Consider the following 144179-nt stretch of genomic DNA (forward strand, 5'->3'; position numbering starts at 1 on the left):
CTCTGGCCTTACCTGCCTCCACTGGGATGCTGCCCTAGTGACAAACGCTGTGTGTCTCACTGTATCTGAACCAAGGCTAAAATGCCATTTGCCGTAGCAAGATTTCAAGGTTAGTTCTTGTGATGCAAACAATAATTCCTAAGTCATATTTGAAATCTACAATCATGCAATTTCACTGGGACAAAGCGTCAGGCCAAATCCTGATCCACAGAGTAGGTATGGCTTTAGTCTTTACAGGCCAATTATCCATGCTTATTGGTTTGCAACTCATAGAAGCCAAAAATAATTTTGCATCAGATGGTGTAAGGTTACAAGAGAAGAAGATCAGTTAGGAAAAAAGACTCTCCTATAGACTGCTTAACAATGTGTAGCTTCCCTTTTAATATTATAAAAATTCCAGCACACAATCAGCAGGCAAAAAGTTTAGTGTATCACATAAAACTATTCAGTCACCCAGCTTTTGAAAAGATGATTTTAAGGGGTAAGTGTAATCTAGACTCACCATAGTATCTTTTGTACTCATCATTTGAAAACACAGATAACTAAAAAGATGTTTGCCGACCTAGACATTTCTAAGAATATAATTAGAACATGACAGGTGCATATAAATCACAAAAAAATTACATCTGAGTCCTGATTTTCCTTTACTGCATCATAGGTAGTTGTTGACCTAGAGACCTGCAATGGCTCCTAGAAAAAGGGAAGAGAAGGGAATTCCGTTTAAGTAACATAAAAACAACAGTAGAAAATCGTACTGATTACAGATTAAATTACTGGACTAAATTTATTTTATTGTGATTCCAGTATAAACCTTGCTGAACTCAATATTTGGTTTGCATTCATTTGAGCTGCCTTAGTAGGGCTACCTTAGGAAAACGGCCAACTTGGGTTCCGTGAGATTGTCTCTCTCTAGTACATTACCTGAAGTACGGAATGAAAGCTGTTCACAGACTTTCAAAACCTAAAGTTTCAAGCTTTAAGTCTCTGAATTGCTTACCTAATTAGAAATGTGCAGAGACTCTTTTTATTAGACATTTTCTTCATGAGGACCAGTGAGAGCAAGGTTAGGATTAAATGGGCCACCTCATGAAATACACCCTAGACACAACTGCTTTGGGTATTCCTCTGAATTCCTGGATGCAAACTACATCTCCTTTGGTCAAGCTAGATGCTTTCTGAAACTCTTTCAAGTAAGTTGGGAAGGTTTATTTTATATCTCCCCATGTTTTATGAAGGACAATAGGATTTTCACAGGACAGTGCTTGAAAGCAGTCACAGAATCATAGGCATCGTGTCTAAAAGGGACCTTGATGCTTGTAGCCTGAGGTAGGATCCTGTACTACTAAATTTCTGTAGATGTTTACTTAACCTGATCTCAGATCTTGGGAAGATTTTTCCTCCTTCTTAAACTAATTTTGTCTAAACGCTGCTCAAATCCATTTATCCCCTGTGCTTGTGTACAACAATTCCTTACCTTGCCATCTTTGTGACGTGTTTTTTCACATTTGAAGACTATTATCCTCTCTCTGCTCAGTCCATATTTCTGTAAAATGAACAAACACAGCTGATTCAACTTTTCTTCGTGGATCATGCCTTCTACACTTCTTTCTGTTGTTCACCTCTGGGTCACCTCCAGTTGATCTATGTCATACTTGAAGTATACTGCCCAGAAAACAGAGATCATCCATCAGTCTAGGCTTCTTACTGCTGCAAAGAGTAAAAGGATTAGTTCACATACAGCACGTACATACAACATGCAAGTTTGATATTCAGAGTATTTAACTTTTTTTGCAGCTAAATAATATCACTGACTCACGTTCCATTTTAACTGCTGAACCTGTTTCTGCAGAGAATCTTTCAGACGAGCACAGTCAATGGGCTAAGAAGCCACTTCATGAAGAAGAGGAAAAAGGATCTGAAATTGTATCAAGTGCAGTGCAACAAAGCCAGTAAATATCCACTTAGGGAGGACTTAGTGAGAAACTCTGTTAGCTCCGTTTCATGCTGGTACCCCAGACCTGTGTAATATATCTAATTATATATTTCTGTGGTTTGAACAATGCCTCTTAGCTTTGATGAAACAAAAAAATAAAGAAAAATTTTCAAGCCATGATTAACCTCAAAATGTGAAATACATGAAGCAACTGAGCATGGACTCCTATGTTACTTATTAATCTGATTTGGTGTTTGTTAAACTGGCGAAATGTTAGCAGGCTTAGGAATTACAGTAAGACAGATACCCTTGAGAAGTAGAACATGTTCCGGGTAATGAGATGTAAAGGAGAGGAAAGAAGAAGAGAGAAAGAAATAGGGAACAGAAAACAGAGAAGGAAGATAAACAAAAGCCAGTGGCAACAAAAGGTGTGGACAAATGCTGTTTTGCATAGTATCAAGTGAGAGAACAACTAAGAGTAGCAATGGAAACTTTAGTTACTATTTAAGACCAAATTCAAACCTTGACCTTGGTGCAAACTTTTCTACTGCCATTAATGGGTGCTGTGATGGACACCTGGCCAGATGTATGCCCCAAAAGCACAAACAGCATGTAATTTGCCCACTCCCATCAAATGAGTTCCGTGCCCTTCTGCTGAACCAAAGCTCAAAGACCAGGTGGCTGAGAAAAAGGCTTGGCATCAGAAATCCACTGAAGGACATCCTGAGTCTTAAGAAAAGCTCTAGAGGCAGAGAGCGTGTTTGGTAGTCTTGCAGAAAGAATGGACATCTTAGACCTAGGAAAGAGTTGGATAAATGAGAGTCATTTAAGAAAAGGCTTAATGTGCAAAGGCCTAATAACTTACATACAAAATAATAAAGACTGGTAGTAAATATATATGAATATATACTTAAGACATTTGTAAAGAACACCTGTAAATTGTAAGATACCTCTCCTTTATGCTTCTTATTTTCATTTTCTTTCAGCTCTTTCAGTTCTTTTCCTTTCCTGTTCAAGAAAGATATATACTTTCACGTATACTCTGTGTATTTTCCCTGAGGAACGTTTTCGTGCTTTTATTTTTCATAGTGTTAGATGGAGCCTTCGTCTACAATTGTGTGGAGCAACAGTGCCAGACAGTGGCTGACTGGGATAAATGCAGCTGGATTTTTCCCTGCTGTGAAGCCTTTGGGACCTGTAACAAGCATACTAATTACCTGTGATTGATCTGACCAGTACAGAAAGAAGAGAAAGGCATGAAAAGCATCCTGTTGCAGAGGAATGCTCCCTATTGACAGCATTCCCCAGAAATTTCATGGGATTTGTTCTGATGCCTGGAAATAAGCTCTAGGGAAGATGATGTGAGCTGTGGCTGGCAGTTTAAAATTCCTTTCCTCTTTGGCGCTGCTTATACTTCCATTTACAGTATTTACACTTACATCCTCCTCATACTGTGAGGATTGCTCCTCCTGCTGGGACAGAGTCCTCTGCCGTTAAGGCCCTACAAGACGTAGTAGCCCAGGTCAGACTAACAGCACTGTGTCCCTTGTGGCACAGTATGGGTGACGTGCAGTCTGGAATGAAATGAGACCCATGCCTCGGCCAGTGAAACTCATGCCCATCATCCCCTTTTTTGAAGAGACTGACACCCAAGTTATCCTTGAGTAATTGCACACTCAGTAGTTACCTCCTGTTGACTAAGCTGTCAGACAAATTCACAGCCTGACTGGTGACTTCTGGAGGTCACTGGGGTTCTCCCTCGGTGCAGGAAAAGCCTCTCCAGTTGAAAAAGAGGGGGTAAATGCACTTGTGACAGATGGTGAAAGCTGAAGTCCAATGGGCCTTTGAAATATTTTATCACAGCAGCCATTTTATCAAAAGGCTATGGGGAAGTATGGGGACAAGGCAACCGTGTGGTATAGATGACCTTTCCTTCTGTGGTTTTAGAGGAGTGAATGTTAAGCTTTGTCAGCAGAAGGTCAATAGTTGGAAAAACGAAGTTTCCATCGACTATATCACCTGCCATACCAATTATTTTGGAGGAGTAAGAAGTAATGATTATGCACTAGAAGAGCATTCATCAATCGATTTCAACGCACATCTACCAATGATTTTGTGTTTATCAATAGTGCTTTACTTTCAGTAAGTCTTTTAGCATTACTGAGGGGGCATTTGTTTAAAGGAGTTCAATGAGCTTTACATATTTTGCCTATGAAGTTAGAGTGACTGAATTTCTGAATGCTAATGTGAGAATTACCTAATTTAATATTCTACACATTTTTTTTTTCTTAAATCACGGAATTATTAAGCTTCATGAAATCTTCTTATCCTCAGCCTAAGCTTTCAGCAATAGTTAAACCAATATTTGAAGGAAGGAAGATCTGTCATTTTTCCCCAGTCCATAATCTGCAAATCAATTAGCTGAAGATAACAGGGCAGTAAGGGTCAAAAACACAAAAAGATTTTGCTCTGAAAATGATGCGATCTCCAAGCATCTTGGATGCTAAGCTCCAAATTTCTGTTGCTGAAATTTCTTGGATTTGCATGGAGTCACAAAAAAAAAAAAAAAAAAAAAAAAAAGGCTTGATAGTTCAAAGAAGCAAGCAGGATGAGCTAGCTTGATGGTTAGCACACGGTCATTCAGGAGATGGAGGTCAGCTGAACTGCAGTCCTACTTCCATGGGTTTTGTGAAGAAAAAACCAAACTGCCCCGTAGAGGCAATCTTTAGAGAAGTAACAAAGCGATTAACAGTTGTATCGCTGAGCCCCTCGCTCGCTCTTAACCTCCCTGGCCCAGCAAAAGACTAATTCCTGTGTACGGAGCGGCACAGCTTCACAGCGAGAGGAAGTGTGCCCCTCCACGCTGGTTTTTCACACACACCCCCCCCCGGTTGTGTGGGCAGGTGGGGATGTGCAGGGGAAGGGGGGAGGCAACCCCCCCAAAATCTTGCGCTCCGAAAGCCAGCGGCGGCGGGGGGGGGCGGCCAGCTCGGCCCAGGATGGAGGGCAGAGGCTCGGGAACTGCGGTTTAATATCCCATCGCAGCCCGGCGGGAGCAGCCCCTCTGCCCCTCCGAGTCCCCGGCGCCGCCGCCCGCCGCCCCTGGGTGGCGGTGTTACCCCGCGGGACGCGGCCGCCACCGGCGCCGGGGCCGCGCTCTCGGCGGCAGGGAGCCGCTCCGGCCTTGGGGTGGCCGGGGGCAGAAGCTCCCCGCCGCCGCCCCCCTGATGCTGCTGTCGCCCCCTCGGCCCTGCCGCAGCCCGCGGGCACGGCTCGGCCGCCTCCTCTCCTCCCGCCCGGGCCGGAGGAAGCCCTCGCTCCGCGCCCCGCGGGCGCCCGGGGCTCTCGGGGCGGGGAGGCTCTTCGCCTTCAAAATGCTTCAAAAAACGGGAAAAAAAACAAAAACAAAAAACCAAAAAAACCCAAAAAACTAGGGGGGAAAGAGGGCGAGGAAGGGGGGGCTGCATCTTGAATTCCCTCCGGGTGTTGGTCGAAAGTTCGGATGGCAGCTCTGGGTCAAGTTATGAAGATCTCAGATAAATCGTTTCGTAAAAGGGAAGGCTGGCCTCATCTTACCTAAAAATCCTCAAAATAAAAAACAAACAAACAAAAATAATGGGGGCGCAAAAATAAGTGGTATTGTGTCAGGGGAAAAAAGAATAAAGGGCATCTACATCCAAGAGAAAGAACGTGAAGGGAAAACTCGACATTTTAAAAGGACAAGTTGTTCGTAGTGAAGTATTAGGAAAAGTGGTCTTCCAGAAGCGGGCTGGAAGAGGGCCGGCTGCCTGCAAGAGCCGGAGCGCTGATTAATAAAGAATAAAACGTGAGGAATGTGGGGGGAAAGGCAGAGCGAAACCCATCAGCGGGGAGAGACAGCGGAGGGCGGCGGTGGGGTGGGCAGGCTCGGCCATCTCCGTCCGTCCGTCCTTCCCGGGAGGGGACGCGGCGTGAGCCACCCCACAGCAGGGCCCGTCCCTGTCCCGCTTCGCTTCTGCTTCCCCTGCCCGGGGACCGTGCCCCGAGGAGAGCCTGCGGTCGGGAGCTGGGTGGGTGATGGCAAGGTGCGGGCAGCGCTGACTGCGGGAGCCATCTAAAAATGACCTGCGATTTCGCACCGCATCTCTTCAACCACGGCAACCCGGCTGAGCTTCAAAAAGTCCTTTGTTTTCTCCGTCAGGATAGATACTTTACGATGAAGTTCTGTGTTCAGCCTCTTTTGCTTGCTTGTCACTGCCTGCTTTCCTTTCAGCCTTTACTGGTGTGTGTTGAGCCGATTCTCTTCGAGAGATGCCTAGAGCTATCCATGTTTACTGTTACTACATGTATATAAATGTATATGTATAAGTGGGCATAGGTGCGCGGGTTTATCCCTATCTATATAACTTACCACGGCCCACAAACTTGTATTTTGAGTGCTATTTAAGCGTGCATATGCATGCAGGTATATGCCTCCAGACAGGCACACATTGTGTAGTAGACTGGAACAGATAATTCCACAGAATGCAGGAATAAACTGAGCAGCTCAGAAATCAGTAAGAAAGAAAATACAGAGAGGGAAAGAAAGAAAAGACAGACAGAAAAGGAAGCCCTGTTTGTCTGTTAGTGTCTGAACACAAAGTGAGTTTTTGCCTCATCGATTAACCTCCCTAGGGACAGCAAACTGAATATTATAAACTTGCATTAAAAGCCAAGAATACTTGTTTCTTAAAGGAGGAAGAGTGTTTTCTTACTGTGGAAAATGAAATTAAATTTAGTGACAGGCATCTGAGTACAGCAGGGTCAGGTGGCCAAAGAGAAATGGTCTGGACACACACACACACACACACATATCGCCTTTTAGGATATAGAGCTGTAAGCCAACAAGGGTTAACGCCTGCATCTTTTTGATTAGAAAGAAGAGGAGGAAGGAAAAAAAAAAAAAAAGAAAAGAAAAAGAAAAAAAAAGAAAGAGTTAACAATCTCTTTTGAGAAGTCCATACATTGCAAATCCAGCCGCGTTACCATACTAGAGGAAATGAAAAAATGCTTCGGTTTGAGAGGACGAGTCCTTTATTTCCCTTATTGGATACGTTTCGTGTGTTTTCCCCAACACTCCGGCTTAAGGACATGCCTTCTGAAACACAAACACAGGCATAACTCGCACATGCACACAGACAGATAAGATATGTATTAGATCCTGACACACACGGGGTGGGGGGAAGAGCAAGAGAGAGAGAGAGAGAGAGAGGAGAGAGAGAGAGAGAGATCCTCCTACCTGGAGCCATAGATTGCAAGATACGTAGTGTTACCTGGGGAAGTCAGAACAAGTAAAAACACATTGAACTTCAGGGCTCTATGAGGCAGTTGATCAAGATCAGTGCTTGCTCATTTTCTCCCTCAGACTGTCTGTCTTGGGTTTTTGTTTTATCGTTTTGAGCAGCTCTTTCTATTTTTTCCTCCCTCTTTTAGCTTTAATATCGGAGCCGGTTTCGGTCACCATGGCTCTGGGAAGAGCTGCTTATCTGCACGGTGTTGATTTTTTACAGTTCGGCTGGCTTTGCTCCTGGGTAGCGTCAGCAATGCTCTTGACTGGGATTTAATCGACAAGATCAGTTCGACTTTTTGTGCAATTTTTATGGCTCAGTCCATTTTCTAGATCATGCACAGAAACTTTCGGAAGTGGATTTTCTACGTGTTTCTATGCTTTGGAGTCATCTATGTCAAATTAGGGTAAGTCCTTGTGCACGACAAATCTCCTTTGGTTTTTGGGTCACGTTATTACGGAGTTGTGAACAAAATGTTGCAAAGGAAAAAAAAAAAAAAAAGAAAAGGAAAAAAAAAAAAGAAAAGGAAAAAAAAAAAGAGGTGATTATTTTTCTCTCTCTCTCTCTCCCCGCTTTGCTCCCCGGGGTGTCCCAGTGGTGGCAGCCCCCCCCGAAGACGCCCGTGAGTCCTCCGGTGCCGGGGCAGCGCGGCGGGGCGATGCCCAGCTTCGGGGCCGCCCAGCCGGGAGGGAGCCGGTGGCGGGTGATGACGGATCCTTTTATTTTGTACTGCTTAAGCGAACTTAAATATTATCTCTGGCGTACAGTACCCTCAGGAAAAAAAAAAAAAAAAAAAAAAAGAAAAGGCAGCCTGACAGAGTTAACTCAGCCGCTGCTGCTGGGACAATAGAGCAGAGCTTAAGTATTAAAAAAGCGAAAGGGGCGGGAGGAGGGGAATCCCTGCTCTGAACCTGCACTCAGGGATTTGTTTTATGCAGGCCTAGACACAATTTGCGTTTCTATCCATCACACGGACGTGTTGAAATTAACTTGACAACTGGTCCGGCTACCTCCGCGCTGCAGCGCCGGGGGAAGCCGGGCGGGCTCCGCCGACGGGACGGGCCCGGGGGCCCGCAGGCCGGCTGGCAGCGGGGGCTCCCGGGAAGCCCGCTCTTTGCTCCTCGGTATTTGATCGCCGCGATCGAGATCACTCTGTTATTTTAGTTGCCAGGTTTCTCCCTCTCTCCCTCTGCCTTCCCCCCCGCCCCGTACCTGTATGCCCTTATTAATATTGCTCGTCGCAGTAGGCTGACTTGAGTTGAATTTCCACATTCCTGAGCCCCAGCCGAGTCCTTACCTGTCGAGCTACAAACTCTTTAGAGATCCCGTCTTTGCATAGCTGCGGGATTTTTTTTATTTTTATTTTTTTTTTTAATGATCAAGAATGCATAAGGTGAGTCGCAATCCAAAAAAAAAAAAAAAAAAAAAAAAAAAATCCCGCTCGCTTCCCACCTTGAAATCAATAGGGGGAAGAACAGGGGGAGCCAAAGGGCAGCCCCCAAAGGCGGGAGGGCGGGGGCGATTCCCCGGAGGGACGAGCAGGCGGGCCGGCCCGGCAGCACGGCTCAGCACCCGGTCCCGTCCCGTCCCGTCCCGGAGCGGGAGGGCAGCGGCGCAGGGAGAAGCGGGGATCCTCCCGGCCCTGCCCGCCCGGCCGCCGGGAATTGCCGGTGCTGAGCAGCCCTCCCGCCCCGCCGCCGCCGCCGCGGGCGCTGCTCCGGGCACGACGAGCGGTGGGGACGGCCCCGACCCCGCTGTCAGCAGCCCGGGCAGCGGCGGGGAGGAGTGGGCTGGAGGGGGGAAAGGAGGGAATCTGCGAGAGGGAGCACGCCAGAGCCAAGGATTAAGGTTACAGCGGGAGGTGGGGAGGAATTAAATCAGGCTCCTCGGGGATGAAAAGAGAAGGGAAGGGGCGCTGCCCCAGCAGGGTCGGTGCCCTTCTTCCCCCCCCACTCCCCCCCCCGCGGCAGCTCCCCCCGCCCGCTCCCTCCCCAGCTGCGGGCAGCCAGGGCAGGGCTGCCGGCGAAAGCCACGGGCTGCCTTCCGCAGGGTCCCCAGGAGGTTGCTCGGCGGGCACCAGCCGGGTCGCATCCCTCTGCGTGCGTTTGCTTATTTATTTATTTTTGGCACGGCTCTCGGCCCGCCCCCGCGGCCGCAGGTGCCGCCGCGGGGGCCGGGGGAGCGCGGCGCTGCCCCGCCGGCGACCCGCGGAGGATGCGCGGAAGGTGGAGAGGCCCTCCGCGCTGCTCCCCCTTTGCCCTGCCCCGGTGAGGAGCCCGCGTCCACCCCTGCCCTGGCCGGCGGACGTGCCCCGGGGGTATCCCCAAATCCTGCCCGCTGGCGAGAGGAGGGTCTTTTCGGTGCTCTGACCCCTGCAGGACTAACATACCTGCGCCGCTCTTTGTGGTAGCTGTGGCCGGCAGTGACGGGCTCTGTCGTCCTCCAGGCTCAGGTTGACAGGGGTTTTAGACGAGAAAAGAATTTGGGGAGGCTGCGTATCCATAAATGAAGCCACGGCGGGGGCATCCCGTCTACTTCAGTAACTGGAGGACTTCGTGCAGCACATCCCTCACAGAGAGGCAGGCGAGCTCACGGAAAACGCTTTGCAAAATAAGGGTAATGATATTGCTATTCGCTTTCACTGCGGTTTTATTTTTAAAGGGAACAGAAGATTGGGCACATGTTACAGTCTGGGAGGCAGATCTCTTTTCGAAATTGATTTGGGCTGTTTTAGAAGGGGATTCAGAGCAAAAAGCACAAGAATGCTGTTGGACTGAGCCTGGAAGTAAAACTGAGTGGACAGCGGGAACAGTAAAAGCCCTTACAGAAACCCCATCAGATCCATCACCATGCCTGTAAGGCGATGAGGATACTTCACTTTCTCTGAACAATAGGAGAGAAATTTGCTCCGAGATCCAGGGCTACTTCTAGGCTAGGCATGTAGGATGCAATTATTTCCTCTCTCATCAGCCACTGGAACTACCATTTTGTTGAAACCATATCCCTTGAGTGTAATGATACTTTTTTCTAGTGAGCTCTTCGCATAGAGGTGGGGGGGGGGATGAAGTGACATAAAGCGTAGTTTGTCTTCCAGTGCATTAGGTTTATTTTGCAGCGTGAAGGAGAGCGCCATTGTGTCAGCGATGGCAAAGAGGTCAGACTTGGCAGGCTGCTGCTTTTTTTTTTTTTATTATTATTATTATTTTGGCTTTTTCTTTGCTGTGGAGCACGTGTTCACGTCTTAATAAAACGTGCTAAAAGCTCCGCTTTCAGTGGCGAACATGAGACCGAGAGGAGAGAAAATAACGCAATACATAAGTATTCACCCAGCTGTCGGACGGGGCGGGGGGTGTCCCACGGGGTGACACGGCAGAGAACCAGAAAGAAGCCGTGGTGTCCAGTCAGGAGGAGAGAGCAAGATCCCGCTCGAGTAGTCCTCCCTCTCAGGGAATTCCCGTTGTTCCCATTTCTATTTCCCGTCCCCGAGTTTGCCGGAGAGAGAGGCGTGAGGTGAAGCATCCCTTGATATTTCTGTCGATGACGTTTCCGTCCGGGCACTGAAGCGTAAAGCGTCTGCGACTCTGCTGACTCCGACTGTCCCCTCGCGAAAAGAGATGGCATCAAATATTGACCCCCGGCTGGCAGCAGGGTTGCAACAGAAAGATTTCCTGCGGAGATCGCAGTGCCCTCGGCTCCAGTTTAATTAATAAATACGTCGGAAGTTAAAAATCACAGCTGTACCACAGATGCAAATCGCGAGCGATGCTCCGGGGATGAGGGATTTGACCTTCGTTGGGAAAGACGGAGCCGCGGGCAGTGCCCGGGTCAGGGTTCTGGGGGGCAAACCCCACCCTTTTTAATCTTTTCTAGAGGGAAAAAAAGGGGGTGTGTGTGTGTGCAGCCGGGCAGCGCCAAGAGGAGCGGAGAGGACCCCCTACCCCTGCGGGGAGGAGGTCAAGGTGCGGTTCGAGGGATGCGGGCGGCGGGAGCTGGTGCTGCCCAAGGGAGCAACGAAAGGCGCCGACACCCCTTCGAGGGGCGGCGGGGACGCCTCCTCCGTGTCCCTGAGGCAACGCCGAGCGGAGTTGGGGGGCTCACAGGGCTGCGAGCGCCGGGGCCCCCGGCCCATGGCGGGGAGGCCGGAGCACGTCGCTCCCCCTCGGGACTCCTGGCGGGGGGGTGTGGGGGGTGTGTGGAACGGGCCAACCGACCCCATTCCCCGCCCCGACGGCGAAGCTCGCCTTGGCTTTGCGGGCGTTTGCAGCAAACGCCAACGAAATCCCGCTCCTCTCGCCCATCACCGGGGCTGCCCTCGACGGCGGGCAGCACGTGGCAGCGCCGGGAGCCCCCGGGAGGGGATGGGCGGGATTTACGCTGGGAGCCCCGGAAGGTGCGGCTGCCCAGCACCGTCCCCCCGGCGGGACGACAGGCTCCCCGGGCCCCTCGGCGGGCACCCTCCGTTGTGCTGCTGCTGCCGCCGCTGCCACCCCTCGCCCTCCCCGTCATCCGCTTATTTTAAGCGACTAATCTTTTGCCCCCCTCCGTCGCCTTTCCCCTGGCACTAAGCTTGCAGCTCGGTGAGCTACAAAGAAATAACCCGGCTCCGACCAGAAAGGAGTCCGGTGTGTTGCCTACCGGGTGTACCTTCAAAGCTCTTACCGGCTTCCGACGTGCTCTTGTGCCGGACAACCTCCGGGTTTGGGGTAAGAAAAGAAGCCGCAGCTGGGGATGGACGGATAAAAGGAAAAACAAAAAGGAAACACTTTATTCGTGCCTGCTCTGCTGCATCTGCCCGACTATGGTGTCGGCAACCATTTCAGTGCCGTTCTGCCCCTATTTTGTCCAAAATACACGTGTTTATGGAAGAAGCAACGACAGATGCTGAAATGCCCGTATGAGGTGTTACCGACAATACCCCCTCCTCCAGTGCCACACCAGTTTATTGAAGGGAATATATTCGGCTTCAATCAACAAAACAAGGGCACTTCTTGCTGCCCCCGGCTGATGTACGTACAGAAACCATTTGGATGGAATTTAGCAGGTTATTCTTATCATCATCATCATTATTAGTTTTCCGACGTAATAACCGGCCCGCGGTTTCAGAATAAAATTTAACTTCCCGAAAAGGAACGGCACGGTTTGGTTTCTTTTCGACAAGTTTCCTCCTCCCGCCCAGCTAAGCTGTGGATAAAAACAGCTTCGATTCGAAAATTGCGGAGATTGGTAAACCATCTTCGTTTCACATGGACTGGGTCAAACTCTGCCAGCACTAGTTCGAAGTTTTCCAGCGCCAGCGTTTACTTTTCATTTTTACAATCAATTTCTTTCTTTTTTTTTTTTTTTTTTTTTCCCCCTCAGGCACATTTTTAAAAGCAGATGCACATTTAAAAATACATCCGAAGCCGTACAAATGCTAGAAATAAAACATGAAAAGCCGCTACCCGTTCCCCTGGTTCATGTTCAGCACAGCTGCCCCAACCACAGCCTGCGTGTCTGAGAGAGGGAACGGGCGCTAGAGGAGATACACATCTATATGTCTATCTATATCTATACATACGCACCCACACACTTACAGAAGTATAAATACGACCATTTTAGAAACTTAAAGAATTATAAATAAGACGGTTCTGGGCTGTAAATAGTCGTTGAAGGGCTTAAGCTTTTGTCTCGTTAATCGCGATTCGTGTTTCTCGAAAGGACGTCGACTGTCCCAGCGTCTGGATTGAACTTCTAGCTGGAAGTGGTTAAATTAAACCAAATCCCGAGAAGATTCTTATCACATATTGGGTGGCAGACAACGTTTTTAACACCAATTCTGCAATTCCCATTCTGTCTGAAGGAACATTTCGTTGTGTCGCGGAGACAGCTGCGCCCATGTGCCGGGACTGGTTAACTGGAGGAAGTGTTCCCAGGGTGTTTGGAAGAGCTCTTGGCCAAGGGAACTCTTTCAGTCATTAGGCAATTAACCTGAGACGAACATTTACAAACCCTACGGACCGAGGAGACTTCGGAGCCTGGTTCTTGCTCATTTCGGCTGCGTTTGTGCTAAATTCTCTGCAGTGCACTATTCTCTTTCGGGCTTCTCTTTCAAACCCTGACCCCGGGATCCACAGCGCCCGTCTTTCCACCATCTCTCCCGCCCCTAAAAATTCTTTTTTTTTCCTTTTCTCTTTTCCCTCCGACAAAAAAAAAAAAAAAAAAAAAAAAGGACAAACGCCCAACGAGGCAAGGAGGAAAAGCGACTGTCTGCTGCACGGTTGGGGTTACACGGGACGAAGGGCTCCCACCCACCGGAGCGGGGAAGGGTCGAGCATCCCTTCGCCCCTGGACGCGGCGATGCCGAGGGGCAGGAGCCGCCCCGTTCGGGGGAAAGGCAAGGAAGAAGCAACTAACCTGCCGGGAAACCTCCCTTCGGACTGGGATCTTCTCAGGAAGGAGAGAGGGAAGAGAGCGAGCGAGCGGCGAGAGGTGCGGGGAGCCGGGAGCCGCCGGCAGCCGCTGCCGCCCCCCGCTCGCCCCCCTACACTGGCTCTTTCACACCAGTCCTCTCCCTCCCCTTCTCTCACGCGAAATCCAATCTCGCCAGGAAGCTACGAGTGTGCATGTCTTTATTTCTCACTCTAGGCGAGCTACGACAACATAGACGCCTTTTTGGGTTTTGGTTGGTTGGGGTTTTTTTTTCTTTTCTTTTTTTTTTTTTTTTTTTTTTTTTTTAAGATCCCCTGAAACTGGAGCTTAATTTTCAACACCGGCGACCACAAGAGCCAAAGCCCTGCCGAGGCTGGAAGGACGGCGGAGCCCTTCGGGGGAACTGGGGCAGCCGCCCATAATAAAAGCAATTAACCGCGAGCGGAGCTGGGAGCTGCCAGCTCCTTCGGGATCCATCCCAGGGCGAGCTGAAAGGGTGCCACGATCGTCGCAGGGAGCCAGCCGCCCGCAGCCCGCCGAGCGCCGAGGGAGAGCTTTAAAAATGCCCCACGAAGCGGGTGAGGAGCGGTGGCGGAGCCAGGCGTAGGGAGAGGGCTCAGCCAGGGAGCACGGATTCATTGCAGCCCGGGCTAGATCAGTGTCTCTCCATTGTCATCCTCCCCTTTAAAAAAAAAAAAAAAAAAAATAGAGAGAGAGGGAGAGAAAAAAGTAGGCGGATTGCAGTGACTGACTGCCCAATGGCAGCCCCGAGTCTCAGGAGAGTTAGAGAGAGAGGGGGAGAGAGAGAGAGAGAGAGGCACTTTCTGCCATCCAAATCCCTTAAACCATCCTCATTCCAACACGAGAACCCACTGTAACAACTTCCAACCACTGAGACATGACAGGCAGGAGCCCAGAGGCAGCAGCAGCAGCGAGAGCAGCAGCAGGAGCACACACTCTGCACAGGGAGCAGCATTAACACCAGGGGAATACTAGACACAACAATACAAACAAACAAAAAAACCAAACAGACAAAGCCCCCCCAAGCCCAAGGGACTGGATTCCAACTCAGATTCAAGCCACAGCTGACACCAAAAAGGGTGGGGAATTACGACCAGGGGGGGCCAGAAAGGAATAACCAAGGAAGCGAACTCCAAGAGTGTAAACGGGATTCAGCCATGATCCTTTTTTCATCTCGCAGTGTGTTACTCTCAGTGTATTACCCTCAGATTTTCCTCATCCTTACCAGTGGGAGTTACCTGTAAGTGATCCAGATTTTTTTTTTTTTTTTTTTTTTTTTTACAAAATACTGTTTGAAATGACCCCGCTAGCAGCTACCTAGGGGCAATGCGCAAAGCGAGCAGAGGGAGCCCGGGAGAAGCCAGCACGGGCGGCAGCTCCGTGCAGTGCGTGGTGGTGAGGATGATGATGGTGGTGGTGGTGGCGGTGGCGGCGGTGGTGGCGGTGGTGGCGGCGGCGGCGGCGGAGGTGCTGTGCTGGTGGCGGTGCTGGCGCTGCTGCTCGGACCCTTGCCCGGGGGAAGGTACACACCGCCAGGTAACTCCCGGGGCTGCCCCGCCGGCGGGGGCCGGGGCCCGGCGTGCCCTCAGCGGGGGCGGCGCACCTTGGAGGGCGGCGGGGCAAACGGGGCACGGAGCGGCCGGCGTCTCCCCTGGGGACTCCGACCCCGACTCCTCCTCCTGCCAAACCGGAGATGGGCATCGCTTCGCGCTCGTCGGGGGAAGCGCGGTTGTTTCTGCGCGGAGACCCCGAGGAGCCGGGGGCTGCCGCGGCCGGCGGCGAGCGCCCAGCCCGGTAGCCCGGGGCGAACCCCCGTCGGCGGAGGCGCTTGCTAGCCGGCTGCTTTTGCTCCGGAGGGATCTCCAGTCCCGCAGTTAGAGCTGGCTCCAGGACCTTTTCCTTGTGAGGAAGGGGGTGGAGGTAGGGGTGGGGGAAATGAGAGTCGGTGGGTGGGACTGCAAGGAGTTTCGGTCTCTTTTTTTTTTTTAATATCTATATCTGTATCTAACGTTGCGGTGGATAAGTAGCGGCTGGGCTAGTCCGTGCGGGCTGCGGAGAGAGCGGCCGCCGCCGTGCTCCTGGCGGGTCCCCCGGCAGGTCTCTGTCCCCGCCAGGAGCCGCGTTAGGGTGGCGGGGGTGACGGGCCGGGGTCCCGGCGCCGTCCAGCCGCCGTGCCGAGATGTGCCGGGCCCGGCCGGGGCTGCATGCGGGAGCCCGGGGTTGGGGGTGGGGGGAACCGCCGGGGACCCGTCAAAGGCTTCTGCTCTCCCGCACTCCGGGCGAGACCCGACCACGCTTTGGGGCAGCCGTGGGGAGGGGAGGCCGCTGGGGGCGGCAGGTCCCCCGGCCGGTGGAGCCGGTTTAAAATCGGTACCCGTTTCCCTCCTTTGCGCATCCCGCCAGCCCCGTCGTGCCGGGACTCGGGGATCGGTACCGGGGGAGCGCAGCCGGCGGTTGGGGTCCGGCCCGGGGGACCGCGGCAGACGGGCTCCCTTCGGCTCGGTCTGTGATGAGGAACACCCGCCCCGGTATCCCCGGCCTCGGTATTCACCTCGGCGGCGGGGTCCAGGCGGATTTCCCCTTCTCTCCCACGCCCGTGCCGACCTCGGACCTTTTCGCACCCCGGCGGGTGCAAAATTTGAGCTCCTACCCTTAGACTGTATGTGGATTTATATATCTACGCATCTTATTTCTTCTTTTTTTTTTTTTAATTTTTAATCTGTATGCATGCACGGGAGCACAGGCACATAAACAAGCACGTGTGCGTGTGTTCCTCTGGGGTGCGTGTGCGTTTTCTGTGGGCTATGGAAAAAAATATAACCCACCGCTATGGAAGAAAAAAGTAGGAATAAACACACCCATAAAAAGAAACTGAAAGCCTATTTTTACATTCTTAATTCTTAATGAAGTGCATATGCCTTGGCTACCGATTTTTAAAGGCGCTTGATTCATGGAAGCACGCTAGGTTTAATTCGGTTGGATGCTATTGATTAAACCAAATGGTCAGAGCTGCCTCTTTCTGTTCACAGGCGGGATATGTCTGCTGGTAGGTGACCAATAGCTTGTAGAAAAAAGATTGCAGTGCTACCTTTTTTTTTTTTTTAAACAGGAGGAAGGAGTCGTAATAAATAAATAAATACACCCTTTTTAATATAAGCGTAGCCATATTTTTCTCAAAACCGTAGGAAATTACTATCCTACAAAGTTTTCCTTCTATAAATAGTTCAAATCTTGAAACAAAAGTTTTAAACCGCACACCAGATGCTGGGATGCTGGCGGTTTCCCTTGCTGTGTGACATAATTATAAGGTCCGAAAGCAAAAGCTATAGAAGTATAATAATAATACTAAGGCGACTGCTGAGGGGAAATACAAGGGAAGCAATGCCTGCTTTATTTAGAGCGAGCTGCTTGGGGATCTTTTGAGCGCTGCCCCGCGACAATGAGAAGTTGTTGCGGATAAATAATGCTCCCTCGCCTTTCCCTGTGCCATCCCCAGTTCACCCCCTCAGCGGCAGGTCACTCGGAGCTGGACCCGCGGAGCCGGAGCCGAGGTGGCTATTGCAGTCCAGCAGAGCAGAAGGGAAAGGGATCAGGAGGTGAAACCCAACAAAGCGGAGCCCCGAAGCAACGCGCACCTCCCTCCATCCATCACTCCGGAGGGACGGAGCCGGCTGTCTCCCTGGGGAGACAGCAGAGCGCCCGGGGCCGGAGGGGAGAGGCTGCCCGCCCTCCCGACCCCCCCCCCCCCCCCGCCCCGCCTCGGGCCACCCTCGGCTCCCCTCCCGCCCCTCGGGCCACCCCCGGCCCCTGGGTGTCTCAGCTGTGTCCCCGGTCAGTGTCCCCCATTTCGCCCCCGGTAAGCGGGGAGCAGCGGCGGGGAGAGCCGGGCAGGCTGCGATGCTTCGCCTCGCTCCCCTTTCAAAGTTAAAAGAAAGAGGAGTTATTTCAGTGCTTAATGGATAGTAGCCTAGCGAACTTGTGGTGTTTATCTTGTGGGTAAATATACTCCTTTGGCTTACTAATGGTAGCTTTTGAAGATTAAAGCATAGTAGAGCCTGTTCGAGCATTATCTTCTGGTGTCTGTTTCTGCTACCCTCGCTCTCCGGAGGGGAGGATGCTTCCCAAGCTGCTATTTACTGAGCTCTCACGGACTGTCAATGGTTATGTTAATTTTGCCCGAGATCTCTATCATCTTTTAGCTATGGGAACAACTCCTCGGCCTCGGAGCTGCTGGTCCTTAAGGGATAAAGAGGATCCTTTCGCAGCGTGTAGCAGTGGAGTAGCTAACCCAGTGCAGGGTGTCCCTGCTTCGTCTCTCTTGGTGCGTGTGAGTCGGGGCCGGGGGGGACACACAAGATGCAGCTGGATTATTCTGCTAGAGAAGCTGTAAAGCAAAAATCCCATCGAGAGGAAACCGGATTTTCAGAATGAAAAAGGCGATGATGAAATGAAATTTCATTTTTAGAATGAAAGAGGCACTGAGGCCTCAGTGTTTTGTGTGCTCTAGCTGGGAAGAAAATTAAGTTATAGCAGAATACACCTAAAATTAAAGAACTAACCCCTTTATAAAATTGATTTCTATATTTTAAGTATGCTATCTGATAAAGTAATCTTCTTTGGTGTGCTTGCCTACTAACCTTTGGCCCTCTGAGGCACTGTAAACATTTTTACAACCAGAAGCATTTAATGACTGACTTTTAGAAAAAGAAAAGTGACTGCAGCTAGAATTGCTGGTAGTGGGATGATTGATGTATTTTAATGCTCTGGACATATTTTGGTAATCCAATTACATATTTAAAGTATAAAACTGACATTTAATAATATCAATGTAATTAGTATAAATGTCTAAAAAACCGGATTATATATAATACTATCTGGCAGCGTTTCTTGCAGTGCATGTTTGAGTGCGCATGTGTCTGTACACATGCACATATTTAGCTTCTTCTAAAGAAGACGGTCCTAGTCTAACTTTCCATTTGTGTACTCCTTTCACTGTTCATCTTCTTTAGGGTTGGGTGCATTCACCAGCAACGTGAGAGTTGGTTCTTAAGAAGCTTATTTCAGGGATTATCTGCTGCTACATAGACAGAGTTAATTCAGTTATTTGCTATAAAGCGATCGTGAATAACTCGCAAGAGAGAGTGTGTATGTAGTAATAGCATCATAAACCTTCAAAGCAGCTACGTATTCCAACAGCATAATACAACAAGTAATTTGTATCAGTGAGTAGATATTACTGGCTGCTTAGGAAATGTAGAGGGAGAAAAATCCTTTGCACATTTTGCATGTGTTCTGCTGATGCTCCCATGTCCTTACAATTCCACATCCTTTACAATAGGGCTTCTCCACACTTGTGGGAAGCGGGTTAGAAGGAGCGCATATTTTTCATATGCTTACAAGAAAGTATTCATGCCTAACCCCTAAAGATTAGGACTGCTGGAGATGATAGTCCCTGAAGATTGTCACTTAGTCTGTGCCGTGCGGGAGGGACCTACATAAGCTGAGAACAGCCAGCCTGCTCTGGGGTGCAGACCCCTCAAGGGGATGGTGGACATGGCTTCACTGTTAATAGCAACCAGCGTGACTGATGCTCCCACGTTAGCTGATACAGTCAGGTCTACACAATCTGGCCCACTCTTCCCATCCTGGTTAGATCAGGGCTGTATTGACCTCTGTGATAACACTGGCTGCTGTGGAAACAAATTGTCCCTGGCTCAGTCACTGGACCGTGGTGTAAATCTGTCATTTCCCTGCCTTTGCACCTTATTCATCTTATAACCGAGACCACGCACTCTTTAGGGCAAGCTTGCTCTCTCAACCTCTATTTGTGAAAAGTCCTGTGCGCAAGGACAGCTCTGTTGAGATCCTTAGGTACTCCCTTTACATGGTACTATAATAATAGTCATCTATAAGAGGATTTGGACCAGGACTTCAACTTTACTGTCCCCCAGAGATGTGTTGGCTTAGAGACAGAACAGGTGAACCTCCAAAGGATATTGACTGTTTTCAGGATCACCTAAGGGTGATGCTTTTGCTCAGCAGAAACAAGAAAGATAAAGAATATTTGCATGCTGGGCTGCCATAATCACCATGAGCTTGGCTTACCTGCCGGATACAGGCTATTTCCGTATATTGAAGCTGCCACACAAAGATGTGAGAGTGATTGTGATATGACTTCTTGGTAGCTCTAGAAGATAAAGTCCACCATTTCTTTGAGACACCCAGACTAAAATTCCCTGTCTGAAGCTACAGAGCTTTGGTAAATCTGTGACTGGCCACCCCTCTCCCTGCCGTGGTCTAGGCCAAATGCGTTTGGATGCAGGCACCTCTCTCAATCCTTTGTGGCAAGCAGGTTCTGGGAATTAGATGTCTAGCATGCCTTAAAATCGAAAAAAAGTAATTATAAGGAAAAGTGGCAGCATCCCATCCGAATTTGTAGGACCACAGCATGGCATTATTACATGTGCTGCATTACTAACGTAATATAACAAGTGGGTATAAAGCAACATGAAATATTTAGATGAGTAGGTAAGATTAAATGCAGATATGCTTGCGTATTAATCAAAGAACAAGGCTAATCCCTCAGAAGACAATCTTTCAAAGGACATGTTAAAGAGCTAAACAAAGCAAGCTGCAATTATTCAGTTAGACAGACAAACATTTTATGCAATGGAAAAGATGTCCCACGTGCAGCTGGCAATACGGCATGCTAAAGGTAGAGCGGTGCCAAGTGTTTTCTCAGTGCGTGGGACTGCATAATTTGGACTGAAATACCGTCAGAGATTCCTAACCCCCAAAATACAGTTTAACCATCCGGTTCTCCCAAGCTACCACAAGCAACAGAAAGCTGGGACCAGCTATAGATCAAAGGAGTTCTGCAGACGCGCTGACACCACGCGTTACAGAACTGGTTAATGCTGCAAGCCTGATTTCCTCAGCCCATAACCTTTGCACGTCGTTTTACCCTCAGCGGATTCTCGTTGGTGTCTTTCATGCGTGCCGGCAAACCACCTCTACCTGCTAACTACCTGTCAGATGGCTTTTTGCAACCCCAGGTTCTCCTGTCTGTCTGCTTGATTCTTCTCATTATTTTGGCTCTTTCCTCCTTGATGCCTCACTGCCCTCCTGTACAGCTTTAGCCCAACCTGCCGCAGGTATATAACTTATACAGTACTACAGTAGCACTCTGCATGAGAGAGTCGTACAGGAACTAGACAGGCTTCTAGTCATGAGAACCATGATCAAAATATCTACGCACAAAAGTAAAATCTCCCAGACTTTGGGGTTTTGGGATTGTGCCATGCACACGTGAGTACCCTGGCAATGAGCTGAACAGACTTGTCACTGAAAGCTGCAGGTTTACAAGCCCAGAATTACTTGGGAAGTGAAGAAAAACCAGGAGCTCAAGCACAGGAGTGCTCTGGAAGAAAAGCCAAGGAAGGCAGGTTCCTGGAGAATGTCTTCTAGTGCTTTAAGGTTTATCAGCTCCCTCTCCTCTTTTACTCTCCCTTCAATCCTCCCCCAAAGGCAAAAGGATACATTTTCCCTCCATTGTGGAGAATTGCATAGGACTTACTGGCTGCTTCTTGTCAAGACACCTCCTATGTATTTGTTTTTGCTAAAACACATGCATAAGGAGAATTGCAAATACTGCAACTGGAGCAAATGTGAAAAAATTCTAGATACAGAGACTTAAAGTATTTTCTCGGAAGGTTTTTCTGTCCATATGCAATATATTTCTATGACTTTTCTGTTACTGCCCAAATGTTGTGAGGAGAAACCTTTAGATAAAGCACTGAGTTGTCTTTTCCACACTTTCCTCTTGGGCTTGCTTTCTAAAAGGCAGTTTTCTTGATAGTGCGATGGAGCCAAAAGTTCACTGCCTTGTTCAGTTCTAATGAGTATATGCAGCTTTTCTAAAGTTAAGATAGTTAAGGCCAAATGGTTGCTCTCATCATAAAAAAGTCTTTCTTCCACTAGGATATGACAGTAAGATGATTATCACCTATTAATTATTTTAAAGCAAATCATACCTTCTTTTGAAAATCTGAAGACAGGCTAAATTAGAGAGTTATTGTATCTTTTTCTGGAAATAATTTTAATAGTGCATACAGTTTGTACCCATGTCATAGTTACAGTTTTGAACATTTCTTTTCTTCTCAGCCTATGCTTGTGGATCAGATTTCCCTCGTGGCAGGAACCCACAAAGGATAAAATTCACGTTTATGCAAAAATCCCACTTAATCATCGTGGTGACATAGTCTTTGTTCCAGCCCTTTGTCCAAGGTCAAATTTCACCCTGAGTTCCTAAGTAATAACAAAAAAAAAGGACATCCAGTGGTACAGCAAGTGTGCAGCTGAGGGCAAAAGCTAGCCTCAGATGTTTTACATGTGGCAGAAGAATTTTCCCCTGTGAAGTGGCACCAAGTCCACTGGTTACTGTACTGTGTGTCCCAAATTGTTTATTTGAGGTAGAGCCACCCTGTTGCTAATCAGTGGCACCACCTTCAAAACTGATTGAACTCCAGGGACTTGTGGTAGGTTTGTGGTGCAAAGATTGTGCTGATGACTTACTTCTTCCACTAGCCCATACCTGGAATGCAGAACAAAGGCATTCAAAAATATTTTCTTCTGGATGGCCATCGCTATAGATCTATGCAGCATTTTGGGAAGCTCTTATATCTTGTTTCTTCAGCCCTGAGGGCCTCAGGCTTTCCTCCGCTGGGCTTATGTCCACAGCTCAGTAAGTTAATAAAGCAGGAGCGACTACGCCACAGTCAACAGAGTGACTCTGGTGCAAGTGAGAGGAGAACCAAACAGAAAGTCAGCACAAGCCTTGTTCTTCCAGTATCCATTCGAGTACAGCCTTGGCACAGGCTGCCATATTACGCAATTTAAAGGGAATGTGGCCATATTTCCCAAGAACATACAGCGAAAGCAATATTAATAGGAGGCCTTCTCAGACAAAACCCAAAATCAGTTCTACGGGTTATTGAAAGAATCATTATGGCCTCTGGTGCCAGTAAGAGCTGACGTAAAAACAAAACATTATTTATTTTTTGAGGGGAGAAGCACTTCAAAAGCACTGCGGCATTTGCTTGTTATGTGCAAGGCATTGTGGGGCAGCCCAGCTTTCAAAGCTGGAAGTAAGCATAAGCCATAAAGATATAAACCACTCTCTGCCTGCAAGTAGGGCCTGGAAAACAATTTGAGGTGTATTTAATTTAGAATTGTTTAAGTGCTGCAGTACTAGGATTGGATATCATATCCACCCTCCTAATCTGGCTGAAGTGAGACATAATTATGGAAAGCGACTACTATTTAATAATAGTTTCTTTCATTCAAGGATCGTAAGTGAATTAATCCTCCCAGTATTCAAGTGAACTGGGCAAGGATCATTTCACTCACTGCTGGGGTGGAATGTAGCAGCTGCTACGTCGCGCCCAGCAGAGCTGTATGGACACGCGGGACCAGCACCGGTCCTAACATCCTCGGCAGAAAGGCAAGAAAGCATCTGAAAAAGCCCAAGTGCATCTCTGATTGACCTGGAGCCTGGCCAGGGCAGTGGGATAGCCCCTCTAAAGAGCACGCTTTTCCATGGTGGGTTTTGCTCTGCGCTGAAGACAGGCAAGGTCTGAGACTGGACCGAAGCCTGAGATGCTGAACAGCAGTATCCTGACTTCTGCCTGCCTCAGTTTCCCACAGCTTTAATAGGGCAACAACAACGCTGGCACAGCTTGGAGGTAGGGGAGGGGCAGAAAAGCAAGAGCTGCCACAGCACTTTGAAAACAGAAAACGCGGCGTAAGTGCCACGTCGTTACTTTCAGTGATTCTTTTCTGACCACAAGCAGTGGAGACGGCATGATTGTGTCTCATCTGAAACACGGCACCTCTTTTGCTTACTTCACCACCATGTCCAGTGCGGCCCAGGGGAGAGGGCAGAGGGAAAGTGCCACATACCAAAGTCACGAGCATCATTTCTGACAGTGCTTCCCCTTTCCACGGGAGCCAGACAGCCACCCATGGGCACAGCAGAGCAAGGCTTGGCCGAGGAGAGCTGCTGGCCTCCTGGTGCGAGGTGGCCGGTGGCAGGCTGGGTAGCAGGCAGGACATGGTTAAGGGAGTGCTGAGGAGAATGGCAGCATCTCTCATGACTCCTTTGGCTGCTGGCCAGGGAGCCATGTGACTCCTTGGTTAAAAGAGTCCTCTCAACCATGAGACACTTTTTTTTTTCCCCCCTCTGGTTGTACCTTTTCTTTTCTGAACTTAAAAGAAAACAAAACGTACCCACAAAACTTTCCACATTAAAGTTATATTGTAGTCTGATGACTCAGGGTGAGAAATTCAAGGGGAATGAAGAGGAAGGGGAACATTTCTGAATCAGACCTGTTGTGCTGAGCCTTAAAGGAGAGGAGGATTTTGCTGGATGGAGAACAGCACTGCTGTACAGCACAGTGAGCAAGGAGCAAAGGACAGGGCTTAAATCTATTCCCTACCGCTGTGGGCTACAGCTAAGCCTGTCAGGGTTGCTTCAGATCCAGTGGACCTTGATGCCATCAGAAGGGCCAAGAGTGGGAGAGCAAATAAATATGGCTTCATCTGATTCATAGTAAATTCCTTTTTCTCCACTCCCATGGCCTAAAGGGTACATCACCTAGCTTTACAGTTTTTGGTTGTTTTCTTTTATTGGCACCTCTCATCGCAGTATCTGAGCACCGCCCATAATAATTAGATTGGCACATCCCTAGTAGACTTCCTGGAGTCTTTTGTTCTTCTCCCTTCTCTGTCTCTGGGGAGCTCTGCCCAGGGTAGGTGCTTCTGAGGGGAGGGATGGGGTCAGGTTATTGTTGTTAATGTCACTCTGGGTATGTTGTAAAAGATGTATCAAAGAGGAAGTTCTTGCACTATGACCTAAAGGTCATCAGACTCTGGATTAGTCTAATCTCTGAAAGTTTTTCCCCAGACAGATCCTTTCGACCGAGAGTAACTTACCTTTGGGCTCAGAGCTTTGTCCTGTGTTTTATGATCTTCGTTGCTCCAGAGGAGCTCAACAGCCCTGGCAGAGGCAGAGGTTTGGTCTGTCTTCTCTTGCTGGGCCGTGATCCACTAATTGCTGTGTGGAGGTTAGGCTTCGCACCTTGAACTGGGGATGAAAGAGAATGGGAGAGATGAGAAGAACTTGCATGCAGAGGCAATGTGCACAGCATAAACTCACCTGGACACATGCTGTCTACTTTGAAGTTGTCATGATGATTTCATGGTCAGAGCACTTTGGAAGTCATAAAGTCCATGTCTCACTTTGGCTTTGCCCTCTTTAAGGAGAAAAAGGGCAAAAAGTTTCGAAAATTGCCAGCCAAGCCATTTTCCAGGCTTACCCATCTGCTTGGGTCTCTGGTAGGCTGCACTGAGTGGTTGGAAAAGCTGTGGCTGAAGAACGGCAAGTTCAGGGATGTCCATTAACCAGTAAGATGCAATGCAAGCTGTTCGAGGATGTGGGGGGGCAGGACAGGATTTAGAAACAACAGTGGGCTCCTTTGTAACCCCCAAACGCAGCTGTGCTTCTGAGCAGAACCAAGGCATCGGCTCAGTGTAAATACTCAATTTTAAGGAATGCACTTGGGACAAGCATGTGTGCCTGCCCCTGTGTGCTCCTCTCCTCTCCCCACCCCAACTATGCAACGTGCCAAAGCCAGCTTCTCAGCAACAAGACTTGGCAGGTGGCACCTGATGAGATAATCATGCCCCTGGGACATTAGGAGCCATGAGGTGCAGCCAGGTGCTCCTAATCTGTCCATGGGTGTGATTTTCTGTGGTAACCACACCCTCAAGTGTTGTCTTAGTGCAATTAGGAAATTTGTTCAGTTTAGCTCAAGTACTTCTATTAGGGTGCTCTTCACATCTAACATGTGTTGGCATGGCAGGAGCATGTGGATGTCCAGGGTCAGGCAATGCTCTGGGCTGAGTGGTGCTCCTGCAACTAGCAGAGGAGAGATCCTACTTCTCACCACTTTGCTCTCTGCTTGTTTCCGAACCTGGACTTCCCTTCATAAAACCCCACTAATCTGAGCATTAACTCAGGTACAAATAAAACCAAATGGAAACGGCTGCCTTGGACAAGAGACTCCATTTTGTATGTCACAGACAGGGAACCCTTTAAGAGTTTACCCCTTTCTCTTCCTGGGATTTCCGTTTTGCAAGAGGTGCTTTAAGCACTAAAACGTATGAGGGCTGTACTGCAGCAAAGATCAAATGGCAGATCCTTCTTGTAGGTAGAAAATGCCTTGCGTTCACAGGCTGGCTTGCATTTCAGTTTTACTATAGGCAGGTGTTAAGTCAGTCTGGTAGTGAAAAATACCAGACAGATACACAGGGTCCTACCTTGTTATTAAAGACTTGGTGTAATGACATCCAACAGACAATGAGGCTCTGGCTATCGCAGGGGTGAGTAGGAAAGGGGGCCTCCAGCTGCCTGCAGAATTCATTCCCTCTGTCTTGACTTGGGCAGAGCTGTCATTGCTTGCCACGTCTACTGCAATGCTCTAAGAGGTGTAAACTGAAACAGCGCAGAAGTGGCTTCAAGTGCTGCCGAGGTCTTGGTGTGACTTTGGGGAAGCCTTTCCTGCCTGTATGTTGCGGTTCCTCTTCCAGCCTCGTCTGCTCGGGCTGCAAGCTGGGGAAGAGCTCTTTGTGCCTTCGCACAGGGAAGCACACGTGAAACTTGTGCTATTTGCCCTTCACTCAGCCAGCCTAGGTGCTGCCTCGTTTAAATTTTGGCTCCGTCTAAGCATTGCCTGAATAACTGCAGGATTTACCTCGCAGCATTTTGTTAGGATAGTGCTGTTTATTGGAAAGAAATCTTAAAATCTGTCAACTCACCAAGGAAGATCTCCTACGTTGGGTAAAGATAAATGAGAGGGACTAATGTATTCTACCTCTCCAAAAATGAAAAACGCTTTCAGTGCTAACAAAAGCCCTGCTTTTCTTCATATTGCACAGATATGTTTTTTGAGGTGTATCAGATCTTTGCTTACATGATAGTTGCCATTGTATACCTAATTAGAAATCAGCTTTAGCTTTCTGACAATAGCTGGCATGGATTATGTTCACTCTAAGACATCTTGTGAGATAATTAAAGCGATGACTGACAACATAGCACAGCAAAAGGAATGTTACAGGTTGCTTGTACGCATTTTGTTAAATGCAGCCCTGGTATAACTACCCTGACTTTGATAAACTCCCCAGAAATGAATCTGGCCCCTTATTTTTTGAGAGATAATCCTGAAATTCCCTCTGTTTCTGACTCCTTTTTAAATTCATGTTTAAACACATGTACATGAATATACTGCTTATGAAGGGTGCCTGAATCACAGCCCTGGAAAATGAATTCCTCTCCTTACCCACAAAACCAGTACAGCACAAGCAGAGGGTGTGTGAGCTTCCCCACTCCACCCCATCCTTGTGTCTCATCCATGACCTAGAGGGGCAACCTCTAGCTAGGCATAAGCGGGTGGCTCAGTCTCTGTACTTATTTAATCCTTGGCCAACCTGCTAAGGCTGCCAATAAGGGTGCCAATTGTGGTGGTGGTTTCTGTGATGTGGATAGTCGTCCACTGGGAACTGGATTAAGACCATCAACTCATTTCAAATACTCTAGGCCACAAAGCATCTGCCAAACGGTAACCATTTTTTTGGTCACTACTGACTTGGGTCATGTTTGGATCAGCGATGAAAGGCTCCATATCCCAGTACCAATCCCCTGAGCCATAGAGTTTCCCGGAATAATTTTTTTAAAGAAGGAAAACATTATTTATTGTCCTAGATTCTACTTTGATCTGCTGATTTTTAGTGTGCATATTGGCCCTTTAAGGTGCATGATTTTCATTACTTCACTGCAGAGGGTTCAGATGTTGTGAGAGATTTTGGAAGATGGCAAGTGGCAGATCCATGCGGTGTGATCCAAAATGAGATCTCAAAGATAGTGGTTACACGCTCTGGCACCTCAGGTGGCATTGTATTTGGACCTAAAACGGGTCTTACACCTTTAAACTTATCACACAGTCCTTCAGCAGAGAAAGAGCCATTAAACTAAGGAAGATCACATTGCTTCCTTTGCTCTTGTTCTTTTGGAGATACCTAGATATCTGTGTCAGATATGTGGCATCAACCAGCTTTGCTGGTAGCTCTTCCAGAACATAATTATATTGTCAGTGGTCCCTGCTGAACCCACCACAAACTTTCATGTATGCCCACTAGCACTCTATGTTGTCGGGAAATGACTTATTTCACAGATGCTGCAGAACTGCAGCAGGCAGTGACTAAATTGTTCGGTTCAAACCATGCAGCCCAGCAGGGCAGGGAACCGGAGTGGAGTTTTCCTGATCTCAGCCTAGCCCCCAAACCACTGGCAGTCCTTGTCTTCAGCACACCTCAGAGTGGAGCTAGGGCCAGCTGAAATTCTTAGTTTAGTTGGCAATGAAAAACATTGCTTCCTGTGGCAGCGTCTCTTGCCCAGAAGAGACCCCTATCCCAAAAAATTGCTAGGATGAGAAGTACGTTGTCAGCACACTCAAGTAATGTCTTCCTGGCCTTCTGTGAGTAATACAAAGCTGTGCAATATTGCCACCAGCTCTCCCTTGAGCTGAAGCAAATCCTAAAAGGTGACTGGGTTTTTCTTTCCTCGGGGTAATTTACATTTACGCTAGCAAGAAGGCACTACTTTGCTTGCATCAGTTCCTCAGAACTGTGAGTTATCTACCTTCTTCTCTATTACGTGTGAAAGTGAAACACGCTGTGATATCAAAGGAGTGACTGTTAAGGCGATAGAAAATTCTGAGCTGATCCATTACAGCTATGGATGCTATGGATGTTCAGAAGCAACAGAGAGAGGAAAAAATGATGGTACTGAGTTGATGGTATTGTGAAGTTGAGGTAGAATCTGCTTTCTATCACACAAGAAAAGTGCCAGGAGAATCATACCAGTAGATATCTTACAGTGGTTTATTGGTATTAGACTGTGAAATGTATATTTTGGATTTCCTTTTATTTTTAAACAAAAAATTATTTTATTTAATGTATCCTTCCACTGTGAAAAATTGTTTCTGTTAAGAGAAATAGAAGAAGATGGAAAAAGAAAGGGAAAAGATTAGGTTTGCAAAATTATATGCAGTCATATAGATATGTATAGAAATCATAATTCTTTAATTCTTAAAAAAATAAATGCATCACTACAAAGCCCTCTTTTTTTTTAATTTTCCTTGCTTATTTGGAGCCCTTTTATGTTTCCCTTTTCAGAATAGAAGCTTCCCTTTCAATAGCAGCTGAGACTTAAATTCAGGAAAACACATGGAGAAATATAAACATACTGGCTTAAGACAGCTTGTGGTTACATGCATATATTCAAGAAGCCCAAACCTAGAAAACACAGGACATATACAGCCTAGCACCCTTGTATGCTCCTTGAGCGCAAAGGGATTCCAACACGTGCTCAACTCTTTTCTAAACTAAGTTCTACATTTGGGTTAGAGCTGTCAATTTTACTTTTTCACTAGCAAACCCATGAAAAATGAGCTGAAAATGTACAGTGTCAGAGTATCAGTAAAATCTCAGCTTGGGACATAAGAGTTTATATAAGTAAGTCAGACTTTTCCATTCAGCCTGTTGGCTGTGCGCAAGGACCAAACTTACATCTCGGGAGTTGTGAGATGAAAAGCGATGAGGAGCAATGGTTAGCAAGGGAAGAGACAGCAAGGGCAGGGCCTGCATGTTCTGCATGGAGAAGGGAATGGAGGGAAGTGGGGTGAAAAACCCAATGGGAGGAAGAATGAGTGAACTAGGAAGAGAAACGGTAAAAGAGCCCAACAGCAGGAAGGAAGAAAATGGGAGTTCAGGGGAGCATGGAAAAACAGAAAAGATGGAGCTAGAGAAGAAAACAGGCTTTAGGATGGTTGCGATTGAGAGGGAAGCAGTTCTTGGGAGGTTCAGCATTTAGCCGAATCATCGTTCAACCCGTCATGTTGGTCATGGCCCCATCAATTGATCAGAAATTTAATCACCGGAGAGCACCTTTTTGCAACTCAGCATGAGGACCGTAGTCTGGAGAGGACCATCACCTGGAAGCAGGAGGCAGACGTGGAGTTAGGAAGGGTGAGCAGAGCACCTCAGGAAACCAACCTCAGCCCAGAGACAGCCCTCTGTGCTGCTGAGGCTTATTTGTCCTGAGAAAGGATGTGACTGACCGTCACTGGTCAGGAAGAGAGACAATAAAGGACAGAGCACAACTTGTAGCTGGCTGATTTCAGCTAGCAGAGGATGATCCCCCTTTTAAGGAGGGGGCAGGGGGAGAAGTGCAAAAGAGGGAAAGTAAAAGAGGTAAGAGACAAAGCACAGTTTACATCAGTAAGAGAATTTGGCTTTGGAAGAAGCTTTTCTGCATGGCTGCTCCACATAAATTGTGCTTAGCTCTACAGTTGCAGGATTTTGGTTTTTTGACCAGGGTCTTGAATGTAAACTCCTAAAGACAAATTTACTATTTAGCATCCCAATATGCTACCAGCCACTAAACCTAAAGCCTTATGTGGGTGCACTTTTAAGTTTAGAAATTCAAAATGCTGTAATAATATTGGTTAATAAGGACACGGATTAAAGGCTGTCTTTACAGGATTTAATTTGTGAGTTTTGGGGGTAAATGTACTGTTTGGCCTGAGAGTCCAGAACTGCAGTGGTAATGGCAATGCATAATATTACAATTCTTCAGTCACAGCAAATGCTGTGTAATACCAGTGTGAGAGGGTGACGTGGGACAGTCACTGCTGAGGGGATGCTCAGCTTTTCCTTCCTCTAGAGCATGAATTCATTTCAAAAGCCAAGCTTTCAGGGGGTGTAGCATTGTTTGTGTGCAGCCAAACCATGAAGGATTTTCTTCTCAAATTAAACTCAGCTTCTTTCTTCCCATCTCTAGAACTAAGTCTCTTCAATATTTCCGCTGACTGGGATCCAGTTTTTAACAAATATATATAAGAGCTGTTGCTTGGCACAGGATATAGACTTTGGCTTTTATAGCATCCATGCACTACCAGAGTGTAGCTTATTACTTTGTAAATTGTTTTTGGGATATATCTGTTTTTATACAAAGCTGAGTCTAGTACCAAGCATATTTCGCATCTCTTTCTTCTTTTCTGTTGTTTTCTTCATGAACACAAATATATTTAAAGGGTTTATAAGATAGACAAAGACTCAGGAAAAGGTCCTTTAGGACTATGAGTGGTTTTGAGATCTTCTTTTTAGCTTTGTTTAGAGTTCTCTTCCCAAAGTTGCACACAGTTTTAGTTGAAATTGGTGCCTCATCCACACATACATGATTTTAATAAATATATCTCACAAACCTGATTCTCAAAGTTTCCCTCAGCAGTTTTCACTTAGGAAATATGTAAGTAGACCTAACACCAGGCAAATATTAATGTAAGTTGGCTATTGTAGCTCATCCTTTTGAGGAGCTCATATTAAACTCCTTGAGATGAACAGAGTGAGATTGTCATCTGAAGTAAACCGTCTTATCAAAACTAATCTCAGTGTAGCTATGCCAGTTTCAATCTTGACTCCCATCATACAATCACAGAGCTGTATTTCCCCCCCCCCCCCTTCTACTCCTTCCATTGTTGTTTCTAAAATAAAATGTTTAAGGAAGGAGGTAATTGATAAAGGAACACATGAAACTGAAAGGAGGCTCAGAAATCACCTATGATCCCCATCGGTAGATTTTACTCTTTGGAATAAACCTCGTCACCCGCTTTCCCTGAGTTGTCAACCCAAAGATATGCTTCCCAGGGAGCAGGAAGCACAAGGCAAATACCTGGAGAGAGTCTCGCTCGCATGCTCAGCGACACACGCTGGCACACACGTGCAGTCACCCAGGCAGAAGAGCGAATGCTAGCTCCAGTGCTTCCAAGCTGAGAACACATATCTGGGCAAACATAGGTTATTATAACTCTGGACAGCAAACCACAAAGGCATTCAAAGAATCACCACCACAACATTTTACAGAATATTATTACAACTGTCACCAGAAGTTCTGTCAGAAATCTGAAAATTGCAAAGGACAAAATTTAACTACTGAGAAGCAGGAAATTCTCAAAAATTGCCTGGCAGTATGCTGGCATGTTTCAGATCGGAGAGAAAAATGCTGGGCTTTGCTGCTAGCTATCCTGCAGAGCACAGGAGGAAAACTAATACCAGAATGATACTCGTCTACACCTCTTCCTTTAAGATCCTGCATGCTTTCTCATTAGTGTTTTTAAGTCTGCTCTCTCTTCTCCTCTGTATCGCACCACCTCGGGAGCTGGACTAACTCCAAGGACTAACTCGAACACTGTTTGTCATCAAAATCTCCAATTTGACTGGAGTTGTGACTTTGGAAACAGGTTTGAATTTTATGAGAGAGAAAATAAATGGAGCTGTGCTTATCTGGCCTATACCTGCACCAGCAGAGTATGTTACAGTAACACTGCAGTTAAATTACACCTCTGAAGTCACAGAAGACATCTGGTTGGGCACGACCTCTTGTGCTGTTAAAAGACTTATTTTGTGCATTTAGATATTCTGATATAAAATGCATGGCATTTTGTGTTGCTCCAGATTTTAATTCTGCAATATTAATCCCGTCCCCATGCTTCCTTAATGCAAGAGGTTGTCAGAGGAGAAGTCGAGATTTGGACACAAGGATCTGAGAGTTGGAGCTTCTGGAGCTTGGGAAGCTTCCACGGGGATGGGGTTTGGTGGCTTGAAACCTTGGGATAGGCAGAAGGTGGAGTAGGGCTGTTATGCAAAGGTGCAGAGCTTGAATTCCTGCTTTAAGTCCCAGAACCTGCAATGGCTCTGAGGAACCTTCTCCATGCTGCGTCCCTTTGAAGCTGCTGCTTCAACCAAAAATGATCCATGAGCACATTGCCTAAAAGCTTCTGACTAAATGAGTAGGAGTGAAATGGTTAAGCACGCTAATTGCCATTTTTGCCAGATTTTAGGAAAAGCAGATTTGTAGCATAAACTGTGCAGTTTACGTTTCTCTTTGAGCTATTGCTTCAGACTCCTTGCCGGCTCAGGGGAACAGCAAGTTACAGTAGTTTGTATGTTGAAGGGCTAATGAATTGGTTAAGACAATATTCAGGATCAGAATGGTGCTGCAGCTTCCAAATAATGAGTGAGGACGTGTTAATGCAGTTGACCCCAATTACTGTCTGTGTGAGAGCCTGCCAGCATATGTGCAAAGCGTTGCTGCGTGTGCAAACTTGTGCCAGCAAAGCCTTGTTGCCTCTGCCATAATGTATTCCAGGGATGGCTTTCCTGGAGCCCCGCACATGGGCAGGAGCAGATCTCGTGGGTGCTCTTGTATGCCGGGATGTTGGTGCAGCCAGGCAGTGCCCAGAGTGATGTGATGCCTGGCGGCGTCTGCCTGCTGTGTTCCTGTGTGATGCCCTGTACAGAAAAAAGATTTACCGTAGAAATACCTGAGAGAATTATAAAACATATTATTTTTACTACTGGTCATGCCCATCTGCCTCTAAAGCCAGGTGTTTTTAATACTAAGAGTTCAGGAACTTGTCTGTAACATGGCACCAGCGTTGTGGAGTTGTGAAAGTGTCCAGTTGTGAAAAATCCCTGCAGCTGGCACTGCCCTAGTGACCTGGCAGTTGGTGTAGGTCTGGAAACTGAAGTTCAGCATCATGTCCCCTCACTTTGGTCCCAGTGCTGGATGGGATCTTCTGTTATCTAGTGTAGTTGTTTGCAACCATGAGAAAATGCAATTGTATTTTTGTACAGGTAAAAGGGCTCCTACTTTGCAGGCCACAGGGTGAATGAGAACATGACATAACAGGAGCGCTTTTTAGGCATCCTGAGGCCACTGTCTACATAAAAGTGCAACAGAAGACAATTCCTAGCTCCTCAGTGGTATGACATGCTCCTTTCCATCGGGAATGACTTCTAAGATATTACATATGAAGCCTGTCAGTCATCCAAGGCTGACTGTTGCATCTCTGTCATAGGAAATACCGATTCTGGGGGGAAATATGTTTATTTATACACTAGTGGTTTTATAACTGCTGCTTAGGTTTGGAGCTTCAGAAGTGGCTCCAGCAAGCCTGGGTTAATGGACTGAGAGTATGAGAGGTGCAGGATAAGTAATGTAGGAGGCATTTCCGCAGCTTACCAGCTGATATCACCACAATGTAAGTGATATCAATGTATGTGCTGAACAAAGCAATCTGTTGTATCGGGTTCCTGCCTAGCTCAGTTCAGCAAAAGGCTGACGTTTTGTGGCCTAATTTCACCAAAGTAGTTAAGCCTGGGAGTATCCCATTGGCTCTCGTTCGAACTCAGTGGGAACGTGTGCGTGTTTAAAACTTTCCACACGCTCTTAAGAGCATGTCTGAAGCCCATGCCCGGTGTGCTCCATGCGACAAACACCAAAAGGCTGAGTGTCACCAGCAGCCACTGGTGACGTGTGTGCTTTGGTCACAGCACGCTCCCTTGGGTGAGCAGTTGCTTCACCAGACTGTTTTCAGTTACATGTTGTCCCGACCGGGGTTGTTTAGTTTGTCCCTTTGCTCTCAGAGCTTTGCTTGGACAGTTTGCGCTAGTTTTTAAGAGCTGCCTTTAATGCAGGAGCTCAGATCAATTTGGGAAAGCTGCCTGCAGCCATCAAAATCAAAAGGGACAAATCTGCATATGGAACATGCTGAATGTGAAATGTCACGTAGATGCCTAAAGGAGATATGAGCTCTTTAAGGAATCAGACTGCTCCTGTGCTGGAAATCTGGCTTTCAGCTCTTTGGAAAATAGGAGTACTGGACAGATTTCCTCTTAATTATCTGTCTCCACTGTCATTCGCTAACACTGTTAAAAGCTTACTGAAGGTAATCACCTTCCCTGAAAGCCTGGAGAACATTCATTCACTCACACGTGTGCTATTGTCCGTACATCTAGCTGAAGATGCAGGCATTCCCTGGCTATTTATATAGCACTGGATCCTTTCCCGGCACCTCTTCTTACAGAGGTGCACCTTCAGGTGCCTCACCACCCCATACGCAGAGTTGTGGCATGACCCTCTATTTTCAGTCTTCTCCAGCTCTGCTCGAGGGATGGTCACTCACAGAATCACAGAATCACAGAATCACATGGGGTTGGAAGGGACCTCCGGAGATCATCTAGTTCAACTCCCCTGACAAAGCAGGTCCACCTAGGTAGAGCAGGTTGCACAGGAACGTGTCCAGGCGGGTTTTGAATGTCTCCAGAGAAGGAGACTCCACCACCTCCCTGGGCAGCCTATTCCAGTGCTCTGCCCACCCTCAAAGTAAAGAAGTTCCTCCTCATGTTTAGGCAGAACTTGTTATATTCAAGTTTGTGCCCATTTCCTCTTCTCTTATCCCTGGGCACCACTGAAAAAAGACTGGCCCCGTCCTCTGGACATCCACCCTTTAAGTATTTATAAGCATTGATCAGATCCCCCCTCAGCCTTCACTTCTCTAGACTAACTCTAGACTAAAAAGACTCCTCCCCCAGCATTATCCTTTCCCGTTCATTGCTATTCTAACATTTGCTATTTATTTATTTTTAAGCTGGACCTCCGCTCTACAGCTGCCCGTACAAAGTAGCTTTTAGCAGGGCCGGTCACCAGCACCAGTGGAGTTCATCACCTACCACCTGTCCCCTGGTCTAGCCGGGAAGGAAAGCGAAAAACGTCTGCACAGGCAAGGTCCTGTGCAGGACAGGAACAGTAAGGCAACATTAGTGAGTGCTGATGCTGACCCTTGTTTCCTATATACGTAGTGCCAGGCAACTATTGCAGTGAGGCCAGTCATTTCTTTGAAAACCTCAGAGACTCCTGTAGACTTAAATGGACTTTGGCTCAGGCCACCTTTGTTTGATACAATCATTTGCTTTAATTGGGTGAGTCAAATGATTCCAGTTCCCTCCCAATTTGAGACACAGCTGATTGAAGGGGAGGGTGTGGAAGTTGCAGCGGGAGGGAGAAAGAGGGAATAGTCTCCTTTGAAAGTGAATAGATGCTACCACTTTTGCTAATTGCATAAAAGTCAAAAGCTAAGCCATAAATGGTAGTGGCAAGTCTAAGATTAGTCGACAGCCCTGTTATTCAAATGCGGAATGCTGTATGAAGCAGATATAGGAGAGCTTAGTGTTAGAAAAGGCTCTTATCTTCACTTGTTAAACCACTCATGTGTTATGACAAGTCATCCCCAGCCTCACAAATGAAGATTAGTGCACCACCAGCAGCGTTAAAAAGTATAGATACTAGAAACTGTAACAGTGGACCCAAATGGCCTCTGATCTTTGGAGAAGTGACACCTCAGTCCAGTTATAGCTCAGATCCCTTTCTCATGAAACATCCGAAACCCACCTGTCTGTCACGTACTGATGAACATGCAAAGTACTCCTTTTTCATACGAGAACTGACTTCCCAGTCCAATTAATCTAGTGAAAAGACCCCTGCTGATTTCAATAAGCTTTACATCAAGCACAGGAATGGCTGATAACGCACACCAAGTGGTAGCATGTGGCCCAGAAGGATGGCAGATATCGCAGTTCTGCTCATATTTGGTAGCCCCTGTTAAAGCCAAGGCATACCAAAGTGGGTCCTCAGAGATGACTCGCTGCAGAGGCAGAAAATGGGCCTCGGTGTTAATATCCAGAGTTGTTTTCAAAGTCAACTGGAATACATATTTGTGTGTAGGATTTTTCCTTTGAAAAATTCAATATGCGGAAACCACAATTGCTCCATGATAAGAGGTAAACAAAGGCAAGAACAAAAGGAGCTGTGAAAGACAGTGGTGTGTTGCAATCCGTTTGAATGTTTATCTGCAGCAACACGCAGAGGTGGATTCATACAACCAAATTTAGGCAACAAGAAGAGACTCTGAAGTTAGGAGTCTGGTCTCCCTGGGTCCCTCCTATAGTTAATGGAGAGACGGGCAGGTCCATGGGGTAATCCAATCCACCTCCGTTCTGAATCATCCTGGGAGGTGGCTGGCTCTTTCCTTGATGGTAGAGGGAACCTGGGGTACCTAACTCAGGCACCTCTGGCAGCACTGTGAACAGCAGAGAAAATGGGGCCCAGTGAAGACCAAAAATTTTTGTTTAATTCCCATTAAAATTAATTAGACCTAGCCTGGCTGCCTGAATGCTGAGGTACAAGAGAGTTAGGAGGGAGCAAATGGGATGTATGCTAAAGAGGCAGAGGACCAAACTCTGCCATGCGTCCATGATCCCATGATATGTGTGGGCCACAACTAGTAGGAAAAATGCAGCCCTGGCAGTCTTTGTGCTGCATGGATTTTTCAGATTGATGAATGTGAGCTGTAAAAGCCCCTCATTAAAATAGTCCTGATGTGTTACAGCAGTCGCATGCTTCTTTGGGCTGTTGGACTGAGTAGGGTAATGGCACTGAGAGATAGCAACGTTTCTTTGAAGGTGGGGTAGTGAAGATGCATTTTCACCAACACACCGCTGTTCCTGAAGAAAAGCAACTTCTCAGCCTTTGTTATCAGTTATCAGTGCCATGGTCAATGTGCAGCTGAGGAGGAGGCAGAGCAAACCTGTTTTCTGATTCAGGAAAGGGGCTCAGCAGCAGTTTGGGGAGAGGTAACACAATCTCTAGAGCTGCCAAAGTGTTGGGACTTCCAGGCAGCCAGAGTGAGTCACAGGGAGGGACAGAGAGAGAGAGAAAGAGAAGTGAGCTCAAATCTGGGAAGGTAGAGAGTGTGGGTGGAAGGCAAATACCATGAAAGAGCAGAGGGCTGCTGTGTGAGTCAATTGAATCCTATAGATACTAATATTTATCATAAATACCAAAGAGGTTTTAGCAACCACAAACTCTGAGAAAGTGGCAAATGAAAGCTATTTCCTGTGGTTAGAAGGACCAGAGAAGAAGACGTGAGTGGAGGAAAAAGAGATAACAGGACTGTGAACGCAATGGAAGGGGTATTGCGGAGTATGACATAATGGAATATGGATTAGCAGCAATTATGTGGCATGGACAATAAGATCAGATGATTAGCTTTTCCAGAAAGATGCTGTGTTGTTTTTCCCGGTAATCTCTTATTAAGAGGGTGCTAGAATGCATGAACAATACAAGAAAACCCCTTCTTATTCTAGTGGCTTTTCATTCCATAACTCCATAAATTTTGCCCAAAAAGCATTGCAAGATACATTTTTTTTTTTTTAAGTTCTGCTTCATTTCAGTTTTATGTCTTGCTTGCTTTGGTTCTCAGATGACACTAAAATGCAAGGCTTATGATCTCTGCAGAAATATTTTTAACTCTGAAGGTTGCTTTTGATGTGGTCTGTCAATGCAAAGATAAGTTACTTTTACTTTGCGACATTCCCTCTCGCAAGAGCCTACCCTGTGGGGTGCAATAGCCTGTCAATGATTCATTTTTTTCTTCTTTCTTCAGAAAATGCACTGGAGGGTGAAGGAAATGATAAGCATTATAACAATCTTCTTACATAGCATTTTAATTTAAATAACAAAACCACATTGTGAAAAAAAAAATAGAAATGCATCTTTGAAGGTAAGGCAGCAGTACAACACCTAGGAAAATACAGAGTTTTCTTTGACTCAAAAAGACTTTGATTTTGACCCTAAATGTTGGGTATTCCCAACATGCAGAAGTGATTTTTTTTTTTTTTTCCTTTTCTGGAGGACAGATTGCAGTGAATTTCAAATTTAATTGTCAATGCTGGACTCTAAACCTCCTCAGGTGGTTCCATCTACAGGTTGAGTAGACCACTACTCAGTATGGATATAAGAGAAGCTGGGCCACAGCTGATATAGGTTAGGACTATACATGCAAGCTGAGGCAGGGAGGGAGAATTTTAATCTGAAATTATAGGAGGGATTGTTATGCATTTAGTTTGGTGTCGAGACTTTTCTTGTTCTGTGACTACTTCAGTAATTTCAGACAAGATAGTTCACAAGACTCTTAGAAAGAGGCTACAGAAAAAGATACTGCCCTGGCCTTCGTGACTGTTTCTCTCATTATCTCTAGAGGGATTGCTGTTCTCTTGAACTGGAATTTGCAATTAGTATTGGAGTTGTGTCCAAATTTGACATTTGAAAGATCCAACTTCAGGTTAAAATTTAAGTTTAGTAGTTATTTCTTTTTTCCTGAGAACTGCCAAAGTGTGCATTAGTATGTGGTCTTAAATTCATGGTCACATTTTTCTACAGGATCCCTGCCTCAGGAGGGCATGCTCTGGGACGTTTACTTAGAGTGACTTTGAGTCGGTAGGCTCTCCTCCAGGGGCTGTGATTGAGCGCAGGCTGTTTAGTGGGGAGCAGGAGGGTCCTGGGGGTCAAGCATTTCAGTGTTACTACCAGGAACTATGTCCTGTTCCTTCCCCTGGCCCAACTGCTTGTGTATTGCTAGCTGACTTTTTCAGTAGTTAGTTGTTCCCCGTATTTGATTGCTTGATTCGGGTTCCCAGGATGTGACTTGCTGAAGTGGGAAGCAATCCCAGCTACAGCAGAAGTAAGAAGGATCGGTGTTTCAGACAAAAAATTGTGTTGAAGGCTAGTGTCCTAAGAGTTATCAACTGAACTCCTTGGATTGGTGAATACTTCATGGCTAAATCTTGCTAAATTCCTACGGTGTGAAGAATCGTGTCTCCTCTCCTCAAAGGGAGGAAATGATTTTTCTGTGATTCATACATTGTATTGATCAGCACAATACAAAAGCCAAGGTCAAGCTCAGAATTCATCAATAAAACAGAGTTTGAAGTACTAATAAAGGCTGGGGTGTGCACAGTGAACAAGGAGAAAGCAAGACAGAGCAATTCCTCATCAAAGGAGTGCATCCACCCTGTGCACTAATTTGGGAGAGGGTCCTGTGAAAAAAAAGGGTGCGTTGCCGTTGAACTGCAGGCCGTATCACTGTGCACACACAGAAAACAGATGTATTAAAGTTTTGTGGTCAGTCCTCATTCTGGCATTTCCTAACTTACAAGTGCTTGACCTCATGGCCTTAAAATGTTATTGTAGAGTTGCTTTCTATCTGTTAATATTACATATGTTTACAGCAGTCTAAATGGAAAGACTGATAGAATGAACTAGGACATGACGTAAATTGTCTTCTTTTTTGCATTTTAGGGAATAGTTCTTTCCACACTTGATTTACTGAGGCTTCCTCTATGACATATAATAATATATTGGCTCAGTCACTTTTAAATGAACACATTAATCGAAGCCTGTTCATTCCTAGAATTTAACAGTTTGGGATTTCAGAGGCATTGCCCAAATTCATCCCTCGTATTACTCTACTTACTTTGGCTTATTGCACCCCGTTCATTTTGGAAGGTTAATCCTGCTAGCCTTGCTCACAATGAAGAGATACATCGACTTGGCCTGTTACACTGGACTCCTTTGTGTCAACAACTCAGTAAATGAAGAGAAATATTTGGATGCCTTTGCAGAGCAAAAAAAAAAAGAACTACTTTGTGTCTTGCCAAAGAAATAGAAGCATTCACAGGGCAAATTAAAACTTTGCCACATAGCTTATGGAAAACTGATAAGTGATAATTTCACACAGTAGTTTGCTGCAGACTGCGCCCTGCTTGTAAGCTCTTGGTTAAATCCGTCCCAATTCTTAAACTGTAGATCTTATTAAAACAAGGTGTATTTTTAAAGACATTAGAACACACTGTGATTTCTGTGGCTGATTACACTTTGCAAAAGAAGGAAAACAAGGTGAATGGCTGGGTGTGTGTGAACATAGGTGTATGCGTAACAAAGTTAACTATTATTTTTAAAGAAAAAAATCAACCCTGGAAATTTCTGGTTTTGCTTTTTTTTTCTTTTTTAAAGAAAAAAAATCTTGTAAAGGGTGCAACCTGCAAACCAGCTTGGCTGTGTAAGAAGGGTGTTAGCAGAAGCAGGATATTGTGGAATACATTTGAACAGAAGGATGATGGCCTGAGGTTGACCAAAGCTCACGGAACAGAGAGCTCCCAGCTTCATGGTGATCAGCCCAAATTCTGTCTAGAGCAGCATTTAGTTAGAAGACATCCTCACACCATGGCTGCTGAGTGGCTGAGGAGAAAATGGATGTTGTGGCTTGACAGCAGGTTCCCCGATGGGTCCCATCAAGCCACTTCTGTAACTAGCAGTAATTAACACCCCTATTTCCAGTGTCAGCTCCAAGGCCAAGAGGCAGGCCTGGAAAGGTGAGAGTTCTCCCTCTGAGAGGCCCCTAGGTTGTGGCTAAGCTCATAGAATGAGCACTGTAGTATCCTCTGGCCTTTGAATGCCCAAGGAGCGTGGGTATCTGGGAAGAACCTAAGACACAGGAAGCAATGGGTTAAATTTACTATCTCACCATTTAACTACCTGAGGAAAAGTAGTGAGACTGGTTAGTGAAGAAAGAGAAAGCAACTCTATCACAGGATGCTTCTGTCAGCGTGATAGGGCAGAACTAAATTTCGTACTGCAGAGGTTTTAGTTTTCCTTTTGGCTGTCATTTGCTCTTCTGTGACAAACGTTACTGTCTGAATCAGTGACTGGAAGCTGAAAATAGAATAATTTAGATTTTTATGACAGCAAACATTATAGCAGGAGTCACTAGAGCAAACCGCTAAGGGGACTGATGAGCTGTTCACCTTGGGAAGCGCTCACCAAAAGTCTGGATCCTTTCCAGCATGTACTTTAGTTTTGGGTTTCTCAGATGAGTAATTTGTGACCTCTTTAGGGGTCAAATGAGGATTTGGGTAATGTTGCAAAATCTTAGACAGTAGCATGCAGCCACTTACGTCCTCCAAGGTGGAGAAGATAGAGGCATCGCAGGTGTGGGCCTCCCATGGTTGCACTAGCCAAGGCACAGTGCGTTGGTAGGAGCTCAGCTCCTCCAGACCAAGGAGGACGTGCAGGAAGCAAGAAAGGAAAGTGCAGTGAAGCAGAGAAGAGGTGTATTATTGCCAAGTGGGAGTCAACATAGTCAGCATTTATAAACTCATAAAACTTTTGCTCTGTTTATACTTGGGATGCATCTATGTTAATAATTTGAGATATAATATATTCAGTATGTCCTCCTTGCCTTTTGTAGGAGCTAACTGATACGCAAACTAACGTTAGCATCTTAGGTATGTAACTAACATGTTAGTTAATGTTAGTCTGTTCAACATGGCTGAATTTGAAAATGGTCCTTAAGATGGTACTGCTGAGCCACCTGAAGCAGACATTTAAGATTTGCTATACCTACACTCATGTACCTTCTCCGGAGCTGGAAAACACATATGTCTGGCAAAAGCGAAGAGGATGGTTTGTTTTAGAATTACTATTTTGGCAACAACATCAGCTCAGCTAGGAAAAAAACCTATGGGCAGCTAGAAAGAAAAAACAAAATCTCAACCCACCGTCTTTCTTTCATGCAAACCAGTAACAGCAACTACAGCAAAAAGGATTAGGGTCATTTAAAAGAGTTTGAAAAGGATAATTTGGATGGCAGAGGGAAACACTAAAAATGACGGTGTTTACTTTTTTAGTGCCTCCCTTCTTTGCTGTTAGCTTCTTATTTACTGGTGGTACCTATGTGGGAGTCAGTTGGTATTTGCCCTCTAATTTTTCAACCAAATTAATGCCTAGCACTGAGTCCTTACCATGGAAGAGATTACAAGAATGGGCGAGTCATCGTCCTTGCTCACATACCGTCCAGGAAGGTAAAACAGATGAATGCAAGGAAGCAGGAAAGAAGCACAAGACAATGAAGTGTCTTGCCCAAAGATACCCAGCAAATCAGAGCCAAGTCTAGGACCAGATCTTGTTGTTTTGATCCAGTATTCAAGCCACTGGGGAAATGGCTATCCACCTCTCGTGTGTCGACCTCCTGAAAGAATAGGTAAGCAAGGAAAGCAAGTGTACCCTGCTTTTCAGGACCAGGAAACTCTCGATATCCTACACCTATCTGATGCATCCCTCACATAACCTGACTGGTTGTGAACGTGGGAAGTGAGCTGATACCGTAGATGTGAATAGAGCAGCATGAGACCTGAGTCAGGTTGCCTGATTTTCTATGAGCCTGTGAATCCAGAGGAAAATCTCCTAGATTTCCATTTCAAAACCTTAACACGTGGGATGATCTGGTCTATCATCTCCCTGATTTGACATTATAGTGCTAAGATCCCTTATTCAGAAATACAATAAGAAGGTAAATGTGGTAAAATACCACACAAAGTATATGCCAGGGAGGCTTCCCGTGCCTTTTAGAAGCTGTAAGCTTCTAAAATGTGGATGATATTGAGGCAGACAACTAAGCCCAGTAAAACTTACTCTAGTGTCCAGCAGTTGCTTGGTTTTGAACCTATCTAAATGTGTACATCTATTGGAAACTATAGCTAAATATTTTCTGCAAAATCCTGTGTGGGGTTTTGATCCCTTCCTTTTACATTGTGCTATGATGCTTGGAATCACTTAGCCTCAAAAGGGAATTGGTAATTCTGCATGTTTCAATAAAGACCGAGGAGCTGAGTAAGAGTTTGCTTGGCAAAGATATTGCGTGTGAAAAATTTCACTAAGTTAAGATGGTAGGGAGCCATTTAAGACATTCTGCACCACTGACAGGAAAAAGCTTTTCCATTAAAGTTCATTAAAAGCTTTGTGAAGCAAAAGATGTTTTGGATTAATTGCCACATTCAAGGCAGATTTTTTGCATACTTCTGTGCCTCGTTATTCACATTTCTAACAGTACCGCTTCTCATTTGTTGCTATTGCTGGGAATTTCCAATCCCTGATTTTTTAAGAACCTAGGCTTTTCTTTATTTCACATAGGACAGGTTAAAAAATGATTTGATTTGTGTGTACAGTGTCTCAGCGTGCTCAGAGGAAGGTTCAGAATGCGTTGGATCCCACCAACAGCTGATGCCAATTAATAAAAAAATAATGGAAACTAGCTCATTGCAGCAAGGATAAGTGTAGAGTTGCTGCAGCAGCACTTAATTCCTTGATAAAGCTGCTATACAGAAATCACAGAAGTCCAGCTTTGATTCCTGTCTACAGTAGCTTGCAAGGTCTTCACAGGGACATAACTTCTTCATGTTTTCTTTTTAGGCATCCATACAGTGTCAGGTTACGATTTGGCTGTTTTTTACATAACTTTCCTTGTGACTTAATGCAGGCCAGGACAGCTGTAAGCTTGCAAGTCAACAGCTTTCAATCAAACCCAACGATCTCAGCCACTAGGAAGACAATCTGTCAATAAGACAAAAATAAAAGCTACCCAACAGTTTACCATGCTTCGGAACAAGGGGTATTTAATTCAATCCTCTCTAGCTTGAGGTAACAACAGGTTGAAAATATTAGCTCATTTCTGTGTGAGTTCATAGAATTAAGTGAAGCAGGGGTGATATTGGTGGAATCTGCAGTATTTGGTTCAGAATTTTAAACCCATAAAGACATAAGGGCATTGCAAAGAATCAGTGACCAAGCAGGCAAGTTGCTGTAGGCCAATATAATACAGTTCTTTATTTTCACACCATTGATTCAAATTGTGATGAAACTAGTAGTTTTGAATGATGTGACTTTGACCAGCCTTGGGATAATTTCTGCAGCCCAGAACACCACAGCTGCCATTATCTGCCATTGTCTCGTTGGCAGTTTCTACATAGAATTCAAGGACTGAATAGTTACAGAAAAGGAACTACCTTTTCACCCTCAGAGAAGATTTTTCTGGTTCAGCATTGGATACTGCAGTCATTGGGTGTGGAGAGGGAAATAAGAGAGGGAGAACATCAGTTTCTAGAAACTTACCCGAAGAAATCTGGCAAAATTTTTTTTCGTCTTCTCATTCTCAAATTAAAAAATACACAAACTATATCTTGGAAAAGCTGGAGGGGAATTTCTTCTATAACTGCAAAAATGCCATCAGGCAAACACCCACTATTGAATTGTCACTTTTGTTTTAATCTTGGCTACGTAGGGTTTTATTTTCCTTTGCCATCCCTGTATTTGTCGCGCTGAGTCATCTAAGGTCGAGTAGCTCAATCATCTCTGCCATAGTGCATGTCTTTTCTGGGATCACTATTGCCATGCTTGCATATTGGAGTTGTTGGTATCACCAGACCCTACTTAGCTTGGGTACTGCTAGTGTGGTGCTTGGCATGGACCAGCAGCCCTGCCAAGCACAGCTTCTTCAGACCAGACTGCATTCCCTTCTGCCTTCTTCACATTGCTTGGTCCCTTGCATAGATCTTCTGATGCTGCTGTCACAGTTGTGACCACATTATGGACATAAGTGACATGCTAACAATTGAGGCCAGCAGGTTTGGTCTATGAGGTCTCTTTTTCCCAAGATTTCCAGTTTTCTCTGGTCTTTCCTATCTCATTCCTAGAAGTTATTAGCCTTTCAGCCAGATCTTGCTTGACTTCAGTCAGTAAAAGTGACTTTAGTTGGCTGCAATGTGTTAAGATCTTATAACGCAAGCTATTTTATTTCTCTTTTGGGTTTACCTTTTCCTTCCGAGTGATTTTTTTTTTTTTTTTTTGTCATGGGAAACATTTCTTATTCTTGATGAACTTTTCTCTGTGTTAGATGTTGTGTAGAGATGGAGGATACACTGTGCTGAACATTTGGCAGAACTGAGAATAATCCCTTCATCAAGAAACTGACTGTTTATGTCTTTCACTGTAATAGCACAAGGGTGGTTTTGACCTGAATAACCAAACTGGCTGGAGCACCAACCATGACATTTATTGTTCAAAAAGGGTCTACGGTATAAAAATGATTATAATCTCAAACTTCCTGTTTGAAGTCCCAATTCTGTGAATCATATTTTCCTCTACTAACAAAACAAGAAGGGTGATCATCCTTTTCCGTGCAGTGTGGATTCATTCATTGCCATTTCTAGAAACCCCATGAGATCCTCAAAGTACACAATTTTATGTTCAAAAGTTCTAAGCCTATTTCATAAATCTGGCCATACTGTAAGCCAGCTCTTTTGCCACCCACAATTCCTCTGTGGTAGGTTATGGACAAAATCCATCCCGACATCACTTCACTTCTCCAGTCAGAGAGCATCCTAACAAACACACAAAATCATACACCTTTCCTTTTTCAGTTAGAGACACCCCCCCCTACACTTTGTATGCATTGTATATAACCAAGTCATGAATATACGATATATTTATCCCTTCTGAAGGAGTCCCAAAACACTTGCAGGCCTCTGACACACGTGTTCAATTCTACATTCACAGGGTTGTCCCAATGAGCCATAGAGTTAAATACTAAACCATGTCTAAATTCCTAGGTGGAGTCATGCACTTCAGAACTGAAAAATATCAGCCATTCAGCAGGAAACATTATCACATTTACTCAAGCAATCAGCAGTTTTCTTGCCCCCAGCTTTACCAGAAAAAAACTAGGATGGTTGTTTTGCAGACCAAATGCAGAAAGACTGTTTAAACAGAAAAAGGAGAATGCAATATATAGTTAATACTTACAGGAATTTTGCACAAGCGAGTATAATTATCTGATTTTCCATCAGTTCTCTGAGTCCAAAAAATGCCAGAGGATTTTTAACACCACAAGAGATCAAGCCCTCTGTTTCATCTCTGGGAGGCAACATCAAAATGTAGGACATGCGTCATCATTTATCACCATCTATTTTCACTGTGAATGAGGCATTTGGTATCTCCAGAGGAACTGGATTTTGGGTTAGCATGAGATCGCATTGTTTTATTCTACAACAAAGACGCTGATTCTTGTTAGCTTTTGGGAGTTGGTTTGTGATGTTTGGATTGTATTATCAGGATCATGCACCATATGGGTTAGTTATCAGATCCTTCATGAAGCTATAGTTTTCCAAACACCAAACAATAAAACCCAAAGGGGTGATTTTCTTACTCTTGTACTTCTGTAAGACAGAAGAATGCTGTGGGTTTTGTTTTTTTCTTTTTCTTTCTGGGTGACAGGAAGTTTTGAAGCATAACAAACAAGATGCTTAAGAGAGGTCTAAAGTATACTTTAAGACATGGCATTAAGGTATTATTTTATAATACCTTTTTTTGTGTGTATGAAAGCATTCAAAACATTCTCTTTATTAAAGTTACTCAAAAATATGTATGGTGTTCACCCAGTGAAACCAGTTGTTCCTTTAAAATAAACATTATTACAGCATTCTGTGAGTGTTTTTTAGAACACACCAGAAATCAGATTAAAAGCACTCCGCTTGGAAAACACTAGCCACCACAGGAAGAGACTTGGGAAGATGGATTTTGAACAACATGATCTGTGATTTTTTCTTTTTTCTTGGCATCTGTGGGGTGGGCTTCCCGACACAGAAAGGCAGTTTGTGTCTCATGGTCAAATTTTCAAAATAAGCAAGATTTCTGTTGACCCTCCAAATGGGTGGCCAACTCATCACAAAGAATTGTCTGTCAACTGAGTAGATTTGTGACAGGGGTGAGTGGTCCTACTTACGGACTGAACCCGTGACCTCCTAATCCTATCTCATGTGTAGTGCCTGCTAGACTGTTCAATGGTCATTAGACCTGGGTGAACAATTTGGACAAAAAAATTGAGCCATTCTGGGGATTAAAGATCCAAAGAAACCAAACCCCGGCTCTCAAAGTGACTTTGGGCTTTCGGCTTCCATGTAATTTTGTATTACAGTGATGTCTTTCCTGTGCTACGTGCTAGTTTTGCCATGACAGTAAACTTTCATCCTGGATCATATAGGCTAAGCTAGGAAAGCTTGACAGTACAAGTCCTTTATGTGTGAGCTAGAGAAACTGGAGTTTAAGGATTCACTTTGGTGGAATAACGCAATGGTAATCCAATAAAATTAGGCACTTTGATTTTTACTAGGGTGAAATGCTCAGAAGTTGAATTAAAAAATGTAAATGCTGGCTTAATTCTAGAGCTGTTTATTTAAAGTGGTATTGGATAGAAAGTTTTATACCACATTCTATAAAAAAAAATCCACAAATTATAGCAAATTCAAAAGCATCTAATGATTTGGACTCTTAATCTTAACTCCTAGGGCCCCTTGAACTGGTCTAGAAATTAAATAAAGAGAGACTGCATTTCAGCCTGCAACTGAAAGACATTTTTTCACCAACACATGTCATTCCTTACAACAAAAACTTCTTTGACTTTGTTTTGAACTTTGTTTTGAGACGTGAGAGAATGACCCAGTAAGGCTATAAGTGATGCCACCTGTCCTGGTTTGAGATAAAACAAAACCAGTCTTCCTTTTCAGTAATTTTACTTTTCATTTAAGTCTGTTCCAACTGGCTGAACTCTCTGAAATTAAGAGTATGTTTTTCAGACAGTGCCTGCTTCTACCAGTGAGAGCAACTGTTGTCTCTTGTTAATACTGAGGAAGGGTATGCAGAGAGGTTACTGCTTATACTTTTATACTTATTCCTGTAACAACCGAGGTCAGCTAACTTTCTTATCTGGAGTTCTCAACACAGAAAGGACATGGGCCTGTTGGAACGGGTCCAGTGGAGGGCCACAAAGCTGATGAGAGGGCTGGAGCACCTCTCCTATGAAGACAGGCTGAGAGACTTGGGGTTGTTCACTTGGAGAAGAGAAGGCTCCAGGGAGACCTTAGAGCAGCCTTCCAGTATCTGAAGGGGACCTACAGGAAAGATGGGGAGGGACTCTTTATGAGGGAATGGAGCCATAGGACAAGGCGTAATGGTTTTAAACTGAAAGAGGGGACATTTAGATTAGATACTAGGAAGAAATTCTTTACTGTGAGGGTGGTGAAAACAGTGCAACAGGTTTCCCAGAGAAGTTGTGGATTCCCCATGCCTGGAAGTGTTCAAGGCCAGGCTGGATGGGGCTTTGGGCAACCTGGTCTAGTGGGAGATGTCCCTGCCCATGTCAGGGGGTTGGAACTAGATGATCTTCAAGGTCCCTTCCAACTCTAACCATTCTATGATTCTATGATTCTATGATTCTATGATTATGTGCCCCATTGGAGGGTTGGAAGCAGAAAAGCATAGAGGAGGAGCAGACAGGACAGGTAACCCAAAACTGACCAACAGGGTATTCCATGCCATCTACATTATGCTCAGTATAAAAGCTGAAGGATCAAAGGGGTCAGCCTCTTTTTCTTCAATCGCTGGTGTCTGAGGAGGACCCTGTCAATTCTTCTGCCTTTGATCCTGACCCGTGTGTTCCTGAATCTGGTTCCCATCTGCTGCTGAGTCCAATCTGGAACTTTCTCAGTGCCTGCCAGTGACATGATTGTCGTACTGGGAGCTTGATAATTGTTTTTTTATACATTTATATATACTTCATTATTTTCATATTAATAGTATTATCTTCTCTTATTATTGTTAATACTTCACTAAAGCTGTTTTAATCTTTTTTTTCAACCCATAAGTCTCCCTCTCTTCTTCTCTCTCCCTTCCCCTTCTGAGGAGGGAGAGGGGATTAGTAGAGAACATCTGTCGTTCATTTAGTAGCCAGCCCAGCCTAAACCTTGACACCACCTCATTTCTCTTAACCAGTTCGCAGATCTCCGATTAGAGAAATTCTTCTGTGCAGTTGTTCTGATTCTCAGAAATGCAATGAAACCAAAACATGTTGAGCCTACTTCAGCTGTCGCTTACTGGGAAACTAGTTTCCTCTGCTGTAATTCTACTCAGTACTGCACCAAAACTTGGTTTAGATTTATTCAGACTGTGTATCTGTGGGAGCCAACATATGTAATATTTCTAACACTCTTAAAATATATGTTTTAAAAGCATGACCTTTTGTATTTTAAGTATTTACTGAGTTTAGGAAGGAAGACAGAGTTTACTCTGTCTCAGATATTAGAAGCTTTAATTTAAATATTAAGCATAATCTATGCAAACTGTGTTTCTGCACTTTTTACCATACTTTCCCTCCATCTGCCTCATGTTTTTGAAGTCAGATGCTGCAACTCCCCTTATTTGTTAATCAAAGGAGTACTGATAACTGCTACTCTTCCACTAATGAGGGGGTGAGACACAAGTTCAAGGAGTCAAAATATTTTTGTAGGGCCCATTTGACAGAACTGCAAGACAGTCTTAAGACTGGGTCCATGCAGGAACTGAAGTCAGAAGCAAAGGAAACACTCTAAAAAGAGGACTAAATGGTCATTTTACTTCAGATCTCAACTCTGTTTCTCTCCTCCCTCCATGTGTATCTATTTTCAGATTTGACAGTGTTTTGCTCCCTTTTTCCTCCTATACTGCTATGAAGGATACAGAGGAAGACCTCAGTGTTGCACCAGAATTGGTTCTGATACATTTGATATATTAAGTTTCACTCTCAATATGGAACCAACATTTTCTCAAATCAGCTTATTCCACCTCACCTACAGCTATACCAGAGCGTGGTGGTTAATCTAATGCAGGCAGGCCAGGAGCCTCAGTACTGCAGATGGCCTGAGGTCTCTGGTCCTTAATTAAGTCAGCGGAGTTGGTTATCCCCCTCGTATAGGGCAGTTCTTTGCTGGACCAAATCCAGGAGGAGCAGCAGTCCTGCCTTTTCTGCTACGCGCCTTTTCAGACTGTGGTATGAAGGAAGGAGGGACACTTTGCGGTTTGTTTTGGGACATAGCGTTTGTTGGTGACCAAGGAAGGGTAAGAGCATGATATAGAAGATACCCACAGCTGCATTGGGCTATGGCCTGAATTAGAGCTAAGCCCGGGATTAGTGGGTTGCAGGCAGCATCCAGAATGGCAATAAATGCATGGGGCAGCAAAACCAGTTATCTTTGTATTGTATTCTGGTGAGGAGGAGAGGAGTGTCTATGTCCTCCGGTGCCAGTCATATTCAGTTTAGCAGCTTCTTTTGCAGAAAAACATGGATCAGTGGGAAGGGGCATTGAAGAGAGAAGTAGAAATGATGGGAGGTGTCATGCCTGAGAGGAAAAGTTGAATGAGGACTGTTTTGCTCTGCAGAAAATTTATAAAAAATGTAAAAGATGGTGCAAGACCTCTGGGGACAAAATATTTTACGTTTCCACAGGGCATCAAGGAAGAAGCACTGAGCTTTAATTGTTGAAATTTCAGGAAAATTGTTAGAGTGTTTTTATAAATAGTACTAAGAATCTGTCGGGGTGTGAAGTGTGTAGCTGATCCTGCCTCAGGGAAGGTGGATGGACTACTGTCTCCTTACGATCGCTTTCTGTCCTACTTAACTCCCTTCCGTTGTTAATACTGTGACTTCCCATCACCATTCAGACAGAAGTGGTTGCCACATTGCTTCCTCACAAGACTCTCTCTGGGGAATGCAGCTCATTCAGTCTCTAGCGTTTGTGGTCTCGTAATACCCTAACGGGAGCCTTTCAATGTAAGCACGCAGTGGCCAGCTCTGCACACTGCTGTGCGCACATATGCCAGTCCAACAGAGTGCTTTGGCATGTGCTTATAAATCCTTTGATGCATGCGTTCTGCTGGTACGCTTAAAGATAAGTGTGTGCTTTGTTTCGCCAGGGCTGGCTTAACACCATATGCAAAGGCATGTCACATCCTCTGGGTACCCACTGGGAGAAACTGAGAATGCAGGTTGCAGATTTCACATCTTAGAGCATGCCTGTGGCTATTCTGGGCTATAATCACAACCCTTTTTAACTAACCTCACCTTCCGAGTAGCGGGTAAGTGTCATAGGGCTTAATGGATATTAGGCTAATATTAGGCTAAATGATATTTAATTTGTGGGATTTTAGGAAAATTTAATAGTCATAAGACTTAGATTATAATTACGATGATATTGTTCGTTTAAGTTGTTTTCCTCTGGAATGATTAAATGTAACTCAGAAAGGTTACACTTCTGTATCAATTTCTATTGCACTTAAGGGTAAAAAGGTTAAAAAAATCAGTGCCAAGAGTGACAGAATTGTGAAAAAAAACAGAGTAAGTATTTGTTAGCAGTGAAGGAGGATTTATCTAAGAGTGCGAGGTTGGCAGAAGGTGAAAACTGGAGTGTGACTCAGATGTAGCTGTTAGGCCATGCTTAACCTGCTCTGGGTGCTCGCTGACTCGCGCTGCATGTGCTGCACCATCTGCCTAGATACCCTATAGATTTCATATGCTTCATTTTTATGTAGCTGTTTTAGTACCACCTCTGCTGGCTCAGCTGTGCATCCCAGGTGTTTATTATTGCTTACCTCTTTAAATATGTTCATTCTTTGGATTACATGGCCATAAAGAGACTTTCTTGAATTACTAGATTTAGAAAGAGAACTGGAGGAAGAAGGCATGCAAGATGCTCATAGCCAACAACATCTTCAGTTTGAAGGCAGGAAAAAGCTTAATTGGGGTCAATATACATCATAAGAAAAATGCAGGTAAATGCTTGCATAGGTATGATTGCCAATGTGTGTGTGATCTTTTGAGAGAAGATTTTAGAAGGAGAACTATTTCATCCAGCTGCTTTCACAAGCTTACAGCGATTTGCAAAAAGCCAGGGACACACCCAACACGGGCTACGGGGATAATAACACAGATGCATGATTTTTATGGCTGCCTACCAAATTTAGAAACTCCCTCTGGAAAAACAACTCAAAATGGCTTTTGCTAATCCTTCTGAACACCTGGAATAAGCTCAACAAGCCAGGGAACTAGAAAAGTTACTGTGTGGTTTACCATGGCTCTTACATCACTCAAAATTAAAATTTTGAAATAAGCAGCTGAAAGAAATCTTAGAAAGTCATGGATAGCTCTGTTGGGTGTTACATTGTTTTGCATCAGTGTTGACAGTTCAGATTATAAAACACAGTGTTTCTGTTCACAGAAAGCCCACATGCTGAATACAATAATGTTTTGAACGTACGGAAATCTGCATAGGAGATATATTTTTTATATTCTACAGTTTTGGGGAGGGGGTTCCCTTTTTTTTTTTTTTTTCTTTTTTTTTTTCTTTACCTTGCAGGCTTTCTCAGATTGCAGCTATTTTAGTGTTGTCCAAGTTCTGGGAACACATTTGAAGATCTGATACGTCTCGTAGTGTATTTACAACCAAACCCTCCATCATTCTCTTACTGACCTGAATAACCTCATGTACACAAACTGTCTCACAACTTAAATGGGATAATTCACATAAGGAAGTTAAGCACAAATTACCCATCTAATGGATCAGAATTTATCTTTGCATGATTATCAAGAGTCAGTGGGAATTTCACTGTGTGCAAGGAATACAGACCCGTTCCATAAAAAATGGTGAGCATTTTTGCTTACGGTTAATTATGATGGTGCAGAAAGGCTGCAAATAATTTTGTCACTGGGAAATAAATGTCATTAAACAGACTTGGAAGAGAAAAGGCAATATTAGTTAATGCACTAATAGGCTATTAAAACAATTTTTTTTAGAAGGGTAATTCAGGTATTTGTTTAAAAATATACTGCATTTTTTTCTTTTATTTTTAGATAAATATTTATTAAAAGTATACAAAAGTAACAAATGCATGGTTTCTGCACTCTGTATTTCTTAGGTGTCTGCCTCAGTGCAAAGCTTCTACCTCTTCAATTAATTTTGGGATCTAGTGTTTACTATAAAGTCTTTATGCAGGGATGTATTCTAATACATTTACTTAGGCTGACTTGCAGCTGAATAGCAAATTTCCTGCTGAAGCAAGTAGGACTACATGACCAGGAAAGCCTGAAGGGTGTCAACTATGGACTTAGCATATTGAAACCTGTGATAGATCTCTGATATTTAATATGCTCGTCCTTAAATCAAGGCTTTGCAAGATCTCACCTGAGCTGTGCAGGCTGAAGGAGACTTCCAGGGCATCTCTGTTTGAGGACAATGCTCACGTCGGAGCCAGCCTAGTGAGCTCATTTAAAGCTACCTGTCTAGCCATAGCACAACCTCTTGGTTGCCAAACCAGTCCCTGGAGCAGGGCAAGTATCCAGGCAATCAAATCAGCCCATGCGGATCTCAGGTCTATGGTGGTTACACTGCATCTTCTACCAGGTCACCCAAAGCTAGTCTAGATATGACTGCATGAGGCTGAGCTCATGGCTGGGTGATGGTGCAGAAGTATCCTGGTCTGAGAGGTGGGCTTGCTGTGCAACTACTCTGCGTCTCCAACACCAGGGCCAGGAGGAAGGCTGCATCTGCCATGTCACCACTCTTCCACTAGCTTGTGCCTGAGTAATTTTCTTCAGACTCTCTTTTTGATTGTGCCAACCTGCCACTGAGTAATGTGACATGGCATTCTGCTCACTGGTAGCGACATGACAGTCCCATCCACAGAGCGGGTGTGGGTCTTTAAATCAATAGAAAAGTATTAGAAGAGACAAAATATCTTGATTCCAAAAGCAGATCACCTGGGAGAAACTGTGATGTAATTAGTTGCTCTGAAAAAGGGCGAAGAATAGCTGCCTTCATGCCAAACCTGGAGAGGTAAATGGTTTCTGCATCTGTGACTTTGTGTTTCTTTCCCAGTTTTTTCCACATCCTGGAAACAATGCTAAGTGTGGTCACTATAAATGAGTGTACACTGATTTGTGCAATTTGAGAGAAAGGTGAAAGCAGGCCATTGAGGTGGAAAAAGTCTAGGGCTCCAGGCTCTGCAGCCAATCTGGGAGTAAGTCAAGGAGCCAATGAACTGCTTGGTACACTTGAGCACTGCCAAGGATGCGCCCAGTCCTCACACTCACTTCCTTACCTCCTGCACATCTGCTCAGGAGAGGCTGTCCTTCCCCTGATGGTGTGTCATCCGAAAGCTTCATCAAATTTAGAGAAAAATCAAAGAGAACACCTTTTGCTCTTCATCCCCTGTGTTGGCAAACAACAGTCTTGCCTTAAGTGGGACAATTAGAACAGATGGGAACAACAAACGCTGCCACTGGTTTGGGCAATACACCCATCCCAGCTGTAGAAATGAGCCAGTAAGTAAACCTGACAGCATCAAGCCTATGTTTTTTTTTTTGTTTGTTTGTTTTAATTCTGTTTGGAGATGCAAACTTTTTTTTTTTTTGAAAGAAAGGTTGGACCAGATGATCCTTGAGGTTCCTTCCAACCTGGTATTCTATGATTCTATGTTATTTAATTTGACATCCTGATAAGTCATGGCCTTAGCAGAGTTACCACCATGAAAAGGGTAGTGAGGAAAGAAAAAATAAATCATGACTCAGAGTATGTTGGTTTATTCAGAGTATAAAAATGCAACGTCACTGACAAAGTAAATTTGTTTTTTTTCTCTTCTGCTGCTAAGCCAAGACCAGTCAGACAGCTTGATTTGTGGTCATATAACTGTGCACAAATAGCAACCTCCAGTGGTCATTTAGTCCAAATTGCATATTATGTCTGGGGTCAATATGGCCTCTCCACCTTCCTCACTTAAAAATACCCCTGAGAATACTTTTTATGGCTTTTCAGGTGTATCTTAAAGCCACATACATGCTTTCGTCCTCATGATTAACAGCCACTGCAGTGTAGTCCTAAAGCTAACACAAAAGACTAAATTTTCCAATGTAATGGCTCATTAGTAAATGTTCAGAATTTTTTCTCATTGACTGCTCAGATCTTGGTTAACAAAAATTACTTCCTACCTGAACCACCATAGCAGTAAAGCCAGATGATTTCCTTTTGGGTAGCACGTATCTTCCTTTCCTGTGGACCCACTATTACATGCTTTCCTCTTTCAATTTTTGCATGGTATCCATGGAAGTCCCGTGCATGCAAAGCCAAAAGATGAAGATTAAGATATGTCATATACTTAAATGAAAAATATAAAAAAGGATATATTTTAAAATAGATTCCACCAACAGTACATCTTTAAGTTTTTAAACCCACAAATGCATACCTGCTATGAACTGAAAGACATTGTAGAGCGAGCTAACCAAGGAATATATGCTTCTGTGGACAAGAACTGTTCTACCACAGTTTCAGAGCCACACCACAACTGTGACAAACTTTCATCAGATCTCACAAATTTACTGGGTCTTGCAAATCTTGAACTTTGCCTGAAGGACTTAATCTTTCTCTTCCCCTTTTAACTTCTTCACAGGGGACAACAGTCTGCTAAACTTTGGACAAAGCCAAAATGTATACTCCAGTTATGGCTAGCTAAGGCTTGGAATAAAGTTTGGAAAATGCCCATATCTATGCATATGTCATGGAGAGACTTTATTAATTCTTATTTGCTCTATGAAAAACATAACAAAAGCATGCATTTTACATCTTGAAGTGTGAAGTTTTTATTTCTCCATAATACTGAATTGTTTTTCTGTAGACATCGAAAATCTGCGGCTTATCTCTTCCAGCCATTTTGGTATTTCAAAGTTGTATTCCCCCACAGAGGAACTGCAATATCCCACCACAGTTATTCTGCAAGGTAATTTTGCTTTCCACTGTGGTGGATCACTATTCAGCAACGAACTCTTTAACTTTCTTTTAGATATCAGCATGATTCTTTTTAGTGCTAAAGGAAAACAGAAGTGGGATGGAAGACAAATAATAGCACTAGACATCAATACCAACTGCAAGTGCTCAGCAAGGGTCTTTGCATTCAGGAATGGACATTTTTGTTACTGATGGTCAAAGTTGCTCGGTACTTTGCAAGGCATAAGTGAGGTGTGTGTATGCTTGCAGAACTGAAATGGTAGGTCCTGTTAACAGTGTTTATATAGCCATAAGAAGAAAACTGTAAAAAGCATAAGTGTTTCAGTTTGATTTCTAAATCTGATAAAGTCCTGGGTTTTTAAAAGGAGTAATTTTATATCAACACCATTTTTCAACAAACTTACTCAGCTAAGTTCAGTTATGCCATGTGTGTCACCACGTGCAACACTGGCAAGCCCAAAGCAGGAATATTCCAGCCTTTCACAAATTGCCCCATGCATTCCAGGAGAGTTGTTGCCTTCCTGCAGCTTCCAACACAGGCCACAGCTTGCTAAAGCCTATCAGTTTACTCTGGTTTAGCAAACCAAACACTTCTTGAAACCCAAATTGCTTTGGAATCAATGTTTCCCACACTTCAGATATTTTAACATCCTATTTTACTTTTATTGATTTTTATATATACAAGATGTGAATGTTTTCCACCATATAGCAAGATGCCCCTAGAATAATGTGAGTGAAGAGAAGAAAGAAAAATCTTATTATATAGTAGTTTGCCATGCAAATTCAGAATGCCTGCTGTAAGAGAGTAAATGTCCAATGTAAATGTCCAATTTGCCAGTGTGCTCTATACAATAGGACATGTAGCATGTGAGGCATTTTTGTTTTTCATGAATCTTCCCTTGGTGTGAAAAAATTCAATACAGGTAAATTAGAGATGTAAGAAGTCTTCAGGATATCCTGCTGTTACGTATCAAGTGTTGCCTCACTTAAATATTGGTAAAAATTATTGCAGTGAATCAGCCATACACTAAATAAGATATGGGTCGACTTACAATCAGATCGGATTTTCATTTTTGGGGTTAAGTCTCAGGAGACATCACACCAGAAATACTCCTGAGTTATAGATGCTCTTGCTCTCTCTTGCTCCGGCATGAACAGTAAGGATTAGTGCAAAGCCAGTACCAAGCATTGATGGGATCTGTGACAGCTGGTGAGTAGGAGAGTAAAATTTTATCTCTAACCTCTCCCGGTCCTCCTACCCTGCCATTCCATTTCAGGCTCAGGACCACTGGCAATCCTATGGTTTTGCACAGCAACTAAAAGCACTGTGCAAGCTACAAACCCTTCTTGTAGAGGAGGGTGCTCTGTTGATTCATGGGGCTTTTACCATCTCCGTTTTGGCTCATAATGTTCACACCTGCACTGCTGCTTCTGGAACTCGATTTTACTCTATGCAAATGCCACATCAGCAGGCATCACATAAAAGTGTCATCTCCAAGGACAGAAAACCCTGTGGACCCCGAGGACACCCCTTGTCAGAGCGGTGCAGCCTGTTGGTCCTAGGGGCAGCAAACAGGACACTGCCACACCAGCGCTGTGACCTGGAAACATCTCCCTGCTAGGTAATGCCTCCCCTAATTCCTCCTGAAGCCTAATCATTTGCCGCTGGCTTCATAGCAGCCATCCTGTGCCTTCCAGCTGGCAGGGACAGGAAGGTGTGAATCCAAGGCTTTGCTGATGTTCCCCCCATTCCTTTTGCATACAGGGATGGGGTCCTTGTTCCCACTCCTCTCTCTAGCCAGCATTTAGTCTGAGGCATGTTCTGCCCTTGCGTGGGTCATCCCTTAAGCTGACCTATCCCACCACTTTCACTCTTGACCATGCCAGAAATCACACTATATCATCTAGTGGGCTCTTTTTTTTCGGGGTGACCTCCTCACCCAAAATCTATATCTTTCATTTTTTGGGCGCAAACATGTTGTTTCCCATAGCCCCCAGGTCCGAAGGCTCGGCTTGGAGCTCCAGCAGAGACGAGTGCACTGCGGGACAGTACCACACAGCCCTGTTTGATTTCCATTTCAATAACACATGCGCTGAACAATGATTTCCCAAAGCCAGCGGTGGAAAACAAAATTGAAAGCCTAAACATATGCAGATGGCATTCAGAGCCCGGGACGCTCCTGCCAATTTCTGCAACTGATGCACACTCAAAATATTTACTTAGGAATTCTTAATTAAGTAAACCATTCAGTAGTGGTGTAGTGTTTCAGATGAGTCCCAGTGTCACCACAAAATATCTCGGTGGTTCCTTCTAAACAAAGAATCCATTATGGGAATTTTTATCAGAGACGGTGGGGTAAGTTTTCAGTACAGTGCGCCGAGGTTTAAGCTGTGCAGCTCCTCTGCTGTTAATGGGATTCGTGTGGCTAAATCCCTTCATTCCTTGCTGAAAATGAGCCCCCTGCCCAACAGCAGCTTCAGGTGAATATTGAGTAGCAGGGTTAAGGGTGAGATCACGGTGACCCTATGGGCTCCTATTCAAAGGGCTTGCAGTGAGGCTGGCTCGGCAGCTGGGGAGGAAATGTGCACTGTGCTGCTGTGCGGCCAGGAATACAAATGAGCGAGGGTGTCAGAGAAGAAGGTATAGCTCCTGAAGCCACCCTTGGCCTGCAATAAAATGTTATTTGCCCAGGGAAAAAGGAAAAGGATTGATAGAGAAGAATTTTTAGGGCAATTTTTTTTTTTTTTTTTTAAATCAAAAGGTTAAAATCAACTTGGCTAAGTGCTTAATCTGTATGAAATGTGTATTTGGTGTAATCTCTCTATTTTACATCTCCTTCTGTTCTATATTTGTCAAAACTGAATTTTAAACTCTTTGGAGAAATCTCAGTATGCATCTGTGCCTGTAGCTTGGGAACAACTCTGAAGACTAGTTAGTTACTGCTGTTTATCTATATGTAGCCAGTTCTATTTAATCATTTTGTAAAAATTCAGAGTCTTCTAACAGCAGTAAAAAATTGGGATTTTCCTCATGTAGCGCATGTGGTTGTACAACTGTTCTTTATAAGTATTTACATTATAGTTATATGTTTTCCACTTGTGCAAGGACTCTAAGATTCTCTATAAACTACAGTTCAAGTGATGACCTTCCTATGAGCGAAATTCATCTGAAATTGCAAGAACGTAATAACATTTGAAATCCGTGAAATTACTAATGTGTTCAAGTTAAGTAAATACCCACATTTACAAATATAAAATAGACACTCAAGAAAGCAGATTATGAATGAGGAGTACATTTATCTTCTGACAAGCAACATTGCATTAAATTCTATGTTCTTAAAACTCACATGATTTTAGGCCTCAGCGTTTAATTTCTGGAGTGTTTTCAAAGACCTTTACTTTTATGAATTGCTTTGAATATGTAATAATTTTCATGGTTGTGATCTTTCAATTTTTCCAGGTAACTCTGTGAAAAGGAAAGCTGTAGTTGGTTAGGTCCCAGGGAGAATACACAGCCATAGTAGGAAATACATTTTGAGGGAGAATTTTCATTTTTTTTTGCAATAGTAGTCATCTGTATAATTAAACACACATTATTTCAGAAAAGAAGCTGAAACTTGTCTCCTGCTGCCATAAACTTTTGGTTGCTATGACTGCAGTCGTAGCTATTCTTTCAAAGAATGAAAAACTTATTATTTCAGGATTCTGATGCAGAAAGCAAGCCTTCCAAAACATCGCTCCTCAGGTTTAGTTTGATGTAAGTTTGAACTGCAAGGTCCTGTCCAAGCCCAGATTTAGATAATCTTTTTTTTTTTTTTTCTTTGGATATAACTCTGTTTATCACTCTGCTCCATTTCAGTGCTGGTGTTCCCTTGGATTAATGACTAAGTGATGAAGAAAGGTGAAGACTCTCCATATCCCAGCCATTACCATTAATTATTTAGGAAATGTGACAATATTCCACTGTCTAGTTGGATAGCCCATGTGGATGATGTTTAATTGGATAATCCACGTGGATGACCCAACATAGAACTCCAAAGTGTGCACTGCGGTAGTGCGGGATGATTACAATTGTTGTAAAATGCACCAGGAATTTTAACATAACTGCTCTCAGGATTTCCTTGTGATAAGACTCGGGGGCGTTTGAAGCGCAGAGAAAGATTGGATGGGAGAAGATGCCAAAATGTGGCATGGGGGGATCTGCCTTTTGACAGTTGTGAAGTGAAACACTCTCCATCTAGATAAAAAAAATGTAAGTCTTAACCTGCCAGGGGGTAGGAGCATGGCACAACCCTCCTGAACGTGTGATGGATGCACAAGCTGAGGGACACTGCAAGAAACAGCAGAGACGAAGGTTGAAATGCTGTTGGGTGCATTTCTTTAATACAAATGAAGTTTTCCAAAACCTCAGTTTCATGATTCAGCATTTATTTTGGCACTGAAATTAGAGTAACAATTTAAAAGTAGGCTAAACAAGGCTGAGGGAATATGCTGGTAAGTTCAAGCCAGAGAGGGGGAAGTCCCTGGAAGTAATAATAAAAGAACTAAGACCCCCTCCACCCCCAATAATTGCACTTGAATTCTTTTAATGAGGAATGTCTTAAAGCTCTTTACAAACACATAATAATTATTGTATTCTCACAATACCTTCTGAGGCAGATATGATCATGCTTATTTTCTGCATGAATAAACTGACCCACTCTATTAAAATACTTTCACCAAAGCCTTCTCCAAAAACAATGGCAGACCAGGGAACACACTCTCTAGTCTAATTGTGAGACAGTAGCAATGTGTATGGAGGAAGCAACTAAATTGAAAATTATACGTGGGGTAGATACTGTAGCCAACTCTTTCTTGCTTTTCTTTGTTTTCAAAGTCATAAGTTTTTGCTGCTCAACTTGAGAAAAGAGTGGAAACTGTGGGGGCTCAGTACTTTTAAAAAAATTACGTCAGAAAGTTATCTCATAGCTTTTATCAGTACTTTTATTTTTTAAAAAATATTTATATCATATACAAATAATTTTTACATATAATTTTTGTCACTAAGTTGCTCACCTCAGTAACACAATGACCATCAGGCAGCCAGGGGACCAGAATTGCACGTCTTGTGCACATATTGAGCATCAACTTAAATTTTGAATGCTTGTGCGTGTCTGTTTCTTAGGACCGAACCCCAGATTCCTTCAGGACTAGGTTTTCCTAGAAGGGTCAGTGTCTGAAGCAGCTCCTGCTGCAAGGGAAATGGGTTACCGGACAGGGAGACCTTGCAGGACACTTGGGCACCTGCTCTGTCCCAGAGAACTGGGAAAGCCAGGTGGAAGGGATGGGGTAAGGATGGGGCGCAGCCTGAGAGGCACCCAGAGAACCCCTGTGTGTGCTGAGCTGGGGAGTTGTTGCTGCCAGGGAGCCCTGGCTGTTGCTCTGCTCTGAAGAGCAGCTGCAGAAATTCACCCTTTCCTCAGCTGATCTGCTGTCTTTGCATCCCAGCAGAGAGCGAGCAGCTGACCTAGGTTGCCTTCAGCCTCCCTTGGGGAGAAGAACCGGGACTAAGTTGTAGTGGGAGAGTATCCCACTGTCATCTTCAGGTTACACACGCTGTACAAGCTACCTTTCCCTTGTCATAACTTTAAAACCATGGAAGAGCCAGACCTGGGTCCTACCATGGTTTGGGAAAGGGTCCTGCCACTTTAGAGTCATCAAAGAGTCTGAATACAACACTTCAGCTATAAAGGAAAAATACTTTTCTTCGTGTTTTACTGCAACATTTTCAGAAAGTACATCCCACTTGATGTGGAAAGTTGCTAAAGTCAGAGAGATAAAATCTCCATGAGCTATGAAAAAAAACAACACTTTTACTTTTCAGTATTAAGATTTAAAAAAAAAAAAAAATGATGATACTTTCCCCTGTGATTTTCATTAACCTTTGAAACTATAAGTTAATATATAAAGCTCCATTGTGAAGGTCAGAGAATCTTATTATCTCTACATCAAACTCATAATGTTTTTTTGAAGATTATCATGTCTCTTAGAAAGTCCGGATTTAAAGACATCATAATTTAAATATTTTATTCAGTTGTTTAACTAGAATTGGGCCAGAAACAAAACCTTAGCTCAAAACCTTCATGAATCTTGGGGACTCACTGGTTCCAACAGATGCTCCAGCTTGGTTGCTCAGTATCCTGAGGAACATGAATTAAAGCTACAGGTCTGAGCACTCCTACTCCATACGCTGTGAGTGGTCAGAGCTGCACCTACATTATGTTCTTATTTTTATTTAATAGGCAGCACCACATGGCATGCATGCTTTGTGTTTGCAATACCTTGTCTCTATATCTATAAAACCCCTCTAAGCCATAAATAAAAAAAACACAATTGGTGAATTTCTCATGGATTGTTAACTTTGGAAAAGATGCACAAATACCTATTAAAGGGCAAGTGAATCATCATGGAATTTCCATTCCACAGTAAAAGTGGTATTTCATTTTGGCCGGGGAAGAGTTCTCCATGTCACCCTTTTTACTCTGTCTTTACTGTAGTTTATTGAAATGGCAAAATGAAACACTCTGATTTCATTGAAATGCAACATTTATGTAATTCTGCAGTTACCTTTGAGATCAAGTTGATAAATTCCGATAAAATTCTTCTATTTTGTTTAGTCAGCTTTTTCCAAAAAGAGCATTTCCAGTGGGAAGCTTTTAAAGCTAAGAAGAAAGGCTTAACTCGGTGTTCATGATGGAAAGGAAGGTAATGGGGAAGTTAGTCTGTATCCTGTTACTAACCTATTTATATATTGTGACTTCTGTTACTGTGAAACTCCACTTGAACCCAAGGTGCTGTAGCATGATCTGGGCAAGTATCTTTATGTTACAGAGGCAGCCAACAACAGCATTTGATGGGAAAATGAAATTACCCATATGATCCCATACGAGGCAGGGACAAGTTAAAGAGAGGAGAGGGTTTGCGGAGGTGCTTCCTTGCAGGTGCCGAGAAGCAGTGATGCTCTCAATACTCTGGTTTGCCAGCCGAGGAGCAGGACAGTCAGCTGGGCTGCGTGGCAAGGACTTTACCAGGATTTGGCTGCATAGCTGTCTCAGGGTTCATCACACCACGCTGAGCAAGGCCTGTTTTGTTAACATAGCTATACTGCTCTCTTTGCTCCTGCTGACTTGTCCAGAGCCAGTTGAAGCATCCTGGCATGGGCCTGGCTGGCACTTGGTAAATGTGACCTGAGGTATCACTGAACATGTACCCATGTTGTCCTATTTTTTCCAAAATATTACCACTTAGAACATAGCCTGCAAAGATGTTGAAAAATGAGCCTGTAAAGATGTTGAAAAGTGAGTTGAAAAATGAAAAATAAATGCACTAAAGTGAAAACATATGGCAGGTGCAAGTTATATGCAAACTTTATAATGAATTCTGAAAATATACTTGAAGAAAGAGAAATACAAATGTTTCTAGTCTGGATGACACATATTAAGGATCACTCCTATGTGCTCCATGATATTTTCCAGGTCAAAAAGCACAGTTATGCTGGTGAACTTTCATTAATCACTCAATACCCTGTGTGTTATAATGGGCAAGAGGGTTGGTGGCGTCAAGTCGTTCTCTAAATTGTGCTTAACAGTTTCAAATGAGGGATGGATGAACTGGCTGCAGTAACTAAAACACTGAGCCTGACTCTACATAAGCCATTCAAAGCAGACATGCATTTCGGAGATTCGTAGACAATCAATTATCACTATTTTTTGTTTTTAAATATGTCTTCCTTTCCACATCTCATCAGCTGATGGCTCTGTGTAGGACTGGAAGCAAAAGTGCCAAAATTCCATTTCTTTGTTGTTTCTGGCACAAGTCAGATCAGGAATTACTGCAAGATTTCCAACCTCTTTTGCCAGACCAGAGAGGTTGGGATAAGTTGACATAAGTTATAGGAACTCAACTTCCACCCTTCCCCTTTTGCCCAGCGCCTTGACTACCACAGGGCAGCACATGGCAAAAGCAATCAATGACCTCACTTTGGTTAAAACATGTCTTTCTGCTTTTTTTCTTCAGAGCTTTGTCATCCGTGGTGGCTTTAGGAGCTAATATCATCTGCAACAAAATCCCAGGCCTGGCCCCTCGGCAGCGAGCCATCTGCCAGAGCCGCCCTGATGCCATCATTGTGATTGGGGAAGGGGCACAAATGGGAATCAATGAGTGCCAGTACCAGTTTCGGTACGGGAGGTGGAACTGCTCTGCGCTGGGAGAGAAAACAGTCTTTGGACAAGAGCTTCGAGTAGGTAAGGGTGTCTCTAATATGGTGCCAAAGTGATATGTTGGGGCTGGTTTTCTTTTAGCTTTCTGACTGCAGTCCTGCAAAGGTTTTTGCCCCTGGTACTTGCCTACTGGAGTTCAACAGTGACGCTCCCAGAACGACTGTGGTCTGTGTGTTTTCACTCATTGAAAAGTAACTGGCAAGAGATAGGAGATCTCTAGTGATCTCTAGGTGAAGTCATTCATATCTGTGCAACTTCATACCCAGTAATGACCCAGATGCTACATAGGCATCCAAGGACAATGTCATCACACCCTGTGAAAAAATATTTCCAATTGTCATCCTGTCAGAGGTTTCCATAATAACTGTGGTGCATATTATGGCCAATCAAAAGGGAGCTAAAATCAGCTCCAAAAAATCCCTCTACAGACTTCCAAAAGCTTAAGTAATGGGAGAGTCACAATTAACTGGTGGCGTATAGTGCATACAACGCTGGCCTTCCAATATACGGCAGTGACACATACCCGTTTTAGTGTTGCTATCATATTGTAAAGAAAATACTGCAAGTGATTTGAGGCAGGAAACCTATTCAAAGAAAATAATACAGGACCTTGGCCTGACAAACTGTTAGCTGGCAAAAGTTAAATTGATCGCTTTCCATTTACCCTATGACTGATATTATTTCACAGGGGAGATTATGCAAATTTTTTCCATCACTGAGATCATTATTTTCCTCATCACCCAGCTGAGTATCCTTAGCCTATTCTTGGCCTTTCCTCTCTTCCCCACGGGCTGCCCACTTACCATCCTCCACATTGTTTGCTGCTAAGTGTTGGGATAACATTTTGTAGTGTGTGGCTCTCACAAGGACACTCAGAGTGATACCATCCAGCTTCTCAGTGGGGTTGTGTCCAATTCTTCTTTGGGTGACACCTCTTTCTTTAATTCAGTGGTTCGCGTGAGTCTTCTGCCTCCAACACAACTGAATGTGGCCAGACATAAGATCTCATTAGAACTATGTGAAAAAAAGGCATAACATTTCACCCATCTGTGCAAAAAGGAAATTACTTACATGGTGTTTTGGTTGTTACTGGAGATCAAGGCTTTGGTCTTTTTTCCAAAACCATTGTGAAATGAATGCCAAAACCTGAGCTATGCTTAAGTCAACGATGGAACTGACTTTTTTTAAAGAACATGAAAATCTGAGCATCTGGCTTACGTCTGGGTGTTTTAAGGGCACAATGGCCCAGCTGTAAAGTGTTGTAATTGAATAAATCCATTGGCATCCTCGGAACTGACTTACACTCGCAGAGAATCTGCCATATTCTGCGAGCTGAAAATATACTGAAAGCTGGTAATGAGGAATTTGCTCATCAGTGTCTCTTCCCACATTTGTCCTAAAATATATCTAATCCTGTTTAGATAATACTTCTTGCCTAACTTTTGTTTCCTAAAAAGAGTCCAAGTGGAAGACATTAAGCATTCTCAAGATACCACACACAGGAAATAACCCAACATTTGGCTTTTACCTTCAACTTTAAACGAATGAGAAAAACATCTAGTCACTTGTCTTGACTATTAGAAACACATATCTGGTCCTCCTTGGTTGATCTTATGCTTGTTTGTCTTAAGTTCATGTCCAAAATGATGTTGCTGCCAGAAAATATACAGCTGCCAAGCATTCTACTGTTGTACGTCTCCATGCTATGTTGTCTTGATCTGCCAAAGCCTGCAGGCATACTCTGACCCTTAGACAAGTAAGTCCAAGATCTTAACTTCTGTGAGATCACTTACGTCCTTGAAGAGGCACGCTCTGGAGGCTTGTACTAGAGTTGGTGACATCACTGTGCTTCCTGATGAAAACGCTTTCACCGCTTCTGCTCGCCTCTTCAAGCTGAGAATCTTGTGCCACCTCATCAGCTCTGTCCTTGTACTCATGAATAATAATCCCCTTCACCAGAGAGACTTCTTTCATCCTCAGAAACCTTGCAAGTAAGCACAGCCCAAATGCCTAAAGAGGACTACAAGTCATGCCCGTGCTTTCATTCTGAACATTTCTATACAAAATAAGAGCTACAGGGAACAAAAATTGTTTGGCATCAGGATGGACCAACTATCAGATTGGCCAGACTACACGAAGTTTGAAAAAAAATAGGGTTTTCTTGAGCTGCTGTTCAGGCCGTATTTGCCAAAATGCTCACCAGATTCTTGACCTCTGCGCCGAACCTGGGTGGTTTCTTGCAACTCTGAAATGGCTGATGTGGAATTTGGTGGGTTCTTTTATGGCTTAACCCAAACACAGACGAAACTTGGCAGTTGCAGCCGAGTTCTGCTTTGACATTTGTTGGGTGTGAAACCACACAAACTCTAACGGATGGAGAAGGTTTACATGACCCCTGCCAGCTCAGCCAGATGAGTTCCATGCAGGTCTATAAAGAATCCCATAATCCACATGTCTTTATTTGTTTTATTAGTGGAGTAGCACCCAGAGATGATGTGGTCAGTATCTAGGAAAAGGACAGGGTTTAGGAAGTGGTATTATTACACTAGTGAGGGGGGGGAAAAGTAGAAAAAAAGGATAAAGCTTGAAAAAGAAAGCCACTTAAAGGTACAAAACACTTGTAAGCATAAATATTCACGTGTAACAAAACACATCTGTGTCTGACACATACAGAAACACTAAACCAGATATTTGGTTCTGCCTGAACAGACTGAAGAAAGGATTAAGACTAAAAAAGACAGGCATGTTTTTCACTTCACCTCAAAGGAGAGCTCATCTAGCTTCTTCCCAGAACCACTTAGGGAGATGAACAACCAAGGCCAGTTATTTGGGTAATAGGGTGGAGAGGGTGAGTAAGCTATGATAGCATGATATTAATTGCTCTCTCTCTGGATGAGAAAGAGAGGGCCTGATCTTTAGCCACTGGGCCAAGGTTCTACCACTAGCATTAGCAAGTGCAGATTTATGGTTATTCTAACTTGTATCCTGATGCAACACCCTCCCTCGTTATACCCCCCCCCCATTCAAAGCGAATCCCCAGACTCACCCAACATGAGGTTTCTCCAACAGCTGTGCATCTGTGGCCAGCAGCACCTCTTGGTTGCCATTATGCTCCAACTATGCATGCCTTCCAGCCACCACCAAGCAGCATCCCGAAGGCATGATACGGGAGCAAAAGTCCACCCCAGTGACTTCTGGGGATCCTACTGTGCCAGGGGAATCACCAGTAAATTAGTTAAGCTGCATTGGTCCTGAGCTATTTTTTCAAAGAGGTACCTCAGTGAGTGAGGGATGTACTACCTATATAATACATGGGAGTCTGTATGAAAAGCAACTGAAATAGTTCAGAGGACAGACTAACAACGGTAGAAATTATGTTAGGCACGGGGCATTCGTGTTGGTGTGAAAGATTTATAGCAGCTAGAGAGAAAAAGTGACAGAAGGATCCAAATTAGTAGCATGAACAAAGGATGCAGCATGGGATGAATTAGCCAAGCATTGTGTATAGATTTTTTTTGGTGTATTTATAACTGGGAACTTTTCCATAGTCATGCCATCCCCAAAGGAAAGTCACTACTACACTCATTGTACTCATCCTGTCCCTGTACATACTTATATTTGTTACCATTCTGCACCCATCCCTAGTTTTCATGCCAGATTCTCACATAAAGTCTTCTTTTGCACTCTCCACTCATTCCTCTTGCTGTGAACCTCTTTAACAAATTACCTCCTTAAAGATTACCTCTTTAACAAATGGATCCACAGATTAATTGGTTAATGATATATCAATTATCAGTGGATAACCATTGATGAAAGACAATTGCCCTTCGAATTTTTTGAAGGACCCTGATCTGGAAGAGTATAGCCTATCAGGTTATTGATGCAAAAGAGCTCCAGCACTAAGGACTGGTCTCTATTCCCTCAAATGACAGTTGGAGCAATCTGCCATGTAGGGAACCTCTAAAAGTTACAGATCATTAGTAAAAGTTGAAAGCAAATAACTCCAAGCAAAAATAAGGAGTACAGCCTCTGAAGTATGGAGTAAATAACGGAAGTGAAACCTAGTGTTGTTCTTTGAAAGTGGATTATTCTGGCTAATTATTTGGGCATTGACCATTTCTGCTGGGATTCTCCAGATTGAAGTGCTTATGAGCAGACTGCTCTTATTAGTGCTAAATTCAGGGCAAAAATGAGGTGATCAAAAGTAATCTGTAGGTGTCTCCTTTGTCAGACTCACAATGTGGAAAACGGTCATGATTTAGTAGCATTCATTTGGCTGTACCATTGATACAGTGATTTGGCAAATCATTGAACTGGTCACCTCACAGGGAAGAATCAATAAATGAGCAAACACCAAGGGAGTTCTGAAGTTTTTTAAAAAGATCTCTGACCTTTTTTATTGATCTGTAGATTTCTGGCATGCTGAAAGGATGCATCTGAAGTGAGGTTAAAGCCCTGTTTACTTGTGGGAGGTTTAGGAGAAGAACATCTTAAGAAGCTTCCTGTTGCCACGCATTCACTCAACTTTTGGTCCACTCTCCAGGCAGAAAGAGGGAGGGATAGGAGAGAAACTACAGTTTTAAAGACTAACAAGATCTGTGCACAGATTTTACTACCTCGCAGGTGAAGAAGACTTTACAAGTTATTTTGAGAAACACAATCAGAAAATAAAGTTGAATGTCACAGTTATATACAAGCATGCACACATAAACTGCTTAAGACAATGGCATAATTTCAATCAGAACATTAAGAAAGGGAGAGGAATATCTTCTGAAGGAAAGATACTTCTAAAAAAAGTGATGCTTTCTGTATTTGCACTGGAAACAGGTAACTAAGTCCACATTGGATCCCAGTGTTTTAGCTGCAGGCCTGAAAGAACATGGGAATTGGGCATGAAAGACATGTAAGTAATGGCGTCATGGAGAAATGGTTGGCATCTCATCATACATGCTGAGGGGGTGTCAGTTAGTAAATTATTCTTGGTTCAGGCCATATATAGGCTTAATTAAATTTGAATTCAGACTCACATATGAATCCAGTCATTTTTATTCTGGGCTATGATGGTGGTTTAACCGAGATGCCAAATGTTCATAAAAACTTCCTACCAAAAATGGGAGGAGTAGAGAGGCTCATTATTCTCCAAAAATGGAAATTTACATCCAAGCAGATACATTAATCTAGCACAGTAGTGTCTAGTATGGTATGAGTTGGCCAACTTGGAAAGCCTGACTTTCAGTACGAGCAGAAAACTTCCAATACATGAAGACAGGCGGCATTCTTAGGAATGCTTTACAACCATACTTGTGCTTTAATGCTATCAGCAAATCAATAAAAGGAACCATAAATGAATCCAGATAGTTTGCCTAAAGTAAGTACATTTCTATCTCACTTTTTGCCTTTCTTTTCTCCTGCCATTTCTTTCTCTGTTACTTTATGTTCTCATTTTCCAATTTTTAAATTTTTGTTGTTAGTTATATATTTATTAATGCCTAGTAATATTCATATATCAGGTTGACTGTATGTTTATTATTCTAACATCTGTGCATTTATTATGGGAAAATCTATCTTTACGGACTTGCGTTATATCCAATAAAAACAATATGGGGGAAAGAAAGGAATCGTACAGCTGGAAACAATTTGGAGGGGGAAAATGAGTTGGAATTAGATTATTTTAAATATGATACAGAGCAGGGTACACACTTCACCGACAGAAAGGCAGTAATTATCTTTGTCATAGCAGTAGGTGCTATGATTGGTTTAGGCATTTGTCAGTTATTGTGAACCTCAATTGCACAGTGGCTTTTGGACCTAATGTGGAAAAATTTCTGGCTTTTTGTTGTTGTCATATGGCGTGGTCCCAGACAACAATGTCCTTTGAGCATTCAAGCAACTGATCAGAAAGAAACTTGCCTTCAGTAATTTGAACTGGATGTCTGTGTTGGTCCTAGGATATGGTGAAAAACATTCTAGCGTGAGAGGTGGCTTCTCGGGGCTTGGCATCAGCTTTCAACTCCTAGTGCAGCAGGCTGCCTGAGATGCCAGGAGAGAGGTGCACAGGATGCATTCAATCATTTGAAGTCTGTACTCGGACTGTGTGCAGCTTCCAGAAGAACATGTAGGAGCAATACAAACTGGGTCTTTATTGCTCATATGGTTACCTTGGAGTGACTGCTGATGCCCATTTCACATGGAGCTATTGCATTTGCAAGTGTGATTTAGTAAAACTAGTAGATGCTATAAATACTACGGCAAATTTAATGAGCTATGGCTTATGCAAGGATAATTTTTAATAGAAGCACAGTGGTGTATAACAAGATGTATAATTCTTGGATATGTAGACAGAGAATTTTCTCATTATTAGACTGAATTGAAAAAATCCCCAACACAACAAGACATGCATAGCATACCCGTAACAACTGGTAACTGACAGGCAGGCAGGCAGATACAGCTGGTAAAGGGAGAAACCCCCCCAAATCTAAGGATGTCCTCAGTGTACTCGTTTTGCAGGAAAGATTTATCAAACTGCAAACACTCATTGCAAAGCCTTCTCTTAAAACATCTCAAACAGCTCATTTCTTTTCACAACTGACATGTTGTTGCTGGAAGGAGAAACAAAAATATCCTTAACCTTAAGGATATCCAGTATATTTGTTCTAGCTTCTTAAATACATATTATTGCAGAAAGATTATGTCAGTGACTATCCCACAAGTTGCCTTACAAAGGTAGCAAGGCCATGTGTAACAAAGCTGGGCTATTCCACCTAAAGACCCTGGCACTTCTATTTAGTCACCCTACAAGCAGTAAGGTAAGCACTAGAAGTTTTGCAAGCTGCCTTACAAGGACGGTTTTTCCAGTGCAATTAATTTGGGTGGAAAGCTAAACAGTGGGAAAAAAAGTTGTGATAATCTAGCTGTTACAAGGTAAAGTAATCTAGCTGTTACAAGGTAAAGTAAGTGAGAGGGCTATCTTAGCTTGCACTATCATCGTTGGAGGGAATTAACTAATCGACTCAAACAGTTCATACTTTCTGGCTGTAGAAGGGTGGATAAGCTTTTTACTATCACAAGTAGCAAAGCAAGAGAGTAACCCAAACCAGAATAAGAAAATAAACCTCCCAGCTGGCAGCAACTGAGGTTGGGAAGGGTTGGTAAAAAAGTTATGAAACAACTACTGTGCTAAGAATTTATGTTATTTTAACTGAGGAGACAGCCTATTGTGAGAGTGGTAGGTTCAGACTCTTCATTTTAGTAGGCTTCTATCATTTGGAAGTTTTTAGAAAAATAAAAGGATCTTTCTCTTCTGAGGAAGTACTGTCGTATTAAAGAAACATCCTATTTTGAGAGGATGGAGGATTTCCAGCTTATTGAATCAATTCAAAATTCTCTGTGTGATAATTTCCCTGTGCTTTAAAAATTTCTTTAGATGCCAGAGCCTCATAATGATCCGGTGAGGCTTAATTAATGCTTTCAAAACACACTACAAATCATAGATGAAAAGATAAACGTGAATGGACAGTACCATTCGTAAATTATGAGTTGGCAGCAATAAATTTTGTCTGACTGCTTTGCTACATTAATTTTATCATGTCTATCTCTTTTTTTGTGTCCCTATAAAAGAAATGTCTAGTATATATAACATTTAGCATGTATAATCATTTCCAACCATGAATAAGCAAACTTTTATATTCCCCAATTTGTATTCTCTACTCCCTGGTCTTTTTGTAAGGTACCACTGTCTAGTTCAAGTATAACTTAATAATGGGGTTTTTTTTCTCCTTCAAGGGTCATGATTTTGAAGAAAAGTATAATTTTCTTAAATCAAAATGTTATTGCCGTTTAAATATTAACCTCTTCGGCAGCACGCTTGCTTTAAAAGGCAGACATCCTTATTCTGAACATAGCACTAATATGTTAATGCAATTACTTCATGAACTCTGCATGGCTTGCAGCTGGATGAGAAATTGTAGATGTTGACCTGAATGAAATTTGGAATTTCCATCCTGAGGGAAGTGCTAACTTTTTAAATTTATGTGTCATTCCATTTTTACATATAAAAATGAAGATTTTCTTGTAACAGATGTTTACTGTAGATATTTTCAAACTAAAATACACTGATATACTTGACTCTGAACAACTCCATTTTGGTTTGTTAGTGCCCTTAATTTTAAATTGGTTGAGTGCATTGATGTAAATAGATGCAGGAAACTGTAACTGGGGAGACCCAGGTCTCTGTATCTCATGAGCTCTGCTCTCCCGTGCTTCTGTTTGTATTCTAAGCTATGTGGTTCCATAACACATCACACAGCTTGATTGGAGACATCATGTAGCATGACACACTTCCTTCCTGTGACCTTACACCTCAGGTTAAAAAAAGGCCATTATGCTCTCAGAAAACAACAGACTGAAGTGGGGATGCAGTTTAATACTTTGTTTCAATAGTTCAAAACTAAATGGACCTGTTTTTTATTAAATGAGCTAGCTCTATTTAAGCGTCAGTATGGAAAAAAAAATAATTTTTTTTTAAAGGGGCGGATACTTATGGTTTTTGGCATTACATGATCATCCTAATAAATAAGTAATTAGCTGTAGCGGAAAAGGGTGCTGTTATGTATAATGTGGTTTTACAGGCAGAGTCTGTAATGACCTGTTCATCTCCTGCTCAGCGTTGGCCAGAACAAAAATCCTCCTTTTCTCTTGCTTTTAACTTTGTCTTTAGTTACTCAGGATAAAATTTTCCATGTTACTTTACTGGTCTGCCTTGGGATGAGTGAGTCAGAGGTCCTGTGGAAAAGATAACATGCAAATTCTAGGCTATTATTTAATTGAATACTGTACCATAATTTGGACACAACAGGGCTAACTTTGCATAGCAACATTAAGTTTGGCATGTACTTACTTCCAAGTGCCTCACTTGGAACGTTAATGTTCCTTTAATGTCATTGTTTCATGTCAGTTTGGAATAAAATTGCTGGCTACAAATGATCCATAGCATGCTGACTCAATTAGTCACTTCCAGTGTCCCAGTCCTATTGGTCAATGACTTACAACGTAATGCATGCTTAAAACAGGAAGGCAAATAACATTTAAAATTAAATACAGTGGTGCTGGGCTTAATCCAAAATAACAGGGACTAAATTCTGGTCCTAGTGCTGTTAGTAGAAATTTTGCCACTGCTTTCACTAGAGCTGGGATTTTACAGCCACTGAAAGGCTCCTGGGTTTTGGGTACAAGCAGAAGTTTAAATTGGAGCTGAATTTCATAGCAGGGACTCAGCCAAAACCTAATTAGTTAAATGGAAATTAGCTATACAGCATTTTAATTTTAAAGTACAGAGCAACTTTGCAAACAGTCAGGTACTGCCAAATCATGCCATGGCAAGGAGAGTTCTTTACATAAGACGACAGGTAGCGCAGGACAGCAGCTAACCTGCCGGTATGCAATCCTGTAATAACTTGGGGTTCTAATGACTTTGGAGATTCCTTGAGCTTTACAACTGCGGTTAACTTATGTTGTTAAAATCTCTTCCCTAGAATTACAGATGATAGGTTTGGTCATCTAGTTCAACCTCTACATCAGGCAGGACACACTAAACATAACATTAGACTTCAGAGTTACATGTGTAGCAGCATCCCTCCCTTTTCTCCTCTATTTTTTTGGAATATGCACTGTTTGGTAAACCATCTGTTTCTAAATTGGAAAGCTTGAAATGCACAGAGGGGCATTTACAAACATTACAAAAAACACAGCATTTGTTGATGTGTACACTTTGGTTTGCAGACAAATGTTTTAGCGTTCAGGCTTAGAACCCGGATCCAGGCAGTTTGCTGCCCTGCCTCTAGTCACAAGCAATTTCTTTTTCTAAGGAAGTGACTGGCATATTCCAAAATATTATGTCTGACAAATATCTTATTATCTAATTGATAAAATTTCCTTCTTGAGTATCATGCATGACTTTTTAGCATTGGATTAAACTACCCGTGACTGTAGTTTATTTCTTACTGACGTATTGCATGTCCATAACTGGGAAGTATAATATTACTGTTGCTGATACAAGAGTCAAATTCAAATGAAAGCAAGCAAGTAAGAAAGAGGACTATATTATCTGTATTTGGACACCAGAAAAAATGAATCTAGCATTGTAGTGCTAAGGTAACTATTCTCTCAAGATTCAAATTGGCTAACAACTTTAGTCATACTCTGTTTACCCAATATGTGCTTAACTTTAAGTCCTATTAAAGTAAAAGAGGGTTTGAAAGTGTTTCACTTTAAATGCATGCCCAAGTAGTTTGCAGAATACAGAAGTCTTAGTGAAAGCCAGCATGCAAGATTGAGCTGACAATGGGTCCTTCAGCTAGTAAAAACTGTCGCACCTGCCCAATTATGATCAGATTTGGCCTTAGGATTTAAGTGGATCTAGCAGAGAACTTTTATCCACAAATATAATCTGTTGCAATCTATAGTGTTCTCTCCATTGCAGAGGTTCAAACTCTGATTTCTGTGACTGTGAAAGAAAGATGATTCCCAAGACTTAACCAGTGTCAGCGTAAGAAGTGGGCTTGGATGGCTGAGGAGTCTTTAAGTCGATTGCTCTCACCCCAGAAAGCTCACTGGTGCACTGGGAGAACACACTTTTATCTCTAGACAGAAGCTCAGCAGACACGGATTGTATTGCTGTAGACTGGAAAGCTCAATTTAAGTCGCTAAAACAAACAAAGTTTACTCATGGATCTCGATTTATTTATACCTGTTCATTAATTTCTTCAGGACAACATGGAAACTTGTTTTTTGCCTGATTCAGCCTCCACCCATCTTGTTCAGAAGACGTGTCCATGCAATGTCCCATCTGACATGGTCAATGCAACTTTGCTGTTCCTAAGGGGAATGGCACAAGAAATAGCAGTAGTTTCTGTCTCTGTTGCTGAACTAAAGGGTTTCAGACAACAATGGCAGAAAAGTGGGGACCCCCTTCCTCACTTCTTTCCTTTGGCCCAGTTTCACACCACATAGCTCCAGGCATTTGCACAAGATGTCTAAGATAGGAACCTAGTCAGCCTGTATTCCTTGTATGGTCAAAGAACAGAGAAGCACTTCCAGAGGGCGATTTGGATCTTAATTTGACTGCATGACTGTCTGGAGGTCCCTGTTGACTATCCTGGGAGTGTAGACTCCCTAATTAAGTATCAAGCCTGTTAATGTCTAATTTTGACTTGTCTGTGAATTTTTTCCTCCTCTTCATGTAAGTTCCTTAGAGGAGCATGTGGTCCTCTAATATACCTGCTTGTCTACATAGCAGACATGAGAAGTTGTCTTAGCTGATGGCTTTCAGACAGATACTGGCAAAAAAAAAGATGCTGCAACCACAGGCGTAACTCCGCCACTGCTATTTGGAAATTTAAGAACAAGTGGGAGTCCAAAATTGCCACCAGATGGTGCACCTATTTAGCAAGTGACAGAGACATGTTCCACAAGAAAGGGTAGCCACAGCCTCCAGCAACCCATCAAGTTGCTTCCCCTGCTATTTATTCTCAGCTGTGATTGAACTGAATGTGTTTGAAACATGGACCTGCTGGTCACACTATTCTGTTACATTTAATATGGAGTATGTTTTCAATCTCTGTGATGGAAGCCTTTCAACTGCCTGGCCAGGGACATGAGGAAGTGGGAAAGAGCATAGATCTACAAACGCATGTAAAGGGAGAAGGCAAGAAAAAGAGGTGGGCCAGGAGGAGGAAAAATTGGTAATGGCGAATGGCAATGAGCCAGCTCCAAAATCAGAAGTGGTCAGCACAGAGCATCTGTGCGTTGCTGTTTCATTAAGTTGGGCTAGTTCTGGCTATTAATGGCAGGTCGCTGGGAGAAGGCTGAGGTCAGGGCCTTTCTGAAGGATAGTCTTGATGTCTAAGTCAGTATTTTGGAAAACTGCCAATGCCAGTATCCCAGGAGAAAACACATGGAGTATTTTATTAACTGCATAGCAAAAGTGGTGAACTTTCCTAAACAGTGAAGTGGTTTTTATTCTCTAGCTGCTTCTCATTCCTAAGCACTTGTGGTACTCCATACTCAGAGAAAGATTAGCACAAGTCGATAAGCATATATTTTCTACCATATTTCTCAGAATGTCACAAGACCATGTGATTCTTTCAAGGAGATTTGCTGTAAATCAATACATTATCATGTGTAGGACACAAGTAGGTGTCTTTTCCCATTCTACTCTACTTCTTGCTTTAAAGAATATTCTAAAGTAATATGTAGGTTCCTGGCAAGCCTCTTTCATGAACATTACAAAATTGATGCAGAAGAAAATATTGTCATTTCTTTGCATTGATGTGTCTTTTACTGCTTTTTTTTAGGTGTGTTTTAAAGGATGCTGTAAATAGAATTTAACATATTGCTAGAGAATGATTAGTTAGAAAGGTTGTTCTTCTAATTACAACTTGCCCAGTAAAGAAACATCTGAACTAAAAATTTCCTCTGAGCAAAGAGTGAAAATATTTGCATATTTTTTAACCCAAGAAGTACTCATTCTGAACGGATAAAATAATTTTTCGTTCTCTTTGTCCAAGCTGAGAGGAAGGCATCACCTCAAAAAGCTCAATACAATTCCCTTCCTATCATTTTTCACATACCCTGTGGCTCCCAGTTCAATGTGAGAGCTATCATTTTATGGTTAAAGCATGGACCAGGAGATAATGCACTTGGATTCTGTTCCCAGCTGTGCCATATACTTTTCTTGTGACCTTGGGCAAGTCACTTCATACCTCGCTGTCTGGAGAATAAAGATGACTAATTTCAGTGGGAATTGAAAGGCTTAATTAATGTGGACTAACCTCCACTTAAACATTTGTGAAGTACTCTGGGATCCTCAAACAAGAATGGTTGCCGTTAAGGTCTTCTTATCCAAACAGGAAGCAAAGGACAGAAATGCTGTAGAGGGATTTGTTCTTCTAGAAAGTGAGTCCAGGCCTGAAAAAAGACCATACTGAAAAATAGTACAGGTCTGGTAAGGTTATTAGATGAGTTTGCAGAAGAGGGAAGTTTGGAAACTTTAGGTAGTTGTCTACAAAGAGTCTAAACTTGAATTTAGCAAAGAGAAAATACATGTTCAGTACTTACATATAAGAGAGAGAATAAAGCCCACAGGGAGAGTAACTGCTAGTTACTTACTCCTCTGTGATTGCTGTATGTGTGCTGTGATTCTTTGAGCAAATCTTCCTGTCCAAGGCCCTCTTTTTCTAGTTATTGGTGCACAGTGATATCCTGACACCCGCGGTGGGGCTTGAACACTTTTTCCCTCTTTCTTTTTCTTTTTCTCCTTGCTGTGTCCCATTTTCTTTTACTTTGGCAGTTCGGTAATGCTGAAACCAAGTTCCCTATCCTTTTGTTTGCTTTTCCCTTGTCCATTGATCAACCATGTTGCTTTATTACAGACACTGTAGTATTAACTACAGTATAAACAGAAGCTCTTAGCAGGAGAGTTAGCCGGGATTTCCCTGCCCTCTTACACAACCGAAGTTTCCGCAGCACCACTTTCTTGTTTGTTTTCAGGGATTAGTGGAAATATTCCACATACTGCTGACATAATGAGGCATAAGATTCGCTTAAAGAAGGCAAGACACTGATTTTCAAAAGACCCTGGACTACGGTGCTACTAGGGATGGGCATAGAAAATTTGAAAGGCAGCAGAGTACCCTCAAATCTGAGTGGCAGTAAGATTGCTGATGGGTTTTTGCACAGCATGAAATGTTTCTGTAAATAGTGTGTCCTGCTCAAAATTAAATTCAAAGTGTCTGCACGGAATATCACATACAGCAGCATGTGCATGTTGTCAGCTTGTGTTAGCCAGAGAAACATGACATCATGTGATAGACAAAAACAATACTTGGTACCATATAGCCTAATCCAAGACTTTTCACGTGAAACAGTTGTTTTGTTTTGGTTTCAAGACATTTGCCTTTCTAACTGGTCTGTTTTAATTAGAGCTCAACCTGAACCACAAACGATAGATTTGAACTTTCCCAGAGTTCAGTGGTGTTCAGATCTGGCTTTTGGTTTGGCCCATTGCAAAGACAGGGGTCAGCTTCAAAGTTCAGATCTGGAAATGGGCTGCTACAAAGCAGGGGGTTGAAGAGATTATTTAATGAGACCCACATCACATTTTAATGGTGGATTTGCAGTAGAGACACTTGCTAGCTTTTTTTAAATGTAATTTTACGTAAGCAGCGTCTCAAAGACTGGTGTTAATACCAATCTATCTATTTAAATGCTCTTCTACTCATACTGCAGAAAGGGACTTGTCCCTCCTGGCAGCCTGGACCCTGATTTGAAGCTGGAGTACCTTAAAAACCTACAGATTTTGCTTCTGATCTTTGTTTTAAACTCATCCTTTAGCTCTAGGGTATTGCACTTAAAAACAATGGAAGCTCTTTGTGGGCTAGAAATTTGATCTTTTCATCCTCATAACACTTAGTTTTTTTCAGTTGAAAGGGCAGCTAACTCACAGGGCTGGCGTCCACCCTTTCATCAAACTCTTGCAGGTGTGGATCAGCATTTTAGGGTGAGCTTGCTCAGTACCTGGCAAAAGACAAGCTTAGCACAACACAAGTAAATAACAACCACCAGTCTACTAGATAAGACAACCTGACTGGTAGGGTTAGCTGGACAGGTTCAGATTAAACACTGATTCAGTATCTTTAATAAGTCCTGAGAAGATTCATATAATTATTCCTTGTTTATGTGAATCTTGTCACTTACCAACTCCTATCAGAACCAGAAACTCCAGAGCTGAAAAAAAAGACTTTGCTCTTGTGACGCTTCCAGACTCATTTTGCAAACCAGAGAGGTTTGGACCAGAATCTAAACTTTGTGTATTTATCCAAAACCCTCTGAGCTCTTTACTCTTTTAAATCTCTTTCATATGTGTGATTCGTGCCGTGTCTTGTTCACTGGGTTTACAAACTTGACTACCAGGCAAAGACCCTTTAAAAACCAAAAGGGGTAGACATCATTCCTTGAACCTAGCTCTCCTCCCAGAAAGACTGTAAGGCAAGTGAAATGCATTAGAAACGTGAATGCAGCCACACAAGCAGTGCAAGAGCATTTGGAAAATATTTAAGCAAATTCAAAAGCAACTTTCAACCCAGCCCTTTCACCAGAACTTTCTCATTTGCTTTCCACAAAATCTGAGCTCTGATAGGGCACACCAGTGACTTGTGGGATTACTGTCCAGCTGTTTGCCCTATGTCTGGAAGATGTGATCTCTGCAGTGGAATTAGGAGAGCACAGTGCAGGCTCACACCAATGATCTGCAAACCCAGCCTCTCCGCTGCAGCTGCCAAGAAAGGGCTGGTTTGGGCTGGACTGTAAGTTAAAGCCAACGATGCACAGTCCTGCTACCATGGGAGATAGCAAGGGAGTGGTTACATCCTAAGCAGCCACATCAAGAGCCTCACCTGTCAAACCCTACCTTGCCAGAGAAACATATTAAAGTCCTCACACCTAATGGATGAGTGGTGAGTCACCAGTGATAAGTGCTCACCTGATAGATTTGCTTGTGAAATTTAACATATTGAGTTCATCCTCTAAGGTGTCCTTCCAGTCACCAGAAACCATGCCGGGAATTTATGTGAGCAATAGATTTGTAGGACAATCTTAGTGAACAATGTTCAGAATTACCCTCCAGGAGACAACCCAACAGCAATTCCCAGCCAATGCAACAGGAATCTCTCTGCTACATCCATGTGCAGAATTTTACAGAAAAAGGCAACATTCTCATACATTATTTGATACAAATTATTTTTCCTTTTTTGTCAAGCATAGGAAATAATCTTTTGTCTATGTCTATGCCGTTTTGAAGAATATCTCGAGGCCACCTTGAAGAGCAGAGTCACTGGACAAGATGAAAGCATAACTATTTCTGTGCCTGGAAAGTGCTATCCCAGGCACACAGGACCAGCAGTCTAAAATGCTTTTCTGAGCCCCCAGCCTGGCTGTCGCCATTTCTGAGGTTGGGCAGTACTTCCTCCATATTCATTGCTATTACCACAAAAGGGTGTGTAGATTGAGGTATTTCTAGATGTCATTATTTCATAGTTATTTGACTTAATACTCCTATTGCTGTTGCAGTGAAAAATACAATGTAACGGATCATTATACCATTTTATGATATTTCTGTGGATTTAAATTGGAAATCTGACAAATAATTAAAAAAAAATATTTATTTATTAGACCCTGTCTAGACCAAGTAAGATGCCTAATATATGCGATTCAGTTTAATTAAAGATACTGCTGCTCTTCATAAACTTTATTTTACAAATGTCATGACTAAGCAGAATTAGTACTTTATTTTATATAAAATCATCCTAATTCTGTACTTGATAGAATCAAATTAAATTATATTCAAAAAAAATTAGAAAAGTACACTAGAAGAAGTTATATTATGTTCAGTAAAATATCTTTAACCTAATCAGTGAAACAAACAAAGTAATCTTCTGGCTTTTAATGTAATGAAATCTGTTTTCCCCAGTCAGAATATCAAACAGGATAATGGACTGATAGTAGAATATTTTAAGGGTGGGGTCTCTTTTACTAAAACCACCATATACCCTCAGCAATTACACTTAGATGACTGCTGCCAGCATATTTGGAAAGGCTTGCTGTGCAGGGAAATCTGGCTTGACTCTCTGATGGGATAAATTTAGACTCTCTCCCTTTCTTTGCATTTTCTACTCTTAGTTTTGGGGCTTCCCCATGCAGCTTGATAGCTTCTGGAAGTCTTGCTTTTTTGGTGTCTAACTCTCTCAGTGCTTGGTAAGGCTGGATTCCTATTCTGGCCACATGGATAATACTGGGTGGCAGAACATCTAAAAGACAGGCTTTAGAGCCAAAATCCCTTTGCAGATTTAGCTCTAAGTATCTAGCTCTTGCCTTATAGATGTAATTAATTCTGTATACTGTAAACCTTGGCATCTAATCTGAATACAGTACCTCATACCTGCAAAATGCCTTGGGCTAGGCTTGCTTGCTACTGCTCTTGCTTTGTGTGTGTTTCCAAAAGGGGGTTTCTAGATTAATACATATGTATATCAAACAACTGTGTTGGCTAACATGAGAAGTGAGTACAAGAAAAAAGTCTATACTGGCAAATAGAAGAAACCAACTTTTAAGATCATGCTTAAAGTTGCACATGTTTTCATAGGAGTCAAGAAATGCCATCAACTCCAAATGAGGACATAAAAACATTCAGCATCTCTCTGAAACAGAAGCAAATACAATCTCAGCAAAAGCTCTGGCAAGACACTTAAATTAGTTAATGTTTTCAAATTAAAAGGAAAGGAAGAATGTGGATCTAATGCTATGCAGGTATGGCATGTGAGGAGGTGTGAAGGCAGAATGTTAGGAGTGGTCTCTAAGCACTGTGGACTTCTCTGGTAGGCATGGTGACGCTGAGCATTGCTGCGTCCAGATCCCTTTATGGCTCTGGCAGTATCCATAATCAGTTCAATACTATGCTAGAACAGTATGTAGAAGAGCAAAGAAGTCCCAGTCCTAGGAGCTGCTGCTTCTTTCTTGGAGCTCTCCTGTCCCACCATGCAGCTGCATGGCATCCTCCCTGAAAATAGGGTTGAATTTGTGCTTTAGATGTCAGTTGAGAAGTCTACAGCTAAATTTCTCTGTGGCCCCCCCAAAGAGAATCCAACAAGAGAACAGCTTGTTCTTTTATAGGTCCTTCTGCCCTATGGATAAATGCCTTAATCTCCTTGTCCCCCTGTGAAGGAGAGGTAATAGAACCTCTCTTCTGATGCTCTCTCCAGCTGAAAGACTCAGCTTCTTAAGGCAAGGACTACCTCTTGCAAGGACTACCTTTGTGCACAGACACAGAGATTTGTGTGTAACATCAATTTCAGGTGTGTATCACTTAGTATATCTGTAATTCAATAATTATGGCAAAGTGGTACTGGCCCACTAATAGGCTCTGCACAATATATTGAGGTAACATTCATGATTTAACTAAACCGCCTCAAGAAATTCTGAAGCAAGAGCTGAAATTTCATCTGCAACATACACAGACATTCACACCCACAGACACCCACCCTCAGACACTCTGGCATGCCCAGGTATAGGAGCTTAGTGCTTACAACTGCTCATAATTCAGTGAACCCTTTAAAAGGTGTTATTATTTAACATGTTTCTACAGCAAAGCACAGGTGTGCACAGTGATTTATAAAAGAATACAGACATGACCACTGCCCTCAGGGCTTTGTTATCTAGGTTAGAAGTGACATAAGATAATACAGGAAAAGATGACTTCATGCAAATGGAAGTGCAGATTTATTTTTAAAGAGATGTTCTTCAACACAGTCTATTTAAGTCAGGCCACTGAAATGATTGAAATGAGTTAATTAAAATACTGACCCAGCAGAGAGTCCACTGAGAAGGTCTGATTCTGCAAGGTGATGACTTCTCAATATTCATGAGCATGGTAGTAGGGATGACAAGAGTATTTGTGAAATTGGAACCATAGCAAAGTCAAACATAATCACAGAATCATAGAATAATTTAGGGTGGAAGGATAGCCAAGGAGAATAACCATCCTCTATTGACAGCCAAGGAGAATAACCATTCTTACCTCACTAAAAGCTCAAGCCTATACAAGCCACATATGTGAAAATCCTAGTGACTAAAATGGTTTGGTAACAACCTACCCTGCTGTTGTATCCTACAAATTGAGCATGAAGTTGACTTCAAAACTAAATTACTTTAAAAATGTGGTAGTACTGTCCTCTGTCCTCCGTTTCTCTGACAGGTTCAGAGTGGAGGTTTGTTTTCTGCTGGCTTTTTTTTTTTTTTTTATGATGTGGGAAGCGTATTTTCTGTTTCTTATATTGATAGAGGACATTTCCCTTGCTGAGCACCACATTGGTGTCTCAGAAACCTTTAACAGGTTATAGTGCAGTGCAAGAGCACTATCAAAAGCAAACATAAAAAAAGAAAAATATGTGCCCATATACTGCAGCTTCCCTTCCCTTTTTCCTAAATATTGTTTTTATTTTTCCCTGTGAAATGTCCTTAAAAAAAAGAGAGCATAATGCATTAGAAAATCTGACACATAAGAACTGTTATTGTTAATAGATTAAGGCAGCTGAACTATTAGAATAGAATAGAATAGAATAGAATAGAATAGAATAGAGAACAACATCTGGTTTCTCATAGCCCCATTTATTTTAAGGGTGTTAGCATACTTTAGGACTCAGTTTCTCTGAGATGCCTTCAGGAGTCTATGCTTTCCAACAAGGGGTGCAAAGAACTTTTCAAAAATTCATTATGCTGCAAGATGGCTCCATCTGAGCTTTCCCAAATTACAATATATCAAACAACTAGTCATCATTGAAAAGAAAAAGCACCAAACATTCAGCAGGGAATCATTAAGTCCCCACAACGGGACGTCAGTAGGTCCAGAAGAGAACACAGGCAGGAGACGATCTCTCTGCTCCAGCTATTGCTTCCCACATACTGCTTTGACAGTATTAGCAGTAGCATTGTGAAAACACAGCCGGCTGTGACACTGCACAGGCATTTCTCAATGGTACAGTGTATCTGGGAACTAACCCCTCATGCTTTGTGCACTGTGTATTTCTCAAGCCACGCACTTGTGCATTCTTTAAAAGAGTGCTCAGCACCATGTTCTGATTAAACCCTGACAAAACCAAGCAGTGGTGCTTTGGGATCAAAAGTTAATTTCCCCATTTTCTGTTAGAATGAGATACAGATTGTTTGTTAGGCCCAAGTTAGTAAGAAATATTTGCTACAACAAATATAGTTTTACAGGAGAGAGACCAAAAATGTCATATTTATGTGGGCATTTCTAAAAATCCTCCCAAAGATCACAGTTAACTTACTAACTTGACAGGAGTTGTCCCAGAAAGCTCCACCAAGGGATATGCTGCCAGAAGACAGTCAAAACCACAACAGAAACAAAATATGCTCATTTTGGAAGAGAAACACTGACTATTGTTAATGGTTGCCAGTAGTTAACTGAATATGTTTAGGGGGTAAATTAAGTAAAAAAAAAATCCCTGTAAATTGTTGGAAGCCTCATTACCAAAACCACTGTGGAAATTACCACCAAGTCTTTAGAAAATAACCATGAAATTGGAAAAATGCTTGCAAAAATGTCAAAAGCAGAGGCACAGCAAAAAGCTCTTTTTAATAGACATGCTTTCAAAAGTATATAAATAGTGACAGCAAGGAGGTGGAAAAAGGCAAGTGTGAAATAAATCTGGCTCACGTACAGCCCATTCTAAAAGAAAATTTGACAAACCCACATGAGCAACAGAAAACAAACCAGTTGACAGAGTGATTCCAGACTGATGGCCAAAATTCTGGCACCTCCAACCCTAAAAACTTAGTGGGAGTCTAGAGATGAAAAATGCTGAATAAGAGATTAATCTGTAAATAAGCCATTATGTCATAGCACTACACATTCTCGGCTTTGAAATCTGCAATGTTCTCTGTCCCAACCATGTGTAATCAGAAATAAACATCATGAGCAGTCTAGGAAGAAGCTGCCGAAATCACGTGCAGCTCCTGCTCTAGCTCCGTCTGGATAAAGCAAAATTAAGGTCATTTTAATTAGACTGCAGTAGGAAAAAAAAGATTTTAGGGAGGAAATGGGAAGTGAATGCATATTGTAAGGAGAACATTACCTGATGTGACTGTCAGAAGATTCTGTCAGATTTGATCAGAAACTAACAGATATTAGACCTGGACCAGGTTCATCACTCAGGAGCACTCCTGAGCACAAGTGCTACAAGAGGAACGTCATGACCATGGATGACTGTATCTGGTTTTTTTGACAACAGGCTACACAGTAATTATTTAGTTGGCACTTTATCAATGAGCGGAAGATGAAAAAGAAAAACTGGTCCACTACTCAGTTGAGTGGACCCCTGAGGAGAGTGTAAGCCAAGGATAATGTCAAGAAGGCCAGGCAGTTCTTGCTTCAGCCTTCACTAAAAAGGTCAATGGTGAGAAAGCAGATGGTTATAGAACTAATATCATTGACAGAGGAATACCACCTCAGCTTTGGATTTTCACTGAATTTCACTGAATTTTTAGAGTTGGAAGGGACCATAAAGATCATCTAGTCCAACTCCCCTGCCGAAGCAGGATTGCCCAGAGCATGTCAGAGCATGTTACTCAGGACTGCATCCAGGCGGGTCTTGAAAATCTCCAGAGAAGGGGACTCCACAACCTCCCTGGGCAGCCTGTTCCAGGGCTCTGTCACCCTCACCGTAAAGAAGTTTCTTCTCATATTTGAGTGGAACCTCCTATGTTCCAGCTTGTGCCCGTTGCCCCTCGTCCTCTCACTGGCAACCACTGAAAAGAGTCTGGCTCCCTCCTCCTTCAACCCACCCTTCAGATACTTATAAGCATTGATAAGGTCTCCCCTCAGCCTTCTCTTCTCCAGGCTAAAGAGTCCCAGCTCTCTCAGCCTTTCTTCATAAGGGAGATGCTCCAATCCTTGAATCATCCTCGTTGCCCTTCGCTGGACTCTTTCCAGTAGTTCCCTATCCCTCTTGAATTGGGGAGCCCAGAACTGGATGCAGTATTCCAGTTGTGGCCTCACCAGTGCAGAGTAGAGGGGGAGAATGACTTCCCTCGACCTACTGGCCACACTCTTCCCTATGCAGCCCAGGATTGTCCAGGTTGAATGCTTTCCAGTTAGCTGTCCCTCATCTCAGAACATTTAATGAACTCGTTTTAGAGCCATTAGTCCTGACAGCCATTAGTGCTGAAAAGTTGTGGAGAACTCTAATTAAGAAGAATTGAAAAGACAAATGTCTTTCCTTTGTCTAAAAGAAAAAAAGAAAGGAATTATAGGACCAATCATCTTAACTTTAGTAAATGAAAAAAATATGGGAACAAAACCCCATTTGTAAGCTCATAACTGAGAACAAGGAGATGAGCAACAGTCAACAAGGATCTGTCAAGAACAAATCATATTAAACCAATCTAATTTCCTTCTTTTGCCACCCAGGGCCTCAGAGGCAGAGAAGCAGCAGTTTATATCATATATCTTGGACTTAAGTGAAGCTTTTAACACTGCTTTATAAGACATTCTCATAGAAAAACTAAGGAAAAGCTAACAAAATGGGTATATACTATCTGGAAATTGTACTTGCAGGGTAGTTATAAAAATGGAAGGCTGTACTAACTGGGTTTCCTTTGTAATCTGTGCTGGATCTGGTACCAGTCAGCATTACACTCTTGACTTGACCATGGTAATAAGCTGTGCACATTGAATTTACAAATGATGTCAGGCTGGGAGGGACTGTAAGGAAGTTGGAGAAAGTTTGGGTCAAAATGGAAAATTATCATGGAGAAATGGTCTGGAAAAAAAAGAAAAAAGAAAAAAAGTAAAGATAGAGGAAGTAAATCAGAAAGGCAAATACATGGGGATCTATATGTGGGAATAATCAGCTGCACAAATGCAAGATGGGAAACATCTGGTGTGATAGCAGCTGCACAGAAGACAACTGCAAACTGAGTAAGAGTCAAAAATGTCCTGCTGCTGTGAAAACATCATGTTGGCATGAGTAAACAGGAGTGTAGCATGCAAGACATATGAAGTGCTCCTTCTACTATAGCCCCCAGCAGGCAAGGCCTCAGCTGGAGCTCCCTATCACATCTCCAGCACCACACCACAAGGCACAGGCCGGTCCATTGGGAGATCCCGAGGAGAGCAGGGGGAATGATCACAGCTCCTGAAACTGCTCTGCAAGGACTGACAACAGAACACATCTAGAAAGGGGTGGAAGTCTTTAAATATTTAAAGGCTGATGGTAGAGGAAGAGAGCAATCGGTTCTTAGCTTCTGTAGAGAAAGCAGCAGTGGATTTGCATTCAGAAAGACAATTTCAGATTCATATTAGTAAAAAGTGTATTAAAAGAGGTCCTGAGGCACTGGAATATACTGTGGAATGCCCACCCCTGAAGATCTTTAAGAACAGGATAAATAAAAAGCTGTTGTGAAGGACACCTGTGCTACTAGCCTATGTTAGGGTTGAGGGACAGACTAGAGACCCTCATGAGGTTCCTGCCAGCCCTGCTTTTCTGTGGTGTTTTTTTCTGCTTGTACAACCTGATTTCAGTGGTCAATAGCAACACTACAGGCTTGGGGAAGAGTGGCTGGAAAGCTGCCCGGTGGAAAAGGACCTGGGGGCATTGGTCGATAGCTGGCTGAATCTGACCCAGCAGTGTGCCCAGGTAGCCAAGTGGCCTACAGCATCCCGGCCTGTCTCAGAAATAGTGTGGTCCGCAGGACTAGGGGAGTGATTGTCCCCCTGTTCTCAGCGCTGGTGAGGCCCCACCTCAAATACTGTGTTCAGTTTTGGGCCCCTCACTACAGGAGGGACATTGAGGTACCGGAGTGTGTTCAGAGAAGGGCAATGAAGTTGGTGATGGGTCTAGAGAACAAGTTCTATGAGAAGTGGCTGAGGGAAAACTGGGGTTGTTCAATCTGGAGAAAAGGAGGCTGAAGGGAGACCTTATTACTCTCTACACCTACCTGAAAGCAGGTTGTAGCCAGGTGGGGGTCCGTCTCTTCTCCCAAGTAACAAGTGATAGGAGAAGAGGAAACAGCCTCAAGTTGCACCAAAGGAGGTTTAGATTGGCTATTAGGAAAATCATTTTCACTGAAAGGGTTATCAAACATTGGAACAGGCTGCGCGGGGAAGTGGTTGCGTTGCCATCCCTTGGGGGTATTTAAAAGATGTGTAGTTGTAGTCCTGAGGGACATGGTTTAGTGGTGGACTTGGCAATGTTAGGTTAATGGTTGGACTTGATGATCTTAAAAGTCTCTTCCAACCATAACGATTCTATGATTCTATGATAGTTCTGACATGCAGCACCACTACAGTAAATTAGATGGATAGAGAAATTAAACTCATCCCTGCTTATAGATTACAAACCAAGAAGCCCCAAATTAGTTACACTGAAAATGCAAATAGAGAAAGAATCTGCTCCAGACAGTAAGAAAACTCTCACTGACTTGTACTACCATTGGATCAAACCCAAAGAGAAGAGCCTGTACTGTTTTCTTTGAGAATTGCTAATGAGCATGTTGAATAAAATACAAAATTACAAAGGAACTAAACTTGTCTGTAAAAGTCTTGGGGTGCTGTTTTCTGAGTTTTAGTTTACTCATCTAGATGTATCAATCGTCTTTTGCCCATGCAAAAGAAGACTTGCTGAAAAGGATAGGTTTGGCAAAAAAAAATCAAATTCTGCCACGGTTAATTTCTTCTTACCACTGACCTACATTGTATTGTGTCATATAATCAATCTGGTGTCTACAGACAGTGTAAGTACATGAGGAGTTTGTTTTGTTTAACAGCAGTGTGTAGTATTTTTCTCTGTCATTGTTGATCCAAGATTTAGCAAATTACTGGCTAAACTGTATATTCTACAGTTTAATGCTTCAAGTTAAATTACAATTCTAACAGCTGACATGCATTGGCAGTCTTCTTCATCTAGCTGCTGATATTAGACATTTCAGAATGATGTGTAGAATAGCAATATTCTCATCTAGTTACCCATAAAAATAGATGCCTGGTTAATATCTACAAAACACTTAAATTGTTAACCCTGTACTCACAGCTGAATGATCAAAACACATATTTAGCATATATGATTCTCAGCTGATTGCGGGTACATGCTGAAAATACACTGTTGAATATGTGCATGCTAGAATACACATTCTACATGCTACAGCGATTATGGAACTTGCAATAATTTTCATATCAGACTGTACTAAGTTTAGTGCTTAGTTAGCAGTCTAAAACTCAGACAGAGATGACATCTAAATTAGGGGTAAAGTATAGGCTGCTCCACAACTCCAACAATGGATAAATAGACTCCTCTTACCCTTGTCCACCAGAAATGTTAGGAAGCGATGATCCAATATTTGTCTGTCTCAGTAGCAACTGCCTGCATTGCTGGGTATTAGAGCACGTTTAAAATACAGCCTTCAGTTAGAATGCAAATGAACTTAAGAAAAAGGCAGTAACGCAGACCAGCAGACTGTAAGCAAGACTTCTCTCGTGGCCTGGCAGATTGCAAGAAGTGACTTTCAGCACCTTCACCAAAGACAAAAGGCTTCATTTCAGTTAGTACTGATGCTGATCTCTTACTGGAGTTATTAGATCAGACAGTCATCAGATCAGACAGAGTAACATTCATTTTACTCATGAAAACATTTATTCTGTGTTTTGGGAATTAAATCAGAACGGCCTCCTTTGACACCAGAGCAGGCATTTCTAAGAGGAAAATGGATGAATCAGAGGGTCACACAAAAAAGTGTCTTTTCCACCAAAGTAAAGCCTTGACAGAATTATTCTGGTTTACATGACAGAAAACATTAAAAAGTCAAACAAGAATTTTTTTTCTGAGACATAGATAGCGAGCATATATGGTGCCAAATAACTAGGTGTACAGGATATTCACTGGAAAAAAATTAAAATCTAGCTTCAGAGTTGGGCAAATTCCAGATCTTCTGCTATTTGTAATCTTTCTCCATTCCATGAACATTTCTGGAAAGACTCGTCTCTGTTTCATTGCAGAACAAGAATATTTTTGAAATCTCAGAAAATTCCATAAAATGAGATTATTGTTCTCCATCCAGGTATCACAGCAATCTTTACTTAAATATTTTTAGCTGCCTAACAAAAACTTGTTTAGAACTGATTCCAAGTGATGACATGCTAATGGAAAGCTTTGTGTACAGCAGACACATTATTTGAGCACAGAGGTTCCCCTTCCTCCCCCATCAGCATTTTCTGATAGACTCTATTGATCCTAGGACTTTAGAGAACTGCTGAGGTAATGATTACGCTGAAGTTCAAGGCAAGTTTTGGAACACCCTCTAGTTAAAAAAACCTAAAGTCAAAAAACTTAATTCTTAGCAGGACAACTTAACTTGCAAAAGGAATCTGATTTTCAAGCCAGATTCTATTTCTGAGCCCTTCTTATTTTAGAACTGCATTGAAACAGAAGAGTAATCTCTTCAGAGAGTCAATATGGTTTCCATTTGGTATTATCCCATGACTTTGAGATAATTTCATCACTACTATAGTTCTCAAGTGGGTGAAGGAAAGATATTTTCCTCTATTCCTGGGATTTCTATTACATCCCCTTAATCAGGGATGTAATGGGAAGGGGGGGGACAGAAATGCAGATAAAGACAAGATATTGTTTAGTTTTACAAAACTGATCAAGGGAAGTGCCACGTGAAAACTCACAGCCAAGTCACAGACACAAGTAGCCATCATAAAATGGCTCACCTTCTACTCTGGATACATGTGGAATACATTGAGCTTAAAAATAAAACATAAGCAACCTCTCTCTGGTTAATCTCTGAGTAAATCTACTGAACTGTAGCTCACAGCTGCTCTGCTCCCTGACTGGAATATGTTTCTGCTTGTTTGTAAGCGTTCCTACATGTGTTTCAAAGGTGTCTGAACTCAAAAAATTTCCTGGGTCTGATTTTGCATTCTCATTTATTCTCATCCTGAAGAGGAAGGAAAACGTATCTATACATGTAGTTTCTATTATATCTCATATTTCCCGTCTTTCAACTTAAACAATAAGAATTATTATTATTATTTTTTTGGAAGCGGATGAAGAAAAAAATCCTGAAAGTCAACAGGATACCTTTTAAAACACAGGTCTTGGCCTTGTCTTCAGCTGATGGGTGAAGAAGAGAGGAGTGAATATTGATATGCGTTTTTTAGAGAACACACTAGGAACTAGAACAGAGGTTCCCAAACTTTCTTGGATCGCTATCAACCCTCAAAATTTCTTGCGGACCACCAAGCATCATTATCATCAAACTTTTAATTGAAAACACTATTAAAAACAGTGTTTAATATGGCTCTGTGGATTAGCTGTGAACCCTTTGCCGTGGCCTCCTGGACCACCAGTGTTCTGTGGACCACGGTTTGGGAACCACCGAAGGAGACTGCACACATAGTACACCCCTACAAAACACTTCTGTGTCTGAAAGCAAAGTCGGTCCTTCTATTGCACGATGTACTCACATAATACTCAAGTCAGTTTAACCGTGTTGGTACCTGAAGAACACAACACCCTTTTATTTTTCTCTTACCTTAAGTTTCTTTTTTTATTGCTTTGGAGAAACAACTAAATGGTGCCAAAAAACAGTTTACGATTGTTTCTTGTAGGATCTTTCTCATATCCGACAGCGGTGTAACTTTTCAGGAAGCTATCTATGAAAATAAGAAATAAAAAAATATAAAATCCTCCACACTGTGCACTGGTCATTCCAGAATAGTTACATATCTATGAATCCTAAAATAAAAAAAATTAAAAATAGCTTCTAAGCTGGTTTTTTTTTTTTCTCCTCTGGAAAATTTGTTCTTTTTTTTTCCTTCCCAAATCCATTAACAATGTTAAAGCTCTGTGTGTGGTCATTAAAGCCTTTCAGCAACTTTCTGCAAATTCTTTACAGTTATTCTTTGGCTGTAGCATTACAAGATTGTCTGTTTATCACCAGATAAACACACAGAAGAAAATAAGGATAGTACTGAGAAGGGAACTTGTAGGGAAACGCTACAAATAAGAACTGCAAAACACCAAAGGCCATGATTCAGCCCTATGTTAAGTCAGTGACAGTGTGATATCATGCAAGAGCAAGAATGGGCTGTAGCATCCCTTTCAATCATTCTGCCTCTGTATCTCCTTCCTTATGCGCATCCCACAGGCAACTTGGCCTAACAGTGTCTAGTAAAGAAAGGAGGCTTATTTGCTTCTCTTCATATACTCAGCTATGACACAGAATTGGGAATGAGGAACCTTGGCAACTAGTGCCATCACAGGAAAAACAAGAACTTTTTTCTAAAAAGACTTCTTTTCTAAAGAAGACTGCGCTTCCATGGCAGTATCTCACTTTTTTTGGAGAGGAAATAATGCTGCCACAGCATTTCCATGTCCCTTGTATGCTCAACAGCCAATGTAATGCAGAGGTCTGAGTCGGATTGAGAGCAGAAGAGGGCAGTTACAGCAAAATAATATGCAAGAAAAGTCAGCAAGGGAAAGGTGTAGTTTCTACTTTACCTTGAAAGAAAACAAAACCTTCCTAGCTCTTTTCTCTACAAGCCTCTCTTGCAATACTTTACACTCAGCATCACTAATGGGTGCTATTGGAGCATTTATAAAGGTGCATTAATAATCTTCCCCATTTGTGTCCTAGCCCCCCTGCACATCTGAAAGGGTCTGGTATTTCTTACGTTGCCTGAACGCTTTTCTTTTTCCATGCAGTGCCAACAGTTAGAGGTTAACTATTGTTTTCCGGTGAGCATTGCTGCCAGTGACTCGCTGGTTATTCATCTGATATAGATAAAGTACAGCTTGCAAACCTGACTAGACAGTGTAAAAACAAATCGTATTGCCTCACCTCACCACTGTCCAGACTCACTGCCAAATTCCCCTCTGGTGAAGGGGGATAGGTGGGACTGTCATATGGCTGGTGCTTACCTGGGGTAATATGCCCCAGTTGAGCCAAGCATTTTAAATATGTATGTAATTCTGCAAGAATGAGAATTACCCACCAGAAGTAACACCCTCCTTGCATTCCTGCTTGACACCGTTGCTGTAGATAATGTCTGTACTTTCTTTAGTAAGTGCTGCCTTTCTGCCAACCCACCAGCTTTTGGCTTCTCTCCACAGGAAGCAGGGAAGCTGCGTTCACCTATGCCATTACTGCTGCCGGGGTTGCACACGCTGTCACGGCCGCCTGCAGCCAGGGCAACCTCAGCAATTGTGGCTGTGACCGAGAGAAACAGGGCTACTACAACCAGGAGGAGGGCTGGAAATGGGGAGGCTGCTCCGCGGATATCAGATACGGCATTGAGTTCTCCCGGAGGTTTGTTGATGCCCGAGAAATCAAAAAGAATGCACGGAGGCTGATGAACTTGCACAACAATGAGGCTGGAAGAAAGGTATTCCAGAAAGGACGAGGGATGGGGTAACATGTGCGCTGGAGGATGGGGGGAGGCTGGCTTGGTGGCAGGAGGACTTACCTGAGTACTTACCCTGAGAACTTACCCCTCTCTCTGCTGTTATCCCACATCAAGTTACCTGATGGCATCTAATGTTTACGTTTTGTTGCTGTTTGTTTTCATTCAGAGCTGGCTATGTATTACAGATGCTCCCCTAAATGTTTCTGCTTCCTAAGTTTTCTTTCCAGTCTCACTGATAACAGAGAGGACTTTGCTGGAGGACTTTGTTTGGCATCACCTTTGGCATTTTTCACCTTCTTTACAAAAATCTAGCAAGAAGTGTTGGGGCTTGTGATGGGACAGGACTGAATGTCTGCGTTGCTGAACTCCCACAGGTCTTGCAGCTATTTATTCCATCCAAAATCAAAACACTTCTTTGACCACAGCTCTAATGAAATACATACTTCATAGCAAAGGCACAATTGTTCATTTCGCGCTGGTGGGCTACAAATGGCTGCGTAAGTGTCACTTTGGAAGAAGAAACAGTTTCATGTCTACAGCTGTGACCGAGTTGCTTGCAATGGAAACAATACTCATCATGGAGCTATGCCTATTTATCTCCATTGAATAACAATCCTCATAGCTCTCAAAGCTTGCCCTTTAAAAAGTATAACAAATCTTTCTGCATAATATATACCTACCTCAGGAAAGATTTTACTATATGCTACAAAGTGTTTTCACCCAGGTAAAAACATGCTGCTTCTACCCTCCAGTGTTGTAGATGACGCCAATGTACCACTCCTCCACAACTAGCCCCCAAAGTTAGACTAAAGTTTTCTCCCTTACTTTGTGTGTGCTTTCAGTCCTACACCAAGCACTAGCTGCTGAGGTGGGCAGAGATGGTTGAATTGGTGGAGACGGAAGCAGTACAATTATCTTACTACCGGCATTTTGGAGAATGCCTATTAACGCTGTCGTGGTTGGTTCTAGCTGGCAGCTAGAACCACACTCGCGCACTCCCCCGGGTTGCAATGAGGGAGAGAATCAGAAGAGTAAAAGGGAGGAAAAACTTGTGGGTTGAGATACAGACAGTTTGATAGGTAAAGCAAAAGCCACGCACAAAAGCAAAGCAAAACAAGGAATTCATTCATTGCTTCCCATCGAAAGGCAGGTGTTCAGCCACCTCCAGGAAAGCAGGGGTGCATTGTGTGTAATGGTTACTTGGGAAGACAAATGCCATCATTCCAAACGTCTCCCCCTTCCTTCTTCTTCCCCCAGCTTTATATACTGAGCATGACGTCATATGGCGTGGAATATCCCCTTGGTCAGTTGGGGTCCCAACTTCTTGTGGACCCCCACAGCCTATGCGCTGGAGGGGTTGTGTGAGGGCAGAAAAGGCCTTCACTGCTTAGTAACAATCAAAACCACCAGTGTACTATCACACTATTCCTATCCCAAATCCAAAACATTGCACTGTAACAGCTGTTAGTAAGAAAGTTAACTCTATCCCAGCTGAACCATGATATACCCAGACCATGCAACACAACCTCCTGGGCATCGCAGTTCATTGTGCACTGAAACCGAATGTGGTGTATGGACAGTTATCCATTGGGATTAAAGTATTTTATAAATTCAAATTGGTGAATGAGACCAGTTATGGGGCATAATCTCAAGAGGACAGACGAGCCTGATACTTGATTGATGCTCGATACCAGATTGATACTTGATACAGAGGTCTCCAGATATGAAGGAGAGAGCTGACTCAAGAACCACACACAAAGGTATCCTTAAGAGTGGCACAATCTTTTTTTCTGAAAACTTGCTTGGTTGGGGGTTAAGAACACCTCACACTGCTGTATTGCAGCTTGGAAGATCAGCTCCAAGTCTGATCACTTCTTTGGGCATTTCACCTCAGCATCATGCATTGCATTTGGATGCAAAAGAAGATGGAAGCCATGTGTTAAATTTGCAAGGGAGCACTTATTACTGGTAGATGCGTTATGATCCCTGCTTAAACTGGCAGATGTCTGTAGTGGGCACTGTGCCACCCCCATGGAGATGTTGATGCATGTCCTGTTTTGAACATGTTACAGTCTAGATGTGAAGGAGGGACAAAGAGCCAAAGCGGATGCATAGATGGAGAATGGTGAAGTCCCTTGCCCAAGGACCTAAGGGGGCTCCATATCTGAGGCAGGCATTGATGCTAGGTCCCCCATTTCTAAATATAGTCCAGTAACCACTAGACCACATCACTGATTCTCATTAAGCAAATTATATTTTTACTCTTCATCAGAATTTCATAAGCAGGGGGACATAAGCAAACCAAAGAAGTATGCTTTTTTTACAAATATTTCTGGTAGCAGCATTCATGCAAATGTATTTCTTTTAACATTTCTAAAAGCTAAATTTTCTGCAAATGTTCTTACAAAAACAAGTGATAACATTCACTTTTGTGTTTTTGAAATAGGAGTAAAAAGGCTCGTAAATACTGACAATAAAGGGCTTTTCCCCCAAGTATCCTTTTTCATAAATAGCGTTTTGGAATTCCCACACTTTTTTGTTATTGGCAGTTTTCAGTAGTTATTTATACCCGTATATTTTCATTGTAATCATTAATGCATCATATTGCTCTCAAAAGCTAAGGATGACTGAAAGGATTTGGTGCAGATTTTTGTTTTTGTTTTTAAGTACAATCCATCAAATCCCGAGGAATGTACTCATATAAAAGATGGTTTGGGGGACATGTTTAGAAATAATGTTGGTGTTATGACATACATTCCCATGAAATGAATATGCAAAGTTAGACAGTATATAATACTTAGTGATTTTGGTTCATCTGAGATCATCTGCTATTTGTATAAATTAGACATTCTCAATTTGATACTGACTGAAACTCAAGGTTAGAACAAAACTCTGGAAACTAGGATATACTTTCTTTGTTTTCTGGGTTGGACCTTTACGAAAGCAGCCACAGAGTTTTGTGCAATTTCAACATGAAATCTCCAGTCCCTTCTGAGAATCCAGGCAAACTTGAAATCTGACCTACATCCACCTGAAATTTGGCAGTTTTGGAGGTCCTGGGTAAACCTGGGTTGGATTGTGAGCCTAACACAAAATCTGAAACCAGGAGATTTTGCTTATGTGTGGGTGTCGTTCTGACATATTCCACGTGCTCCTTATTCACACTCAGGTTAGAAATATTGCATTTACGTCTGGGCACTGGCTGAAGCACAACACTGTACCTCCATCCTTTCCCCTTCCAACATCCCACAACACAACTGGGAAAAGCTCATACATCCCCGAGTAAGACTCTGTCAGTACCATCCTGCTGATCTGAATGTGGCTTGCCTTAAAATTTGGAAACAGTTTGAAGCCAAGCTTCTGGTTCATAACTACTATTATTAAGGATCAAAGTAAGGGTATTTTCCCCTCATTCTGAATAGAAATAAAAGGGCAACTCAGTTTTTTTTTAACCTCCCTGTTGCTTCAGAAGTTCTCAAATAATCTTTTCAACCTTAGGGTGGGAATTCCAAGACAGTAAAAAAAATATATCTTTTTGAAGCTTCCTAGAAAGATTCTGCCAACCATTAAAATGTTTCTTAGTTACAGTTCAATCTTATCAAAACTGGTACAGGGAAAAAAAATCCAACAACTTGATTATATGAACATCGGTCCATTTCCCAAGGTCTTATATTTCACAGCACTTTCACTATTAATACACGTCTAACATTTAAATCTATGAATTCTTATTCAGTACTCACAATTCCTATTCAGTACTGGCTTAGTTCATACTGAATTGGCTTTTTGACTTAGGTAACAACAATATTTAGTCAATAAATCTGCTATCTTCATTTTAGTCTTCTCTTTAAATCCCAGAGCCTCCTAAGACATGAGGAAAAAAGGATGCAATGAACTCCCAACCCCCCTACAGTTATTTCCAACTTGTTCTGAAGGCAGTGGAAGACCTCTGATGACCACACTAGACCTCTACCAGGTGCCCAGAACATCATTGCTAGGATCATTAGCCAGGACTCTGACCAGCAGTTTTGCCCCCAGAGCAATTATTTGGATGCTCTTTTATACCATCGCATGGAATTTTTCATGTCCCGGGGCAGGAATTTTGCTCATCGTTTATCTCTCCCAGCACTTGTCCCAGACATGTCTGGGAGTCAGAGGTGTTTGTAACTATAGCAGTGATGATGATGTTTTGCTCTCATAGGGATGTTCTCAAAAGCCAGCCCGCTGGTATTTTACTGTTGTTAAAAATAGAGTCCTGAGGAATTTTACTTTGAGGAAAAACCAGCACACTGTATAAATAATGGCACAAACTTTGCGACCAGATGGGGGGAAATAGTTCTGGAGGCTCAGCTGAGACGGTCAGCACAACACTCTGATAGTACCTCCTTGAAAACAGATGATATTTAGGCTTTTCAGGGAATTTCTGATAACTCTGGAAAGAATGAAGCCCTCAGTTGCCCCACACTGCATCCCCTAATTGCTCTGCATTGCATTTCTAAGAATTATTTCAGCTAACGGCAAATTTGTGAAGTTTCTAGTAAATTTGTAATGAATAGCACCAGTGACAAAATAATAAACTTGCCATTGGTGCTATTTGGAAGAAATAAATGCTTAGTGATTCCTTGTGACATGAGATGCTACCGATGGAAGATTTATGCTTTGCGGAGAAACAGTAAAAGAGCGAAGTAGCTAACTTCACCATCATGTTTTAGATGGCGACTTTGATTCAGGATGGAAAGTACAAGTGTGGTAAATGAAAACAAGCCCCCAAAGGAAGACTAGTGTAAGTCTAATGCAAATGTTGCTGAAAGAACGGTTTGTTGCAAATCTGAACGATTACAGAGAGATCTGTGGGCAAAACTTTGATAGAGTAATGAAAAATTAAATACCAGCAAAACCAAGTAAGCTTTGATGCTGTTTCATGAGACAGCTTTCTGCCATGTATTTTTAGAAACAAGTGTCTTTATTCTGGGATAAGTGAACTTAGAAAGAGTAACATCTGGGAACGCGCTCCATTAATCTTAACTTTTTGTTGAAAGCTTCAAAACAATGACCGGCTCTCATGGGGAATCTCAATTACAAAAATGGGTTTTTCTGTTTGTTTGTTTTTAAGAGGGGAGCTAAAAGAACAAGCTGACAAATTGGTAGCAGATCGCAGCTTTTACCAAAAAGAAGAAAAGAAATGTTTCTAACAGTTTATCAATCAATTAGGCTCTTATGATAGACAATGACTGTGGTTATGTGGAGAAAAAGCTGGCTTATTTCTTTCCCTTCCAGGAACACGCCCATCACACTGACTGCCAGCAAGTCAGCCTGGTACCATCCCAATATTTAGTCCTTTGTAATGTCAATGGGTTTTTCTTGCTGTTTTTTTGGAATGCCTGGAAGATGACAACATCTTATTTTAAATTTGAAAGAATAAGAGTGTGGGGACAAAAAAGAAAAAAAAAATTCAGAATCTCTTCAGGAGAGATTATTCAATTACTTGGGACAACATTTCCATCTAAGCCACAGCTTGTTCTCACAGTTCCTGGTGCCACAGGACTGTGGTACTGGCAAGAGTTTTTTTGCTGACATGCTTTGGTGGTAGAACAGCTAATGAGGTGATTGGTTGGTCACCATTCACATTATATATATATATGTACACACACACATACACATATATATGTAGGCAGACTGTGTGTGTATACTAGTATTATGTATATTTATACAGGTTTATTTGTTGTCTGTGCATAAAATGTGTCAGAAAGTGTTAGCTCACTTCACATGAAATATTTAAATTAATAAGCTCACTCTTGCAAGATGCACAGCATGCCCTAATAAGTTGCAAACTGCCCTCACTGTCACCTAACAGGACATAAAGATTAGAAGCAAACCCCAGAAAAGGACTCTGGATGAAATGTTCCAAAGTTGCAGTCGAGGCTGAATCCTAGATTCGAAAGTGAAAGGCAACTAATTTTATGCTCCTATAAGCCTAAAATGTTCTTCAAAATGTGACTTTGTTTCCTAAGTCATTTCAGCGATTTAAAGAATGTGACTTTCCAGGTTTTACAGCCTTGAGTCCATCATTTGCTGAAAGTTTCTTTCTCTGAAAGAGACAAACTATTTCACTGCACATCCCTTGAGAGAACACTCAAAGAAAAGCTTTTGATAGCTATCCTTGATGGCATACTTTCCACTTTCCCACTTAAATTGATTTGCAGACAGATATAAATCCAATTTCAAAAAGTTTGGTGTTACAGCTTGGGTGGGTTGGATGGATAACTACTGCTTATCCATATGTCCTGAATATGCAAGCTTTGGCTCAAAATCTCATGAGGATAGTTCTCCTGCTTCCAACTGGGCTGGATTTACTAGGCTATTTTTTTCTTCCAGAAACACACCCTTAATATTGACTGCCAGAAGCTACATCTGGTACTATCCTACTTTTTGAACACTTTGCTTTAAAATTAGAGGGGAAATAGCCAAATACTTTAGGAGTTGCTAAATGGTTTTATTCTAGAAATGTGCATGCCCATGCATACCATGCAATGTACGCAAGACAGATATCATCCATCTAGTAAAATATTACTGCACCACCACCACCCCGAAAAGACCCCCTGACATCTCTATATTGCTTGACAGAATAAAAACAGTAATGTAATGTTTTCATGCCTTTAAATGATATTTAAAATTTTACCTTCAACCTTCATAGCAAATTCCATAGAAAAGAGAGTGAAATACTGCAATTGCACTCGATTTGGGAATGATTTAGAGAGTGCTTCTCAAGTTTTTTTTTTTTGCAACTTTACACTGTAAAAATAAATTTCAGGAAGTTTTAACCAATTGCAGCAGTTTATTGCTCAAATTTAGAACTTATTCTCTCTTCTTCTAGAAGGTAGGGAAGAGGCACAGATGGGTAAGGCTCTATAGCCCATCCCCATAGGAGTAGGGACTTTCATCTGATGGGCAGCAGGTCTCAAAATCCCAAGCTTATTTTCCTGCTAGCCAAGAGGAGAACTTAGGTAAAGAGAGCAGTGAGCTGCCTACACTTTTTTTAATGCATTCAGTGGGGATGCTATGGGAATGGGTGCCTTTCCTAGGGAGGCAGGTGAAGGAGGAGGTGAATTGATGCCTCTTGTATGTCAGAGGCTCCCCAATCCTGCTGAGCATTGGCCAGTGCGACGGAAAAGCCATCTCGTGCTGTGGCTGGATACTACCCACTGCAAAGCAGAGGCTCCCTGCTCCCATCAAACTAGGGATGTGACAAGAAAGGGAGTGAGCACAGTAACTCAGTTCCTCATCTCACAGAGATATAAACAGCATAAACACTGTTTTGATGCTTGGTGGAGCAGCCTCACAGAGGAGCAGAAAGAAAAATATGCAGCTGAAACACCAATATTTCTCTCCTGCTGGCTTCCTGTCTTCTCTTCACAGGGCTGGACACAACCTGAGGAGACATGACACGAACTGCTCAATTTTGGGCTCTACAATCTGCTATTAATGAAGAGTATTTTTAGGACATTTGTATTAGAGGAGTAGCATTACACCCTACTAATGTTAGTGACACCTCTGGCTATCCGAGTTAAAAGGCCCAACCCAAACGAATACAACGTTCTTTCTCAGATGGGTGCATGAGATCAGCATTTTGACAGCAGCAGTGGACCCCAGACTTACCTCAGGCATTGCCCACACATCATTGCCAAACCATCAGCTCTCGTGGCTGCAGCCGCTCAAGTATCAAAGGGGTGGAGACATCTTATGACCAGAATCCATGTCTTTTTGTACTGGTATTACCCAAAACAAAAGTTGATCACTTGCATATTTGATGGGGGGAAACTCCTAAAGTCTTCTATTTCTTTTTGATACTGCAGCGAAAAAGTAATAGGGATTTTGTTACATTCAACATCTGGTCCAAAAATGTGCATTTCCACTAAGGAAAACACAAACCACAAAAGGCAAGCCAAAACAAACACACACAAAATGTTACTATTGTTTTTACGTATTTTATCCAGATAGGATTTTTAATATGTACAGAAACTGTATCTGATGTTATGCAGTTGGGTCTAGAGATGGAACTTGAAAAGATTAATTTCTTTTCATGTGTATCATTTTGTTTTATTTCAGTCTTCACAAGTCTTTTTCTACTTAACTGGCAACGGACAACCCCCATATTGCAATTTGAGTGTATGATTTATATAGGTATAAAAATATGTGGGATAAGAAAGCTTTAACATTATATTTCACAATTCATTTAACAAAGTAGCAGTAGTTAGAAAATTTTACTTGGCAAGATCGTACCGGGGTGGGAGCGGGCCTGTATGTGGAAAAGGGACCTAAGGAATGTTCCTACGATTAGTTTGAGGCAGCACAGTCCAATGATGGGAATTTGCTCTGGGAGGTAGATCTTGCTGTAAACCATTCAAGATTAGATACGAGGCACTGACATACGACAAATGAAACTGCTGAGAGAGTGGGTTGGACGAGCTAATGATTTTCAATCTTTAATCAGGCACCTAGCTTGGCATAGTGTATTAGATTAAGTAAATAAGTACCTTTAAGGCTCAGGGTCAAAGCTTTGATGGAAATTCTGCCGAGGAAAACCGAGCTGGAGGGACACTAAGGAAGAAAAACGTTAGTCACTCTTCATTCACAGCATTGAGCGAACAGGGTCAAATCCTGCAACCTTTGCCAGGTCCAGTGGCACCTTGTTGGCAAGTGGGAAGCTGCTCGAGATACCACGCAGACAGACATACCTCTGGGAAAGCTGGAGCGTGCTGGCTCATCAGCAAAGAGGAACGCTCCACAGCTTCTGGGTGGAAAGAGGGAAAAAAAAAAAATCTCGCTTAGAATCTGCTTAGTTTGGGCCTTGTATTCCCTGACCTCCAAGTTTCTGGGCACAATTTTATACCCACAGCTGACTGTGGGCACACAAATTATAGCATTCAGGAATTTAACTACCTGATGATTGGGCCTGTGCTCAGTGTTGTAACCCCAAGCATTCCACATTCATGAGAGAAGCCTCCAAAAAAATAAAAAAACCTGTGAGGTTGGCTTCAGAATCAGGAATTAATACTTTTTGAAACTTCTGCTTTTTTGAGCCTGCGTGGCTTGCATTTGCAAGTTCTTCCACCATCATAAACAGTGGGAACCTTTGAAAAAGTACAGCAGTGAAATCAGATTTCTGTACAGCAAAATGACTCATGAAACTGGACCTTCAGAAAGACAGCAACAAAAAAAGAAATCAAAAGCTGGGATAAAGGTGCTGGAGATGATTGTACTAGAGAGGATATCAGGCAGTGCTGTGTATAAATGGCAGCATCTCAACCGAAGGCAAAACCACACAGGCAGACATATATATGCATACACACATCCGTATATAAATATACATATACAAAGATATCACCTAGGACACCAGAATGGGTGATACCTTGGTTTTTTCAGGAATAATGACACTTTCTGTTGTATCAGGGAAGCACGTCGACCAGAGAGATGGAGGATCCTTGGAACAGTGTCCAGAGTTTTGAGCCCACACAAGGCTAAGGAGCCTTAAAAGCTTCACCCCTTCCCACTCTCTGAGCAAGTTACTGACTTGGCCTTTTCAAACTGAAAAACAGGCATCACAAACATGCAGAACCTGACAAAACATATATTAAACCACAAACCTGCTCTTCACCAAGGTTTACTACTTAGGGAGAAGATGAGCATGAATCAGGTGTGGCAGATCCATCCCATTACTAATGCTTTCCTGGAAGTCCTTAGATCGTAGTGTTCTTTGCTGAAGGTGTAGAGAAGGTTGTCTCCATCCACCTTTTGCCATGGATTTTGCTCCAGTTCTTGTGGCTGCAACTGTATGTCAATGCATTGTTGAGAGAGCTGTAGAAACAGGGTAGTTTAAAAAAAACCCAAATATATTTCAGCAATACCAAGCAAAATTTAGATATCTACATGCACATCTAAATACCAATAGATTATTTCAACACAGATTTGTGGAACATGATTTGAATCTTGTTTGGGGGTCTTTGAAAAATCACATCCTTCTGCACTGGCACAAAGTAGAGACAGAGGAATCCTGAAGGACCCTGGAGTATTTCCTAAGGAATTCCTTTACTCACTGCCACTGAAATGCTGCTGCTACAGCAGAAGATGGCAAGTTTTCTGGCTTCTCTTTTTTTCGTAGGGAAGACAGGAAGGCGATATAGCTTGCTAGAGAGCAGGGGCCCTACCATTGTCCATCAAAAGCTGCTCATCATAGCCTTGCTGATTTTCTTTTTAGAGTAGTTGCAGCTATAGGATCTTCTTCCCTAACCCAGTAAACCTTCCTGGAAACCACCGGTTCTGCTTCTGAAAGGCTACCTTGACCTTGACCTGGAAAAAGCCTGTGCTTCTAGAAGGTCTCAGGTATTTTTGACTAGGATGCTCAGCTATCTTGTACTCGCTACTGTATGTGGGCAAGGGAGAATCAAAACCAAATATTCTCTTTAATACTGAAAGCCCAGAAATTCTGGAAAAACCAAAAAATACAATTTAAGTGAAACTCAAACAACTCAGGAGGGTGCCCTCTATTTGCAGGGATAACCAGATGTGTACAGTTTTTATTTCAAGGCCAGTTTCTTAAGCAGTAAGCATTTTTTACTTCCCTTCTACTTCATTATGCCATTGTACTCAGATTTCGGCCCTTTTATCCTTTGCCCATTTCAGTCATGTTCTGGGATCTGCAATGAAACCACTACAGGAGATGGTCTGCAGCATCAGTAATGCTTTAAGACAAGCTCGGTAGCTCATATTTCTTTGTTAGCATCCCATTGCGAAGGGGAAGGATCAGTTTGCTTTGTTCCTAGGCCTTGATTTTCATAAGCTAATGATGACTGTGGGTGTAATTGTGGTCAGGCTTAAGTGGTAGCACGAGGGCAGAAAAACAGAGAGGCGCTTCCGTGAGGCCGGTTTCCCCTGCACTGAGCACAGGGATATCTGCTTGCCGTCCCCCCCGGGCACACCCCCGTGCCCAGGGAAGGAGGGATGTGCCAACCATCGGGCATCTTGGCTGCAGCAGAGGTGGGAGGTCAGGAACAGAGCGTGAGCCCAAGCACCTGCCAGCGTTTGGGTCCCTCCTAGGGACCATCTGACACTGGATTAACCTCCTCTAGATTACTCTCCTCCAGCAATAGCAATAATAAATACTCTCACTTCTCTTTGGCTCACAGCTGAGCAGGACTCTTCAGTGGGTTTTATAACCTCTAATGTTGCACAATCGTGGCTCTGGTGCAAAAAATGTATTTGTGGCTGAACATTTGCTTGATATTTGGGCTAGATACTGCAGAGTGTTGCTTCTAAAGGGGAAGGTATGCTCTGTGAGCTAGATAGTTAATAGGTATGCTGGTATTGCCACTGCTGGCATAGGCAAAATTTTTAATGATGCAGTGAACACAAATGCCTCTTCAGCCACACAGTGTATACAGTTCTGTGATATTAAAGCTGATGAAAATTTTTTAAACATTCTTTGAACATTACTTAAAGCAATTAAGCTTAAATATTCTGAATCTTAAAATACTTTAAAAAACCTTTTTTTTTTCTGGTTTTAAAATGACAATGGCTTGAATTAATTTTTTTTTTTAAGTCACTGGAGTCCCGTGAATTACTTTGTCTCAAAGACATGTCTTCTGCAGTTTCAGTAAAACTTCTCCAATATTTGGAAACAGAACGCAAATCTTTTCTAATAAAATGACAAACACTGCGCTACTGACCAGGTGCCATGTAAAACAAAACATGTTATGAGTATCCTGCTGGGAGGTGAGAAGATATGCCTTTGAAAAATTCCTACCAGTAGTAATGAATATTCATATGAACTAAACAGACTGGGATTGCAATACCATTTTCCTGCAGTAACAAAATGCAAATGTCTGTACACACAGGTTCTCGAAGAGAGAATGAAATTGGAGTGCAAGTGTCACGGAGTTTCAGGTTCCTGTACAACTAAGACCTGCTGGACCACGCTTCCTAAATTCAGAGAGATTGGATATATTTTGAAAGAGAAATACAATGCTGCAGTGCAAGTGGAGGTGGTACGAGCCAGTAGACTAAGACAGCCAACCTTCCTGAAGATCAAGCAGATTAAGAGTTACCAGAAACCCATGGAAACGGATTTAGTGTATATCGAAAAGTCACCCAACTACTGTGAGGAAGATGCTTCCACGGGGAGCGTCGGTACCCAGGGACGACTCTGCAACCGCACCTCTCCCAACGCGGATGGGTGCGACATGATGTGCTGTGGAAGAGGGTACAACACACACCAGTACACCAAGGTGTGGCAATGTAATTGCAAATTCCACTGGTGCTGCTTTGTGAAGTGCAACACGTGTAGTGAGAGGACAGAGGTGTTCACCTGCAAATAACGGCATCATGTGCAAATGAACAGAACAAATCACCACGAGTGAAGAAAGTGGAGTACAACAAATGACGACAGCATCATTTTGCACATCTAATCTTCTTTGGAAAAAAATACCCCAACCAACACCACAACAACCACTCCCTCCCCACTACTTACACTTCTAAGGATGGTGCATTTTGGCTGGCTGGCTGTTGTAACTGCTTTGGAAACAAGGGCAACAGGATTAAGGTGATGTTGACAACCACATGAAACTTTCTCTCTCTCTCCTTTTTTTTTTTTTTTTCCTAAACTACAATCTGGGTGTTGCAGAGTTCTCCTAGTAAGTGTTTTAAGTTATACATATCAGAGAAGCTGATTGCATTGCAGCTCCCATGAAATTTAAAAGAAAAAGACACTTTCTCATTTTACAACAACAAAACCACCAAGCCTTGTGCAAATAAAGACTTTTTTTTTTTTTAAAGGAAGTGAAATCTTCACTGACTAGAACACAGCAGTCTTGCTGCAAAACCTAAATTTCTAAGAAAGCAGGTAGAGAGAAAACAACTGGTAGGGAGACAAAAATCTGTGGCGGAAATACTCCACTATCAGTTTGGAAAAAATAAAGTTCACAAAAGTACATCAGCTGCCAGTGACACTGGAACTCTTTGAATGAACATTAAAAATAATTATTTATGTTTTTAATAGTATCAAAAAATTCTAAGCACTAACGGGTAGCTATGTCTTAATTCTGTACTAAATGTAAACTTATTGGAACTCTGACTTTATGATTTTTGTATTTGGTTCTCCCTAATTCTTCAATGCTACTGATCTGTTGTCACTCCACTATTAGAGAGTTCAATTACTGTAGGCCTTAAGCAATTACCAGAACTGAACAAAAAGATCACGCGAAACTGTGGTTACAAATGCTTGATAAAGACTTTTCCCGCTTGCCTCCTGAATAAGAATGACTCTTTTTAGACTCAGGCTTAAGGTGTGGAGCACCTGCCCTCAGCTCCTGGTAGGGAGTTTTAGGATACAAAGACGTGCTTCAACAAATATCAAAGGTTTTGCTTTGCTGTCGAATGCACTGGCAGGATCTTCCAAGCATTGCATTTTGCCTTTAATGGTTGAAAGTTGCTATTACCAATAGTTTTAAGTAACTTATGCTCAGTATGAACTGAGAAGTTAATAAAAACATGTTAGTTGAGCTCTAGGCTGCTGCAACCTGTGAGCTGTGGTGTCTTCATGAGCATAAGAAAGCTAAAATTTGGGTTAGTCTGTGTCGTCGTTATTCTAAGGTTGGCAATAATATACCCCCCTCTGGTAAATACATGATTGTTAAGAAAGAAACTGACTTTTTACACCAGCACACAATTCTAATTCACACACCTTTTCCCTAAGAGAGATTTAAAAAATCCTCAGATATTTTACTACTGTAAAATCTAGTGATTTTAACCCTAAGAGCCAGATAGGCCCACTTTTAACACAGCACATTTAATCACATAAATGTTTGCTTGCAGCAGCAGCAAGGGTCCCTACCTGAAGTTCTGAAAACTTGGATTAAAAATTTCCTAATGTCTGCATATCCACATTTCTAGCTTTTGTCTCATTTTATTATTTCTACTGAGGGGATGCACAGCCATGAGCGCTCCCCGCCAGACATGGGAGCGCTTCCCACACCACACAGCACTCTTGGGCCAAGGGGCTGGTGGAGGTACTGCTCCACCAGCTCCCACGCTGGATATGTGAATGAGCCAGGATCACCTCTGTAATTTATGGACCTGTATTATCAAAAGTAGCTCATCACCTGGGGACCTTCATTTGAACACTCATGAGGACCTGCCTTTTTGACCCCAAGCACTTACCCTCTGAAAATCAGACCCCTTTGATGACTCTCCCACGGAGAAATCCAAAATCGAAGAGCTCATTTTTTTTGTTGCTGCTGTTGGTTTCTAACTACCAGCTAGAAATTCAAACTCAGCCTTGGCGCGAATGAATGCAACTCCACAGAAGTCAACAGGGGCCCCCAAAAATGCTCGAGTCACTCCATGTAATTTAAAGTCCCTTCAATTCATAGAATCATAGAATCATAGAATGGCTAGAGTTGGAAAGGACCTTAAAGATCATCTAGTTCCAACCCCCCTGCCATGGGCAGGGACACCTCTCACTAGAGCAGGTTGCTTAAAGCCCCATCCAGCCTGGCCTTGAACACTTCCAGGGATGGGGCATCCACAACTTCCCTGGGCAACCTGTTCCAGTGCCTCACCACCCTCACTGTAAAGAATTTCTTCCTTATATCTAATCTAAATCTCTTCTCTTCCAATTTAAAACCATTGCCCCTTGTCCTGTCACCACTCTTCCTGACAAAGAGTCCCTCTTCAGCTCTTCTGTAGGCTCCCTTCAGGTATTGATAGGCTGTTATAAGGTCTCCCCGGAGCCTTCTCTTCTCCAGGCTGAACAACCCCAGCTCTCTCAGTCTGTCTTCATAGGAGAGGTGCTCCATCCCTCTGATCATCCTCGTGGCCCTCCGCTGGACCCGTTCCAACAGGTCCATGTCCTTTCTGTGTTGAGGACTCCAAAGCTGGACACAGTACTCCAGGAGGGGTCTCACGAGCGCAGAGTAGAGGGGCAGAATCACCTCGCGAGACCTGCTGGCCACACTTCTCCTGATGCAGCCCAGGACACGGTTGGCTCTCTGGGCTGCCAGTGCACACTGCCTGCTCATGTTGAGCTTCTCATCCATAAGCACTCCCAAGTCCTTCTCCTCGGGGCTGCTCTCCAGCCATTCTCCACCCAACTTGTATTTGTGCCTGAGGTTGCCACGTCCCAGGTGCAGGACCCTGCACTTGGCTTGGTTGAACTTCATGCAATTTGCACGAGCCCACCTCTCCAGCCTGTCTAGGTCCCTCTGGATGGCATCCCTTCCCTCCAGCGTGTCAACTGCGCCACCGAGCTTGGTGTCATCAGCAAACTTGCTGAGGGTGCACTCTATCCCACTGTCCATGTCACCGACAAAGATGTTAAACAGTACTGGTCCCAGTACCGACCCCTGCGGAACACCACTCGTTACTGGCCGCCACCTGGACATTGAGCCATTGATTGTAACCCTTTGGATGCGGCCATCCAGCCAGTTCCCTATCCACCGAGTGGTCCATCCATCGAATCCATGAGTTTCCAATTTTGAGACCAGGATGTCGTGCGGGACAGTGTCAAATGCTTTGCATAAGTCCAGGTAAATGACGTCAGTCGCTCTGCCCTTGTCTACCAAGTCTGTGGCAGTATTGTAAAAGGCCACCAAATTTGTCAGGCACGATTTGCCCTTGGTGAAGCCATGTTGGCTGTTTCCAATCACTTCTTTATTCTCCATGTGCCTTAGCAAGGATTTCAGGAGGATCTGCTCCATGATCTTGCCAGGCACAGAGGTGAGACTGACCGGCCTGTAGTTTCCCGGGTCTTCTTTGTTTCCTTTTTTGAATATTGGAGTTATGTTCCCTTTTTTCCAGTCAGTGGGAACTTCACCAGACTGCCACGATTTCTCAAATATGATGGAGAGGGGCTTAGCAACTTCGTCCGCCAGTTCTCTCAGGACCCGTGGATGGATTTCATCAGGTCCCATGGACTTATGCACCTTCAGGTTCTTTAAGAGGTCTCGAACCTCGTCTTCTTGTACTGTGGGTGGTTCTTCATTCCCAGAGCCCCTGTTCTTGCCCTCCGTGACTTGGGCAGTGTGGTTAGGGCCCTTGCCAGTGAAGACTGAGGCAAAGAAGTCATTCAGTAGCTCAGCCTTATCCATATCCTGGGTGACCAGGTCTCCCGTTTCCTTCCGGAGGGGACCCACAGCTTCCCTCGTCTTATTTTTATCCCTGATATATCTATTCATGGATACCCAATTCATGGGTACTGTTGTTGAATAATAGTGATATGCTGTACTTTCACTACATTCTTGACAGGAAGCAAATAAAGCTCCCAAGCACAGTAATGCACAGTCTTATGGTACTAGATACTGTAAATATATTAGAATAGTATTTGTTAAGTACAATTGAGGAATCCAATTAAGTTATATTATTGTATATCGTTTAAATGTCTATAGAGTATTTTAAATTATTGTGAACTACACTGCGTTAAAAAAAGAAAAAAAAGGTTATATATTATAACACCAACCACTCTGAAAAGTGGACCAAAGTGACACTTTCTCTTTTTTTTTTTTTTTACATACTCCTATTTCAAATAGCTCTGTCAGCTATTGTAACACCATGGTAACAGTCCTACTATTGGATTAGCTGTCTAGAATATAACATTTCAGAGCATCCTATAAAAGCTTTGCTCGTGTGGGGGTGCAGCATTCAGAAAGGCACTGTATGGCACAAAGCAGGGGCTGACCACAGAAATGCATGGACTTTGAACTGTGTCCCAAGAAAAAGCAGTTTTTGTCAGAAGAATACCATTACCACTAATTTACTGAAACACCCCCAAAAAAGGGTGACCTTGTAATGAAGATGTCTATGAAAGGAAGTGGGTTACACACAACTTTTATTTTAAAAAATGTAGTTTGATGTCAAAGAACTGTGATAATAGAGGTTTGAATGCGACCAGCAACACAACGTGGTTTAACCATACCTTAGCCATGATGAAACTCAAAATACTGTATGTTATTAAAGAATTTAAGAGCAAAGATCAATTTGTTTACTATGTTAATGTTTTATGGCAAGCAGAAAACAAAAGATGAAATGTGTTTCCATTAAAACTTAATTTTTCCCCCTTCTAGTTCCCTTTCTTCTTGTTTGTTATTCATTTAGAAAAAAGAAAGAAGGCAATAATGCCTTATGTGAAGGCCATTTGTGTACAGGCTTCTCTGGATGAGAAATGATATGCAGATTCCAAGTCCAAAGCAGGTTTTGTGAGAAACAGTAATGAACGTGCCTGTGTTTGGTATCACAGTCCAAAGTCATCTACCTACAGCAATGGTACAGAGAAACTGGCACTAGCACCAATCTTTTCACTACTTTTTACTACTACCAGAGACTTTGGATGGCTCAAATGAGAAGGAGATAAATGTTTTGTAACAGAAACGTGGCATCAGACTCCAAAATGGTTCCCAACCATGAAAACCTCTCATAACAGCTTAGCAAACAGAGAGAAATAAGAGGCGTAGAAAAGAGGCTTGAAGGCCCTGACTTCAGCACTTGCACATGGTCCAGTTTATTCAAACAAGTTATGGACACATCTGAAAACCTACCCAAATCTGGAATGAAAAGATTTCACAGCATTTACCTTGGTCAGAATAGCAGCAACCTCCTTGATATTGAGAGTTGTGTCTTCCTCCACAAAATCCAAAGAAAATGTACAGCCTTTGTAGTATTTGCCCCTCAGGGAAGATATCCAGCTATAGATAAAGGTATAGCCAAATTCCACATGAACTAAGTCCAAAATAACTTCATTAAAGTGAACTGAGTTGCCCTGGGTTTAGAGCAGTGTAAGTATGCACAGCATTTTACCCACGGATGCCAAAGAAAACACTGCACCTTCTTTCTAATTACATCATGGGAAGCCTGTTAATAGAGCTGCAGGAAGCTTTTCTAGCAAATGGTAGTATTACAGTCGTTTCTACAATGGCATCTGGAAAGTAGATGAAACTCATCAGAAGGTTTGCAAATCTTTTAACAAATCTAAAGCATGTTGCAAGTAGGTCACTTAAAGTTTCAAATATATTTCCATGGATTTCTTTCTTAGTTTAAGGTTAAAACCCAAAAGAGATACTGAATGTAATAAATCAAGACCTCCCCTTATACCAGCTTTCCCATGCGAATAACTTGATATGCCTTTCACTATTGACGGCACTATTGGTGTTCAACCGAAAATGCTTTCTATAAAGCTAGAGATAATTTGCATTCATGGCAATTTTCATAACTGGACAGAATGACTGCACGTTTCCTTTCCAATCCTTCAGACCTTTTGTTGCAATGACAGTTCCCACAGCGAAGGCGGTACAGTAAGTGGTACAGTAAGTGGTACAGTAAACACCCAACATTCTTCTCTCCAAGTGACAGCCACAACGAGATGTGGGATACACACAACTCAAACTATGTCCAAGGGAAAAAAAACATCAAAGTTGGAAAGGCAGGGGAAGTTGTAAGCAATTTCAGTTTGTGATACTGATATTGTAAGAAACCTCCTGCACGCAAAACAAACCGCATCATAGGCTGAACTTTACCCACAAACTTTTTTCCCCTCATATCCAAAGTCCCTGTCTGCAACTCTGCAAATCCAGGCTCTTTCACTGGAGAGCAAGCACACCCAAAAGTTGGCAAGTATCTTCCTTTTGGTGTTTTAGCTGCTATTAGGAAATTGCAGGGGATCACTTTCTGACAGGGGAGATGCAGTTGCAAATTTAAAATTTGCATCTCATTTTTTAAGTGAAGATCTAGGGTGTTTTCCCCTGCACATTCCTGCAGTAAAGATACATGTGCTTTAAAAGATTGGTTTGGTGAATAAAGATGGCAGTTTTCACATAATACATGGTTGTTGGTTACAATGTGTTCCACAGCGTGCAGAGGCAGAGGGAATAATACTGCTGTAGGTTAAAAATCTTTGTCATGCTGTTTTTACTGAAAGTAATAGACTAAAAATTACCTGTTTAGAGACCTATTTTATTTATTATAGTGATTTTATTATATAGGATGATCCTTTCCCCAACTTGGTACTATGAAAGGATGAAAGTGGCAATAACAAATTTTGCTTTGGTCCTGGATCCTCTTATTCTTCCTGTAAACAGACCGTAAGATCAATAAGGAACCAGCTGAATTAATTTAAACTTATGCATAGGTATTAAAGACGATTAAGATATTTGTTTCATAGCCGATCCCAAACAAATGGCACTGCACCAGCCATTGGAAATGTTTGCATCGAAAGCCAGCTGTATGATTAGCCTCTGCCTTCATTTGCCCAGCAATTTAGGGGAAAACCAGCATTTTAGATCCCATACAGCTAAAAGGAATTCCCAAGGAGATTACAAGATTTTGATCTTATTGTTTAATTCCTGTGGCTGAGAATGAAAAGGAGCATTCCCTCAATCTTTGGGTAAAGGGAACCCAAAGGCATTTTGAAGACTATTCACACCACTTAACTTAAAAGACTAAAAGGCTGGCTAAGTGAGCTGACAGCCTTGCTGGACTCCCTCCACAATAGGGAGAGAGAACTTGCTCTGGGGGAGGTGTTAGTTTAGCTCTGACGGGCCCTCTCCTCTTTCTCAACTGGAGAGAAACCCCAGAGAGACATGCCGGATAATTTATCCGCTGAAATTAAGCACAAAAAATTGTGTCGTGTGAATGAACTCCCACTTCCCCTCTACAGTTTGCCTCAGCTGCTCTTGGGCACTAATTATATTTTCCTTTTTTTTTTTTTTTTTAACTGCAAGCTTTATTATTTTACGTTTTGTGGAATAGACACTGCATTATGTCAGTGAAATTGTCTTTGCTTTTCCTTTTTACTGCCACCCTGTTCTCATCTCTTCCAACCAATCTCTGACTCCTGATTTTATGTATGAACTATTTCCCCGCAGAAATGATTTCAAAGAGAATTGTAAAAGCTGGGCTATTATCCAGTGATTTGATGAAGCAGTTTCCTACAAAGAGGCTTAGTTAAGATTTTGACTTCCTCTTAGGATTTGCGCTGTGCAGAGAACTTCAATCCGTGAGGTGAATGTTTAATAGCACTATGATACTGGTTGCGAAGGAGCCTAACGGCGATGCATTGCTATGCTTTCCTGGTTATTTCATCAGAGCGCATCCAGGCTGCTGTTCTTGAGCACATCAGGCTACGCCAAAAGGCTCTCGCAGCAGCTGCATCCCAATTACCTGCATGGGTTGCAGCCTGCCATTGAAGTCGAGTTCAGGCTACAGGTTAGGCTTGTTAAAAAAGCAGTGAAATTGAACAGCCACGTGGTCTCAATAATGCTAGCCGCCACGCAGAACATGGTTACTTGTCTAAACACCTTTTTCAGGTAAGTACTTTATCTTTTAAACACAAAGAAATATATACATAACTGCTTAAAAAACATTAACCTACCCTGAGAGAGGAAAAAAGGCATTCCTCAAATTGCTTTGTAGCCCAAATACAACGTCTAATATGCACGCGCGTCACACATGTATTTCCATGTATGCGCATACACATATATATAAATATACATAAAAATATATAAATATATGTGTGTGCGTATTTGAAAAATAGACACTGCAGATATTCAGAGCAATTTCTCTAAGATCCTTGATCAGTTTTTCCCTTTTCGAGGGGAGTGGATTTTGTGGCCTCTTACTGAAATACTGGGGTACAAATTTTCCACATTTCCTTCCAGAGGTACTGTGTCATCATAATAACACCTGATAACAATTCTTTCTTTCACTTGTAGGTCTTTTTGTCTGTAGGTCTCAAAGAGAAGTAAAAAAGCTCTCATTTCTCAGTTGGAGAAAGTGGAGATGTGTGAAAACTCTCTCCCCTTCACCTACTCAGGGAGACGAGGCAGCCTAATTTAGCTCTAAATCACTTGCCAAAGGCCCCAGCAAAAGTCAAGAGTCAGGGCTACAACTCAGATGTCCTGGTTTTTGGTCCAGGGCTGCGATTACCAGCCCTACCCACCGTGGTTGCTGCTATGCACAGGAGCGTCAGTTGTCATGAATATATGTTTATTGGCAAGCATCTCACAACCCTTCTTCCTTATCTCTCTCTTTAAAAGATAAGCTACTTAATATTTGCCCCTGGCTGGTATCAACAAATGTGTCATGATATGCACTTACGTTGCACCCGTGTTCACCTTTTGAGCAGATGCAGGCACTTTCAGTCAGAAAATCATCACCGGTATGCTCTGTTAGTACATTTACAGTAATGAGTCAGATAAATGCTTTCTGTTTTTAAAAGGCTGGAAGCAATGCAGCAGGACAGGTTTGTCCACCCACTGCATTTTGTTCCAGCAATTCTGGCACAGAGCTGCATCTGGGATCAAATAGTCTTAGGAAGCCAACATGCCAAGCTGGAACAGTAGGCTAATGTAAATATATAATGGCGTGGGAAAAAGTCTTTTGTTTGTTAATATTAGGTGATACAGAATATCTGTTGTTCAGGACAAGGAACCAGAGAGTTGTTGGATTATGTTCAGCAATGCCAAGCTGTCTTTTTTTTTTTTTCAGTGCATAGGTTGCTTTCCTCTCTGTGCATTTGTGTGTGTGTGTGTGTGCACGCATGCAGGGGGACTTGGGAAACATCTAACTAAGTGAATGCATTAATAAACATTTAATGGACAAAAGGGGGTGGGAAAGGCATTTAGTGGCAATTTAAGCAACAAATACCTGGAGATGTGTCGCAGCAGCATGGTAAGAAAATATGTGCTTTGGAAGTTTCAGCTGACTACCTAATCCAAACCACTCCTGGAGGAAAGAGAAGGAATGAGGAAGTCAGTTTGCGGTCACCAGCTTCTCTGCCTGTGATATCCAGTACAGAATTATTACAGGGCTACAGTTCAGCCAGCTTTTGACAAATGAACTACCAAGAGTTTTCTCTGCATGTTTTCTATTCAAGTGCGTTTAGTCATAAATACTTGGTTCTAATGGCATTTTCTTAGTCAAACAGAGCCACTCCTAAGCATTAATAATACATTTTATTCTTAGTATAAGCCTCTGAACAAGATTCTTTTATTCTGGTTGAAGGTCTCTTTACAGAAGTTGAATATCCTGGATTTTTTTCACCCACACTAATTTTGACTAATTACACCCCTAGCACTCTTTGTCTCCAAGCCCTTTGCAACAGTCCATATGTTCTGTGCTGAAAAGTTTCCATTAAAAAGAAATAATCCCTGTGATAGCCAATAAAATTATCAAATTCATTTTATAAAAGGAAAAAGTAATAGCAAATGAATACAGGCATCAGGTCAGAATATCAAATTTCCTTGTTTCCAAGGCATTTACTCTCATTCTCAGCTTCTTTAGTCTTCAGGTTCATAAAACAGCAACCTGACTGTTTTTTGAAACTTAATATTAAAATAATAAAGTATGTATGGAAAATGTTTACTTTTAATCAGAGCATATTTTTCAGATTATATCATTTCTAAAAATGAGGGGAAGTATTTAATTCAAATAATTTTTACAAGCAGAGAATAGGTCATATGCCCCTTTGGTGATGGTGCCCTGAAGTGTAAATGAAGATTTAAGAAGTCAGATGCCCTCTACTAGTGTTTGAACCCTTTTTATAGTCTTTGACTATGTACGAGCAACTCAATATGTATATGTAAAAAACACTTAGTGAAAGTACCAGCGATGACAATTTTAGTCTTCAAGTATTCATCTTTCCTTTTTCTTGCCATCTAAAACTATCCAAGAGCAAAGACCACAAATAGAAATCAATTTTTTAAAAAACAGACAAATGGATACTTTTCCAAGGACCTCCATTTGCTTTCCTTTAAAAACAGTACCCTCAGTTTTCTGCTTAAAACTTTTGGCATTCAAGAGATGCCTCTTTTCCCTAGATGGTTCACTTGAGCTTCTTTCTCCACTTCAGCTTTTTAGCAAGCTACACTCCCTCACGATCTGATGCCTGTTAAAATGTCTCTACTCAAGCTGAGACAGATCCAAAAAGTACTTGTAGAGGGTGTTGGCCCCAGTCCTGAAAGCCTTTCTGCTGGCACTTCAGAGCAGTGAAGTGTTTGCCTGCTCCCATCGTCTCCAGCTGAAAGAGGAGGGAATTGAGCTTACCCTTCAGACGTGGATGACTGCAAGGTAAGCCACATCAATTTAAGAAGCAATAAATCAAATTAGGCCCTGCTCAAACTCTTGACCTGAAACTTGTCAAAGGTGACGGTTATCACCAAATTCAGCTCCAACTCTATGTCCAGCAGGGCTGGACTAGAGGATGACGTGGCCTTAATGAGACTGTCCGGCTAAGTCCGGCTTCAAAAGTGATTAAATCCCTCTGATTCTGACTTTTGAACACCTCATCCTAAATATCCAATTTCATTTCTGAAAAATTTGAAACACTTTTTTGTTTAAAAGCTTTGTGTTTAGCATAATTCCCATATTTTACTATCCTTCAGTAATTAAGCTACTGAAAAAAGACCTCTCAACAAGGGATTTTCAGGATTAGTCTCAAAATTATAATGTAGCTCACACACTCAACAGAAGCACCAGAAAGAACAAACAAATCCCAAAAGCAATCACATGAAGATTAGAAAATTGAAACTACTGAAAAGATGGAGTCTGTGCAGAACAGTAATGTTAGCACAGAAGCTGCTCAGTACATAATTGCAGCAGTTACGAGGCTGGCATGATTGCACGCATTTATCTGTCCTATAACATATTCACACACTTACCTTGGTCGGAAAAAAACCCCCACATCTGTGAAAGAACTTTGTAAAAAATTTCTTTGGTGAAAAAAGAGAGGTTAATCAAGACAAAAATAAGGTAGAGTTGGGATGAATCTCTGAAGTTGATCATAAAAATGGGAGACTAGCAAGTGAGAAAACTTTTTAGAGTAGGCTTCCTGAATATCTTCATTTTTATTTAATTTTAATTATATATTTTAATATGTTTAAGCTAAAAGCTCAAAAAAGGGAAAGAAACAAGATACAAAAAGATTTCACAATAATCAGACTGAAATAACTTATCCGGTCCAAGCCAAACCCTATCTTTGATCCAAGAAATCCCAGAACTACAAATTTTTGTGATCCCTTGGAAAGAGAATAATTTTCAGGATTCTCTTTCTGTGTGTGTGCGTGATGGGAAAATCATTTTATTCCTTGCTTAAGGAGTATGTTATCTCTTTGAACATTTCTCTTCAAATGGAGCCCATAATCTTTCTTCCCCTCCTACTTTGGTTAAAAAAAAAGTCCATGTGACAGTGGTGGAGTTTTATATTTCAGTTCCAGAAGAAGACACCTCCTTCTTTTTCTTCTCTCTAAGCCTTCTCAGATATACACTATATATTATAAGAGGTCATTCTTCCAAGTTCAGACATCCAAAACAAACAAAACTGGAATATACCACCATCTGCACCTTAGAAAGATGTAAAGCCAAAAGGTGTTAAGAGTATTTTTTTAAAGGTAGTGAGAATATAAAGAAAAAACCCAAAACCCAACATAGGAAACAACATTTAGAAGAAGTAGAAGTCTTATAGTAAAACAAAGCCAGGTTGTCATATTCTCTCAGAGTTTTTAAAATAAACACAAGTGATTAAATAAGAGCTAACTGGCCAGACTGGAGATCTCATTTGTGAAACATTGCCCAACAACTAGGTAGTTTCCCCTTTTCCTTCATTCAGAAAACCCTAGTAGAACTCGATCCTGTGGTCAGGTGTAGCAGAGGACACTTCAGAGAGACCAAATCAAACCTGGGAAGCCAGGAAGCACACGCTGGGTGCAGCAATGCAGAGGCTAGCACAGGTTTTTCAACATCCCCCCAGTCATTTGTGAAACACAAAAATACTCATACCAACAGCCGTACCATAGGCAACTGATGGCTAGAGTTATTTTCAGCCACAACTACAGCCTCGACTTTTCCTCACTGTCAGGTGGTGACTACTTTTGCATCCTCTGAGGAAGAAGAGGGGAGAAGGCAAGTCTCCAAGGCTTGATTTTGGGAGCTACAGGTGAACTGCTGGAAAACCAGTGCTCTGGCATTGGTGTGGTCATTTCAGCTTATCACGGAACCAGCTCAGGCAAACACTTGGTGGCCAAATGGAGAAATTATTTAAGAGCGAGAGGAGTGAGATGCAGTCAATGCCCAAGCACAGAGCTCTTCTCAAGTGGCACTGCAGCCCAATGCTAACAGCTCCCTACTGAATCTCACAATATTTAGCCTCTATCAATTGGAAAGCCTTGGGTCATACTTGTTTTCTTGGTGCTTTCCCAACAGCTTGTGAAAAGTGCCTTTCTTTTCAAGACTAGCGACAAATCAGTGCAAAACAAACATGCTGCCATGAGAGCGTGTTGTTACACACCTTCAGGACAGGTTGCAGAGCGTGGATGAGGCAAACAGCCATCCAACCTTCCCCCAGCTAATAAAGCAAATATACCATTCATGTTGTTTTGGCAGTGGCATGTGTCAGGAAATCAAAGGCATCCCCTCCTGTTCAGGGGATCGGACTGGGAATTGCTGCCCCGCCGCCAGCAAACAACCCCGGCGCGGACCGAGGAGCCGGAGAGGCGTAAGCCAAGCTTTCAGCACACCTCGCTGCGTCGCTCGCAGCTCGCGCTGAGGAGATCATGTTTGCATACTCAGGGCATGAATAAAGGCGAAATTTTCCAAACTATTTTAATGTAAATACAGGGGCGTCCAGGGCTAACCAGCATGGCAGTTTGACTGGGATGACTGCCAAGGAACAAATTTAATGCAATGTATTTCATTTACTCCTAAACAATGGGTAAATGGCACTCTCTTGCCGCTTAAATGGCATGCCCACCGCTGTCTACGTGTCTGCCCACAGGTGTTATGCAGCACGAACACTTACCCTCTGTTAACATAAATTTGTTTGCTTGTGTTTGCTTCCCTCTTCCAGCCCGGCCGCTAAGCCTATCAAAGGTCCCAAGCTAAACAAGTACAAACACCGCTCGCAAAGTGTGTAGGCAGCAATTAAAGCGCGCCGAGGTAGGGTGCAGTGTTTTAATCGCGCTGGCCAGTGGCCAAGGAGCCGCAGAAGTGAATTGTGCTTCCCCAGCCACGCAGGAGGAAAGAGGAGGAATTCCCTTCGTGCCTCTTAACGCGTTGCTATCGACAGCGCTCCTTCGTTCCAGAGCTGCTCCCTTGCCCGTGCATTTCTACCTGCTGGTGGATATTCACCTGCCTATTCTTAAAATTTGCCTTCACCGCAACTATTCTTGCAACCATATTAAATAGTAGCAATAGCCCCGTTTTTTTCCCTGCCAAGGATTTGCGACTAGCAAACAAGCTGCTACTGAAGTGAATTTATTACCCTATTTGAGCAAATGCTGACGGCTCTTTGTCGGTTTTGCAGTATTCATGAAAATTCAGTGCCAAAAAGAAAATATAGAAAACATTTTGCTATTACAGAATACCAGGGGAAAAAAAGAAATTTCTAAAACATTGAACCAAGATATTTTATCAGTTTACAGGCTTAAAAATGAGCACGCACAGAAACAGTGTGCTGATTTGTAGACAAAATATTTTGTACCTTCTGGGACAAAGCCCTGGTATAGTAATGATGATGGTAGCAAAAAAAAATCTGTTAATTCTATGAGTTTTTCTTTACAGTATTTTGTTTTTAGTTATTTGGTGTATACCATATGATAAGGAAATAGCTTCAGCTCATGTAGCTTTTCCTTTGGACGTAGATATGGAAAAAAAATTAATAAAATCCCATGGTTCACTGCAGTGCTGCCAAAACTTTCAGCTTTCTATTAGCTTTTCTACTGCTGTGAAATAACTGGAAGTGCATCCCGGATATTAGCATACAAATAGTATGTATAATTCAGTATAAACTGAATTGTTTATAAACATCGAACATTATTTATAGTGCTCTCTCACACACACACATCACCATGGAAACAAAGTAATTGCCATACCATTAGGATGCAATTTCTCTGCACAGCGAGGGAGAATGGCAATTTATCTACATCTGTGTGGTTTCACGTTACTGCTCATGGTCACACATGTCCCCTCCAAAGCATCTTTTGGATGTGAAATTAGTTTTGATTACTGAAGAAAAGATTAGATCAATCTAAGAGTGAGACGATTTGAAACAGAAGAGCATGTTGAAACAGAAAATAGAAGGATTAACCACGTGAAAACACTGCAATTATTGCACAGGAGTGATGTGAACTATTCAGCAATGGGGATTCAAAGACAAACCAAGGAATTTCAAGCCCAGTTGAAGGTCACTGTAGGCCAGCATTTACCATCTTGCCATTGCTGATGGTCAATGGTTGCTGCCATCTGCTTGCTGGTTGACAGTCCAAATGAAGTAGTATTGATTACAGATTCAAAAGGTAAAAAACTGGGATGAAGAGACATCCTTGTTTATAATCCTTCTAGTGAGGTCACAGATTGAATGACCAGAGAAATGTTTTCCCTTCTTAAAGAAAATGGATTATACGGAGTACCAATATTTAAGTGTAAACAGAGTTTTATCAGAAGAGTTTAGGGGCAGAGTTTCTAAAGGATATATGTCTACAGATACAGATAGGCATCTACTGAGATTTTTTTTTTAAATATGACTAAGAATATAAGGCATTAAGATCACTGCTTTCCACCTGGCACTTGAAATGGAGGCTATGACACAAAGAAACATATTCTTAACCCTAATAGTGTTGATAAGATCATCACACCTTGGGAATAACTGCTTCCTACTTGGTCATCCCTGCATAACAAGAGCCCTTTAAGAGAGTTAACAGAAAATGGATGATAACTCATACTAGACTAAATGAAACCACGGCTTGATTTAATCATATATGTTTTAACACAAGAAAACACAATAAAATTTCCAGCTGAAATTATCAGTCCTCTCAACCAAGATGTGCAAGAGTGCGCTCACAGAATCCTTGTAATTTTGATGAAAGGTTCACGTTGAGGCTATTTTTGCAAAATTGCTGCAGGCAAAACTCCCAGAGATGTTAAGTCAGAGTCACAAGGTTACTCTAAAAACATTGTACATAGAAAGTCCCATTACTGCATGAACTGAGTTTATTCCCCAGCTAGATTTCCTATGAACCGACCTGTGTTCTGCCTCACTAAAGAGCGGTCCTGAATTCAGAATGGAAGATTCCTTTGTGCAATCTGTCCTAGTAACAGTGAAACCAGAACGGCTTCTATACTTCTGACAGAGGCTTTCTCAGAAGGGGGGAAAAAAAGAGTCTTCTCCCTCCTTGAAGATGGAAATGCCGCAAAGTACTTTCAGAGCCTTTAGGATAAAAAAACCTGCTCGAGTAAACACAGGGTATAATTATCATCATCTGTCATCTCTGTGAATCCATACATTTTATATTCCACTTAAAACAGAAAAAAAAAAAAATCCTCAGCGGGATGTCTTCCAGCAAACCAATTTAGCTAATGAGGGTGAATATCAATGACTGCTGGCTAATCAGAATGGTATTAGCATAAATTTTACTTAATGAGGACATATTTGCCTAGTGCTAGGAGCAAAATGGTACTGAGCTAGAGTGTAAAACGCAAAGGATGGGTAAACCTCAACTGGAAAAAAGAATAGCAGCACAAAGAAATAGAAATGTATCTGAGGTCACTGTTAAACTAGCACTTTTTTATGCAACCCGGGACTTAAACCTCACTGGAGGCTTTCTGAACTTTTTTGTTATTACAGAATTTTATCAACCCTTTAACTGTGATGAATTAAATGCCCTGGGGAACAGCCTGACAAGAGATTCAATTGAACTCTCTTAACCTCAAGTTGGTAGGTGGATCACTGAGGAAACTTGCTTTCTTTTTCATTTAAGGCACGCAATACAAGCGCTCTGCTGCACTCAGAAAGTATATTTTTCCTTTGTGCATTGTGTGAGTCTCTCTTCTGAAAAGTGCCCAAATATTACTCTCAGCTTCAAAACCAGCAATGTTACATTGCCCTCTGTCTGCCTGCGAGCGATCTCAGGCGGAAAATTCCCTTTGGCCGCTATTGTCTTGAAGGAGTTAAGTCCCAGAAGCATCCAAGTGCTGTTATGCACACAGCGTTTCTTCCTCTTTATATAGGCTCCCTAACAGACAGTCTGAGAAGTCTCCAGGAACAATATGAAAGATTTTTGTCTACAGTAACATAAAGGGGTTAGAGTTCAATGCTCTCACAAAATATTTAATCTTGTGAAATGTTATTTGTAGTGTCATTCTTGTATATACCTGCTTTGAAATTCCTAACCTTAGATTCTTCTATGTAAAGGAATATAGGGCACAAGTGTTCTTACCTTTGATATACTATAGGATCTAACAATATTTAACTGGTGAAGTCATTTTTGTTTCCAAACCTGTGTCTCAAATATGCTTGGGAACGTGGAAACTCACAATGCCCTTATTCATGACATCAAAATCAGTTCCATGGTAACACATTGTGATGACAAAATACACAGATTGCAAGGTCACAAGTCACACTTAAGAACAGGCAGGGGAGAAATTGTTAGTTTAATGAATAACATTAGCCAATTCCAATAGGAATAAAAATAGAGAAAAAAATAAAGTGCCTAAAGTAAACGCCCTTAAATGCACTTCAGAACCATTTCATCTTAAGTAGTTCTTCAAAGGCAGAAGGCTTCCGTAGCTTTCACCTCTGTGGCAAATAGAAGCCCATGTTAAAAAGAAAAGAAATGCGCTGTACGCTAATGATGGCACCAGCAATGCTTTTCCTCTATATGCACAGAGAGAGACAGCAACTGCAGGGAAGAAATTTTAGCAGAAAGGGAGTCATGTTAACTCCAGGCTAAAGCAACTGATGATCCTTACACTTTGCAAGGACTGGTTTTTCACACACAGCGACAAGCCACTTTTGAAGCTTGCATTTCCTTGGTCTATAGCCAGGTATTTGAAATATTTCCATCACAGAAGTCAGCAATGGCAACTGTGGTACGGATCCTTCCAATGAATTTGAAATGATTCCTTCATTGCTTATTTACTGAACACTGTATCACCAGAAAAAAATTAAAATTTATAGGGTTTTAATGTATACAAGCCACCTCTGAAATGTAAGCCCTTTTGCTGCAAGGACCGTAATATATGTAGGTATGAGAAATCACCGCAACTAGCTCATCACCTAAGTAAGTAGATAAAGCCTGCAAAAGAGGGAGAGGAAGGAAAAACACAACAGACAAAATTGCCAGCCCGGTATCCGAACAAATGCCAGACTTTGACATCACCATCAGATTTGCTTGTAACTTCTCAGGGCAACAACAGGGAAAATTTAGAGTACTTCAAGCAAATGAACCAGAAAACCCTGTGGTTAAGGGAATGTTCTTGCATATGACATGTCTTAGGTGTTAGGTGGATGGTGCACGAAGTTACTGTACGAAAAGTAACAAGAACACATTTGAATGAGTTTTTCTTTCTAACTCTCACGATTGAAACCTTCTTTGAAATCGCAACTAAAATCTATCATATACAATCTGTTTGATGCAACTGTGTCATAAAATTGGCACTGTACGTTCTACGCTTACCACAGTCTGAAAGGTCAAAGGAGAGGATAGATTTCCTTTAACTTCCTGTTTAAATAGCATCTTATTTTTATTAGAAAATATGGTTTTTTTTTTTTACTGTATCATGGCAGACAGCCCTATCCCAATACATCCTTATATAAACAGCGACTGAACAGCCAAAAAACAAATTGCAACTTAAATTCTACATGGAGAACCTCAGATTAGTTTTCTTTCCATAAAGCAGAGTAAAAGATTTGAAAAGTGGGAGCATTTCAAAATAAATCGGGGAAGAGCGTCTTTGATTTTATTTAAATGGCATAAAATCACTGGATTATTCAAAAATAATGAAGCATGCTTTGGTAAGGCATTAACATTTTTAACATATTCCTGCACTCCGGCAGGGAAGGCGATGGTAAAATTCCCTCTATATTACATAAAATGGCTTGACAGTTGCATACATACTTAACCACAGGTGGGGGGTTCTTCTTAATTTGGTGTCTATCATGTGATGCTTCATAAGCAAAGAACAGCAGGCCATGCTGCTTTATTCAATTGGGTTATGCTTTTACTCTTTCTTCCTGCATGTGAAAAGCATAACAGAGAACTAGCAGAGCAGAAGTAAGATGTGTTTTGTTAGTTGTCTGAAGCCCTGGGGCCCGGAACCGGATAAGTCCTGATATTATACCCTGGACTGAGCAGAATAAATCCATTTTGTTTCCTCCAAACATTTACCCATTAAAAAAATATGAGATAGAAAAACAGACTTTGCTGTCTGCATGCCTTCTTGTAAAGCTTGTATTGTGGAAATGTCAGAATCATTAGGTCATTGGCATATATTTTGCAAGCTAATGCTTCTACTTTAATTCTCACTGGGGACTGCATGTCTGCTTTTCAAATAAAACCCAGACTGAAGAAGGTGAAGAGAGCTTAAAATGATGCTGGTAACGCTCTGTGATGGCTGATAACACTTCTAGATATGAAAAATTAGGAAATATCAGCCCAGGCTGATACAATTACAGCCATTAAAGTACCTACTCTAATACCAAGCCCCACAAAAGTAATTGGTAAGCGTTAAACTTGCCTCGTAAATATTTGTGGCTTCTTTTAGACGCACACAGAGACACATGAGTTAATAAATTAAATAAATACAGCACAAGGAATAAATGTAATATGTGAAATTATGGACATAATAGAAGCACGGTGGGTTATACTTCAGAGAAGACAAGTGGATGAATTTGCTCCCGAATCACCAAAGACAGATGCAGAAGAAGCGGTCACGGAAACACAAGCCCCATTCCAAAAATAGCTACTCGTCTCTCAAAACATATATCACTGATAAAATCTGGCATGCACTGAAGAAAGAGCTTAATACTAGTAGACATAATAATGCAAGCAGAAACACTCTCGGCTCACAACTGGAAAAACAAATCTTGAACTTGCAGCAGTAACTCCTCTGCCTGACCGCTTACTCCCCAGATCAGCTTTGCAGCTCTTTACAGGCACACACACGCCGGCTTTCTTCTGCGATCGAGCACAGAAGTGCCTCTACTCCCGAGAGAAAGATGGATTCCTTCACTTATACTCCTGCCCTCGCAGAAGCCGACCTGGCTCCCCTGCGCGACTCCTGTAGCCCTGCCAGAGGCTCCCAGCGGGGAGCGGGGCAGGGTTGGCACCTCCAGGCTTTCCACCTTGAGCTTGGGGCTCTAACGAACTTGAAATAGCCAGGCAAAACCCAGCCAAAACCATCGAGTGCTATCTAGTTTAGCAGCAGGGCCAGTTTAAACCGTACGAAACCACAAGTTCAGCGTGATTTTGATACCAGCTTATAAATCAACCCAGGTTTATTTGAAAATGAATTTAGAGTCAGCAGGCAAGTTAGTGAACTTGAACAAACCTTCGGACAAACGCAGTTTTTATTCTGAATTTCTAAACAAATCCTCAAACTAAACAAATCTCATGCAGTTTCTGTTTTCATTGTGGACATCTTGCACAGCCCTAACTAGTTGCAGATTTCTGGGTCCATTTTTATGTTTCTGATCCATATTTCGCGGTTGCATGCTCCATAACAATCCTACAGGATATATCCGGACCGACTTTGGCTTAGAGTTACATTGCTCAAAAACATAGGAAAATCAGCTGTGAACACTGAAAGGTGCCATTTCACCTGGCATTTTTCATGCTATCCATTTAACTTCTGAGTACTTTAATAAATCAAAACTTTCCTGTAAACATCTTTAAAGTGAAAATGCCAGACCCAAACACACCATGGGCAACGCATAAGCACAACTCTGCAGCCATCAGACCAGAGATATGTTGTAAAAGCTGAATCATGCTCTGAGGGAGAAAACTCTCAGGTTTTGCTGATCTCTTTCTTCAGCCTGTTCTCATTTGTATTGATTTTAACTAAACCCAGTGCGGCTTTACAACCTATGCTGTGTATTACAGACAAATACACAAAAATTTTCCTGTGTCATTCTTCTGAAACTGTAAGAATGAGAGTTGCATTATCCTATACAAATAAAAGATGGGTTTACAGGCACTCAGCTTTTATCTGTAAGTGCTCCCCGCTTTCTACATTGCAAAAGTGTGTGAGATGATCAGTAAATAACTCATTAGAAACGTAAAATTAAGTTTTATTCAACTCATGATTCATTCTTGCCCTTCAGCTAATACTTGAGCAGTTCAAAGAGTATTGGAAAAAGGTGAATTCCCAAAAGCTTGAAATAAAGTAATTTTCAAAAGGTATGCCCAAAACCCATTCAGAATATAATTTATGCAATGTAAATAATCCTGTCAAAGCAGCGTTCTCTGAGAAAGAGCAGAATGTCATCTTAAATATCAGTATCTTCAGTGAAAGTCTATGAGAAATAATTCAGAGAGGAAGACAGTTCACAGAGAAAACTGAGGCAATCGGAATTAATTCTTTAAAATATTATGGAAGGCAAGTAAGTTTGGAAACATTTTCAAAAAATGAATACATATTTTCACAATTGGCTTTGGACAAATTTTCTCTGATTATTGGCTCAGTGGCACATCTATTTAATTTTAACTGTTGTACAAAAAGAATTTTACAAGTATTGGCCTCCTGCATTTCCCTTTCCAGATCAAGCACAAGAGTAACTGGAACATGATTAAAAAGACAACCATATTATTGCTCCTGCGAAAACGACAGCAACGTTTTTGTGGGTTGGAGCAAAAGACGACACATGCTGCAAGAGAAATAGCCCTCCAAAAGGCATAGAGCATTTTGAGTTTATCGAGTCCTTAGACTTAGCTGACTTCGTGGAGAACCCTCTCTGCCTCAGTTTCTCACTAATTCCCTCTTTTCACAGTTTGCTTATGCGATAGTTTATAAGTTGTAATGCAAAATGCTCACTGGAGTGATGATCGCTCCTGAGTGTTATCTGGTGCTACAAAATTCGGAGGCAACCTCTAGAGCTTGAGGAAAAGATAAAGGGGTAAGTGCAGGGCTCACGTCAGTCACAGCACTGCTCCAATACATCTGGCACACAACTGGAAGAAGTTCAAGCAACGTTCTTCTCTTCATGAGGACAATGACTGGGGGGAGGGTAAAAATAGCTATTTTCACAGTACTGGGTCAGAAGTGCTAGATTTATCAAGAAGAGCAACCTAGTTGCCATGCTAAATTACAGAAACCACAACAATACAGTTTTAGGAAAAAATAAGCTACGGGGATAGAAATTTCCTAGAACAGATGAAAAGATGGAAAGAGTTTTGAGGTATTTACAACAATTTTTTGACTGTGCTTAAATTTGTAATCAAATTTTGATTTGGTTCTGTGGATCAGAGAACCAAAACTGAAGAGGAAGACTGATCTGATTTAGATACCAAAAGGAAGCCCATAGAACATGGAAACAGGAACCAGATACCCAGGAGGAATAGAGACACTGCTTCAGCTGGCAGGGATGGAGCTGGGAAAGCCAAAACTCAGCTGGAGCTGGCACTAGCAAGGGATGTGAAAGACAAGAAGGGTTTTTTCTAAGCACATTGACAGCAAAAGGAAGGCTGAGAACAGCATGGGCCCATTGCTCTTTGGGATCTAGTGACAAAGGACATCTAAAAGGCTAAGTTAACACGATGCCCTTTTGCCACAGTTTTCACTGGCAGGCTTTGCCTCCAGGCCCCCCCGGGTCCCTGAGCCTCCCAGCAGAGTCCATGGGCATGAAGCAGTACCCACAGCAGAGGGAGACGAAGTTCAGGATCACATAACCCACTTAGACATTCCGAACTCCATGGATAGGAGCAGATGGTGCTGAAGGAGCAGCCCAATGTCATTGCTAGGCTGCTCTCTGTCCTCTTCAATAGGTCATGGTAGTCGGTGGAGATTCCTGATCACTGGAGAAAGGCAAATACCACACCCATCTGCAAGAAGGTGGCAAGGAGGATGGTCCAGGTCTATTGACCTCACCCACAATCCCTGGGAAGGTTGTGGAGCAAATCCTCATAGAAGCCGTTTCCAGGCATGAGAAGGGCAAGAAGGTGACTGGGAGCAGTCTGCATGGATTTACCAAGGGCAAAGCCTGTTGACCAACCTCATTTCTTTCTCTGACAAGGCGACCGTTCCTCTGGATGAAAGCAGTGGGGAAAGCAGTGCATCCTGCATACCCTGGCTTTAGCAAGGCTTTGACACAGTGAAACCCCAGGACAAAAAGAAACAGAGTGTGCACGCCCCTACCGTGAAGAGGAAAAGCGAGGAAAACGTTATGGACTCTTTTCACATACAGCTATAACCAGTAACTGAAATATCGTGTTTTTATAGGTTAAACTTTGGTGCGTCAGTTATTCTCACACCCAAGAGTGTGTACAGGCTGCTAGTTAGCTGAAGTTACAAAAACAGTTTTGAAAAGAAAACCTATTTATATGAAAACGAGTTGATAAAAGCTTTCTTTGATGACACTAAAGTGAAATCAAACCGTTATGTGTTGATATGAGCTCCACGTGAAAGTATAACAAAATCTTGAAGAAATAACATTTATAATTGTTTTCTCATAAAACATTTTCAGGAAAGGGAGTACTTACTCAAGGGGTGAAAATGCCAGATATGAGGTTGTTAAGAAAGTGAATACAGTAGGAGGACAGAAGCCACTAAAAGGCAGAAAATATATTCTCAGATGTTTTTAATGGCATAGAAAACCTATCAACAGAATACAAAATAAAGTTAACAGAACTCTATTTCCCTCTTATATATGTGCCAACACATACTTTGAAGTGTACTTAGACTAAAGCTTCAGGAAGAAATTAGACTTATTACTCTGAATCTAGCAGAGAGAGTACTGATGCGGTTTTAGAAGGGCTCTTGTCTCTACCAGCTCCAGAAGAGAAAGAGGAAACTCTTTACCTACACCTACCTCCTAAGGGGCAAGCCAATGCCTGTGTACAGAACTCCACATATCTACCAGGAAAGACGTTTCTTAATAGATGTATTTTGCCTCTCATCTCACTCTAAGCACTTCAACCGGGTTGTGGAAAATTTCTTTAAGAGAGTTCCTGTCTGTGAAATTTCAACTTATGCCCTCTGAACACAGTGCTTTACCGGAACTTCTAGACTCCGCACCCTTTCACAAAAGGATACCCAAGCATAGGAAGATACTGAAGTTTACTGATGGCATTTTTGCTGTGGGTATAAAGAATGGAACGGTACTGCAGGGAGCCAGCGGTGTAAGTTTGGAGCTTGACAGACAGCAGTGTAAATGTAGGGGTGAATAATTAACTCATGCAGGAAAACCAGGACTGATCTAGGGGCCCTGCTAGGCCTTGGGGGATTATAGATGGTTATCAATATTTCTCTACTTACAGAGAAGGAAAGTACACAGGAATGATAAATTTGGCTGAAAAAATTGTATCCAATCTGGCTGCTATTAACTGTTGATCTAAAGACTTTAATCTGCAAAAAATGGATAGTGTATGAAAGATGCTAATCATAACAATCAGCCTAAGAAAAAATTATAAAGAAGACACCCTTCCTTTGATTTTCTGATGGCAATTGCTACACATGATTGTCAAGCGAGCCCACTACGTGAGGCCTCACAACATCTTTGCAAAGATGGTAAGCACCAAAGGCTGTAGTTAACCCTGCAGGAAACCTAACTTAAGCTGAATGCCAGTGAATATGGACAGGAAAATGAAAACTCTCCGGTGTTTATGCATGCACAAACCCCCCAGTTCCTCTTGCAGAAGCACACTGCAAACCCCTTCTGCCAATGGCGGAGGAAGGGGTTTCACAAACACAACTTTGCTTGAGAAGGTTATTCTTTCAACTACAGTTGGATGATTTATAGCTAGAATATAAACCTGGAAAAGACCTCATGTCAGCAGACACTCTGTCTGAGCTTTCAATAAAAGAGAGGTAGTACAAACACCGGAGCCTGATGTTGTTCATGTAAATAGGTTCGAGAAAATTTTCTCAGTCTCAGACAGGATGCGGTCTGTCAGTGCAAGAGATCGTAATGCAGAAATTAGACTTTGCAAAAGGTAATATCAGCGATTAAGGCTGGCTGGCCTTCCGAACGTAAACCTACTCCTTTTAACAGCTTTGAAGGAGAAATTTATGTTGCAGATGGTACTCTACTCAAAGATTCTAGATCAGTAGCATATAAAATTTTAACGTAGAAAATATGACAGTGAGTACATGAAAGGTATGTGGATACTGGGAGTGAAGCAGACTGTTTAGAAACACATGGCATTTGCCTCAGAATTAATGCAGACACGGGGTGGGGGCGGGGCAGGGAACCCCAACACCACAACAACAAATATCAAAAACAGGAATATTCAGAAACTGGGGGGAGAGGGGAGGGGGGAAAAGAAGTCGCGATTGTAATTTTACACAAGGTTAGACATATAGGCCACATTTGGTGTATCTAGTTTTATGTACACAGATGAATAACTATTTATGGTCATGGATTATTACTCCTAATTTCCAGAAATATCACCATTAGAGTATGTAACTATGAAATACATGATCTCACGTATAAAATTTCTGTTTGCATAGAAGTTACCTGCCTTGGAGAACTAACGATGCTATTAATACATTTTTGTAAATTTCTATAAATATACTGAAACAAATTAGAAGCAGAAGACATATTGTGACAGTAAATCACATGACTTAATGTCTTTGTAGTCACAAAACAGTACACACAAGGTATTTGACAGCAAATGCAGTTATAAAAATTACTCGTTTCCTGTGAAACATGTTTATTCTTTTCTCGGAGAAGATTACTAAGACATTCCACACAAATAATGCCCACCTTAAGCCTGCACAAAAGAAAGAGGAAAAACAAACATTCCGAGGCTCCAAGATCCAAACCAGAGCAAACTAGAAAAGACAGAGAGGATCAGCCAAGATCAGTTTAAGGGACTGAACAAAACATTGTGGAGAGCTACAAGCAATGGAGCACCAGTCCACAGCCTGACAGAGCACTACGCAGAATTGCTGCATCATCACTTAAATTTTTTCCCTTCCTTCATGGAGAAATGAAAGAGTAATGGGTCTTTGGTGAGGTCCAACACCTTGTCTACTTAGTTGACAGCGATTAATATGATCAGCCTGACTTTGATCAGGGATCCAGCTCTCTTTCTCCCAAACTCTTCCTGTGAGCAGTCATTAGCTCACATTGAAAATGCCAAGTGATTTCTTGGCCACCACCTAAAGACAGGAAACAAACCTCACAGAACTTACAGTTCAGGTAAACAACTGTGATGATGGCAGATGGGAAAAGGGAAGCAACAGAAACTGAACATTAAGAGACAAGCAGAGGGAAAATAGATGCACTAATTCCTTTACTATGTTACTAAATTTTTCCCTGTCCATCTCCAGGATATTCTTTCAAGATAGTTTAAAGAAACAGATAATCTTCTGGGCAAAGTGAGTTTTGAAAAGGAGAAGGTAAAATACAGACAAGATTCATTGTACAAGTATTAATTTGCTCCAAGGAAAATTGCCCAGACACTACGGGGGCAAAGTCTGCTCCTGCTCAGCTGTATCACTCATCCAGAACTGATCAATGGTAGTAGTTCAAGATTCCTGACTAAATTTCTAGATTTGCAAGCAGAGACCTATGGATTTATTACAGACATTTGGCCTGTCTTGACCCCTCCCTAGATCTCTGCCCCATTTTGTGCATTTAGACCTCAATGGAGGAAAAATAATTTATAAATCTACTTAACTTTAAAGGCAATTAAAGTCTACAGACATCAATTGCAGGTAAGAACATAATTACTTATGTCTAAAATAAAGATGAGATTTGTACACTTTAAGTGCATTCCTAACAGGATTTCTTACGGGAGATTTTTTTCATCTTGTTTTGCTCAGCTATAAAGACCCTAGCACAAAGATTTATGTAAAGAAATAAAAGCAGAAACGTTTCCTTGGCAGGGATGTTTCAGAAAGAAACAACATTTTGATTTGCTTGGAAGATAGTATATTTTAACATATATTAATTTCTTCAAACATTTGTAGTACCTGTGTGAAGGGGGCTTCAAGACGGTGTAACCTTTTGATTTTTCAAGTGTAATGTCTGTGCCTCCACTTTTGATTCAGCCACAGTAAACAAGAAAGCTTCCTTTCCTTTTTGTAAGGGCTGTTTGATGCTGTTTCTTGATCTTGAATTAGTTGTTGACTCATATCAAATGCAAATCAGGCCCTTTTACAGTATGAATCATAGCTGCCCTTGGTTAAGGGGGTAAGAAGAGATGAGAAGGGAAACATTACATTTCTGGACAATACTGATGACTGAGGCTGGTGTGTGATTCATACTTAAGAGGGCCGATAGGCACTTTCAAGTCATAGGAGATTAAGAAGCAACTTCAAACGGGGCTTTCAAAGGGAGAAGAAAACAGGAACTGGAACAAGCAGCACAGTAATACACACGGCCACATCCTGAAGTCCTCAGTGATGCAAAATTCCCATTGACATTCACTTTATGGTTTGCGAGCACCAAGCTTAGAGTTCATGGTTTAAGACTGACCATCAGTTAGCTGGGAGTTTCAAATAGCAGAAAGTCCACTCAGTGGAGTTTTAAAGTAATTATTTTTTGGTCAGATTTTGTAACAAACAGGAACCCAGAGAGCTGTATGTCATTTTCCACAAAAAGATTTCCTTCTCATATACATGGCATTGTTATGAGAACTGTGGACGTATCTGTGGTTACAAGAAAGAGGATATGGAAGGGGGTATTTCTATTTGCTGAAAATTAGATGTGGAGGACAACTCTCAAGGAAGTATCAAATAAATTATTTTTCTTTCCTTTTTAATTTTACTCTATATGGGAAATTACTATGGAATTAGAAAAACGCCTGCCCGTGCAGCAAAGCATCTCTTTGCTGATGGCAGAGACAGAAACAACACATTATAAAATCAGCAAGTCAGAAATGTACCCACTTTTGCTATTTACCATAGAGAGAAATAACCATTCCTTTGCAAACACAGGTGAAGAATAGTTTTTCTTCAGTTCACTAAAAATTGAAAGAGATCTTCAACTATTCCTTTAAAGACTTTTTTTTTGGGTGTGTGTTTTTTTTTAAAATCAAAGCTTGTTCCATGTATTATTTTCCTACCTACCATATATATTACCGCACATGAGCTCCTTTTGTATTTGGCTACACTAGATTTAATTGCAGAATCTATACTGCTCTCTTTGGAGGATGAGGAATCAACATGTCTTTTGTGTAGGAGCAAGATTCTGTCTTAATCCCATAATAATTTTCTAATTCCTTTCATATTCTTGTAACTGGTGCTTAAGACAAAAACTTGGCAAAAGGGCTTTAAAGCGAAGTCAAGGTATTGCTCAACTAGTTTAAAAAGAGCAAGGAAGAAGAGATATACCTATTTTTAGAGGAGCAATGAAACAAGTACTTTAAAGAGTTCAGATGCCTTGGTTAAGAACATTTTGGATTAAAGAACAAACGCAATTAGGATTGCTTGGCAATTACACTGGAGTAATCAGCCAACGATCCTGCACAGAGATATCCTACTTCTATCACTTTTACCCAAAGGAGGGCATTGTAGTGCATGCCAATGATCCAACCAGCGCCTGCTATCAGCAGGCAGCCGTCCATCAACCCTCCTCTTCCAAAATCTCTCTCTGAAACCAGGCCCTCCTCATCCCCGTCAGGCTTTCCAGTAGGTGGGGACCCATGGGACTCTCCTCGCTGGGGGCTGCCCTGTCTGTCTGCTGGCTTCGCCCGCCGTCCTTCCTGTTCCTCTAGACTCTACCAACCAACTGTACTCAGCCACACGTTCTGATATGACAGATTAAACACCAAGAATGAGGAAATCAAACAGCACGCGAAATCCGCCAGGCAAGTTCGCTGGACAAATATTTCCAATTAACTCTGCAGCAGGGGCCAAGTTCGCTCCGAAGCTGGCTCTGTAACCAGAAACCTCACAGTCGGCCAGGCGGGTTTCATGTGGTTGTGCTGTGCTGCGTGCAGTCTGGCGGCGGAGAAGCTAGTCCTGGGGAAAGGACAGGGTGGGAAGATCATAAAACTGGGGTGTGTGTGTGCTTCAGGGCTGGCAACCACTTTGTTTAGTTGCCGTTTAAGCAAGCAAGGCAATAGGATTCAGGTGCCACGCTCCCATGGGCACCTCTGGAAACAGGGGTGGTACCCAGGAGCCACGACGCAGAGAGGTCCCCATTGTTTCCTGCTCTGAGCAGAACTCCCGCCTCAGCCCAGCCTTTCTGGGACAGTTTCATGTTCATTCAGCGTGGACAACACAGGCACTAAACCATCTGCCCGACTTACAATGTTAACAAGCTTAAAATCTTCCATCTGTCAGAACTGCTCCTGAAGGCAAGTCAAGCACTCACAATACATTGCTCCTTTAAACCAATGTTAGACTTCTGTCTTGCCAGAGATTCAGTAACTGCAGCTTTCAGGTTTTGGCTAGCACTAAAACAGTTTCTGTAAAATATACCACAGATAGCTTCTGATTTGAAAATATTAGCATGAATAATGTGTTTGATATGTACTCAGCCAGTATGTCCTTGGTTAAAAGAGTAAAGCCTCTAAGAAATGTTTGGGAGAGTATGTCCACAGAAGGGACTGGTATGCATTTGTGGTGTCTATTCTTGTCTGCTTAAAATGAAAATAGAAAATCAGGTTGTCTAGGTTTTCCATTTTAATGTAACTTTCTAGTTATTATCTGATGTCAAGCTGCTAATTGCACACAGGTGGTGTAGTAGTCAAGTGATGAAAATTTGAGGCTTGTGGCACAGAATACTTACAGTTTTGCACAGATTTTAACATTTTCCAGTGAGCAACGCTATACCATATTTACAAAACTGAGCCATAAAGTTAATACCCCAAATTCCCACTAGCAAAGAAAAAGCACAAAGAGCAACAACGCCCGCTGCCCAGTAATATCTCCTGTGCACCTCAGATCAACCTCTGACAGAAATGATGCGTACTCATTATTTGTATAGGTAAACTCATGTATTGGGTTTTCTGCTTTAAATTCCTCCTTTTAAAACATCGATTTAAATATCTTAACATGTGCATGGAAATGCTGGAGGAATAAACTTCCCAGCAATGTTTATCTTTTTTTTTTTTTTTTTAAAAACCATATGTTTTGTCATATTTTACATAGCAGTGTTTTCTATTTTCTCAACTAAAATGAGATTTTAAAAAAATCTGCACTAGCCCACATTCCCACCTGTACCTTTCTTTATATCACAGCTGGGAAAAGATTTATTAAGGGCAGCTAATGGGTCTTTACTCTCTCCTTCCTCCACCGGCAGCGGCTGTGGCAGCACATTGCTTTGGCTGGATCAGGGCAGTAGATGCAGTTGGATGTATGGCAATCTGCAAGCCCCGACGAGCAGCCGCCGCTCTGCCCACGTGGGTCGGACACGTCCAGGACTCGTGGGCTCACTAAAGGACCCCTGTTCCTCCATGCTCACTGTTTGTGAGCCAGGCTTGCAGATGCAAGCTCCTTCTGAACGTTAAACAGGTCTGCACCCAGCCCTGCATACACCTATTTACTCAGGCCACCACATGTAACTGATTAACAGAACAGAACATTTAGTAACATCCCCTGTACAGGTCATTCCAGCCTAGATTTCAGATTCACCCACAGGGAGCTCCAGTTCAGTCCTGCATTTGTCCGCCCCGAGATGCCGTCACTATTGATTGAGACCAGGGTCCCACCACGTTAGGCCAAAGGCACGTACACAGAGACAGCAGCAAGAAGCAGCAGTGCTCCGAAGAGCTGACAGCCTGAACAAGCCATTAGGAAGAGAGGTGGGAAGACAAAGAGACGACAAAGACACAGAACAACGCTTTAGAAGTAGCTTAGGAGCAGAAGTCTCACTTACTTTCAACAGTGCTTTTGAAAACTGCATCCAAAATGACTTCTCCAAGATCACACAGGAAGTCAGCAGTAAAGCTGATACAAGACTAGCAGCAGTCCAGTACCCACAGGACTCCAAAGCTCCTCCAGTATGGCTGGAGGCAGACTTCAAACAGTATAGATAACCAAACTGAGAGATTAGATCCGAGTCAGGAAAAAAAGTTAAATAGTCCAGCAGTGCTGCTGAAAACAAGCAATATGGCACTGGCGCTAATGCTAGCCTCAGCATCCAAACCACTGAAAAGAAAACCATGGCAGCAAGGCTTGCAGAAGAAAAGGGCTCAAAACCTCACAAACAGCTATGAGAGAGAGGGAAAATCATCCCCCTCTGCAATCATCCTTACAAAACTGCATCAAGACGTACGGCTAGCAAGGTCCTCATGGTCTGATGAACAACACGCATCCCTGGCTCATGACTTAGTGCAGGCTTAAGATGAGAGAACTGCAACTGGGAAAGAAAATGAATGTAACCAGAAGAAATTAGAAAATGGAAGAAGGGCTAAGGGGGAGGGAACAAACCCAAGTAACAGAAAGTCCCAAATTTAAGGAGTAACCTTGAATTCTGGTTTGGGTTTGGGTTTTCTTTTTATGTGGGCATTTTCTTTTTTCTTTTAATATTTTTTTATTCTAATATGATGCCAGCAATAGCAAACCATACACTGCAAGAGATGGCCGTCCAGGTAAGTAATGAAGTGGTAAAACAAGAGTTCTAATGCCTCAGAACCCTGCCCTGCCAAAGGGGTGGCCTGGCTCCAAGCTGCTGAAGGACAAACCAATGTGGAGGCCAATCAGTCCTAGCCTTCATCAGTCAGTGGGTTAAGCACAGTCCAATGAAACTATTAGGACTTTTCAATACTTTCTGTAGACACCGCCGAAAGACCACATAGGGGAAACATTCATACTGTGTTTGGAGAAGCAGCCCAGCGCTGCTGCCAAGATCCAACTCGCTGCCCAGGTGCACCACGCATGTGCAAGTGTGCAGCCCCACCTTGTCCCTCCATGACAAAAGGGACCCCACATACCTGAGGAGACAAAGTGGCTTGACACGCTGCCAGGTATGACTGGGAAGTCTCTCTGCAGGGAAGCACACCGGAGAGTTGTGTGTTGCACTCCTGAGACACGTCACTAAGACCTCCGTAGACATCACCATGAGGCAGCACCGTATGAGAGGAGGACATTCAAAACTCCACAAAACCACCAGAGAAAATTGCTTTATCTTTAACCTTTGTCTCCTCAATGAAGCCACGTAGCTATATTCATGTTCTGGGCACAGTTTAACACAAAGGCTCTTTGTGTGTGTCTCTGCAGCAGTCCCTTTTCACTTCCACAGGAGATGTTCAGATTAGGTGATCTCTCCTGGCAGCAGTCTGGGCTTATTTAACCTTCTGGAAAGCAATCTGAGGGAAACAAATAACCTCAGGCTCTCAAAATCAGGCCTATGGGAGGTTCAGGATAAACAGGCTTTGTGGAACCTCTCTATATAGAGAAGCATTTCACAAAGAGAAGTCCTTAGCTGTACCACGTTCCCCATCCAATAATAGGCATTACTGCTTCTCACATTAAACAAATCTTTCATTAGGGGTTAGGGGGGTGGCGGGGAAGCTAAGTTGGGGGGCGGGGGGGGTTTAGCATCTACTCTCTAGATTATTTCCCTCTGCAAACTGAGGCTCATACTGGTTATTACACCTTACAATGTGACTTTGGTAATATCAGCCACATACAATGCCAGAAGTTTAAAAATTTTAGTGATGAAAGAGACTACAAAAGTGATGTCAGATATTGATGCGTTAACCAGAGAAGCATGACACTGAGATGGGTCTGCCCAGGCTCTTATCCTAAGCACCCTAAAAATATTTGTAAGGCTTTTAAACTCAAATACTAGGTTCATTTTCTCCACCCCCCTGCACCCCCAAAGGCCCTCAAAGTGAGACAGAACAGAATAAATAGATTAAAAGTAATTTTTTCCTCACCTGATCCCTGTGATTTTGCAGGGTGCATCTTTTGGGGGTTGCTTGCTTTTCACCATCCATAATTCTCCTTACAGTGAGGCAGGACCTACCTGGCTTGCAACAGCCTCAGCACATGTTGAAGTCCTTCAGCGTGCATCTGCCCCTTCCTCTTCTCAGAAGTCACCCACTCCCTGCTGCTTTAGAGGTACCTGCCTGGTGCTCCTTTCTCTGCCCCTCAGCTGGCATTTGGACTTTGCAGAACACAGGCTGCTGTCCTGGGAATTTCATGGGAAGGATAAAAAAAGGGGGAAGACATACCATATTGTTGTAAAAGATGATTCACAACACTTGCAGGTAACACAGTCCAGAACAATCACAGACCTCTTTAAAAATTAAAGGCCAACTAGCAACTTAAAAAAAAAAAAAAAAAAGAAAAAAGAACAATTTAGCCCCTTTCCTCATGGAATAAGTACAAATAAAGTTGCAAAGCAGTGTGATGTGTGACAAGGTTGACTAAGAAAGCTGGATTTTGTGGAGCAAAGCTCTCCTTTCCCGGTGACACAAAGAGCTACTGAACATGGTGAATTTAGCAGGCATACATGTGTCGGTGGTGTTAGGAGAAGGGAATGGACAACAGAAGATACAAACATGGAGATTGCCCTGAGCAGACTTGAGCCAGAGCTCTTAGAAAACGGCGTGAGGCAATGTGGATCTCCTCTGGGAATAGTGGTGTGCATCTTCACCTGCAGAACAGGGCTGCACGCACAGTCTCTCCAAATACACAGCCTTGCACTAAAGAATATTCCTGACTTGCACCACCAGTTTCTCCTCCCCATATATAAGGCTCAAATAGTCATGGCATCCGGCATCCACTTCGCTAAGCTACACAGAAACACTTGGAAGACTACCATTCTTCTGTAAATTATCCTGTTAAATAGATTCTCAACTAGTAATTTTATTCATTAAGTTTCCAAGTATGTTACAGTCCATTAGTCCTGCTGCCTCTTGTTTAGTCACCTACGTGATGGCAATGTTCAATGGAAAATGTTCTTTTCTTTTAAATAAAGGCAGGTAGGTTCCCTTGAAAATCCAATCCTGCAATTTGGTTTTGCTTCACACATACCAACTCTCAGGAGCAGACTCTGGGGGACAACTATTGAACCTTCCTGTGGGAAAGACAGGTTGCTTTTTCTGCGAGATGTTTAGAGCCTAGGGAAAGTGAGTGTGAAGAAGCATGCAATCGACAGGGAAAATAATTCAAAATAAGGGAGCATTTAAAAATCCTTTCTTTGGCTAACACTGGCAGTAAATGTCTCACTTGAAATACTGCAAGGAAATTCAGCTTGCCTGCATGGAAGAGCTATAGCAGAGCAGGAAACTAAATCCAGTAATTAACTAACAGTGAGATTTTAGCTCTGACAACATAAAACATAGCACAGCACAAGGAACTTTCTAATATTTTGCGTTTCTCTATAAGAACGAGGGCAGAGTTTAAAATAATGCAGGGGACTTGGGTGAGAGTTAATCATTCAACAGCAGCTCAGAGCAAGGATCCCCTGACTTTCTTTTGGAATGATGCTGGACTCTCTGTGGGCACTTGGGTCTACACGAGTAGATCATGTTTTGCAAAATTGGTGCCTGATGTCCTGGCTCAAAGAATTCAGCCTTATTGCTTATGCAAAGAGTGATCTGCACTAGATACAATAGAAGTACAAGGGAAGGGATACAGGACTTGCCTGATCGTTCAACCGTAAGGGTGTGCTGAAAGATTTCTTTCTGAGCCTCCTCCGGCACAACCCCACAGTGAAAGCTACTGCGCCGGGTCTACAGAAGTCTGATTACTGTGCACACCGTGCACTAGCTCGGCAATGAAGTCATTCAGTAGTCTGATTAAAATAACATCTTCTAATTCCCTTTTTGTTGTAATTTACAGTCTCTCTCCTTTGGCTGAACCTGCCAGCCATCCTGGAGGTGAACAAAGAGAATGTGCTAAAGTTGCCAATTCTGGGCCCTGGTGTGAGAGAAAGCTTTTGTTTCCAGAGGTTGTATTTACTCTGGAGACAGTTAATCAAAGCTCCGCAGAGCATTGTAATTCTTCTGTTCCCTTCGTACGGGTATGAACTCTCCGGTGTCTGATCCCTGCGACTGTCTTTCAAATCCCCTCAGTAAGCTCACTCCAATGTAACTTACACGAGGGCTGGTTAAGAAAGATTCAAACTTTTTTCAGAATGGCTTTAGATAATTAAATTACATCACTTGTGTTGTTGTATTTCATATTAGCACCATGGACACCAGCTAACTTTCCTACACAGCTGAAATGAGTATCAGGACCGTTTCAGCAGAAGGACATTTAACACTCACTGCCCAAAAGGGGATTTGGATGGAGCCAGTTCCACCGAGGACGTGAACGTTTGGGACAATATGGTCAATTTGCCAAATGCCTGATGTAAAATCATGGGACAATCCACACAGAGACATCCAAAATGAGCAGATGTTAAAGGTGTGTGTCTTAGATTTTCTGATTTTCTCATTTTCTCAATGTTATTAACCTTCCTCTTTAATAATCCACATTGCTTCCAACCATACATGAAGACTACACATACAGAATCAATGCCTGATAAGTCATTTATCTTTCATTTAAAAATCACACAGAAAACAGTCTCTAAAGTCCTCTGGTGACGCTAGTATAGTTTTGTTTTGGTTTTTTTTTCCCCAAGTACAGCTGAACAAAACAATAAATTATTTCAAATAGTCACGTTCTTGATTTGATCTTACACCAAGTCTGGAGTCTACAATAAAAGACTCTAAGGCAAAGCAAAACTACACTGGAGCTACTTGTCCTACTGAGAGTCTGACAAATCTATTTGAAAGCCTTGTTATAAAGCACAATACTCTCTTTTCAGCATAGAGTTATAAAGGGAAAAAACTTTCTCGATAAAAGAAATTGTATGCTATTTAACATGCAAATATCATAAGCCTCTTTTGAAATACAGACACTTGAATAAACAGATTCATAAAGTCAGTAAAGGTTCTTTAGCATGGACATGGGTGCCAGTTATCCTAGACAAACATTAAATGTGAAGATCACTCATTTATTTTTAAACTGTTATTTATTTTTTAAATGGTTCCATTACACAAATGCAAACAAAGCACACCAGAAACAGAGTGCTCTTGAGACAAGTCCCCTGAGCACTGCCTGCGTGCGTACATCCAGCCCAGAATATGCCTTATGGGCAGTGAACTCCAAATAATTTCAGCCTGTCTCCTTGGAGAGGATGCTGCTGTATCTAGGATAGGATCAGTTCTGGGTGGTCTCCAGTTGCATTGGAGAGACTGTTTTAATACAGATAATTTAACATTGTAAAGTATTTTGTGACTCTTTGGGGAATGATGATAGTGAGAAAACTGCGGCATTTAACACAGTTCCTTCACCATCTCCATGAGATGAACCACACCAACACCTACCTACGTCACCTTCAGTTTGTTTGGACTGAAATTTAGCCAACTCATTCCAGTGTCAGCCAGATGCTGAAGCTGGGGAAGGAGCAACATACGCCAATCCACCGAGTTTGGTGGACAGGGCATTAGACTGGGATGCAAAGCCACAGATTTGTCCCGCGTTTACTGCTGACTTGTGACCTTGGTTCACTGTGCCTCTGCTTCAGTTTTAGCTCTGGTAATCTTGCAGCACGCTTTTGCGGAAATATCTGCAAACTGTGAGCAAGCCGGGGTTTCTTGTGTGCTACCATACCAAATCCAACCAGCTGCAGCAAAGCACCAAAGAGGCTGTGCCGTGAACTACTAACGGGAGGCTGCCTACACACCGGAGCACGGAAACAGCTCAGGAGCCAGCCGCTCCCCCCCTCCCACTGGGAAAGCATCGGGGTAGTGCAGCTACACTCCACATTCCCCAGATTGCGGTCTGCTGAGAACTGCCTCATCACATGGCATTTGATCCTTGACTTTTGAGCAGTGGAAACCATGAACCGATGAGATACGATACCTTTTCTGCCTTCCCAGTATCATGTTTCAATTAAAATCATTGCAACAGATACTACAGAAGCACAATCTATGCTCAGAAGCAGCAGGAAAGGTGATCTGTGATACAGGCTTTGTGTTAAAATGGAGTCTACCACACGGATGAAATCAAGTCTGTGAAAGACAGCAGAGGAGAGCAATACAACCCCAGCCCACAAACCAGTGCATTCAGATGCATTAACAAAAGATCATGGCCGGTTGTAAAAAAATACTTGAACACAAAGCCCTTTTGTATCATCAGAAGATGATTGTGATCTAATAAGTCCAGCTCGATATCCACCTGAAACACTCTCAATTTGCTTCTACGCTTCCTCACTTTTGCTTTCTAGCATTAGGTCCACGTCAACATCTGAGAGAAAGCTGCTTCTAATTAAGCATGCAAATTCTTATCCCATGCACTTAATTCACCCTGTGCTAGCATATGCAACACTGATCAAGTGACAGAAGCAATTCTAAGCTACAAACAGTTAAATGGGGGCTCCTTTCCTTTGCAAAGCATTGCTCTTTGAAGTGGCAGTGTTTTGACTTATTCTGCCTTTGTTAGAAGCTAAGATTGTGCCACTGAAAATCTATGGTGAAATCTGTCCCCTACTGAATGGCAAAACTCCCAGCAACTTTAGCAAGGCCAGGAACAGATTTCATCCCCTGTATCTATAGCAACTCAGAGGCATAAATTGCATCCATGGGACCTTAAAAGTCAGAAAGCAATGGGTGGCAATCATAACGAAGCTGTTTTTCCCAGGATTCTTAGAAAACAGAAGACAAATAAATAAAAATCCAGAATATTTTAACATTTCATTTCCCCAACCCCTCTTCACAAGTAGCTACAAGTCCTCAGAGTTTCCCACTGCCAGTGGTCAATGATATCATTCACAGGGATTTTTCTACACCCTTCATTCGCTGGCCTTTCTTAGGACTGTTACAGTTTCCTGTGGGCTTTGGTTGGATTTGTGTTTTTCTTGGCCATAAGCTGACCTGAAAATATGAGGCTATTTCAGGCAAAAGTATCAAAAAATAAAAGTCAAGTCTGCTTTTTCAACCCCTATGGCCGCACCCTTATGCCTTCTGCCATTCTGCCCAGTTAGCATTTTAAAAACTCATTATATATTAATTATTTATTTGTGCATTCAATTGAAACTGCAGAAGCAGTTGAGGTAACCAGAATATAATTACAGAGGCTGCAATTTGGCAATAGAGATCAGGTTCTTGCAAAAAGCGCTTCAAGTTCTTGCAAAAAGACCCTCGCAGGAGCTGTGCCTTGGTTTCTCCCATCATCCACAACAGGCCTCCTCTTGCCACAGTATGCCACTTCACGCCACACCAAGGGATGGGTTCAGGCTGGAAAAGCAGCCCTCACCCTGATCACCCACAGCACTTTCCTGCTCCACCTGGGTGTTCTTTCAGGGGTTTCTTTCCCTTCGCTTTCTCCATGAGCTGGCTTTGATGAGATGGCAGGATTAGGTGATACCGCAATGAACGCTAAAGGCTGCACTTCCAGTCTCCCTTCTCAGGAAACCTTCCAAGCTTGCCACGGTACAAATTGACATAGTATTTTAACAAACTGCCTATATCTATGTGGACAGCCAAACATATAATTGACGGAATATTCTAATATTCAATTAGTCATTTTTTTGACTGCTACGAGCCTAACACTGTAATCATGACATTACAGGACACTTGCATAGTTTGATGTGGTCTTTTTATAATAATACAGAAGGCAATGGCATCATTTTGTCCAACTGAAAATCTACATGGTGGCACTGAACCTAAGTTTTTCCAGTTGCTGAAATGAATCTCACCATTCAAAGAAAAAGAGAAGAAAAAGCCCCCAAGTGAATTGTACTCCTAATTTGTTGAAAGCTGCACATAAAACAAAACAGCCTTCCACCCAGAACCCTGTAGATTTATCCAGTCCTTCTTGCATGTTAAGGTACAGTTATGAAGCAACTGTAAATTATTAAGGGTAAAACTAGAGTTATTTTGACTGATGCCACTTAGAACTGCATTCCTTCTAACCGAAGAAAGAAACATACTGAAGCGCAGACCAATCTAACTGCTGCAAAACTACTTTGA

At 42.5% G+C, this 144179-nt stretch overlaps 1 protein-coding gene across 3 annotated transcripts; it reads left to right on the top strand.

Annotated features, from left to right (window-relative positions):
* The first annotated feature begins 7574 nt into the window (after positions 1 to 7574).
* Positions 7575 to 105659, top strand: WNT7B (Wnt family member 7B). 3 transcript variants are annotated; one of them, XM_074147898.1, is made up of 4 exons: positions 7575 to 7645; positions 64054 to 64280; positions 92999 to 93270; positions 105180 to 105659. In XM_074147898.1, exons 1-4 carry the CDS (start codon positions 7575 to 7577, stop codon positions 105657 to 105659), a joined length of 1050 nt encoding a protein of 349 aa, XP_074003999.1. The 3 variants fall into 3 exon arrangements, with proteins under 3 accessions (XP_074003999.1, XP_074003154.1, XP_074004814.1); XM_074147053.1 differs by lacking the exon at positions 7575 to 7645 and adding an exon at positions 14826 to 14908; XM_074148713.1 differs by lacking the exon at positions 7575 to 7645 and adding an exon at positions 61887 to 61904 and having other exon boundaries at positions 64001 to 64280.
* The last annotated feature ends 38520 nt before the right edge of the window (positions 105660 to 144179 follow it).

The sequence above is a fragment of the Numenius arquata genome, chromosome 1 (assembly GCF_964106895.1).
Source record: "Numenius arquata chromosome 1, bNumArq3.hap1.1, whole genome shotgun sequence".
Lineage (NCBI taxonomy): Eukaryota > Metazoa > Chordata > Aves > Charadriiformes > Scolopacidae > Numenius > Numenius arquata.

Coding starts and splice junctions, on each gene's coding strand:
- WNT7B (XM_074147053.1), top strand. CDS start 14,826: ATGATCCTTTTTTCATCTCGCAGTGTGTTACTCTCAGTGTATTACCCT. Junction 14,909..64,053: donor CTTACCAGTGGGAGTTACCT/GTAAGTGATCCA, acceptor TTTTTTCTTCAG/AGCTTTGTCATCCGTGGTGG. Junction 64,281..92,998: donor TGGACAAGAGCTTCGAGTAG/GTAAGGGTGTCT, acceptor TTCTCTCCACAG/GAAGCAGGGAAGCTGCGTTC.